At 46.1% G+C, this 144,179-nt stretch overlaps 2 protein-coding genes across 3 annotated transcripts; both read right to left on the bottom strand.

The window, feature by feature from the left end:
* Nucleotides 1–54,232: 54,232 nt before the first annotated feature.
* On the bottom strand, nt 54,233–72,863 carry LOC141194316 (uncharacterized). Its single transcript, XM_073662218.1, has 6 exons — nt 72,648–72,863; nt 67,344–67,487; nt 59,110–59,230; nt 58,929–59,026; nt 58,640–58,730; nt 54,233–55,395 (listed from the first exon to the last, which is right to left on the bottom strand). Exons 1-6 carry the CDS (start codon nt 72,861–72,863, stop codon nt 54,359–54,361), a joined length of 1,707 nt encoding a protein of 568 aa, XP_073518319.1. The 3' UTR covers nt 54,233–54,358.
* Nucleotides 72,864–88,616: 15,753 nt separating this feature from the next.
* Nucleotides 88,617–124,465, bottom strand: LOC141194347 (uncharacterized). 2 transcript variants are annotated; one of them, XM_073662247.1, is made up of 7 exons: nt 124,381–124,445; nt 97,146–97,304; nt 96,837–97,016; nt 96,630–96,753; nt 96,449–96,546; nt 96,161–96,251; nt 88,617–93,104 (listed from the first exon to the last, which is right to left on the bottom strand). In XM_073662247.1, the coding sequence occupies exons 2-7, from the start codon at nt 97,236–97,238 to the stop codon at nt 91,747–91,749; spliced, it is 1,944 nt and encodes a 647-aa protein (XP_073518348.1). In that variant the 5' UTR covers nt 97,239–97,304; nt 124,381–124,445; the 3' UTR covers nt 88,617–91,746. The 2 variants fall into 2 exon arrangements, with proteins under 2 accessions (XP_073518348.1, XP_073518349.1); XM_073662248.1 differs by lacking the exon at nt 97,146–97,304 and having other exon boundaries at nt 124,381–124,465.
* Between the last annotated feature and the right edge of the window lie 19,714 nt (nt 124,466–144,179).

Here is a 144,179-nt window from a genome sequence, read left to right as displayed (position 1 = left end):
TTCGGAGTACACTAAGTTGGACTCACTGGACGAAGCGAGCGAGGTATCAGGTACAGAGTATAGGAGAGTCTCTGTCCTTTCGCTACCAGGTAGCACCCCGAAGGGTTCAGGAGACAACTGGAGGTCCTCCGCCTGGTCGGAGGGGTGTAGAGACTCGGAGGTAACTACCACTTTGGGGTACCCATTGTCAGGCTCACAGGACGAAGCGGACAAAGTATTGAGTACCGGGTGTAGAGAAGTCTCTCTCCATTTGTCATCGAGTGGTATCCCGGAGGGTTCAGGAGGCAACAGGGGATCCTCCGCCTGGTCGGAGGGGTGTAGAGACTCGGAGGTAACTACCACTTTGGAGCATCCTTGGACATGCACACCGGTTAAAGAGAAAGAAGCATCTGATGCCGGGTGCAGGAAGTTCTCCTGTGTGGAGTCTGGATGGGCAGAAGTCTCTTCGGCCAGGAGAACTGGTGCACTACCCACGCACATTACCCATTGGGGTTTCTCCGGGATACAGGGAGATGAAGCTTCAGTAGGGACTTCAAGGTTGGGGTCAGGAGGTCTCAGGGAGGACAGACCCTGGCGTGACGGCTTGCCTCTAAGTCTGGCACGTCTGGACTGCCTCTTGAGGTTGAGAGAAGTATTCCGGAAAGCGTAGTCACCCTGTGAGGATTCTGGGTGGGCAGTAGTCTCATTGGGCTGGAGGACTATTGCGCTACCCACACACATTACCCGTCGGGGCTGCTCCGGGATATTGGGAAGTGAAGCTTCAGCAGGGGCTTCAGAGTTAGGGTCCTCGAAGACCATACGAAAGGCCACCAGGAAGGCCTGCAGGTCAAGGATGACAGGATCCCATGCTTCCCATAGGGGGGTGACCCATTTCAAGGCATCACCCGCTAGGTAGTCAATCATAAAGGCCACTTTAGCCCAATCGGAAGGAAAATAGAGAGGGTAGGCCTTAAAGTGTAGCATGCATTGCTCCACAAATGCACGACACTGTCTTGGATCCCCATAGTAACGTGGCGGATCCGCAGGAACGAGGGCTGATAGATCCATCTGGACGGGTGCGTAATTCGCCTGGAACTCAGCTAAAGGGGGAAAAAAATTTATTTATTTTATTTTAATGCATGTATTCGCTGGAAAAACTTCTCAAAGAGCGAAGGCCGTGGGGCTCAACGGGAACCATGGCCTGAGCATGCTGTTATGCACACGCCCGGGCTGAGCGGCGTGTGCGTGTGATTGTAGTGATTCCACTGGACCGTGCCGGAGAGTGAATGCCTGGAGGGGCGTGACTAGGTATTCACCCGATCCGACCAGGGTCGCACGACGGCATACGACGCCAGTGCACCAAGGAGGAACCGAGCAGAGGGACCAGGTGCTACTCCAGGACAGACCCCGGACACGGCTGTTGACCCACACAGGGGAATACAGGAACAGGCTGGTAGGCTGGCACACAGACTGGTGGGTATAGGCAGGCACGACTGGTATGCAGGCAGGCGGGTATGCAGGCAGGGGGGTAAAGGCAAGCACAGCTAGAGTGCAGACAGGGAGGCACTAGCAGGTAGGAACACAGGCGGGATAGGACCCAGTACACACCGGGACTCAGGAACAATACAGGCAGAGGGTTACAGGCTAGCACAGCTAGAGTGCAGACAAGGCTGAGCAGGGAGGACAGGGCTCTGTTCACACGGAACAGACAGGAAGGGAAAGACAGAGCCAGATACTCACACAGTACTTGCAGAGACAACAAGCAGGAGTTAGGTACGAGTTCAGACTCTGCAGAAAAAGGAAGGGAACGGACATAGAGGCAAAACAGGTAAAGGACAGGAGAGAGTTCAGACTGGAACTGAGTGTACGGAGGAGACCGACACTGCAGAGGGATACAGGAGCGGGTCTGGGAATACGGCCCCCAGAGAGGCGGAACGAACAGGCAAGGAGCGTGTTCAGACAGGACAGACCAGACACAGGAGCGGGTCTAGGAAATCGGCCACTAGAAGGCGAGAGGAACAGGCTAGGAGCGTGTTCAGACAGGTCAGACAAGATACAGGACTCAGTTCAGACATGGGAACTGATACAAAAAGCAGGAGACAAGAGACGGGACCTGGCACCTTCAGAGTGCAAGCACACACTGAAGGAAACACTATGCTCAGGCAGGGATAGAAGGGAGCTGCTGAGCTATATACCAAGTGACAGACAGCAATAGGCTGAGGACGCACAAGGGGTGTGACCCACAGCAGGTACAAAAGGCAGGAAGTGATCGGGCGCCGCCCTTAAGCAGCAGAAACAGACACAAACAGACAGCATGGAGGGAAGCCAGAGAGACATTCTGGACAGGAGATCAAGTGCGCCCTCTTGCACAGTGGGAGATGGACCACCATGCAAGGACGCCGCCAGGTATGTTACACAGCCAACAAGTCTAGAATTTGCATACTCAGAGGCGGATAAGTACATTTCTGAAGCAAGGGCTTCCTCTTGTCTCAGACACTCTGAAGACTGTGGTCAGTGATGAATATTGGGGTTTGCATCGATCCAATATTCATGGGAGATGTATTTTCGACATCGTAGCAAAGGGACGATCATAACGCATTCACTCACATCATTGTAAGGCCAGCCGAACACCCCCAACTTAATATCGTTTAGATGGATAATGCTATCCATGCCATGTTTCATCTCTATAGAAAGGTAAAATCATGATAGAAAACATGACCATGATATTTCCCGCCCGAGACCTCCATGGGCGAAGATATCCTGAAAGTTGGGGATCTCATAAACTTCTAAAAGATCTAGCACACCTATGACAAGTCCTCATATGAGCTCACCAATAGAAGGTATGTGGGTATAACCGTGATCTTATTAAATCAGAGCTTGGATTTTGGTCATTGGTCAGTCCTGGAAGGTACAGCTTGCTGTAGTTGTATCTGTTTTCCTAAGGAGTTCTTCTAAGGAGTGCTTCCTTGCGCTAAGCTCTGAGCTATTTCTCTGACACAGGTTTAGCACTTTTCTTTTATTATCTTTTTGATTTTATGTTAATGTATATATCATATTGTTTGTATCATCTTTGTGTATTTTTTATACACACTGCCTACTTTTCAAGATTAGATCACTTGTTTTTATTCTGTTATTCCCATACCCTATCATTTCTTTACTTAGAAAATTGGGCGTGAGGAACGATCAACACGCCCATATGATGGCGCGGTCGAGCATGTAAATTGTAACTCCCTACATGTATTTCTATAGCAGGACGAAGAACGTTTGGCGTTCGAAACGTGTAGGTTTCACAGAGGTCTCCACCTTTATTTATTTTATTTTTGCAATGTGTATATCTTTTTAATGGATTAACAATAAAATCATAATTTTATCTGCAATTGGATCTGGAAGCTGGCGTATCACAATGTCGGTGGATATGCACCTTCTCTTTTTGGTTGAGGAGAAGGTGACTCCTACAGGGTGAGATAGAAAAATGCAATGGGCCTAAGAACTATCAGGCAGGTAATTGCTTATTACGTGCTTGTTCTACCCTGTGGTGGCTAAGATTGCTCCTGGACCGCTCCTAACAGCGATTCTGCTGCTTCACGTCAACAGAACAGCTCTTCCTCTTCCCGACTGCTCTGTCAAAGAGGCGTGACTGCCAACTTTATGCTGATTGACAGACGGCTCCCTGCAGTTCGGCAGCAGGGAGCCAGCTGTCAATCAGCATGACACCGGCAGTCACACCCCATCAACAGATCAGAGCGGGAGCTGAAAAATCACTGTCAGGAGCGCTCCGTGACCACTCTGAACCAGCAGATATCGGCGCCTGGCACAACAGGCACATAGTTAGCAAATACTTGCCTGTTAGTTCTTAGGTCCATGGTAAAAAAAAAAAAAAAGTCCCGGACAACCCCTTTTAATATTAAGGAGCAGGAATTTTCCGCATGATGCTATAATCAAGAAAACATGAAATTCTCTCCTGCCCAGTCAGTCTGCCCGATCTGTTACACCATGATTACCAAAACCTCGACTCATTCCACTGCCCACTTGTATTACCACATACCCGGCTCTGCTTGGCCCCTGTTACCAGGCCATTGGCTTGTCTGACTGCAAGTGCACACTTCTGAACCCAGAGTCCCTGTGGATTTTCACATCCCCTCAATTTGACATAATGAATTTCAGTGACACAGAGGATTGTTCGGCTAGACTGAACAAACTAGCATCTATTTTTGATAATAAACCGTCAGTGGTGACAACAGAACCGGATGAATTTAAAGATCTCATGTTCCAGATGGAAAACAAAATGACCAGAGAACTTAAAGTTTGGTGGGATCTCACAACCTTGGACACATATATAAAAAAGGAAATGATCCCTAGAGGTCTGCGTTTAAAAAAAAGTCGCCACTATATACAATGACGGTTTTCAAGAAGATCAGAATGCGATTCTTAGTCAATATTCACTGAATCTTATGCACCTCATAATCAAACATGAGGAACTGGAACTGACTTAAATTAAATTGGATATTAAAAATATACAGTCGTCTTTGGGGAAATATGTGCAACTAAAAGAATTTAATATTTGTAATGACAAACTGAAATCTAATTTGGCCAAGTTGGAGAACACCATTATGGATATAAAAAGATCCAAGTTCAAAAGGGACAGTGAGAACTATGCGCAGAACAAGATTTATAGTTGGAATAAACAATTACCATCCATCTTAAAAAAACGCTCCTACAAACGTTTTCAGAGATCTGGAAGAGGGAGTTTTAAGGACCATGATGATATTACGGATAATTCTTTTGCTGCCACCTCTGATGATTACTCAGATTCATCTATGAGTTCAATGGGAGAAATGCAACAATTGTATTTTGTCAAAAATAAATTATCTAGTGCTGGTGGAGCGATTACAAAAAACTGAGGAAGAGGGTGTGGCGCCCCTGAGGGTTCGGTCGCCACAGGGGGGTACTGCATCTTGTGAAAGAGGTGTGGTATCTCCTCTCCCAGGTTAGGATGGAGCACCTGTCAGGACCTCATCACTCAACACTACACACTCCTGTCCTATGGGGGGCTAGTATGCACTAGAGTCCTGCCCCAGCAGGATAATGGAGATGGGGGAACCAAAGATAGGGGGAACCATGTAGAGGATGAGGGTGGAGGATGCACTTTTAGGTTACACTTGTAGATACATATTTAATAGCCAGCCATCTTAAGTTCAAGGTTGTTTGATTGTGGTCTTCACAGCTGGCTGTGGCCTTGTGTAGGAACCTGCAGCATGCTGGAGATGCACAGTCCTCGTGCTCTGGCCTTGAGACGAGGAGCAGGATAGAGTTAACGGAGGTCTCTACCCGGTTAAGGTCCCTGCTTAAGAAGGCCTGGAGGGGAGCTGAGGAGGAAAGCTCCGCAGGCAAAAGAATCCCAGGGAATACGGACGGATCAGCATACGCCACCTGTACTCTCCTTTCTGGCCTAGTCAGAGGGACTCCTGCTGCAAGAGGGGTACCGGCCCCCGATATCTGACTTTGTTACTTCACGTCTCAGTCGGAAAAGCCTGAAGGCTAAGTGGTTCCCACTGGGTAACAGACGGAGCGGAGTCGCCACCCGTGCCCTTGTTCTGTGTATAGCCAGAGGGAGACCCAGCCTTGCAACACGCACCGCACATGGACAGGAGAGGCCCAAGGGGGAGATTTCTAGGAACACACTGGTGCTGGGGGTCCTGACAGATGCACCTGAACTACCGGGGTGTGCCGCACCCCCTTCTCTGGTGGCCGCAGCACGCCGTGAGGAGCAAGGGGAAGCCTTGCAGCTGACCTCTAACAATGTGAGTAAAGCTTGGAAGACTACATCCATTGCCTCCGGTCCATTATTGCAGCGGGACACCACACGGCACAACTGCACCTACTACGACTCCCCTCATCCTCCTGTTTCCTCTACCCTGAGGCCCTGCTCCGCCTGTGGGGAGTAGTACTACAGTCGGCTGCCACAACATCCCGCCTCAGAGGACTGCAGCAGTGCTGGTGGCGCATCACCAGACACCACAGGTGGCGTTGTCGTTTATCCACTCATAATTGACACTCATCAACTAGCCCCTATTTTTAATGTGTGCGCCCTGGGCACGGACCGGGCCGAGGCCGTTACTGCATCCCCATTCTACCAACTGGGCCCGCCGTCCGAGTACACCCCTTTCCCAGGGAGGGCTAGCCTCTACTGAAACAGCTAGTGGTTCGTCAAACATCACTGGCGTAGTCGGCAGGATTGCGTGCCCGCAGCAACGGAAGAAGTGATTCCCATTGCCTGCAGGTACTGCGTGCCTTTACAACAGACTGTCCTTAACACCCAAGATGGCGCCCGCCCAAGAAGAACGGACGCAATTGTGTGCAAAAAGGACAACCACCCAGCACCTCCCATCGTGGGTCTGGCTTCCCCCATGGCGCCAACAGCTAGGACCGGCCCTTGCATTAGAGACTTTCCGCGAGGTAGTGTCCGTCAAGACGGATGGGACGTTCCAAGCCAGCCACCCTGGAGCCGCCCCAAGAGAAGGAGGAGTAAGCAACAACAAGGTGTGGCCACAACAATCCTAGAGACTCCACACCCAGTAGTGAGGATGGAAGCAGCGCAGGAGAGATGCTCCAAAGCAGCCCCACCAACTGCTGCCTCGCTCGGAATACGGGGGATTCACCTGACCCCGGAGGAGGCCGAATTCCTCCTAGCGGAGTCACAGGACCTGACCCGGAGGGTTGTGGAGGCCCAGCGTATGGTGTCCGCAGCATGGAGACATGGAGAGAGGAGGTGCCGCAGAAGATCCGGCCCCTCCGCCAAGGTGCTGCAAGCCAAGAAAGCGGAGCAGCAACCCAGGAGGAAGAAACATCAGAGGCCGCGTGCAGCCCAGGACTGGGTAAGATACAAACCCCTGTCCCGGGTGAGAGACGCACAGAGGCCCTAGTAGATCTAATGGCGGCACCCCTGTCCCCGGGCGCCGTTGTTTGGGAGCAGATCTTCGCTCCGGAGCTGGAGGCCCACGTGTCGTTCTCCGCCGGAGGCCTGCATTGCCTCCCGACTCCCGGCCTAGAAGAGCCTGTGCTTAGTGGGGACACTACCTGCCGCAACCCGGAATTGTCCGCGTCACCGAAGGACCTGCAGCAACCCCTGCTGTCGCCGCTGCCAGCGCCTCTGGTTACCTGCCCGGCGGCGGAGGAGATGGTCTGGGACAACCAGGGGGGGACCTAATGGGCTTCCTCCAGGAGACCCGGGCGGAAGTGCGGAGGCGTAAGGACTTCTGCCACAAGGAGCTCCTCCAGCTGGACAAGGAGCGGCGGGAGAGGCGGGTACGCTGCGAGCGCCTGGAGGTGTGCGCTAAGGCCGCCAAGGCCTGCCAGGAGGAGGCAGCGCATCCAAGCCCCCGGGAGGAAGGGCTGAAAGTCCGCTTCCACCAGGAGGCGGGGTGGGGCTTCATCAGGAGTCCCCAGTTTGCTCAGGACGTATTTGTGAACCGCAGAGACTTCGAGCCACAACTGAGGAGGGATGACCCTGGCTGGAATCTCTACCCGGGTGACTTGGTGTCGTACACCCGCCACCATGGGGAGCGTGGGTGGTACGCCCTGGATGTGCATAGAGTATTCCAGGGTGAGGCCCCTGCGCACCTGCCGGTAGGGGACCGGTCTGGCTCCGTGAGCAAGAACGAGCCTTTCCCTAGATGGAGGTACCTGGCCTAAGTGGCCCCGGAGGCTGTACCTTTGAGTTGACTTGTTGATTGTTTATGTTTATTACCATGTTTTCCCCCTGGTTTAGAGAGACATTTGTCCCTGCGGACTGGCTGTAGACAGACTCTATTGTATATAGTTATGCATCTATTTAGGTAGTCACTATTGGTTTTATACAAAACCCACTTCTACTTCTACCTCAGACCTCAGAAGCAAAACCTGTCTGGAGTGGCTCTACTGGAGGTCCAACACAGGATCTCCATGCCCTGCAACCACCCAAGGGCCTACGTTGAGGGTTTGGGACAGGTCCCTCTTGCTGCTGAACTGCCTCTTTTTCTATTTTCCTACCAAGCTGTCTACATGCATAATGTCTCTTTGATGTTTTTATACTTTTGTACTATTTATCTGCAACGTTTAAGAATCAGAGCCTCCCATAATGGGAAGATTGTTGATTGTTGTGAAAAAGCATATAAAAAGTCTGTACCATGTTTTGCTCTCTTTGCAGCCCTCGGACATGCGGTGTTTCACCAGGGGGGAATGTGGCGCCCCTGAAGGTTCGGTCGCCACAGGGGGGTACTGCATCTTGTGAAAGAGGTGTTGTATCTCCTCTCCCAGGTAAGGATGGAGTACCTGTCAGGACCCCACCTCATCACTCAACACTACACACTCCTGTCCTATGGGGGGCTAGTATGCACTAGTGTGCTGCCCTAGCAGGATAATGGAGATGAGGGAACCAAAGATAGGGGGAACCATGTAGTGGGTGAGGGTGGAGGACGCACTTTTAGTTTACACTTGTAGATAGAGTACATATTTAATAGCCAGCCATCTTAAGTTCAAGGTTGTTTGATTGTGGTCTTCACAGCTGGCAGTGGCCTTGTGTAGGAGCCTGCAGCGTGCTGGAGATGCACGGTCCTCGTGCTCTGGCCTTGAGACGAGGAGCAGGATAGAGTTAACGGAGGTCTCTACCCGGTCAAGGTCCCTGCTTAAGAAGGCCTGGAGGGGAGCTGAGGAGGAGAGCTCCGCAGGCAAAAGTATCCCAGGGAATACGGACGGAGCGGCATACGCCACCTGTACTCTCCATTCTGGCCTAGTTAGAGGGACTCCTGCTGCAAGAGGGGTACCGGCCCCCGATATCTGACTTTGTTACTTCACGTCTCAGTCGGAAAAGCCCGAAGGCTAACTGGTTCCCACCGGGTAACGGACGGAGTGGAGTCGCCACCTGTGCCCTTGCTCTGTGTATAGACAGAGGGAGACCCAGCCTTGCAACACGCACTGCACATGGACAGGAGAGGCACAAGGGGGAGATTTCTAGGAACACACTGGTGCTGGGGGTCCTGATAGACACACCTGAACTACTGGGGTGTGCCGAACCCCCTTCTCTGGTGGCCGCAGCACCCCGTGAGGAGCAAGGAGAAGCCTTGCAGCTGACCTCTAACAACGTGAATAAAGCTTGGAAGACTACATCCATTGCCTCCGGTCCAATATTGCAGCGGGACACGACACCGCACTACTGCATTCTCCTGTTTCCTCTGCCCTGAGGCCCTTCTCCGCCTGTGGGGAGTAGTACTACCATCGGCTGCCACAACATCCCGCCTCAGAGGACTGCAGCAGCGCTGGTGGCGCATCACCAGACACCACAGGTGGTGTAGTCGTTTATCCACTCATAAATGCCACTCATCAACTAGCCCCTATTTTTAATGTGTGCGCCCTGGGCACGGACCGGGCCGAGGCCGCTACTGCATCCCCATTCTACCAACTGGGCCCGCCGTCCGAGTACACCCTTTCCCATGGAGGGCTAGCCTCTACTGAAACAGCTAGTGGCGGGTCACACAAGGTCGGGACGTAAACGCAAATGCAAACAAGTACCCGACACAGAGCAAAGACTGCCATTATTATAGTCACCTGTTTGGAATCTCTCTAGCTACATCTTATCTGAGAGTCAAATTTCTCTCCTGGCTAAAGGCCTGAGCTTTTCACCTTCTAACGAATTCGACATTTTCAGAACAATTCTGGATGTTAACAAACTAGCACGTAACCTCACCATCCGATGTCATTTTATGGACATGAAAAATCCACAGAATACAGCTTCAGAAGAAGTTTCTCCTAGGACAAGCCAGGATTCCATGTTATTATTCACAGAACAACAGTCTTTATTACAAATGAAACAATTCGAGACGGAATCTTTAATTCCAAATGTAAATTTAAATGACGACTTTCGGGCTGGTAATCCTTTCTTTTACCCACTTCAGTCCAGACCATTGGTTCTGGATCAGTTCCAGGACTTAATTGAAAAAGAACTAGTGGAATTAAAGAATGAATTATCTTCTACTAATCATTTGGACTCTAATCTGACATATAGAGAAAAAGACTCTCTGAAAAAATTAAAGGATAATTCAGACATACTAGTCCGCTCAGCGGATAAAGGTGGCACTATAGTACTGAATGCAGGATTGTATAAAAAATTGAATTTGATGGATTTAGAAAATAGGGATGTTTATTTGGAGTTAGCTAGAGATCCTACTGTTGAGTTTAATGCTGCTATGTATAATCTATTAAACGAAGGTTTGCACTGAGGGGCCCTAAAAAAAAAAAATTAATGGAATATTTATACGTAGATCACCCAATTGTTCCAGTTTACCATTCGCCTCCAAAAATACATAAAAATATTTTTCCACCACCTTTAACCCCTTTACTACCCAAGGTGGTTTGCACATTAATGACCAGGCCAATTTTTACAATTCTGACCACTGTCACTTTATGAGGTAATTACTCTGGAACGCTTCAACGGATCCCCCTGATTCTGAGATTGTTTTTTCGTGACATATTGTACTTCATGATTGTGGTGAAATTTCTCCGATAACACTGTCTCACACTAAAGCTGTCTCACACTAAAAGACGCATTTTTTTGCAAAATCTAGTTTTTGCATTGCCATACTTTGAGAGCTATAATTTTTCCATATTTTGGCCGACAGAGTCATTTGACAACTTGTTTTTTGCGGGATGAGTTGACGTTTTTATTGGCACCATTTTCAGGCACGTGACATTTTTTGATTGCTTTCTATTCCGATTTTTGGGAGGCAGAATAAGCAAAAACCAACAATTCAGGAATTGTTTTTTTTTATTTTTTTATGCTGTTCCGCGTGTGGTAAAATTGATGAGGTAGCTTTATTCTTTGAGTCTGTACGTTTACAGTGGTACCACATTTATATCTTTTTTTATGTTTTGTCGCTTCTACACAATAAAAGCTATTTTCTAGAAAAAATTATTTTTTTGCATCACTATTCTGAGAGCTATAACTTTTTTATTTTTCGGATGATGGAGCTGTATGGCGGCTCTTTTTTTGTGGAACAAGATGATGTTTTCAGTGGTACCATTTTTATTTATATTCATCTTTTTGATCGCGTTTAATTCCATTTTTTGTTTGGCGGTATGATGATAAAGCATCATTTTTTGCTTTATTTTTTATTTTAATTTTTTACCGTGTTCACTAAAGGAGTTAATTTGTGAGACAGTTTTATAGGTCAGGTCGTTTCGGACGTGGCGATATCAAATATGTGTACTTTTATTGTTTTGTTTGTTTTTTTTCATTATAATATTTATTGATGGGTACATTATATTTTTATTTTTGGTGGATTACTTTTTTTTTACATTTTTTTACCACTTTTTTTTACCTTTATACTTTGTCTCACTAAGGGACTTTCACTTTTTATACTCTGATCGCCTGTATAACATAGGGATGGAGCACCATCCCTGTGCTATACAGGCTGTCAGCGCTGTAGATGCAGAAGATACTTTGGTCATGCACTGTGCATGATCAAAGTATCTTTCTGCTGTCTGGTGACCCGGATGTTGTCATGACGACATCTGGGTTACCATGACAACCACGGAACCCAGCCTCAGACAGCGCGCGACGGCGGGGAAGAGGTGAGTATGCAGTACTTACCTCCGCAATGCTGTGATCGACTTCGATCGCAGCATTGCGGGGGTTAATGTGCCGGGAGCCGTGCGTGACTGCTCCCAGCACATAGCAAAAATCAGCTCACACCTGGCGGCGATCGCGCCCGCACAGCCTGTGTGTGGCCGAAATCAACAGGGCGTACTAGTACGTACCTGACTCTTAAAGCCCAGGGCGCAGGTACAGTACGTATTAGTATGCCCTGGGCTGTAAAGGGGTTAAGACCCATAGTGGTGGGGATTGTTTCCCATGTTGAAAAATTAAGTGCCTGGATGGATTTTTACCTACAGCCTCTGGTTCAGGAAACTCCGAGTTACATTAGGGATTCAAAATCCATAGTGACCATTTTTGATAAATTTGAATGGCAAAAAAACTTTGGATGATTGTCCTGTGATGTGGTGGCATTATACCCCCTCAATTCCACACCATATTGCTTTAGCATGTTTAACCTACCACCTTGACACATACAGTTCGTACACTATAGAAATAAAAGAATTTCTGGTCATAGCAGTACAGTTCCTCTTAGAGCGTAATTATTTTAGCTTTGATAAAAGTTTTTTTTTTACAGAAAAGAGGAGTCGGCATGGGCAGTAAATTTTCTCCTTCGCTAGCGAACATAGTGATGTGTAGGTGGGGGGAGCTTTTCATTTACCATAATGATAACACATATAGTGGACACATTGTGTGGTACGGTAGATTTATTGATGACCTCCTCCTGGTGTGGGGGGCACACAGGAGGAGGTGGTACAATTTGTACAGTACATCAACTGCAATTATTTTAATCTTAAATTCACTTAGTTCTACCATTCATCCAAAATTACTTTTTTGGATCTGGAACTTGAGGCTACCAAGGAGAAAGAATTGGTCAAAATTAATCCCCACAGAAAATCTACAGCCTCAAATTCTATTCTATCAGCTAAATGTTGTCATCCGCCACATATTAAGAGAAATATCCCTTACGGTGAGCTAATACCAACAATACGAAATTGTTCAGATAACATCACTTTTCAGAAGGAATCAGAAAAAATGTGTAACAGACTATCCAATAGGTGCTATCCCGAGTGGTCTTTAAGAAAAGCGAGTAGAATTGTCTCCAATATAAATCGGAAAGATATACTCCGAAATAAACAGAAAAATAACATTAACACATTGGATACTAGGGTAACGTTTTCTACCACCTATAGTCCTCAGTATAATAAAATTACATCTAGAATTAAAAAGTATAACCCTATTATATATCAGAACAAGAAACTAAAAAACCTACTTTCTAATGCCATCCGCTTTGTAGCCAGGAAAGCGCCCGCTCTGGGAACCATCCTTTCTCCTAGCTTATACACCAGTGAGACTAATACTGTACAACCAAATTGGCTCAGCACAAAAGGTTTCTTCAGATGTGGAGCCAATCGGTGCAAAGCGTGTCTACATGCGGTTAAAACAGATAGTTTTATGTCCTTAAGTAATGATAGAGAATATAAAATTCATGATTTCCTCAATTGTAATTCATCAGGGGTTATATACCTTATAGAATGCACCTTGTGTAAGGTCCACTATGTGGGTTGTACCACAGGTGCGCTGAAAGTCCGTATCAGAAGACATCTTTCTGATGCGATTCATTTGGAAGCCATAAATACATCAGCAGTATCGAGGCATTTTGCGAGAGTTCATAAAGGTGACACCTCATTCTTTAAATATATGGAGCTAGAGAAGGTATATAGATCCACACGAGGGGGGGATCATAAGTGCAAACTTCTGAACCGGGAGTCCCTGTGGATTTTCACATTGGATACCACAGGGGTTAAATTCAAGACAGGATCTGATACTGCAGTATTAAGAAATATAATTCTGCATTTATTTCCATGCATGTACACTGGGTACGGAAAGTATTCAGACCCCTTTAAATTTTTCACTCTTTGTTTCATTGCAGCCATTTGGTAAATTCTAAAAAGTTCATTTTTTTCTCATTAAAGTCCACTCTGCACCCCATCTTGTCTGAAAGAAAACAGAAATGTAGAAATTTTTGCAAAGTTAATAAAAAAGAAAAACTGAAATATCACACGGGCATAAGTATTCAGACCCTTTGCTCAGTATTGAGTAGAAGCACCCTTTTGGGCTAGTACAGCCATGAGTCTTCTTGGAAATGATGCAACAAGTTTTTCACACCTGCATTTTGGGATCCTCTGCCATTCTTCCTTGCAGATCCTCTCCAGTTCCGTCAGGATGAATGGTAAACGTTGGTGGACAGCCATTTTCAGGTCTCTCCAGAGATGCTCAATTGGGTTTAGGTCAGGGCTCTGGCTGGGCCAGTCAAGAATGGTCACATAGTTGTTCTGCAGCCACTCCTTTGTTATTTTATCTGTGTGCTTAGGGTCATTGTCTTGTTGGAAGGTGAACCTTTGGCCAAGTCTGAGGTGCAGAGCACTCTGGAAGAGGTTTTCATCCAGGATATCCAGTCGTCCTGTCCCTGCAGCTGAAAAACACACCCATAACATGATACTGCTGTTATGATCTGCTACAAGAACTAAGGAAAGAGAGGAAATCTGTCCATACGATAGGACTAAGCTGATTCTCTACGATGGCGCGGGCAACCTGTTCCTTCTGAACAGACCCACCTTCGTCCGCGGCTAGTCTGAACGCAGACCTATAGATTAAAGGGAGGGGTCCCTAAAAGAACTAAGGACTGGGACAAAATTGGACACCTCCTGGCAGAAGTAGTAGCAGAAGAAGGCAAACAGACAAAAGTACTTAGTGGTCCAAGGACCAAACAAAATAGAGAGATACAGAAGGTACAAAGCACCTGGCTAGATTAAGAGTCAAAGTAACACTGAAGTCCAGCAAAGTCTGAAGGGCGGAGCTGGAATAAATAGGCAGAAGGTCACGTGACCACAAAATAGAAAAAACTAACAGGAGGATTCTAACAACTTCCACCACCATGTTTCACTGTTGGGATTGTATTAGGCAGGTGATGAGCAGTGCCTGGTTTTCTCCACACACACCACTTAGAATTATCACCAAAAGTTCTATCTTTGTCTCATCAGACCAGAGAATCTTATTTCTCATAGTCTGGGAGTCCTTCATGTGTTTTTGAGCAAACTCTATGCGGGCTTTCATATGTCTTGCACTGAGGAGAGGCTTCCGTCTGGCCACTCTGCCATAAAAGCCCAACTGGTGGAGGGCTGCAGTTGACTTTGTGGAACTTTCTCCCATCTCCCTACTGCATCTCTGGAGCTCAGCCACAGTGATCTTGGGGTTCTTCTTTACCTCTCTCACCAAGGCTCTTCTCCCACGATTGCTCAGTTTGGCTGGAAGGCCAGGTCTAGTAAGACTTCTGGTGGTCCCAAACTTCTTCCATTTAAGGATTATGGGGGCCACTGTGCTCTTATGAACCTTGAGTAATGTAGAAATTCTTTTATAACCTTGGCTAGATGTGTGCCTTGCCACAATTCTGTCTCTGAGCTCCTTGGGCAGTTCCTTTGAGCTCATGATTCTCATTAGGTCTGACATGCACTGTGAGCTGTGGGGTCATATATAGACAGGTGTGTGCCTTTCCAAATCAAGTCCTATCAGTTTAATTAAACACATTTGGACTCCATTGAAGGAGTAGAACCATCTCAAGGAGGATCACAAGGAAATGGACAGCATGTGACTTAAATATGAGTGTCTGAGCAAAGGATCTGAATACTTATGACCATGTGATATTTCAGTTTTTCTTTTTTAATAAATTTGCAAAAAAATTCTACATTGCTGTTTTTTTCAGTCAAGATGGGGTGCAGAGTGTACTTTAATGAGAAAAAAATGAACTTTTTAGAATTTATCAAATGGCTGCAATGAAACAAAGAGTGAAAAATTTAAAGGAGTCTGAATACTTTCCGTACTCACTGTATGTATCTATATACACTGCTCCAAAAATAAAGGGAACACTTAAAACAACAGAATATAACTCCAAGTAAATCAAACTTCTGTGAAATCAAACTGTCCACTTAGGAAGCAACACTGATTGACAATCAATTTCACATGCTGATGTGCAAATGGAATAGACGATAGATGGAAATTATTGGCAATTAATTAATTAAACCTCTACAAAAGACCCTGTTCTAAGATGGTTCCCACCTTATATACTCCCTCTATGTGTGAGCTCAGGTGACCAGCAGCCAATGAGCTCCTAGCATTACCCAGACTGCTCCCCCCATCTGCCCCTACACTACTGGGATGTTCCACCCCCCTCCCACTCCAGCCAGGGACAGACACTGTCGTACCTGCACATTTCTCTAGTGGGAGTACCATTGGTCTGTCCCCCGGAAATGGGATGTATGTAGTGCATGCAGCCTACTGAGCTCAGTTCCACACTCCATCCTTACCCGGGAGTGGAATACCACACCTCTGGCTTGAGGCGTAATACCCCTGTAGCAGCCGAATCCTCAGGGTGCTACAGTTGCGCTTTCACACTCGTGGTAGCATGATACAGACTCTACAACCCACAGAAGTTGCTCAGATAGTGCAGCTCATCCAGGATGGCACATCAATGCGAGCTGTGGCAAGGAGGTTGGCTGTGTCCAGAGGCTGGAGGCGCTACCAGGAGACAGGCCAGTACACCAGGAGATGTGGAGGGGGCCGTAGGAGGGCAACAACCCAGCAGCAGGACCGCTACCTTCGCCTTTGTGCAAGGAGGAACAGGAGGAGCACTGCCAGAGCCCTGCAAAATGACCTCCAGCAGGCCACAAATGTGCATGTGTCTGCACAAACGGTTAGATACCGACTCCATGAGGGTGGTATGAGGGCCCGACGTCCGCAGATAGGGGTTGTGCTCACAGCCCAACACCATGCAGGACGCTTGGCATTTGCCACAGAACACCAGGATTGTCAAAGTCGCCACTCGCGCACTGTGCTCTTCACAGATGAAAGCAGGTTCACACTGAGCACATGTGACAGACGTGACAGAGTCTGGAGACGCCGTGGAGAGCGACATCCTTCAGCATGACCGGTTTGGCAGTGGGTGAGTAATGGTGTGGGGTGGCATTTCTTTGGAGGGCCGCACAGCCCTCCATGTGCTCGCCAGAGGTAGCCTGACTTCCATTAGGTACCGAGATGAGATCCTCAGACCCCTTGTGAGACCATATGCTGGTGCGGTTGGCCCTGGGTTCCTCCTAATGCAGGACAATGCCAGACCTCATGTGGCTGGAGTGTGTCAGCAGTTCCTGCAAGATGAAGGCATTGAAGCTATGGACTGGCCCGCCCGTTCCCGAGACCTGAATCTGATTGAGCACATCTGGGACATCATGTCTCGCTCCATCCGCCAACGTCACGTTGCATCACAGACTGTCCAGGAGTTGGCGGATGCTTTAGTCCAGGTCTGGGAGGAGATCCCACAGGAGACCATCCGCAACCTCATCAAGAGCATGCCAAGGCGTTGTAGGGAGGTCATACAGGCACGTGGATATATATATATATATATGCCTTTTTGTCATTCTAGTAGTAGGGCCATAATTAAGACATGATTTGTTGAAACGCGTAGGTCTGTAAGCTATGATAGTTGCACATTTGCTGTATTCTTTGTGGAGCAGTGTTTTATATGGCTAATAAAAGCTAAGTTTTAATATTTTTTCTACTAAACAAACCTTTACGCTGGATCATTTGCACTTTTCCCTTGTCTGGCTACACTTACGTTTCGCCCTGGTACCACTTATCTGCATCTCCAGAAGTTTCCCATTTCTCTATTATACTCTTCAAATTACATTTTGAGACTTTCTCCTCCTGTTGTTGCACATATTTTTTTTCCCTTCATCTGCACAGGTATCATTAATCTATCAACTATAATGGCCGTACCAGGTCCTGCAGGTCCTGTATCCCGTACACATGACGTGGGCAGTGCACGGCATGCCGCTAGTTTTTGTTCTGAGTGCTCTTATATATGGTGGTAGTTTTACACAATGTTGAGCCTGTGATCTGCAGAGTGAAATGTCTGACTGCTAGAACAGAAGTATACGGCAGATTCTGCAGCATGGATACATAAAGGACGTCCTGGGGGAATATACCTCCCTCCAACACTCGTCCAGTCCCTGCCTCACACTAGAGACATTTATAATAACTCCAGGACTATGGAGCTGGTCATTTTCTCATAATCTGTGGCCATTATTAGTGATCTCGCATTGTACGGTAATATCACCCTGAAGGTTGTGATGTATTTAGTGTAATAGCGCCATCTAGAATATACAGTACATATCAGGCGATACCATGCTTTCTATAGTTAGTCGTCTTATATGCCCTCTATAGCTATCTATTATACTTTATATTTCTTTATAATAATTTATAATAAATTACTCGATAGTTTTACAGCTTTATGATGTTTATTAATCTGCTGTAATTATAAAAGAAAGTCCAACCTTACAGTGGACACAGGTGGAAGTGTCCTCCATGATGGTGTAGGCTGAGGTGGAGCAAGTATATAGTCAGTGGGGGATCAAGATGACCAGTATTCCCCAGGGTTCCTTGTTATCAGGGAGGGACCCGGTGTATGCAATCAAAAGATCTTATCCTCTGGCTGGCTGTGTGCCATCAACAGGTAATGATCCTCTGTCCGGCTGTGTGCCATCAACAGGTAATGACCATCTGGCAGTGCGACATCAACTGGTCATCACCCTCCAGCTGTGTGCCATCAACAGGTAATGACCATCCGGCAGTGCGCCATCAACAGGTAATGACCCTCTGGCTATGGCCATCAATAGGTCATCACCCTCCGGCTGTGTGCCATCAACAGGTAATGACCATCCGGCAGTGTGCCATCAACAGGTAATGACCATCCGGCTGTGTGCCATCAACAGGTAATGACCCTCTGGCTATAGCCATCAATAGGTCATCACCCTCCGGCTGTGTGCCATCAACAGGTAATGACCATCCGGCAGTGCGCCATCAACAGGTAATGACCCTCTGGCTAAGGCCATCAATAGGTCATCACCCTCCAGCTGTGTGCCATCAACAGGTAATGACCATCCGGCAGTGCGCCATGAACAGGTAATGACCATCCGGCTGTGTGCCATCAACAGGTAATGATCCTCTGTCCGGCTGTGTGCCATCAACAGGTAATGACCCTCTGGCTATGGCCATCAATAGGTCATCACCCTCCGGCTGTGTGCTATCAAATGTTTTTATCTTCTGTCCAGTTTTGTGCCATCAAGAGGTAATGACCCTCCAGCTGTGGGCCATCAACAGGTCATCACCCTTCGGCATTTAGGCTTCTTGTCTTCTGTAAGATGCGATTCTTGAGTCTCCTGATGTTAAAAGATATTTAAAAAATCACAGATTAAACTAATAATCTATCTAGTACATAAGCATCACAATTTATAATCTATCTAGTGGATAAGTATGACAATTTAGCTCACAGAACATACACTATGCTAAAACATTAGACCCTACAAGCAGAAATTTGCTAAACTAACATAAATATAACTGACAAATCAGTAGAAAAATCGCTACCAATGGCACAGCTCTCTTCACATCAACCTGTAACCATAGTAGATAAGAAATAGAGGACAATGCTCATAGTCAGTTATCAACAATTCGGCATGGGGCATCCCACTAGAGACATTATAATATCTAGTAGATTATAGATGGCAATAGAATTTACCAACAAGCACATAGTACGCCAAACTCAAGTACATAGTATGCCAAACCTCGACACGTTTTCCTAAAATAGGTTCATCAGAAGCACATACTAGACAGTGATACTTAGCAAAGCGTTCATAGATATATGCGCCAAATGATAAGGTGCTAAAGTGCAAGTGTGTGACAAAATATCCATTCGATTTCAGGTGCAATGCTGCATTGTATGTAGTAAGATGGTGCCCATCAGACAGCATGTATAGGACTAACCTGTGATGAAAACACGAGCAATGGGAAAGTTCAAGCAGTTGCCTTCTCAATCTTCCTCGCCTCTAAGACATCAAAGGAAACATCTTCTCCTCTTGATTTTGGGTGGAGGTGTTGTAGGCATTTCAGGCTCTGGCATTCTAGGTTCTGACATACTAGGTTCTGACATGGTAGGTTCTGGTGTTCTAGGTTCTGGTGCTCTTGGCTCTGGAATTCTGGGTTGTTGGCTTCTCTGAAAAATCAGTAACCTCTCTTTATGCTCCGTGGAACTTCGAGCTCTTCTTCCTATATTGTTGTGAGGGATCGTTCTGACCCAGACAATATCACTGAACGCCACTTTATAGTTGCAACTAGGAACCTTTTTCGCATCCTGCGGTGCAGGAGCCATGGATGGAGTAGAACATTTGCCATTGGGCAGGACAGGTGTTCTCCTGGAGTCTTGCTCCTGAATCTGAGGGATGCAAATCGGCTCCTTACAAGCACTTTGTTCCTTCAGAATGGTTTTGTTCTCAGGAGTTTTCTGATTGTTTCACCAGGTTCAGACATTGCCCACTTGCTCAGGACAAGACTTAAGGCCAAATACTCTAGTATTGTCAGTAGTGTCATCACCGCAACAAAAACTGCGTCACGGAAGAGCCAAAGAGGAAGATTGATGGAAGCTTGATAGGTGCTTCACCTCAGATCCACGAGTAGTGTGTCATCCTATAATAAAGAAAAAAAACATAATAAAGTCCTGTATATTTATACCCAATCCAGTCAAACAGAGAGCCCTTGTTATTATACAGTGATGGATACATTATCAAGCAACTTTCAGAAATATCCCATTGAGAAGATCAGGAAGAAGTTTGGGATTCACCTCCAGGGTCCATGGAATATTATTTACAGTTGGACTTTCATATGACGGACGGTCACGTGTCCAGTATGAGAAGTCCTGCAAGAGGCGATATTCTCATTAGCTGATCCTTGTGACCTCCATATTGATGAGAACATACTCGCCCTCAGTGTACTGTAATGTGGGGGGGTAGAGCAACGTAAAGCACAGAAATGATAGGATGATACTCATCATCTCCAGAGGTCTCTCAGCACCAAGGTATGGTCAATGAGATACAAGCTGCAGATGGGCCGAGGCTTCTAATATACCCAGGGGTGACATCACAAAGCCCTCTGTGACATCATTGCACAGTTCTATCCATCATGTCACTGATACTTTGGACCTAACTAAATGTCTAAAAGAGAACCCTTCCACATGATTTCCAATCACGGAGCAGCTTCAGTTTTTCAAGAAAAGTTTAAAAAATATAATCTGTGCTGTGATTGGTCACAATGGCACATGAAGCAGAACGTCTTTAGATCTTTTAAAGGGAAAGTGTCAGCAATTTTTTTACAATTGTAAAATTGTAAAGTATTTATATATAAATACACATATATATTTAAAAAGGTTTTAATGGTATAAAATCTGAAAAAAATGTTTTAACTGTTTTGATGTTTTCATCTTGCAAACACTAGGGGGAGCAGCTGCTGACATTTCCATGAAAACAGAATACAGCTAGCTCGCATTACGACTGCAGTAAAAGTGGGCGGGATCTGCTCACATGGGTGTGATGTCACTCCTCCCCTTCTGGGCGTTTGCAAAAAGGTAAATGAGACTGTAGTTTAGGATCACAGTGCGGAGCGATCACTGGTGACTGCAAAGTGATATATAAGGGACAACACCAAAGTCATTAATCACTACAAGGACAAGGCAGGAATGTGGGAGTCAGAGGGGTCACCCCACACTTATATCCCCTCTGACTGTCACTTCCTAAGCTCCTTTCCCTGCCATAACCTCTTATTCCCGCAGGTAAATTCTTACAGGACCCCCCTCCCCATCCCCTTCCCCTGCCGCAGCTGATTCTAAACGTCCTCCATATGTAATAATAGACAGGTACTCACCGGCAGCCTATGGTAATTCACAGGGTAGAACAGGGTACAGCACAGAAACAATATGGCGATCCTCATTGTTTCCAGGGGGTATCTCAGCACCAAGATATGGCCAATGAGATATGAGCTCCAGGTGGATGGAGCCCCCTTATATACCCCAAGGGTGACATCACAACGCCGTCTGTGACATCATCACCCACAACATTCCGTCACATGACATCACCCAGCACCAGCATCATGTGACCCAGCGTAAATAGAAAGTCCTTGTTGCCTATAGCAACTATTCAAAACTAAGTTTAAACTTTTCCAACAGCTAAAGGCGGCTCTGTGATGGCAGTTTCTTCTTGTGGACGGTTGTGATAAATCTGCAGAACATCTACATAACGCGACATGTAGAAAATCCTGTCTTTTCCCCTCTGTTCTTCCTCTGGTGCTACAGAGACGGATAGAAGGAGCTTTTCCAGACCTTACAGTGCACAATATGGGACCTAATCACTGATATCCCAGATCTCCTCAGTACAAGCATACCGCCAACCTATGAGGACTAGAAAGAGGGCGAAACCATGCGGCATGCGTAGTCTGACCACGCCCCTATCCACACCCCAAGCTACGCCCATTTACCATGTCTTTCTCCCCCGGCAGGAAGAGTTATCAGAGGGGCGGTGGCAGTGAGGGACATTCAGCAGAAACTCGGGACTGCAGGGCATAGACCTAAATCCGGGACTGTCTGCTGTATCCAGGACGGCTGGGACTAGAGATGAGAGGATCGACTCATGGGACTCAGGTCCAGCATCCAGGTCAGTGGTAATTGGTGGCTGGACGGGAGGCCCTGTCGCGGCTTTAGATTAGCCCGGGCTGCTGCAATATCATCTGTGCGTCCTGCTCTTCTCTAGTTGGGACCTGTGGATTATTTTTTGTTCCCTCATTCACAGTCGGACCCTCAGAACTTTCTCATCTCTGTGTAGTTTCACTATATGACATCTGGCTTTTTTGTGTCTGTAAGGCCGTGTTCACACGTAGCATAAATACTGTGCACCAATCTACACAATAACAATCTCCTCTGGTTATTGCATCTTTGGTGCACTATTTTAGGCTTTTTCCCCCTTATTTGATGCATTTTGGTGCAGATGTGAAACCGCGTTTTTAATTGTTTTTTACAGTACAGAAAAGCTTTGATTCTGCACTTAAAAAAGTATCTGCAGTTTCTTACAGACGTTTTTTTATGCTCCACATAGAAGTCTATAGAGGAAAAAAATCACCAAAACCGCACAGGGTGGGGGCAGGGTGAGGGACACTGAGGGCAGAATGCAGGCATGGGGGGGTCGAATGGGAAACATGGAGGCAGAATGGGAGACATTGGGGGCAGAATGGAGTCACATTGGGGGAGAATGGAGTCATATTGGAGGCAGAATGGAAACACATTGAGGGTAGAATGGAGACATGGGGGGCAGAATGGAGACGGGGCAGAATAGAGACCGGGGGGGCAGAATGGAGATAGGGGGCAGAATGGAGACATGGGGACAGTATGGAGACATTGGGGGCAGAATAGAAACCAAAGGGCAGTATGGATGGAGACAAGGGTGGCAGAATAGAAACATGGGGGAAGAATGGAGACAGGGGGGCAGAATGGAGACGGGGCAAAATAGAGACCGGGGGGCAGAATGGAGATGGGGAGCAGAATGGAGACAGGGGGCAGAATGGAGATAGGGGGCAGAATGGAGACGAGGCAGGGGGCAGAATAGAGACCGGGGGGCAGAATGGAGATAGGGGGCAGAATGGAGACATGGGGACAGTATGGAGACATTGGGGGCAGAATAGAAACCAGAGGGCAGTATGCATGGAGACAAGGGTGGCAGAATAGAAACATGGGGGCAGAATGGAGACAACGGGGACAGAATGGAGACATTGGGGGCTGAATAGAAACCAGGGGATAGTATGGAGACAAGGGGAGCAGAATGGAGACAGGGGGGCAGAATGGAGTCACATTGGGGGAGAATGGAGTCATATTGGAGGCAGAATGGAAACACATTGAGGGCAGAATGGAGACATGGGGGGCAGAATGGAGATGGGGCTGAATAGAGACAGGGGAGAAGAATGGAGACAGGGGGACAGAATGGAGACAGGGGGGCAGAATAGAGACCGGGGGGCAGAATGGAGATAGGGGGCAGAATGGAGACAGGGGGGCAGAATGGAGATAGGGGCAGAATAGAGACCGGGGGGCAGAATGGAGATAGGGGGCAGAATGGAGACATGGGGACAGTATGGAGACATTGGGGGCAGAATAGAAACCAAAGGGCAGTATGGATGGAGACAAGGGTGGCAGAATAGAAACATGGGGGAAGAATGGAGACAGGGGGGCAGAATGGAGACGGGGCAGAATAGAGACCGGGGGGCAGAATGGAGATAGGGGGCAGAATGGAGACAGGGGGCAGAATGGAGATAGGGGGCAGAATGGAGATGGGGCAGAATAGAGACCGGGGGACAGAATGGAGATAGGGGGCAGAATGGAGACATGGGGACAGTATGGAGATATTGGGGGCAGAATAGAAACCAGGGGGCAGTATGGATGGAGACAAGGGTGGCAGAATAGAAACATGGGGGAAGAATGGAGACAGGAGGGCAGAATGGAGATGGGGCAGAATAGAGACCGGTGGGCAGAATGGAGATAGGGGGCAGAATGGAGACATGGGGACAGTATGGAGACATTGGGGGCAGAATAGAAACCAGAGGGCAGTATGGATGGAGACAAGGGTGGCAGAATAGAAACATGGGGGAAGAATGGAGACAGGGGGGCAGAATGGAGACATGGAGGGAAGAATAGAAACATGGGGGGCAGAATGGAGCCGGGGGCAGAATGGAGACATTGGGGGCAGAATAGAAACCAGGGGGTAGTATGGAGACAAGGGGGGCAGAATGGAGACAGGTGGGCAGAATGGAGTCACATTGGGGGAGAATGGAGTCATATTGGAGGCAGAATGGAAACACATTGAGGGCAGAATGGAGACATGGGGGGCAGAATGGAGACGGGGCAGAATGGAGACAGGGCAGAAGAATGGAGACAGGGGGGCAGAATGGAGACGGGGCAGAATAGAGACCGGGGGGCAGAATGGAGATAGGGGGAAGAATGGAGACATGGGGACAGTATGGAGACATTGGGGGGCAGAATGGAGACAAGGGGCAAAATAGACACATGGAGGCAGAATGGAGACGTGGGCAGAATGGAGAGACATTGGCAGAATGGAAAGAAATGGGGGCAGAATGGAGATACATTGGGGCAGAATGGAAAGACATTGAGGCAGAATGGAGAGACATTGGGGGCAGGATGGAGAGACATTGGGGGCAGAATGGAGAGACGTTGGGGCAGAATGGAGACATGGGGCAAAATAGACACATGGAGGCAGAATGGAGACGTGGGCAGAATGGAGAGACATTGGCAGAATGGAAAGAAATGGGGGCAGAATGGAGAGACATTGGGGCAGAATGGAATGACATTGGGGCAGAATGGAGAGACATTGGGGCAGAATGGAGAGACATTGGGGGCAGGATGGAGAGACATTGGGGACAGGATGGAGACAATGGGGGCATGATGAAGACAATGGGAGTAGGATGTGGGACATTATTACTGTAGGGGCTAATTAAAACATATTATTACTGCTGTAATGTATTTTATTTTTGAGGATACTGTTTTCTGTGGGGGGTTCATGTTACTGTGCAGGGCGGCACTATATCACTTTTTTTCTTCATCTGGTGTAGTGTAGAAGTTGGGGAAATATTGGGGAATGTGCTCTGTAAGCTGCTCTAGATAACTGTGTTATTTTATGCAGAGATGAGTCCTGGCGAGAAGAAGTGATGGCGGTCTGCGATGGATGAAGAGGAAAAGTGGAGATGAAGGACTTCAACTAGAGACATCACCAGTGAGTCAGTGTGTTATCTGTACACTGACACTATACACTGTATACTATACACAGAGCTCCTGTGAATAATTGCACTATTAGTAATGGTAATATTAGTATTCTGTTTTTGTATTAATGTTCAGTATGGTAGTATTCGGTCACTATGTGGTGGTAATATGTGATCTGGTCATGGTGTGGCGGTATTTGTCCCTTGTACACTACAGGATATTGGCCCCTCATGCCGTCCACATGGAGTTTGTTTCCGTTCTCTTGAGACTGTGCTGCGAGATATAGCAAACCTTCTTGTGACGGCACGTATGGATGCCGTCCTGGCAGAGCCAGACCACCTGTACAACCTGAATGGGCCGCCTCATGTTACCCACAATTACCAAGACACAACAGAAATGGAAAACTAGAGAAGTCAGGGAGGAGGAAGAGAGAGGAATTGTCTGTGGCAATGTCATGCTCCAGGATTTGATCCCTTCAGTTTGTGTTCTGTGGTCGGCTTCTCTTTCTGCCGAGCCACAGGACACACACCTTTTCACTGGGTGTTAGGGTTCTGCTTTTCTGGCTGCAGCCTGCTTAGCTTTACACATTTGTATTTTTATTTGGATGCCTATCACATTTTGGGTGCAGCTTTATAGCCTGCGTTTCCTGCTGGTGATAGATTCATTTGGATATTCTGACATTCTGTTGATATTTGGAGCTAGGGTTTTTCGCTTTGCTGTTTATTTGCTATACTTTGCACTTTTCTTCTTTTTATCATTTGAAAATAGGCAGTATATTTGTTAACAGTACTTGCTGTATTCTTTGTTTGGTATTTTGTTTCTTACTTTACTTGCTTTGGGATTATTCCTTTGTTCAGCACACTTCTCTTCTTTTAGATAATTCACACTCTGCTCTGCCCTCTTGTTCTTTAGGAGGAATGTGAAGCAACTTGTCTGCGTTTTAGGCAGTTTAGGCCATAGTTGCCATCTCCTAGTCTGTGGTTAGGTCTATCTCTTCACCCGCAGGTACCGCTGGGGACTGTGTAGTCAAGGTATCTAGTCTGTACAGGAGCAAGCAGGGTCAGTTGTAGTTTTTAGTGTTTAACCTATTTTCCCAAGTAAGTTGCTACACAAGCATAGATAAACTAGGAGTTGTTAGGAGCATTCAGGGTGAGCCACCATTGATAGGGGGCGCCATTGCGTTATCTTAGGGTGCCAACCTCCACCATCATGTAGGGACAGACCAGAGTCAGAGTAGTGCTTCTACCAGTCTGAATTTGGATCTGCCAGGTTCAGGTATTTGTTCCCCTTGTTTGTACGCTACCAATGTACATGGGCTTGTGCAGTCATAATAGGCCACTATCTGCACCATTCCCTCTTTCGGGGTGTCTCGCTGTTCCTCTCCCGGGCTCCTGTTGTCACTTTCATCTGCACCAGGAGAGGTGACATTGATTCACAATCACTTCTGCCGCTAACTAGACAGATCGATGTCCCTGACATTTAAGTGACTCGTGGTTATACAGTAAAAGTGTGTGAAGATGTCGGACACCGTCCCAGAAGACTTTTACAGTTTGTGTCATTATAACATGTATAATGGTTGAGCAATGTTTAATGCTGAATTTAATGTAATATCTCCCATCAGAGCTGTAGTAGATTGGACAACTGGGTAAGGAAGACTTAACAGTCAGCTGGCCCTACAGATGGGAGGAGTGTTTGGAAGTAAGAAGAGAGTTTCTTCCTGCTTAGAGAAGTCAGCACTGGAATGAGTAGTGAGGTGACGCCAAATACAGAGAGTGTGACAGATGAGGCCGCATAGTGAGGAGTGTGAGACTGGAAGGAAGCAGAACAGAGATAGCAAGATTCTGTAACTGGATCCAGTGGCAGAGTAATATGGCCAGAGCAGCCTGTACCCTGTGTGGTGAAGTGGACTATAGACAGAAAGAGGTCAGCTGCACTGGATACGACCAGGAGCTTCATGGGGTAGAGCTGTGGGTTAGCGGGTAACCCTGATACAGCACAGGCAAAGCAACATAGTAACATAATTTTTAAGGTTGAAGGAAGACTAAGTCCATCTAGTTCAACCCATAGCCTAACATGTTGATCCAGAGGAAGGCAAAAAAAAACATGTGGCAAACACTAAGCTCCACATTGGGGAAAAAAATTCCTTCCCGACTCCATACGACAATCAGACTAGTTTCCTGGATCAAGGTATCTAGTATATATAACCTGTAATATTATACTTTTCAAGAAAGGCATCCAGGCCCTTCTTAAATTTTATTAGTGAATCACTCATTACAACATCATGCGGCAGAGAGCTCCATAGTCTCACTGCTCTTACAGTAAAGAATCCCCGTCTGTGATTATGATTAAACTTTCTTTCCTCCAGACGTAGAAGATGCCCCCTTGTCCCCGTCTCTGGCCTCAGAGTAAAAAGATCAGTAGACAGGTCTTTGTACTGTCCCCTCATATACTTGTACATAGTAATAAGATCACCCCTAAGCCTTCGTTTTTCCACAGTAAATAACCCCAAGTGTAATAACCTGTCTTGGTATTGCAGACCCCCCCAGTCCTCTAATAAGCTTTGTCGCTCTTCTCTGCACCCTTTCTAGTTCAGCTATGTCTTTCTTATACGCCAGAGACCAGAACTGAACACAGTATTCTAAGTGTGGTTGCACTAGTGACTTATATAGAGGTAAAATTATGTTCTCCTCATGAGCATCTATGCTTCTTTTAATGCATCCCATTATTTTATTTGCCTTTGCAGCAGCTGCCTGACACTGGCCACTAAACGTGAGCATGTCGTCCACCATGGCTGTTGTGGCTGCTATCTCTTGTACAGGCGTTACACCAGTTTCATCAGTGTGAGGAGCTGGCCACGGACTAAAGACTATTGGACCAATGGACGTAGAGCAGAGAGCACGTCTCTAAGGGATACAGACTTTTTCCAGCACTGAGCACTGGTTATGTCAGTCTTATTGTTGTGTTTTATTGGAGATTTGCTTGCTCATGAGATTGAGGTGCACGGGTCTCTCCTGGAGAGCGTTCAGCATCGGGAATCACTGTTTCCATTCAGTAATAGTAAGCAGAGAAAGACATGCAAGCTGGATCTTATGCATCCATAAGGCCAGACACAAAATTGGTAATCAGGTAAATCAATCATTCCATTACTCTTGTTAGTCTCTCAGAGGCCTCAATTGAGTCATTGTTTCATATGAGACTGTACGTTCACTCTTGTGGTATGTTCATTTGTAAATGCCTGCTGAGTATATATTGCATCAGCCCACTGCAGTTTACTAATTACACAATTTAGGACAAATATGCTGGTTAGTTGAACAGTGAAGTATCACCTCCCCCCAACTTCTCCAATCCTGTGGAGGAATGTCCTGAATGGAAACTGTGGGTATAAAGTCTCTGACTCCCACTCCAGAGGGTCTCTTCAGTAACAGTCCAAAACACCATGGCTCCATCTGGTGGAATACAGGTCTGCTCTAGTGTTGAGCCACCCCCGTAGTGTTCGGGTTCGGTTCGTCGAACACCGGGATGTTCGAGGAACTGTTCGTCGAACTGTTCGTCGAACACCTTAGAACACCGTCGAACACCGTTAAAACCAATGGCAGGCAAACAAAAACACATAGAAACACATAGAAAACACCTTCAAAGGTGTCCAAAAGCTGACAAACTGCTCAGAAGACGCTCTCTTTAAAAAAGCCGGCCAGCAATTCAGCAGCGGCATACACCGGTACCCGACAATTTAGACAAGAAGGAATAGAGCATCACACATAGATTAGATAGATAGAAACATGTCAGTCACATATATATGAAGTACAGTGACAGTGTTGGTTACTGTACTTGTCATTTAGTGTAAAGGATTTATTAAAAAAAATATTAGTGTTTTCATGCACCGTCTCTTTAAAAAAGCTGACCGGCAATTCAGCAGCGGTACCCGACAATTTACAACAGAAAGAATAGAGATTCACACATAGATTAGAAAGATATAAACATGTCAGTCACATATATATGAAGTACAGTGACAGTGTTGGTTACTGTACTTGTCATTTAGTGTTAAAATAAAGGATTTAGTCTCTAGCGGAGGTTAAGCAGATGGCTGTGGCAGATATTTGAAGCCTGGGAAGGGGGTAATACCCATGGAGCTTCCCAGGCTACTAATATCAGCCCCCAGCTGAATACCTAGCCTTTACTAGCTATTAAAATGGGGGACCCCCCCAAAAAATGACGTGGGGTCCCCCCTATTTTAATAGCTAGCAAAGGCTAGGCAGACAGCTGGAGGCTGATATTAATAGCCCAGGAAGGGTGCCATGAATATTGGCCCCCTCCCAGGCTAGAAACACCAGCCGTCAGCCACCCCAGAAATGGCGCATCCATAGGATGCGCCAATTCTGGCACTTAGCCTCGCTCTTCCCACTGCCCTGTAGCGGTGGCAGTGGGGTAATAGGGTTGGGGTTGATGTCAGCTTATAATGCCAGCTGACATCAAGCCCAGGTTAGTAATGGAGAGGCGTCTATAAGACACCCCCATTACTAACCCCATAGTCAAAGTTAAAAAAACCACAAACACCCAGAATAAAGTCCTTTAATTGAAATAAAGACACAATTCTTTATTGTTCTAAATTAAACCATACTTACCATCACGCCTATTCCAGGGCCCTGGTGCGGTGGCTCACTGGGTAATAAAGGGGTTAGGGCCTGCTTGGTATTATCAGCTGGCCCTAAGCCCGAAATTCATGGGGTCACGCCAATATTAGACATGACCGCCATGAATTTCTAGTAAATTATTTAAAAAAAAACACAACACCCAGAAAAAAGTCCTTTAATTGAAATAAACACACAATTCATTATTGTTCTAAATTAAACCATACTTACCATCACGCCCATTCCAGCTGAAGCCAACGATCTCCTGCAATAAAAGAAAAATAATAAAGCAACATCATTCTTACCTTTCGATGGTTCCCAGGACAGCTCCAGCTCTGCTACATCGAGATGACAGGCGGGATCGCAGCAGAAAGCTGCCATCCAGCCTGTCATCCCCCACACACTGAGAAGCGCAGGCATGCTTGCGCTCTTCATTGTCAGGCTGTGACGGCATCCAGATGAGCCGAGTCTCTCACGCTCACCGCATGCGCAGGAGAATTCTCCCACGCTGTCAGTGACGTGCATGAGGTGAGCTGAGTTCATTGTCGGCTCAACTGGTGCGTACTGTGCTGTCGAGACTACCCAGGAGAAGCAGTTGTTTGAAGAGGGTGGTGTAGATGATGAGGTCCTTGACCCATCATGGCGTGAGGGACAGGAAGGTGGTGGGAGCAGCTCTGAGGAAGAGATTCCCCGAACGGCCCAAAAAGGAGGGAGAGGGAGGGGGCAGACTTGGTTGCCTGTAGCCTCCACTTCGGCACCCATTAGGAGCATGGCTCTTCCAAAATCCAAAGCGGGCGCTCCCAAGACTTGCAGTGCCTGGTCCTTTTTTGACACAGTTGCAGATGACATTTGCTTTGTCAAATGCAAGCTGTGTAATCAGAAGGTGAAAAGAGGGAAAAGTGTCAGCAACCTCAATACCACAAATATGTGGAAACATGTGCGGACCAAGCACGTGGTGGAGTTACAAAAACACACTGAAGACCTAGGCCAACCTACAGCGCCACCTACCACCTCTTCAGCTCGTGTTGTAGCCTCTTCCTCCAGCTCACACACAGCTGGTTCGGCTTCCTCACAGGATCGCCATGGAAGAATCTCTGGCACTGTTGTACAGAGACACAGTGTAATTCCACCCACAGCACCACTTTCCCAGTCATCCTCACACTCCCAGGCCAGTCTACAGCCATCGTTAGCACAGGCATGGGAGAAAAGGCGCCCATACTCGGCAAACCACCCCCGAGCACAGGCTCTGAATGCTGGCATTGCTAAACTACTGGCCCTTGAAATGCTATCATTCAGGCTGGTGGAGACTGACACATTCCGTAACTTTATGGCATTGGCAGTCCCACAATACAACGTGCCCAGCCGCTTTTATTTCAGCAGGCAAGCCGTCCCTGCCCTGCAACATCATGTGGAGGGAAAAATTAAACATGCGCTACAAAACGCCGTCAGTAGCAAGGTCCACCTGACCACCGATGCGTGGACCAGTAAGCATGGACAGGGACGATACCTTTCCCTCACTGCCCATTGGGTAAATGTTGTGGAGCCGGGTACAAATCTTGAGAGTGGCGCTGTACGTGTTCTGCCAACTCCAAGGATTGCAGGAATCCAGTCTGTACACATTGACTCCTCCTCATGCTCCAGTTCCTCTGAATCAGCGCTGCAGGAGCCGTCACGGTCTACCTCCACATCGACCCGTGAACGGTTACCTGTTATGATGACCGATATGAGCACAGCCGTGGCCAAACGTCAACATGCCGTATTAAAATTAATTTCTTTGGGGAATCGAAGCCACATAGCGCAGGAGCTCTGGAATGCCATCAAGCAGCAGAGCGACGTGTGGTTTGTGCCAGCGAATCTCCAGCCAGGCATGGTAGTGTGTGACAATGGCCGAAATCTGGTGGCAGCTCTGGGCCTAGGCAACCTCACTCACATCCCATGTCTGGCACATGTGCTCAACTTGGTCGTGCAGAGTTTTTTGAGGGACTATCTGGATCTTGATGCACTGCTTCACAAGGTCCGCATAGAGTGCGCTCACTTGCGGCGTTCCAGCAATGCAAGATCACGCATTGCAGCTCTGCAGCGCCGATTACGTCTTCCGGAACATCGCATCATATGTGACCTACCCACCAGGTGGAATTCAACGTTACATATGTTGGAGAGGTTGTGTGAGCAGCAGGCAGCAGTAAAGGAGTACCAGCTGCAGCAGGCGCAAACAAGTCGCAGTGCGCGCCGTTCACACTTCACCACCACTGAGTGGGCCTCTATGAAGGACATTTGCCACGTTTTGCATGCCTTCGATTATTCCACGCGGATGGCGAGTGCAGATGATGCACTAGTCAGCATGACTATCCCCCTTATCTGCCTGCTTGAAAAAACACTGCAAGCACTAAGGGACGAGGTTTTGGAAGTGGTGGTGGATGAGGAGTCACAAATGCCATCTGCTTCTCTACAGTCTGCGCAACGTGGTTCCTCACAAAGGCCTAGGCAGGGGACACTTTGTGAGGAGGATGAGGAGGAGTCAATGGATGAGGAAGACATCTGTCCAGAGGAGGGAGGTACACAATGCTCTAGTAGTCAGTATCTAGAGCGAGGGTGGGGTGATGCAGAGCAGGCAGAGATCACGCCTCAAGCAGGGGACAGCGTTTCTTGGCCAGTTGGCAGTCTGCAGCACATGGTTGATTTCATGCTGCAGTGCCTGAGAAACGACCGCCGCATCGCCCACATTCTCAACACGGCTGATTATTGGGTGTCCACCCTCCTAGATCCTCGCTACCGGGACAACTTACAAAGCCTCATAACACCGTTGAACCGGGAGCGTAAAATGCGGGAGTACCAAGACGCACTGGTGCATTCCATCATGTTCTCCATTCCAACCGAGAGCAGTGCTGCTAGTGCTTTACAAAGCAGCTCAGTGCGTCGAGGCAGTGGAGGAAGCTCTGCACAAAGAGGGAGCAGAAGCAGCGCCTCAGCACAAGGCAAGACCAGTATGGCCGAAATGTGGCAAAGTTTTGTGTCCCCGCCGCCACAAATGTCTACACCATCACAGACGGCTCCAGTCAGCAGGAGGCAACGTTTCCGTCAGATGGTGACAGACTACATGTCTTGCCCTCTTAGTGTACTCCCAGACGGCTCTTCTCCCTTCAAGTTTTGGGTCTGTAAGCTGGATACATGGCCAGAGCTTAGTCAGTATGCATTGGAGGTGCTAGCTTGCCCTGCTGCTAGTGTATTATCGGAACGCGTCTTTAGTGCCGCAGGTGGTGTACTAACAAACTGTCGCATGCGACTATCCTCCGATAACGTTGACCGGCTTACTTTTCTCAAAATGAACAAGGCCTGGATCTCTCATGAATTTGCCAGTCCTCTTCCAGAATAAATAATTGGTTGGCAACAGTATCCAGGTCTCCTGTTCTGTTCATGTTTCTACCACCTGAACTGTAATCCCTGAGCTCCAACACCGCCAGTTGGCGCTCGGAAGTGCCGTCTGCACAGTCAACACTTGCTGCCGTGTTATTGGGGTTCAGTAACGTCAGCTGTTCCCCTGCTGTGCGGACGGCAATTTCTCCTGCTCTGTCCACATTCTCACTACTACAGATTTGAAAGTTTCTCCAATTACACCTCTGGCTCCTCTGTTTTCAGTATTATCCCTGAGCTCCAACACCGCCAGTTGGCGCTCGGAAGTGCCGTCTGCACAGTCAACACTTGCTGCCGTGTTATTGGGGTTCAGTAACGTCAGCTGTTCCCCTGCTGTGCGGACGGCAATTTCTCCTGCTCTGTCCACATTCTCACTACTACAGATTTGAAAGTTTCTCCAATTACACCTCTGGCTCCTCTGTTTTCAGTATTATCCCTGAGCTCCAACACCGCCAGTTGGAGCTCGGAAGTGCCGTCTGCACAGTCAACACTTGCTGCGGTGTTATTGGGGTTCAGTAACGTCAGCTGTTCCCCTGCTGTGTTCACGGCAATTTCTCCTGCTCTGTCCACATTCACTGTGCTACTTATTTAAAACTTGCTCCAATTAGGCCTCTGACTCCACTCTGTTTTTATTATTTACCCTGGGTTCCAGCACAGCCAGCTGGTTCTCGGCAGTGTCTTTGGCACGGGTACTCCCTCCTGCCCAGCCTGGTTCCAGCACGCCAGCTGTTTCCGGGTAGTGTCAACGTCACTTTGCCTCCAATGCGTTGTCCTGTCGTGTTGCGGTCGGGTTAGCCGACTCTATGGTGCCTGCAGTTTAGGTGACTCCTATGTGGGCTGCGGGATCTGGCAATGAAGGCTGGTTCCATAGTGCCAATAGGACAAGCACCCCCTGTAGGACTGTGGGTTTTGGTAACTGCGGCCGGCTCGCGGACTTGAACTTTTTTTTACATGGGTACCTTCTGCTACCCATCCGGGTTCCAGTACCGTCAGCTGGTTCTCGGCAGTGCCTTTGGATTAGGTGCCTCCTTCTCGGTATCCAAGTTCCACCAACGTCTGCTGGTCCTTGGTAGTGCTTTCTGGCACAGGTACCTCCTGCTTAGTAACCGAGTTCCAGTAACATCAGCTGGTCCTCGGTAGTTCCATTGGCTCTTGTACCTTCTGCTACCCATCCGGGTTCCAGTACCGTCAGCTGGTCTTCGGTAGTTCCATTTGCTCTTGTACCTTCTACTACCCATCCGGGTTCCAGTACCGTCAGCTGGTTCTCGGCAGTGCCTTTGGATTAGGTGCCTCCTTCTCGGTATCCAAGTTCCACCAACGTCTGCTGGTCCTTGGTAGTGCTTTCTGGCACAGGTACCTCCTGCTTAGTAACCGAGTTCCAGTAACATCAGCTGGTCCTCGGTAGTTCCATTGGCTCTTGTACCTTCTGCTACCCATCCGGGTTCCAGTACCGTCAGCTGGTCCTCGGTAGTTCCTCAGCCTTCTTGTACTTTCTGCTACATTTCCAAGTTCAAGCTTTTTGAAATGGTTCTTGGTAATCACTCTGGATCTCCCTGACGAGGACCCTGAAGACGAGGACCCTGAAGACCAACCCGAAGAAGATGAGGACCCCGAAGACGACGACCCTGAAGACGAGGACCCTGAAGACCACCCCGAAGAAGACGAGGACCCTGAAGACGAGGACCCTGAAGACCACCCCGAAGAAGACGAGGATCCTGAAGACCACCCCGAAGAAGACGAGGACCCTGAAGACCACCCCGAAGAAGACGAGGACCCCGAAGACGAGGACCCAGAAGACCAACCCGAAGAAGACGAGGACCCCGAAGACGAGGACCCGGAAGACGACCACCCTGAAGACCACCCTGAAGAAGACCAAGAAGATGACCCTGAAGAAGTTGACCAAGAGGACAAAGAAGAGAAGACAAGTACCAAGATACAGAAGAACAAGAGACAGAAAACCAAGAAGCAGAAATGCAAGAAGCTGCAGAACAAAAAGCGGAAGAACATTAAGCATAAGATTAAAATTCAGAGCAAAAGATAATATCTAAATTATAAGCAGAATATGACTAAGCAGTGTATGGGGGTGAGTCCGTTCCTCCTCGTGGTGCCCCTGGAAAAGACCTGCTGCTGCAGGCCAAACTGAACGCGGACAAATCCTGTTGTGAATCTTTTGTGACGGGCAGAACAAAAGGTGTAATGTCCAACCTTTTATAGATAACAACTACAGGAATGCCTGTCACAAATAAGAATATTATGAAGAAGAAGAATATGAAGAAGATGAAGAAGTAGAATATGAAGAATGTAAAAAAAAGAATAATACGAAGAAGGTGAAGAAGAAGAAGGTGAAGAAGAAGTGGATGAAAAAGATGCTGAGGATGATGAAGGAGAAAGTGTGGGAGAAGTAAAAAAGGAGGTGAAGAACATGGAAGTAGTGAAACATAAATATCTGACAAAATATAAAAATACTTAACATAGTTAATATTTCCGTAACTCAGAACATCTTAAAAAAATAGTAATTCCTGCTATTCCATTTGATTGGGCTAAACCTCTATGCCTTTATTGTCTCCCCTACCTCCCCCAATACATTCTACATTATTCTTAGTTGTTTTCCTTCATGTAGAATTAACCTACAAGGAAAGAAAGGGTTTATTTTAATTCCGATATTTATGTCCCATTGACTTGCATTGGTTTCCGGTATCGGAATCGGCGATATCCGATACTTTTTCGGTATCGGTCCGATCCAATCCGATCCGATATTTCCCGATATCGGAAGGTATCGCTCAACACTACCTACAACGAAAGAAAGGGTTTATTTTCATTCCGATATTTGTGCCCATTGACTTGCATTGGTTTCCGGTATCGGAATCGGCGATATCCGATACTTTTTGAGTATCGGCCCGATCCAATCCGATCCGATATTTCCTGATATCGGAAGGTATCGCTCAACACTAATCACAATTAATGAGTGAAATGGGTCTATAATTTGTTACTAATTCTAGATCTCCTTTGGGCTTAGGAATTAGGGAAATAGTAGCCTGTAGCATTTCTGGAGGAAATTCTCCTGTTTATAGATGCTTTATTAAAGATCTTAGCTACAGTGCATTGTGAAAGTATTTGGCCCCCTTGAACTTTTCTACCTCTTGCGACATTTCTGGCTTCAAACATAAAAATATAAAATTCTAATTTTTGGGGAAGAATCAACAACTACTGGGACACAATCGTGAAGTGGAACGAAATTTATTGGATATTTTAAACTTTTTTAACAAATTCAAAACTGAAAAGTGGGGCGTGCAATACTATTCGGCCCCTTTACTTTCAGTGCAGCAAACTCACTCCAGAAGTTCAGTGAGTATCTCTGAATGATCCAATGTTGTCCTAAATGACTGGTAATGATAAATAGAATCCACCTGCGTGTAATCAGGTCTCGGTATAAATGCACCTGCTCTGTGATAGTCTCAGGGTTCTGTTCCAAGTGCAGAGAGCATCATGAAGACCAAGGAACACACCAGGCAGGTCCGAGATACTGTTGTGGCGAAGTTTAAAGCGGATTTGGATACAAAAAGATTTCCCAAGTTTTAAACATCTCAAGGAGCACTGTGCAAGCGATCATATTGAAATGGAAGGCGTATCAGACCACTGCAAATCTACCAAGACTTGTCCGTCCCTCTAAACTTTCAACTCAAACAAGGAGAAGACTGATCAGAGATGAAGCCAAAAGGCCCATGATGACTCTGGATGAACTGCAGAGATCTACAGCTGAGGTGGGAGAGTCTGTCCATAGGACAACAATCAGTCATACACTGCACAAATCTGGCATTTATGGAAGAGTGGTAAGAAGAAAACCATTTCTCAAAGACATCCATACAAAGTCTCATTTGAAGTTTGCCACAAGCCACCTGGGAGACACACCAAACATGTGGAATAAGGTGCTCTGGTCAGATGAAACCAAAATCGAACTTTTTTGCCACAATGCAAAATGTTATGTTTGGCGTAAAAGCAACACAGCTCATCACCCTCAAAACACCATCTCCACTGTCAAACATGGTGGTGGCAGCATCATGGTTTGGGCCTGCTTTTCTTCAGCAGGAACAGGGAAGATGGTTAAAATTGATGGGAAGATGGACGGAGCCAAATACAGGACCATTCTGGAAGAAAACCTGTTGGAGTTTGCTAAAGACCTGAGACTGGGATGGAGATTTATCTTCCAACAAGACAATGATCCCAAACATAAAGCAAAATCTACAATAAAATGGTTCAAAAATAAACGTATCCAGGTGTTAGAATGGCCAAGTCAAAGTCCAGACCTGAATCCAATCGAGAATCTGTGGAAAGAGCTGAAAACTGCTGTTCACAAACGCATCCAACCTCAATGAGCTCAAGCTGTTTTGCAAGGAAGAATGGGCAAGAATTTCAGCCTCTCGATGTGCAAAACTGATAGAGACATACCCCAAGGGACTCGCAGCTGTAATCACAGCAAAAGGTGGCGCTACAAAGTATTAACTCAAGGGGGCCGAATAATATTGCACGCCCCACTTTTCAGTTTTTAATTTGTTAAAAAAAGTTTACAATATCCAATAAATTTCGCTACACTTCACAATTGTGCCCCACTTGTTGTTGATTCTTGTAAAAAAAATTAGAATTTTATATCTTTATGTTTGAAGCCAGAAATGTGGCAAAAGGTAGAAAAGTTCAAGGGGGTCAAATACTTTCATAATGCACTGTAAATATGGCGTTAATAAAGGAGCAAAGAGTTTGTAGTACTCATTAATATACCCATTTGGTCCAGGGGATTTTTTTGGTTTAAGTGAATTAATTACCTCATGTATCTCCTCTTCTGTGAAACTATTGTTAAGATTAGTCAATTGTGTCTGAGTTACTGAAGGGAGATTAATTTGTGATAAGAATGCACTTATTATTTCTTTGGAAGGTTGGAATGTCTGTGGGTCAAAGTTTAAATTGTATAGATTATCATAGTAATCGGCAAGAGAGTCAACAATGTCTTTTGGATGAATAGCTGTAGAGCCATTTAGTTTTTTCATTTTGTTGATTCTATGTTTGAATCTGGCAGTTTTAACACTTTGTGCCATAATTCTTGTAGGTTTGTTATAAGAAGTGTAAAAATTTGCTTTTATTCTTTTTGTAAAGCTGTCATATTGAGAAAATAATGCATTTCTTAGGTCTAGTCTAATCTTGAGGATTTCCTTATGAATCGTTGAGGATGGGGTAGTGAGATTTTGCTGAATTTTTTCTTTCTCAAAAAGCTTTGACTGAATTTTTTTTTCCCCTATTCTCTTTTTTATTTTTGGGTGAAATTTGTATTAGTATTCCCCTCAGAACTGCCTTATGTGCATTCCATAACATAAATGGGCATATGTTTTCTACGTTATTTTCTTTAAAGTAATTCTCAATGTTGTTTTCAATATATTTTTTATATTTAGGGGAATGTTGGAGAAAAGAATTACCGTATTTTTCGGACTGTAAGACGCACCGGACCATAAGACGCACCTAGGTTTTAGAGGAGGAAAATAAAAAAATAAAAATTTAAGCAAAAAATGTGGTCATGATGCACTTTTAAGGGGGAGGGGGTCTTCTGCTGACACTGGTATAGGGGTAATGTCCCCCAATTCTGACAATATCCCCCATCCTGGTATATATGCCGCCCCCCTTCCTTTTATATGTGGTCCCCATCCCCATCCTGGTGTGCCTGGCATCCCTCCATCCTGGTATGCATGGCACCCCTTATCCTTATCCTGGTATGCATGGCACCTCTCATACCTATCCTGGTATGCATGGCACCCCTCATACCTATCCTGATATTCATGGCACCCATCATCCCTGTCCTGGTATGCATGGCACCCCTCATCCCTATCCTGGTATGCATGGCACCCCTAATCCCTGTCCTGGTATGCATGGCACCCCTAATCCCTATCCTGGTATGCATGGCACCCCTAATCCCTGTCCTGGTATGCATGGCATCCCTCATCTCTGTCCTGGTATGCAGGCACCCCTAATCCCTATCCTGGTATGCATGGCACCCATCGTCCCTATCCTGGTATGCATGACACCCTTCATCCCTGTCCTGGTATGCATGGCACCCCTCATCCCTGTCCTGGTATTCTTGGCACCCCTAATCTCTGTCCTGGTATGCGTGGCACCCCTAATCCCTGTCCTGCTATGCATGGCACCCCTAATCCCTGTCCTGGTATGCATGGCACCCCTAATCCCTGTCCTGGTATGCATGGCACCCCTAATCCCTGTCCTAGTATGCATGGTCCCCCTAATCCCCATCAGGCTGCACATTAAAAAAAAAATAAACACTCCTACTCCCCTTTCTTCTATCTCCTCCAGCGCTGCGTCCTGTCTGCCTGCACTGATCTCTCCATGTGAGTCGCACATGACGTCACTGCCATGCGCGGCTCACAAGGAGAGATCAGCTGCCGGAAGTCACTGCTCCCCACGCCGGGTCTGTGTGCGCGGGGAGCAGTGACTTCACTCTCCTTCATAGCCGGCACAATATGAAGAAGGGAATAAATACCATATAAATACCATAAATAGGTTGTGGGGCCTATTTATATGGTATTTATTCCCTTCTATGTGTCTATTTAGTCATATTAAGTATTTAGTTTAGCACTCTAATTTATATATATCCACTGAGATTTACTTATTTATAATTCTAGCTGCTGCTATACATATTTATTGCACTATGCACTTCAAAACATAGTCTGGATTTGACTTCAATCTGATTCCTATTGATTTATGCCCCACAGTTAATGAATTTGGGTATTTATTATATATTCTTGAGTCTGTTTTCTAATTTATGTGTATTTTTATTTATATTTGTATTTTTTTTTTTTTAAATCTATTAAATAAATATTTTAAAATAATTTTATGGTTATTCATTGTTTATTGAGTGTGTTTTGTATTTATGATAAATTAATATTCCATTATATATGGTATAGTATTCTTGGTTAGTTGTGTTAAACAAATTATGTTGACTTTACTATCTTTTATTTCCCTCCAGGTTAAAAATCGTCTCTTAGGACTGTTAAGACCTTTCACATTTAATGTAAGCAGTTTTATGTCCATATTGAAAGAGAATAATATTAAACCACTGATTAATATATTAAAAAGTATGTTAGGATGTTAAAGAGTTATTCTTGAAAGGTTAGATTGTAATAAATTTACTATTAAACTTACTTATACTATATATATTTACCTATCACTTATAGTACACAAATATAGAAGAAATGCAGTAAAATATACGATTGAAGTCTACCTAAATAAAATACATAAACACATAAAAGTTCTCCAGGAGGAAACTTAAGGCCCCGTCACACTTAGCGACGCTGCAACGAATCCGACAACGATATGACCTGTCAGGGATCGTTGCTGCGTCGCTATGTGGTCGCTGGTGAGCTGTCAAACAGGCAGGTTCACCAACGATCAGGGGAGCAGCGACATCGTGGAAAGAATCTTTCCACGATGACCTGCTCCTGGTTACCAGCCTGCTGAAGCAGGAGCAGGCTGGTAACCATGATTAACAGCGGGTTACTAGGGGCACACGCGCACCTAGTAACCCGTTGTTTATCATGGTTACCACTCTGCCACGGTGAGGGGGAGGTTACCGCTCACTTTAGCAGGCTCGTAACCATGATAAACAACGGGTTACTAGGTGCGCGTGTGCCCCTAGTAACCCGATGTTTATCATGGTTACCAGCCTGATCGCTGCTCCCGCTGGTCACACACAGCGATGTGTGCTGACTAGCGGGACGGCAACGACCAAAAAATGGTCCAGGACACTTTGCAGCGTTCAGCGACGTCACAGCAGGGGCCTGATCGCTGCAAAGTGTCACACATAGTGACATCGCTGGTGAGGTCGCTGTTGCATCACCAAAACCGTGACACAGCAGCGATCTCGCTAGCGATCTCGCTATGTGAGACGGGGGCTTTACTCTTCAGGAAGTTCCTTCCTAATTGGGAAAAAAAGTTTGTGGGATTAAACTCCCAAGTCACATCTCCAAAAAAAAAAAAAGAAGATATATTTTTAAACCAAAAAGAAAAACAGTTAGAATTCCGTGAAAGGAGACAGTCTTGCGAAGAAAATAAAAAAAAATAAAAAATAATCCTTCAATAAGATGCGTAATGGTAACAACTGGAAACCTAAAGAAGAAAATGTAGATGATCTTTTCCCTCTTAAGTCAGACTGGAGAATAACGACTGGAGGAAGGATGTTCTCTGTCTCCAATTTATAATAAAAAGTTTCTTCCTTCTTCATGCAAAAATATTGGGACTATTTTCCCTTTATAGGAGACCAAAAGTTTTGTAGGGAATCCTCATCTGTAAGTTATCCCCCTTTGGCGCAAATCACTGATGATATCTTTAAAGGACTTTCTGAGTTGAATTGTGTCCTTTGATAAATCCGCAAAAAGTTTAATATGATTATATGGCTCAGGAAACTCTTTTCTTTTAGATAGTTTTACACTTTTTCTTTAGCATTATAAAAGTGTAGGCGAAGAATTGTGTCTTTTGGCACTTCAGAAAAAATTGACGATGGGCGAGGCAAGCGATGGATCCTATCAATTGCTAAGTCAAGTTCTGTAAGGGATGGGATGGACTTGGAAAGAAGGTTTTTAACATAGTCAGGAAGATTGTTCTGAGTAACTTTTTCAGAGATCCCTCTCAGCATAATGTTATTCCTTCTATTCCTATCTTCGATATCTGATAGTTTGGTACGAAGGTAGTGAATTTCCTTTTGTGTGTCCTGCTGCTGATTGTCTAAAGTCACATTCCTTTTCTCCACTGCTTCAATTTTTTTGTCACTGCTATCAAGTCTCTGACTTATATATTCCATATTGGTTTGAAGTAGTTGGGCTTGTCTTTCAAATGCTAAAACAAAAGTATTATTTAAGGCATTAACGATTTCTCTTATATATTACTCTGATGCATTTCTTTCAGAGGCTTGGATACTATCTATTTTTGTAAATACTTTTGGTCTAACAACTTGGGATAATTTATCTGGCATAAAATGGTCCATTTTGGGACGTATTTTGTTCGGACTGTTAGGCTATGTGCCCACGATGCAGAAATGCTCTGGATTTTTCCTGAGCGTTTCTGCATCTCCCTGGCAGAAAAAATGTATGCGGATTGTACATGCGGATTTTACATGCGGATTGTACATGCGGATTTTACATGTGGATTTTACATGTGGATTGTACATGCGGATTGTACATGCGTTATCCTGCCAGGGACAAGCGGAAGTGAAGCTTTCTTCACATGCATTTCCGCGTGCGGGTTGACAAGTGCTTTCCAAGCGATTTTAGCATCACTTGGAAAGTGCTTGACAACTTGGTCACACTATATAAATCCATGCAAACAGCATGGATTTATATACTGTGACCGAAAGAATGTTTAAAAATAAAAAATAAATCTATACTTACCTTCCGATGGCCCCAGCAGTCTTGCTTCGCTCCGTCCTGGCTGTCGGCAGATCGCGGTACACTGAAGGACCTGCCGACGTCAGCGTCGCGTGACCTGTCACATGACTATGACGTCAGTGCAGGTCCTCCAGTCTTTCGCGATCTGCCGGCAAGGGAGGACGAGCGCAGCAGGGGCCGTCAGAAGGTAAATATAACATTTATTTTTTCTTTTATTCTTTTTTTTTTTTACAGTTTCTATGGTACCCGGGTCTGGATGAGCGTCTCCTCTCCTCTAGACCTGGGTACCATCCGCACATTGAATGCATGTGTAGCGCCCCGAGGGTTCGGCCGCTACAGGGGTATTGTACCTCTGCCAGAGGTGTGATATTCCACTCCCAGGTAAGGATGGAGTATGGACCAGGGCTCAGTTAGCTGCATGCAGCACACTCACCCCATTTCCCAGGGACAGCTCAACGGTGCTCCCACTAGACAGAAGTGCAGGCACGACCGACCATGTCCCTGCTGGAGTGGGGAGGGAGGGGTGGAACACCCAGTGCTGTAGGGGCAGATAGGGGGCGGTTCCTGAGCGTAGGTAGGAGCCCATTGGTTGCTGGTCACCTGGGCTCATGGTCAGAGGGAGGTATAAAAGGTGGGCACCATCTTAGATCTAGTTTCGTTCAGCCAGAGGAGAAGACAGGGAGTAGAGGCTCTGTAGGAGCTCTACTCCAGGAGGGCCTAGTGAGAGGCTGAGGAGGAGGTGAAGGGGAGCTGAGATTCTAGCTCATCTCAGCTCCAAGAGAAAGGAACAGAAAGGAACAGAACAGGAAAGAAAGAGAAGAAGAGACAGAGAAACAGAAGGGCTCAGGAACAAGAAGGTGGAAGGGACCCTAAGAACCCACGAGAATCCAGGGTGCAGGGTCAGGCAGATTAAGGGTACCGGATCCCAAGTTGGTGGAGGAGAAACAACCCTCAGCCAAAGACCGGTCGTCGTGATCATCTATTGGTGCGACACCTCATCAAACCTGCTAGGAAGGCACCATATAGGACAGCGGAGGACGGGGCCCACGTTTAACCGCACAAGTCCGCGGCAGCCGGACAAAAGTGGGTCACTGGTGAGGCAGGCCAGAGAGAGGATTAGAGGGGGTCCTGTGCCATGCTCCTGAGCTGCCTGGGAGTTGACCGAGCCCCTCGCCTGGTGGACGCAGCACGGCTCGGGCGGTCACTGCCGACGGAAGTGACCCGGAACAAACGAACTGTGAGTAAAGACCCTGGACTGTAACTTGTTGTCCGTGTGCTCCTTCGCTCCTCCGGCACTACCGGTACTGGGACTCTCACCACCATCACTCCCACCATCCACTACACTGCCCTGGGGCCGCACTCTTCCCGTGGGGAGTCACACTACCCGGGCCGCCACTACTACTCCCAGCGTCTCCCTATTGCCCGGTTCCGCGTGCCCCACGGCCCAGGGGGCGAGTCACATGCATTCCACATGTGCTTATCTAGTGAAGCTGAATACATGCGTTCTAATGCAAGTCAATGGCGGCGAAAACGCCGCGCTTCCGCAAAATAATTGGTAGTCCTGCGTTTATTTCCGCAATGATAATCCGCAGCGGAAATTTCCACAGCATGTGCACAGCACATGCGGATTATCATTGGGGAACATTGCAGACCTTCTACCATGCGATTTTTAAGCGTTTCTGCAGCGTTTTTGCCACTGCAGAAACGCTTAAAAAACGCATCGTGGGCACACAGCCTTAGAGAAAGAAGAATTATTAATGATAGATTCATTATCAGATTCGGACAAAGTAGCTATTCCCTTTATACTCTAAGATTCTGGTTCTTTGCGCTTGTTGTTTGGAGGATTAGTCGCATCCATTTGCATAAAACCAGTTGTATCAAAAGTTGGAAAAGTAAAAATTGGTTGCCTAATGTTGCTGCTAGTTGTATTCTCATTTGCGTCTTTAGCTATTTTTGGATTCTCCGAGATAGTCTTAGATTCTTTAAATTTCTCTCTGATTAGTTGGAATCATTGTTTTGGAAGAATCAGTTTTTTTCTCAGAATTACTTTTATTTTTTCCAGATTTAATTCCTGGAGGACTTATATTTCTGACTATATTATTGGAATTACCTATGACCGATTAGGATGCATATTTCTGAGAGTATTTCTCCCTTTGTGGACGACTCTTGCTCTCATATGTAGGGGGCTTGCTGGTAGATGCAAAATTAGTTTTATCATTAACTATCCATTTTAGGATTTTATAACCTCTGGTTCTTTACCCACTCCAGTCAGGCTGAGTGAGAACCCGTCAGCTGTAACGGAAGCGGACATGCCTGCTGTTTTTGACAGATCTCAGAGAACAAGCGCATCACATATTTCTCAATCCACTGTAACATCTCCGCCTGCACCTCACTCATGGTCCAGCAGTTTGTCCGGTTCACCGTACTCTGCCCTCTATTAGCACTGCAGCCAGCCCTCTATCCCACAGTTGTGGTCACGTAAAAGATTGTTTCCTCCTACACATGACAAAGCTAAGAGGTTGAACTCTACCATCTCCAAACTGTTGGCCACGGAAATACTGCTTTTCCGCCTGGTAGATACAGACGGTTTCCGAAAGCTGATGGCCGTCGCACTCCCCCAGTACCCGTTGCCCAGTCGCCATTACTTCTCTAAGAAAGCTGTGCCTGCACTACACCAGCATGCCGCAGACAACATCACCCGTTACTTGACTAAATCTATGTCTGCCAGGGTGCATTTCACCATAGACACCTGGACGAGTAAGCATAGTCAAGGGCGTTACATCTCGCTGACTGGACGCTGGGTGACGCTGGTGGCTGTGAGGGCAGACGGGGAAGGGGCTGCTCCGCAAGTCTTGGAATCCCCAAGGCTTGCAGAACAAATCTCTGTATTTCCCACTTCCTCCACTGCTTCTGCTTCCTCCACTTCCTCTAAGGCCTCCCCCTGCGCACTCAACCTCTGCCTTAATGAGACACACGTTCCAACAGTGCAGAGCATATCCAAACCACCTCTGTACTGCGCAGCCAGGGCTCACTGCAGTCAGGCAGAGATAAAATTAATATGCCTTGGAGATCGCCATCATACAGTTAAGGAGCTGAGTTTGAGCAATGGCTGTCTCCGCTGAACCTTGAGCCAGGGAAGGCCGTGTGCGATAAAGGTGCGAACCTGGTGGCGGCCCTACGCCAAGGCAAGCTCACACACGTGCCTTGCATGCCTCACATCCTCAACCTGGTGGTACACAGATTTCTCCGCTACTATCCTGGCCAGAATGAGCTGCTGCAGAAAGCACGGAAGCTATGTGCTCACTTACGCCGTTCGCACCCCTCAGGTCATCGACTTGCATCGATACAGAGGTCTTTGTCCATGCCAGTTAACAGGTTGATATACAATGTGCCGACATGGTGAAATTCCACTCTGCACATGTTGCAAAGACTGTGGCAGCAGCAATGAGTCCTGACGCAGTATTTCATGTTGTATAGCGAGAGCCAACACAGTACGGATGTGGGGCATATCACATTCATGGAGTGGGCACAGATTAAGGACCTGTACACCCTTCTGCACAGTTTTGAAATGGCTACTAAGATGGTTAGCGCTGACGATACCGTCATCAGCATTACTATTCTGGTCATCTACATGCTGGAGCAGACTTTGAATAGCTTGTGGCAGGAGGTGGTTTTCCCAGAAGAAGAGGAGGATGCAAAAGGTATAACAATGTCTCAAAGATCCAGACTGTCATCACACAGGGGGGTGCCAAGGGTGGATGGATTACTGCTATCGAGGGGGGCTGGTGATACAAGTCAAACTGTTAGTGAAGGTGCAAGAGGCGAGGAAGAAATGGAGGAGGAAGAGGTGATGGGCGAGCAACAGTCAGGAGATGAAGAGGATAATCATCTCCTCTCTGTTGTTCGTGGTTGGCGGGAGGCGACGGAGGAAACAAGCATCAGTGTTACCCAGCCACCAACACAGCATGGCCTTGGACCTCAATGAAGAGCCCAACATATGAGTGCCACTATCTGCAACAGGATCCCCATATAGTTATGATTCAAAATAGTGCTGACTACTGGGTTGTTCAATCCACGCTATAAGTGTAAATTTTGCCAGATGCTTCCCACCCTGGAAATGGACCCATGAATGCTGGAGTATCGAAACACACTTTTACACAACCTTAAGAGAGGTTTTCCCCAAGACAGCAGTGAGGCGTACTGTGTGCATCGCACCTGTAGACTTTCAACCTCCGGCATGTCAATTCAGCAATGCCAAAACAATAGCAGCAGCAGTGTAAGTAGCAGTAGCAATTTCTGTGAATCATTTCACACATTTTTTGCACCAGCTCGGGCACCAGCACAACAGAGTCCAAGTCTGACACTTGGTGAACTACTGGAGAGGATGGTGCAGGAGTATCTAGTGCTCAATATCAATATTATTAGGCAGGGTTTGGACCCTTTTACATTTTGGTCTTCAAAAATGGATGAGTGGCCTGAGCTCGCCTGTCACGCCTTGGAGGTTTTATTATGCCCAACAGCCAGAGTTCTCTCAGAACGTGTCTTCAGAGCTGCTGGTGGTGTCCTGACGGATAAACGCAGCCAGCTGTCCCATGAAAGTGTAGGCCGCCTAACTTTCATCAAGATGAACAAGTCATGGATCTCCAAGGACTTTTGCACCCCAATCACAGACTGTACAGAGTAGGCGATGTTCTAGTTTTTAGTGTGCTGCATTGATCTCGTGTAATTGCAGTCTGTGATATCTTTAGCATGGCTTCTGTGCCTGCTGTTGCTGCTGCAGATGTTAACACTAATTTTTGGAAATGTGAACACTCCTGGTTGGGTCTCCATCTGCTGGGTTGGCTGTAGTGGAAGAGGTGTCGGTCCCCATTATACTATTTCCACTCTACTGAAATTGATGCCACTTTGGTGGTGTCAGCCCCTAATTTAGGGAAATGTAAACACTCCAGATTGGGTCTCCATCTGCTGGGTTGGCTGTAGTGAAAGAGTTGTCGGTCCTAATTATACTATTTCTACTCTGGTGAAATTGATGCAACTTTGGTGGTGTCAGCCCATAATTTTTGGAAATGAGGTCTCCAATCTGCTGTGTTGGCTGTAGTGGAAGAGGTGTCAGTCCCCATTATACTATTTCTACTCTAGTGAAATTGATGCCACTTTGGTGGCGTCTGCCACTCATTTTTTTAAATTTGAAGACGCCTGATTGTGTCTCCATCTGCTGGTTGGCTGTAATGGAAGAGATGTCGGTCCCAATTTTACTATTTCAACTTCACTGAAATTGATGCCACTTTGGTGGTGTCAGCCCCTAATTTAGGGAAATGTGAACAGTCCTGATTGGGTCTCCATCTGCTAGTTGGCTGTAATGGAAGAGATGTCAGTCCCAATTTTACTATTTCAACTTTACTGAAATTGATGCCACTTTGGTGGTGTCAGCCCCTAATTTAGGGAAATGTGAACAGTTCTGATTGGGTCTCCATCTGCTGGGTTGGCTGTAGTGGAAGAGGTGTCGGTCCCCATTATACTATTTCTACTCTACTGAAATTGATGCCACTTCGGTGGTGTCAGGCCTGAATTTAGGGAAATGTGAACACTCCTGGTTGGGTCTCCATCTGCTGGGTTGGCTGTAGTGGGAGAGATGTCGCTCCCCATTATATTTGTAACCTGGTGAAATTGATGCCACTTTGGTGGTGTCAGCCTCTAATTTAGGGAAATGTGAACACTCCTGATTGGGTCTCCATCTGCTGTGCTGGCTGCAGTGAAAGAGGTGTCGGTCCTAATTATACTATTTCTACTCTGGTGAAATTGATGCCACGTTGGTGGTGTCAGCCCTTTATTTTTGGAAATGTGGAGACTCCTGGTTGGGTCTCCATCTGCTGTGTTGGCTGTAGTGGAAGAGGTGTCGGTACTCGTTATACTATTTCTACTCTTCTGCAATTGATGCCACTTTGGTGGTGTCAGCCCCTAATTTAGGGAAATGTGAACACTCCTTATTGGGTCTCCATCTGCTGGGTTGGCTGTAGGTCCCCATTATACTAGTTCTACTCTACTGAAATTGATGCCACTTTGGTGGTGTCAGGCCCTAATTTTTTTAATTTGAAGACTCCTGATTGGGTCTCCATCTGCTGGGTTGGCTGAAGTGGAAGAGGTGTCGGTCCTAATTATAACATTTTTACTCTGGTGAAATTGATGCAACTTTGGTGGTGTCAGCCTTTAATTTTTGGAAATGGGGAAACTTCTGCTAGGGTCTCCTTCATGTGTGTTGCCTGTCGCAGTAGGCCTTCCAGACCATCAGGCTTCCACTTACTTTCAGTCAACTGCCTTCCTTAAATTTTTGCACCAATACTAATCTATGAAATTCATATTTCTGCCTTCTGAGTGTGCCTGAGCATAAAAGCAGGTTGAGCTGTTGCATGTGTTATCAGGGCTCTCAGCACAGCAGGCCTACACCGATTCCTCACCCACCTTGTCTGAATTTGAAGTTCAATTCAAAGCTGTAAATGCTGGCCCAGACCCTGATACCTCATGCATGGCCCATGACTGATTGCTGCTGTGTCATTATAAAATTTGCACTGTGGGTCAATTGAGGCCACTTTCCTGGTGTCTGCGCCTAATTTGATCTGTTTTGGCAGCTTTTGGGCCAGTTTGAAAGTGTTGTGTATGCGTTTGGTTTTGCCTCCCCTTGAATCCAATGGTGTTCAGCTATGTTCGGCGAATATTAGATGAATAAATCGGTGAATATTGCAAAATCGGTGATCGTAACCGGAACCGAATATTGAAGTATTCGCTCATCTTTAATGGAGAGTAGTCATCATGGTGGAGACAGGGGAATGTTGATTGTAGGGAGCTTGGCACATATGGCAGACTTTATGTACTTCGGCCTTTACCGTGACCCTCGTGTTACATTCATCTTGGCCAAAAGAGAGAACTGGGTGTTCACCCTGATAGACAAATGGTACAAGGAGAACCTTGCATTTCTCCTTCCTGAGGTGGAGAGGCCTACTAAAATGGTGCTTTATCAGAAGGCCATTGTGGAAAATATGTTGAAAAAATTCCCATCAGACAATGCTAGTAGCAGGGGGCAAGCTTCCTTGCCCAACCAAGGAGGAAAGGCAAGGGAGACACACACACACACACACACACCAGGTACAGATGAGGCAGGGGTACACTGTCAAAGGCCTGGGCCAATTTCATGACACCCTACCAGTGTCCATGCCCTGATGACCGGGTATTTATGACAAGGAGGGAAAGGTTTTTAAAGATGATCAAGCAGTACCTGGCTGACAGGCTCACTCTGATAAAAATGAACAAAGCCAGGATTAGCCCTGACTTTTCCACACCACCAGATGACAGCAGCACATAAAGCATTTTTAATCTTCAATATTTGAATGAGGCCTGCCAGTTGTTGCCTTCTAGAGTCAATGAATGACCCTGCTTATAGTTTTTTCCTTTCTTTGCACTTTGAGTGTAGAAGTGCCACTACACTTTGTTCACAATATTTTAATGAGGCACTACAATTGGTGCCTTCAAGGGTGTATGGATGACCCTGCTTGTAATTTTGGGCAGGATTTGCACTTAGGGCATAGCCTTTATGAGTCTGGGAGTACCACGACATCGCAATTTGAACAGAATGTGTATGAGGCCCTCCTTTATAATATAATAATTTTATTTCTATAGCGCCAACATACAGTACAGACCAAAAGTTTAAAGATTTTTCTGTATTTTCATGACTGTGAAAATTGTACATTCACACTGAAAGCATCAAAACTATGAATTAACACATGTGGAATTATATACTTAACAAAAAAGTGTGAAACAACTGAAAATATGTCATATTCTAGGTTCTTCAAAGTAGCCACCTTTTGCTTTGATGACTGCTTTGCACACTCTTGGCATTCTCTTGATGAGCTTCAAGAGGTAGTCACCGGAAATGGTCTTCCAACAATCTTGAAGAAGTTCCCAGAGATGCTTAGCACTTGTTGGCCCTTTTGCCTTCACTCTGCGGTCCAGCTCACCCCAAACCATATTGATTGGGTTCAGGTCTGGTGACTGTGGAGGCCAGGTCATCTGACGTAGCACCCCATCACTCTCCCTCTTGGTCAAATAGCCCTTACACAGCCTGGAGGTGTGTTTGGGGTCATTGTCCTGTTGAAAAATAAATGATGGTCCAACTAAACGCAAACTGGATGGAATAGCATGCCGCTGCAAGATGCTGTGGTAGCCATGCTGGTTCAGTATGCCTTCAATTTTGAATAAATCCCCAACAGTGTCACCAGCAAAGCACCCCCACACCATCACACCTCCTCCATGCTTCACGGTGGGAAACAGGCATCTAGAGTCCATCCGTTCACCTTTTCTGCGTCGCAAAAAGACACGGTGGTTGGAACCAAAGATCTCAAATTTGGACTTATCAGACCAAAGCACAGATTTCTACTGGTCTAATGTCCATTCCTTCTGTTCTTTAGCCCAAACAAGTCTCTTCTGCTTGTTGCCTGTTCTTAGCAGTGGTTTCCTAGCAGCTATTTTTACCATGAAGGATTGCTGCACAAAGTCTCCTCTTAACAGTTGTTGAAGAGATGTGTCTGCTGCTAGAACTCTGTGTGGCATTGACCTGGTCTCTAATCTGAGCTGCTGTTAACCTGAGATTTCTGAGGCTGGTGATTCGGATAAACTTATCCTCAGAAGCAGAGGTGACTCTTGGTCTTCCTTTCCTGGGGCGGTCCTCATGTGAGCCAGTTTCTTTGTAGCGCTTGATGGTTTTTGCAACTGCACTTGGGGACACTTTCCAAGTTTTCCCAATTTTTCGCACTGACTGACCTTCATTTCTTAAAGTAATGATAGCCACTCGTTTTTCTTTACTTAGCTGCTTTTTTCTTCCCATAATACAAATTCTAACAGTCTATTCAGTAGGACTATCAGCTGTGTATCCACCAGACTTCTGCACAACACAACTGATGGTCCCAACCCCATTTATAAGGCAAGAAATCCCACTTATTAAACCTGACAGGGCACACCTGTGAAGTGAAAACCATTTCCGGTGACTACCTCTTGAAGCTCATCAAGAGAATGCCAAGAGTGTGCAAATAGGTCATCAAAGCAAAAGGTGGCTACTTTTGAAGAACCTAGAATATAAGACATATTTTCAGTTGTTTCACACTTTTTTGTTAAGTATATAATTCCACATGTGTTAATTCATAGTTTTAATGCCTTCAGTGTGAATGTACAATTTTCATAGTCATGAAAATACAGAAAAATCTTTAAATGAGAAGGTATGTCCAAACTTTTGGTCTGTACTGTATTTCACAGCACTTTTAATTGTAGAGGAGAATTGTACAATCTACAGATGTCAAGAGGAGTGATGGACCTGCTCGCAAGCTTACTATCTATGAGGAGATAGGGGAGACACGAAAGGTGGACGGTAACAATTGTTTGTATTGTAACTCTTTCGGCTAAAATTTCCCATAGACGAGCAACCAAGAATTAGGAATTGCTCAGTGAGTAACAAGCATCCGAGTATTTCAGTGCTTACTCCTCCCTAAAGAGCTTTCAAGTATCTCATTGATAAATTTCCAAAGTTGAGCGAAGAAAGGATAAAGGAAAGAGTCTTAATTGATTCATATGCTTCTCCAAGATAATGAGTTTCTCTGTTGCGGAGAAAGGAAAATGCTGCATGGGTAGCATTTGCATTAGTGGTAACTAATTTTTTGGGAAACTCAAAAGCAGATAACTATGAAGCGTTGGTGGAAAGTCTCCTCAAAACCTATAAGGATCTGGGTTGTAACATGTCCTTTAAAGATTAATTTCTTACATTCGCTTCTAGACTTTTTTCCATCAAACTGTGGAGCAGTGAGGGACGAGAATGGTTAGAGATTTCACCCAGATATTGCAGCTATGGAGAAAAGATATCAAGGAAAATGGAATCCATCAATGCTTGCAGATTAGAGTTGGACAATTGTAAGAGTTGATCGGATGCAGAAGTACAAGAGACAAACAAAAGAGTTGTCACTGAATGAGGAGCAAATTTTGTAATGCAATTTCTGTAACTGTTTATAATTCACAATAGTGTTTACACAGATTTTAGTTACTTGAATTGTTGTCAAGTTTCCTCTAAATAAATATCAGAAAAATGGCATAACAAAATATTCTGCATCTTTATATTTGCAAAAGTAATTATGTTTCAAAGTCCTGAAACTTTTATGCATTAATTATATGTAGCAGTACAAGGAAAACTCTCGGATATCATAGAAACAAGAGACAACTAAAAAAATTCATTGTCAGATTTGAATTCACGAGTTCAAAATCATTAAGAAATGGCTCATTTCATAAATGAACCTGACAACTTTTGAAAATATGTAAAAAACAGTGTTACATCTGAAAGATCCTTGAGCTAGTCAGGTGGAAGGTCCTTAAGCTACTCACTCAGGATGTGCAGGTCCCGGTACCTTCCTCTCCTGCTCTACACCAATCGGTTAGAGAAGTGTGGTGCTGGAGGAGACAGAGAGCAGTTCTCTCAGTGATCAGGAAGGACACTGCCTGATTTTTTCCTCTGTCACTGGAAGCTGCCTCCAGTCTATAAGACGTACTCATTTGTTAGCAAGATGTTTTTCTTGCTAATAGTGTGTCTTATAGTCCACAAATTATGGTAAGTTCTGAAGTAATTCCCTTTCTCATTTAATTATATGACTGTCTGGTATATGTTTTTGTACAATTTGTCAATAACATACCCCAATCAACGCTGTTGTCACAGTCCCCACCTCCAGACAAATCGAACATCACAAAGGAGCCAGAGAGCAGCCACAACCAAAGGCTTCCTGTTGATGTTCAATACGTCCGAAGGCGGGGACAGTGAAACCGGCACTGATTTTGCGCAGGGCTCAAGTGATGTAACAACCTCATGTGAGCTCCGGGAACGTGAGTCCTGACACCGCGGGAACGTGAGTCCCGACACCGCTGGAACGGCGCTGGCACGGGATCTGAGTATGAGTGTTTTCATTTCAATGAGGCCAAACATGGTGCAATTTTCAGTTAAAACATTTCCAAAATTCTGAATATGAAAAAGGCTTCTCCAGTGTATGGGTTCTCTGATGTTTATTAAGAGTTGATTTCCAAGTAAAACATTTCCCACATTAAGAACATAAAAAAGGCTTCTCCCCTGTGTGACTGCTCTGGTGACTAAGAGATTATTCCTTCACACAACATACCTCATTATGAACAGGAAAAAGGCTTCTCCCCTGTGTGAGTTCTCTGGTGCCTAACTAAATTTGATTTATCTACAAAACATTTCCCACATTCTGAACATGAAACATGAAAAAGGCTTCTCCCCTGTGTGAGTTCTTTGATGTTTATTGAGAGTTAATTTCAGGGTAAAACATTTTCCACATACTGAACAGGAAAAAGGCTTCTCCCCTGTGTGGGTTCTTTGGTGCTTATTAAAGCTTGATTTGTGGTTAAAATATTTTCCGCATTCTCCCCTGTGTGAGTTCTCTGGTGGCTAACTAGATTTGTTTTCCGGGTAAAACATTTTCCACATTCTGAACATGAAAATGGCTTCTCCCCTGTGTGAGTTCTCTGATGCATAACAAAATCTGATTTCCAGCTAAAAAATTTCCCACATTCTGCACATGAAAATGACATACCCTGTGTGATTTCTTTGGTGGATAACAAGCTGTGCTTTCCGGTTAAAACATTTCCCACATTCTGAACATGAAAAAGGCTTCTCCCCTGTGTGAGTTCTTTGGTGACTAAAAAGAGATGATTTCTTCACAAAACATTTCCCGCATTCTGAACATGAAAAAGGCTTTTCCCCTGTGTGAGTTCTTTGATGTTTATTGAGAGTTAATTTCAGGGTAAAACATTTTCCACATTCTGAACAGGAAAAAGACCTCTCCCCTGTGTGAGTTCTCTGGTGGCTAACAAGATGTGCCTTCCGGTTAAAACATTTCCCACATTCTGAACATAAAAAAGGCTTCTCCCCTGTGTGAGTTCTTTGGTGACTAACAAGAGCTGATTTATGGCTAAAACATTTCCCACATTCTGAACATGAAAATGACTTATCCCCTGTGTGATTTCTTTGGTGGATAACAAGATGTGCTTTCCGGTTAAAACATTTCCCACATTCTGAACATGAAAATGGCTTCTCCCCTGTGTGAGTTCTTTGGTGACTAAGAAGAGATGATTTCTTCACAAAACATTTCCCACATTCTGAACATGAAAATGGTTTCTTTCCTGTGTGAATTCTCTGGTGGCTAACAAGATCTGTTTTCTGGTTAAAACATTCCCCACATTTGGAACAAGAAAATCTATTCTCTGCTGGGTAAAGATTTTGATATTTAAGAAAAGACTTTTCGAAGGGAAAACTATTTCCATATTCTGAAAGTGAAAATGGCTTCTTTGCTTTAGGAGCAATTTGTTTTTTAATGCTTATTTTGTGACTATGATTTTCCTTAGTAGTCGGTAATGAATCAGAAGACAGGACCTGTTTCATAGGATCAGATGACAGATCTTTGCTGTGAAGGGATGATTGTACATTTGGAGTAATGGAATTCACTTCATTTGTATCCTGTGGGATCTCAAGATCATTTGATGTAAAATTTGAAGATGTCAGCTGTTCCTCTGATCTCCTGGTACAGTCATCTGCCAAGAATAAAAACAATTATTTATGAATAAAAATATCCTTGAATATTATATTTTTGAAAATTTCTACTTAACGTCTGTGAAATGGCAAGTTATGTAAAATATTGAATTATTCACCAAGACAATAACAGTTCACAGTCTAATAGAAAACCTCATAGGATGAACCAGTGGAGTATGATGTGTAAAACTGTTTGTTCATTCTGTCTCCCAAATATGGAATAAAAAGCCACCAAACAATGTTATGTAGTCAAAAATAATACCAATAAAAACTTCTACTCATCTCACAAAAAACAAGTCCCCACTCAGGTCCATCATCTGTCAATCGAAAACCAGAGGTTTCCACATTATTAGTGGCTCAAAGGCTTTTGAAAAGCAACATGGCTTCCATAAACCAATCCAGCAATATCCACTCTCCAAAAAGCCAGATCTCCCCCTCGCTTCTGAGCCTTGCAGTGTGCCCAAACCACATTCAGCCTCCATGTATTTGGCATTACTATAGTGAGAGGAACCCACTTAATTTATGATGTGTCTCCTGGAGCAGAATCTGGGCACTATGTTATGGGTGTTAAAGTAGTATATTTGTAATTTTCACTCTCCAACATCCACTGCGTGCTAATTTCCGGAAAGCGACTGTGGAGTCAAAATAGTCACAGCTCCTATAGATTATTTCACTGAGGGTTATAATTTCCAAAATGAGTCACTTTATGGGGATTTCTACTGCTCTGGTTTTCAGCCATTTTGTCATATTAGAGCTTCCGCAAATGGTTTGTCCCATTTCATCTGGATTTGCTCTTGGGACATCTGCTTCTGTCACCAGGAGCCGCCTTATTCATCCTGCAGGCGGCGCTGGTGATGGAGGAGACGTCAGAACCAGAAGTTGTAGGTGGCGCAGGCTCTGACCAACCAGGAAGATTAGGGTTCCTGGGACCAGTAGTACCATCCAGTCTGGCAGTATGGGTGTGTGTGTTGTCCAGCTGCAGTAATCTGCTCCCTGCTTCAGCCAACTGGAGAGCACCGCACCCTACTAAAGCTGGAAGCATATTGCTGGAAGCTGCCAGATACAGCCTTGTTCTCCTCTGGTTCAGTCCTCTGTGCTCAGCTCCCGGCTTGTGTATTTGTTTCCTGTTGTGACCTCGGCCCGTTTACTGACTACTCTTGTGTCTTCTGATTTAGCATTTTCTCTGCTCTCCTGGTTCTGACCCGGCTACCTGACTATTCTTCTTCCCATCTCACACCACAGAACAGCCTGTAAATTTAGATTCTGACATTTTGGAAAGGCAATGGAGACCTTATTTTTAAAGACTACCAGGGAATTGCAGACTCACATAAGTGAGGCAGGCCGATCCCACCACAAATCATACAAATAGAATAAAGAAAACATGTTACATCCCCAAATATCAACATATGTATGAGGGAAGAGGTCCAACACTAAATCAGAGTTGCACTCGTTTATGGTGGACCATTGGAGCTACTATGAGTCCTGAGCAGAAGAGTAGAGAAAGTATTAGTGCCCCCATTTCAGGAGAGATTGTGCAGTAATCTGAATTCTTTAGGATTGAAAACATAATGGAATTTATGACGTGGAGTGAATCTATGAAACCAGGGCTCGAGCCAACACATCTCCTGCAGGCGTGAATAAATGTGCATTACAGCCATCAGCCACGCACAGCTTAGACATACAGTGGGGGAAATAAGTATTTGATCCCTCGCTGTCTATAATTTTAAGGGTAGGTTAATTTTAACATTGAGAGATAGAATATCCACCCCCCCCCCCCCAAAAAAAAAAAAAAACAAGAAAATCACATTGTATAAATTAGATAATTTTTTTTTGCATTTTGCAGTGAGAAATAAGTATTTGATCCCCTACAAATCATTATGAGTTCTGGCTCCTACAGACCAGTTAGATGCTCCTAATCAACTTGTTATCTGCATTAAAGACAGCAGTCTTACATAGTCACCTGTTTAAAAGACTCCTGTCTACAGACTCAATTAATCAGTCAGACTCTAACCTCTACAACATGGGCAAGACCAAAGAGCTTTCTAAGGATGTCAGGGACTAGATCAAAGACCTGCACAAAGCTGGAAAGGGCTACAAAACCATAAGTAAGACGCTGGGTGAGAAGGAGACAACTGTTGGTGCAATAGTAAGAAAATGGAAGAAATACAAAATGACTGTCAATCAACATCGATCTGGGGCACCATGCAAAATCTCGCCTCGTGGGGTACCTTTGATCATGAGGAAGGTGAGAGATCAGCCTAAAACTACACAGGGGGAACTTGTTAATGATCTCAAGTCAGCTGGGACCACAGTCACCAAGAAAACTATTGGTAACACATTATGCCTTAAAGGTTTAAAATCCTGCCGCGCCCGCAAGGTCCCCCTGCTCAAGAAGGCACATGTGCAGGCCCATCTGAAGTTTGCCAATCAACACCTGGATGATTCTGTGGGTTATTGGGAGAAGGTGCTGTGGTCAGATGAGACAAAAATTGAGCTCTTACAAATTAACTCAACTCGCCGTGTTTGGAGGAAGAAGGATGAGTACAACTCTAAGAACATCGTCCCAACTGTGAAGCATGGGGGGAAACATTATACTTCGTGGGTGCTTTTCTGCAAAGGGGACATGACGACTGCACCGTGCTGAAGGGAAGATGGATATGGTCATGTATTGCGAGATTTTGACCAAAAACCTCCTTCCCTCAGTAAGAGCAATGAAGATGGGTCGTGGCTGAGTCTTCCAGCAAGGCAATGACCCAAAACGTACAACCAAGGCAACAAGAGAGTGGCTCATATGGGACCATATGAGCACATTCAGCAGCACAGAAGGGAGAGAAGGTAGATCAGCCAATAAGATATCAGGGTTCTAGGAAGCCAACAGCATCATTACCCTCCGATTTCTCTTACTGGCCCATCACATTATTTTTCTTCAACTGATTTTCTAACTTGTCAGCACATTCTACATACGCTGTCATTTAGCTTTGTAGTTTACAGATCTGGGAACGTACCGGTCAGTGTCTTCTAATCCCAGGGGGTAGGTGGATCTCCCAGGTTGTAAGTTCTATAGAAGAGGGCTTTCAATGCTCAAAGCCATTGCAACAGTTTTGGGTGTAGGACAATTTTGTGGTCTTGTGGCAAAATAGTCATCACATAATTGTTATACGGCTGGACTACACCACCGATAAAGCAGCCACAGCCAGTGACTGAGAAGAATCTGTGACTTCTCTGCATTTAGTGGTTACTACTCACCTGGATAGTCATATGTAGGAGTCTCCTCTGTACACCGCTCATCACCCCTCACATATGTCTCTGTAGTATTAATATGGGGCAGATCTTCACCCTGAAACAAATATTGTAAAAGTCACAGACAGATGGAGAAGTCACCTCTATGATCATCTCTAATCCTGCCATCTCCACCGTTCTCATTACACAAGTATAAAACATATAATACTGGTGGATAAAACAAGACTGAACACAAGACCTTCACAGTCGTCTACACATCATAGGGGAGATCTCATGACACCTTCTCTCCATCTACCTGATGATCCTGAGGAACATTGGGATCTTCTTGTTTACAGTCCTGTGGAGGAAGAGGATGGGGACATCTCTCTGGTGTTGTCCTCTTACTGGATAGATCTGCAGGAAACACATACAGGGACTGAATTCATTCTTTACATACAGATATTTATAGGCTGTGTGTATTTAGTCCTGTCTATTACCTGATGTGAGGGGCTGGGGAACCTCCATCATGACGTCCTTGTACAGATCTTTGTGACCTTCTAAATACTCCCACTCCTTCATGGACAAATAGACAGCGACATCCTGACACCTTATAGGAACCTGACACATACAATGATACTGTCATCCCCCTGATACCTTCATAGCGTTACTGTATAATGTCCCAGCATTCCCAGCAGTGTCACCTCTCCAGTCAGCAGCTCAATCATCTTGTAGGTGAGTTCTAGGATCTTCTGGTCATTGATGTCCTCATGTGTCAGGGGATGAGGTGGAGGCCTTGTGATTGGGCTCAGGGGTCTTTCCCATCCCTCAGACACAGGGTCCTGACAGCGCTCACTAGAGGTCTTCTTCACTACTGAGTAATCCTGGTTATGGAGAGACACATCGATAAATCTCACTACAGACATTTCCAGAGTCCTCACCTCTCCAGTTCTGTTCATCTGTTATTCCCATAGATAAGAATGATGTAATGTGACGTCATCAGAACCTCTCACCTCTCCAGTAAGACGGAAAAGGATTTCTAGGGTGAGGTGTAATATTTTCTCTGCCACCATGTCTCTTACCCATCAAAGATGGACATGGACAATCAGGAAGATTCTCTTCTATAGAAAATCTTCACTGAGAGGATCCGATATTGTAGGGACCTGAATGAGAAGAAGCGGAGTCGATGTAACATCATACAATTACTGCAGATAATAAGGGGAAACATATGAGGGGATTTATTATTTTACAGTAGTTTTCTTCTTTACATCTACTAATAAAACCTATATATTTTAGGCTACACACAACAAGTAGGTTCTTCCTCGTCTCGGCAGCTGAATACGTTTCTCATAGACTCATCTTCCATAACGCTAATTCTCGTCTCATTTACAGACACTGGAATCGGCATTATCTATACTGCAGGAGATATTCATTACACGTGACATGAAAAATAACTACTTCATAACGAGGATGACATCATCTTCTACTACGGCTCTACAAACATATTTGGCCAGAGTTCTTCACTGACTACATCACCACCCGTCTATATGAATGTTTCCCGTCTTCCCCGGACTGTAATCTTCTATCACATTAGATCTCATGTCTGATTCACACACAGAAGTTTGAGGCATTTCTAAATCTTTTTTGTTTGTACAAACACCACAGAGAGAAATTATTTGATATCAAAGTCTCCATGTACAGTGTATTATGGGGTTTATTTCTGGCCTTAGGCTTTCCTATATTACAAGAAAAACACCAGAAAAAAGCAGATAATAAAATGTTTCAAAAGAAAATTGGCACCAACAATTCTGTGTAAAAAGAAAAAAACATGCAAAAAGCAAGACACATTTTATTTTTTAACACGTTAAAACATTTGATTTTTAAAAAATACTGTATTTTTCGGCCAATAAGACGCACCTAGGTTTTAGAGGAGGAATATAGAAAAAAAAAATTAAGCAAAACATGTGGTCATGATGCACTGTTAAGGAAAGGGGGTCTGCTGACACTGTTATAGGGGCTATGTCCCCCAATTCTGTTAATATCCCCCATCCTGGTATATATGGCCCCCTCCTTCCTGTTATATGTGGCCCCCATCCCCATCTGCATGGCACTCCTCATTCCCATCCAGATATGAATGGAACCCCTAATCCCCATCCTGATATGCATGGCACCCCTCATCCTCATATGCATGGCACCCCAATCCCCCATCCTGGTGTGCATGGCACCCCTTGATTCATATCCTGGTATGCTAGGCACCCAAATACCCCATCCTGGTATGCATGGCACCCCAATCCCCCATCCTGGTATACATGGCACCCCTTGATCCCCATCCTGGCATGCATGGCACCCCTCATCCTGGTATGCATGGCACCCCTCATCCTTGTATTCATGCCCCCCCTCATCCTGGTATGCACGGCACCCCTTGATCCCCATCCTGGTATGCATGGTACCCCTTATCCCTCTTCCTGATATGCATTGCACCCCTCATCTCTCTTCATGATATGCATGGCACCCCTCATCCTGGTATGTATGGTACCCTTCATCCCTCTTCCTGATATGCATAGCACCCCTGATCCCCATCCTGGTATGCATGGCACCCCCTGATCCCCATCCTGGTATGCATGGCACCCCCTGATCCCCATCCTGGTATGCATGGCACCCTCTGATCCCCATCCTGGTATGCATGGCACCCCTGATCCCCATCCTGGTATGCTTGGCACCTTCTGATCCCCATCCTGGTATGCTTGGCACCCCCTAATTCCCATCACGCTGCACACACAAAAATAAACAATTATACTCACCTCCCCTCTCCTCCAGCGCTGCGTCCTGCTCGGTTGCCGACACTCTCACTGTGTGAGCCGTGCATGGCATTACTGCCATGCGCCGTCACACAGTGTGAGATGCTGTGCCGGAATAGTCACTGCTCCCCGCGCCAGAACTGTGTGCTTGGGGAGCAGTTACCATTCACTCTCCATAATAGCATGCACACTGTACCCGCAGCGCGGCTCCTGCTGCCACTCTGCGGTCTGTGTGCCCGATATTAGAGACCATTAATATGCACTACAACCCATGGGAGTGGATTCTAGTGAATATTCATGATCTTTAATAGCAGGCAGACAGACCGTAGAACGGCAGCAGGAGCCGCGCTGCGGCTACAGTGTGCACGCTATTAAGGAAAATTAATATTAATTGCTCTCCACGCCCATGGGCGTGGGGAGCAGTGCATATTCATATTCTTTAGCAGCGGGCACAGCGTAGGCTGCAGCAGGCGGCTGCTGCCTCCTGTGCTCCGCTCATCCCCCGCTGCCGCTCCCCCCACAGCCCACAGCCATAGGTATAGAGTACGGGCCACAGTTCAGACTATAAAACGCGCTTTCCTCCAAAATGTTGGTGGAAAAAGGTGCGTCTTATAGTCTGAAAAATACGGTAACTCTTGAGCACCAGAATATCGATGAACACCGCAGAGATGGCACAGGTGCAGCGGCACCTAATAATGGTGTTTGGGCCTGCAATGTATGAAAGTCTATTAGGTCGGGCAAGAGGAAGAGTCCAATAAGGTACGTTTTAACACCCCTATACACACAAAGAGTAAAGTGGCATGAAAGCACTGATTTTGGGTGGTTTGATCGACTATATAAAGTATTTGGGGGCCTCCTGACAGATGATGTCAAGGTAGAGAAGGATCTGGCATCATGAATTTCAGAGGCTAATCCGTTTGTTCTTCCTGTAGATAATCCTCACCTAGAGGAGCCTGGAGGCGACGCTCTCATACAGACAACAGGAAAGCTGGAATATTTCTGTGTATGGGAGAGTCGGGAGAGATAGCCAACTGCGAAATGACGGTTCAGCCAACACTTATCTCATGTGTATGGGGCAATTAGTATTACACTGACAGGCAGTGATGATACACCACACTACAGTAGTGCAGTGCATCACCTGAATAATCAGAGGCTTGTATGCTGTATGATTGCACTAATCAGAGTTGTTTAAAAAATGTTTAAAGTGAAAAAAAAAATCAGTTTTAGCAACAAGAAATATCCGTAACATTGTGCAATGAGTCTGTTATCCCTATGTTAATTAACTCACGTCCATAATAACTATATTATACTCAATTATCCTATACACATTCTATACACAGTGGTGTAGATAGAAATCACAGATCCCATAGTTGATGGGAGGTATGTATCACTGAGGTGGTTGTTCTCTGTGATATAAACCATAAGCATTGCTCTAGTGCACATAGTAGTAAGAGGCTTGTTTGTGCATCCAGGTCAGGTTTACGGGCAGCCGAACAGATGTGCGGGTCTGGCTGCCCGCACACCCTACCCCTGGGTGTAGTTCACATTGTAAAATGTATTCTGTTTCTCTCACACATGGTCTGTGTGTGGACGTAAGAAGGCCTCCTGCGTGATGTCTCAAGACTGAGCTGGTATACTGGATGCTATCCAGCCTGTGTGACCTGGACTGTTTCTAAAGTGCCATTGTTGGAACTGTTTACTTTGTTTTGCCTGCATTGAAAGGCTGTTTATTTTCTTTCCTTGTGGCATGGTTTATGAAGCACCAATAAGCTAGCCTGGATGTTTAAATAGAAACTGTTCCTGTGATACCTCACCACGCACCCAAGTGAGTAGTGTTACCACATTTGGTGTTAGAATTGCGGGCAGCGTTCTCAGGGAACATGTGTGACTGCTACAGAGGTGCTGCATTTCCTGGGTGAAGGCAGTCATAAGCCAGAGAGCAATGTCAGACAGCATGGAGGACCTGATTAAACACCTGGTGCAAGCCCAGCAGCAGTAGCACCAACAACAGTAGCTGGCACAATAGGAGACAAATAAGCTGCTTATGCAACAGATCCAGCAACAGCAGCACCTAAAACAGCAGCATCAGTTTGAATTGCTCGCAGAGGCGGTTTGTGGCACGGCGGCAGCTCCAACTCCAAGGTCAGCTGATAATTATTCCATCCGTAAGGCTGTGAGGAGAGTTTTGGAGAAAATGACCCCGGGTGACGACATTGATACCTTTTTGAAAGTTTTTGAAAGGGTCGCCGAGAGGAAGAAACTCCAGTGAGAGCAATGGGTGGAAATGCTGGTACCTTACTTACCAGGGGAGCCCCAGAAGGCGTTCTATGACTTAGCCTTACAAGATGCCAAAGAATATGTGAAACTGAAAACTGAAATTTTGGTGAGCCTGTGAGCGACAATGACTGTCAGGCCACAACGGGTTCAACGCTGGGCGTACCACCGAGACAAACCCCCTTGCTCCCACATGTTTGATCTGCAAAATCTGGCCCAAAAATGGTTGCAGCTGGAGTCCTATACCCCTGCACATATGGCAGAGCATCCTGTGTGATGTCTCGAGACTGAGCTGGTATACTGAATGCTATACAGCCTGTGTGTTCTGGACTATTTCTAAAGTACCATTGCTGGAACTGTTTACTTTGTTTTGCCTGCACTGAACGGCTGTTTATTTCCTTTCCTTGTGGCATGGTTTATGAAGCACCAATAAACCAGCCTGGACATTTAAATAGAAACAGTTCCTCTGATACCTCAACATGCACCCAACTGACCAAAGATAGGGGGAACTGGTCTCAGTAAGCGCTCTTCAACAACCATATAACCCAAAAGAGGAAAAGGAATCAGGAGCGTGTCAAGATGAAATTATAATTTTATTACAGAAAAGGTATAAAAACAGGCAATTTCCAATGGAATAAAATAAAGGGAGGAAGACGGTGACACCAAGTACTACATAAATCAGGGAGTATACGTCAGTAAGGCAGGGAACTGTGTGTCATAGACGGAGAACCAGGGTCTAAAGAATAATCGATATTAAGTAGGCAAAGCCTAATGCAAATGCAACATGGTTCCTCAAACAGTACACCCAAAAGGATCACAATAGGTACACAACACGATCCTATAAGATAATAAAGTGCCAATGCATCAATCAGGGAAGCAGCAATACATGTAACGTGCTTAGTGCATCATAAAGACAGTAATGTATATAACCCAAGCTCCTACACTAGAAATGCTCGCAAGGTGGCTATAGAAGATATACACAATAGCTATATATGGATAATCCAGTCCTAAAGCAGTTTATAAAGTACATGTGCATAGCTCAAATAGCAATATCAGTATTGGCCACATCTAAGATAGCACCAATCAAAGGTAAATGTATACATAGGCTGCTGTACAGATCTAGTATGTTAGCAATATGATGATTGAGGGATCAAGAGATTAATAGATATATGTGTGTCCAAAACAGATCAGACAGTTCTTGGGGTTGTACTCATCCTTCATCGTCCTCGAAACATGGCGAATGGAGTGGATACCAAAAAGTTCTATATTGGTCTCATCTGACCACATGACCTTCTCACATGCCTCCTCTGGATTATCCAGATGGTTATTGGTAAACTTCAAACGGGCTTAGACATGTGCGTTATCAGGGGGACCTTGCGTGCCCTGCAGGATTTTAATCCATGACGGCGCAGTGTGTTACTAACAGTAATGTTTGAGACTGTGGTCCCAGCTTTCTTCAGGTCATTGGCCAGGTACTCCCATGTAGTTCTGGGCTGATTTCTGACCTTTCTCAAGCCTATCCCAGCCTTGTGCAGGTGTACAATTTTTTCTTTGGTGTACTTAGACAGCTCTTCGGTCTTGCCATAGAGGAGAGGTTGAAGTGTAATTGATTGTTTGGACAGGTGTCTTTTATTCAGGTAACGAGTTCAAACAGGTGCAATTAATACAGGTAATGTGTGCAGAGTAGGAGGCTTCTTAATGAAAAACTAACAGGTCTGTGAAACAGAATTCTTTCTGGTGGGTAGGTGATCAAATACTTATTTCATGCAATAAAGTGCAATTTAATTATTTAAAAATCATACAAAGTGATTTTCTGTTTTTTTATTTTTAGATTCTGTCTCTCACAGTTGAAGTATACCTACGATAAAAATTTCAAATTATAGACTTCTCTATTCTTTGTAGGTGGGAAAACTTGCAAAATCGGCAGTGTATCAAATACTTATTTCCCCACTGCATGCATGCATGTATATATACAAACTGTGGGGTTTAGTACTCACTCGGCTGCGGTTGAGGTAGGCACAAGGCGCGTTTTCATTAGAAATCCAGGTTGGTATATTTTGCTTGCATCAGACCTTCCAAGACCTGAATTGGAGGTAAGTTAGCAGCTGATCTCACCCAGCTCTTTCAGCTGCTCCTAAAACCCAGCCCCATAATCCGGGCCCATTAAACACTTCTCAGCAATATGTGTGCTGGAGCCTGCTTTTCAAAATCCTACATCCCTGAGGTTGGGCACCTCGGGGACATATACCTCCCATCCACGACCTGTCCGGCTGCAACCTTACATACCCCCCTTCTGCACAAACCGGGGGGCTTGGCACCTTCTGCCAACATACAATAGACCCTTGATAGGGCATCAGCATTCCCATGTTGTTTCCCAGGCCTATGCTCCACCTGAAAACTAAAATCCTAACTCATGGGAATGAGCTATGTCTAACACACTGCGTCTATAGGGCCCTGGCACCGACAACTGCTCTATTACCTGAACCCTTGGCTTGGTTACTCTGTACAGCAAATCCCCATTCACAGCAAAATGAGGGAACCGACTGTCGGCCCCCGGCTCCTGAGGCACTCCATTTAACACGGTAACATTTTGGAACGCCACTTTCAGAGTTAAGTCCCTGAGTTGGGCGGTTCCGAAGTTTCCCTCGGACACTTCCAGCTCAGGGATATTGGCTTCAGGGGACGCAGTCTCATCCTCATCGCCAACAAACAAACACATGGGAAACTCGTCTGTTACGGCCTGTGGTGAGGTTTCTTCAGGGGTGATCTGGCGGTGGTCCGAGCAACCAGGTGTCCCCGCTTTCCCCTACATGTCCCAGAATAATGCAAAGTCCCGTCCGATTATTATCGGGTGCAACAAGTCTTTAATGACCCCCACTTCCTGAGCTGTGGTGCCACAGTCCGTGTTTACATCCACCCGAGCTACAGGGTAGTTTTTAGCATCCCCATGGATACACTGGACACCCACCACCTTCCCAGGAACCAACCGATGAATGAGTGTGGCCCTTATCAGGGTCATCAAACTTCCTGAGTCCAACAGTCCAAACACTTGCACCACTTTTACAGACATTGAGCACGCCTGAGGGCCCTCGCCATGTTGAGGAACCGCGCTGCAGGCGGGGTAGGCCAAATAGGAGCAACGCCAGCCTATGTTGTAGTCCATTGGCGCAGAGTTCATGGGACACCGGGCAGCTATATGGTCAAACATATGACACCTCCAACAGAGGATGGTATGGGACTGATTACCCAGCTGTGATTCAGCAACCTCCTGGGACTTTGGACGCCCACCCAGTGAGGATTCAGTCCCCTTCTTTTGGGAGCCATCCCCACCTTTGTGAACCCCAGAAAGGTGACCTAACCCCTGCTTGATCAGTCAGGGAGCCCTCTACCGCCCGGTACCTCTCCACTAGGCCCACCAGGTCATCTGTATTTTGGGGATCTCTCTGGGCAACCCAGGACTGAATAGACTTCTGCAGAGAGTGGATAAACCAATCTATGACCACTCTCTCGACTATCTAGGCTGGGGAACAAGTCTCTGGCTGTAGCCACTTCTGAACCACGTGCAGAAGGTCACACATTTGTGACCAGGGAGGTTTGTCCCTGTGGAAGTCCCAGAGGTGGACTTGCTGTGCCCTGACTGCCAGTGTTACGCCCAGCCGCACCAGGATCTCAGACTTAAGTTTGCTATATTCCTTTGCGTCTTGCAGGGCCAAATCAACGTACGCCTTCTGTGGTTCCCCTGTCAGATATGGCGCTAGGACCTCCGCCCACTGCTCCGGTGGTAGTCTCTCACGGTCCGCCACTCTCTGAAACACGGCCAGGAACACGAAACGTCATCCCCCGGAGACATCTTTTGCAACGCCCCTCTCACAGTTTTCCTCACCTGGGTCTCGTCACTTCATCACCTAAGTTGGAAGAGTGGCTACAACAGATCCCAGGAGCAACATCTGAACACTCTGTCCAGAAAAGCGCAGTACTGGGGACAAGTAAGATCATGCGCAGAACCCTCCAACTCCCAGAACTTATCAGCTCCTCCGTGCTGCCGGACAACTGTTGTTGGCTGGCGGCCTTCACCCAGGACATATACGGTTTCCTGCAGCAGTCACACTGCCTCTTGGGATTCGTGCGTTTGCTTCTAGCACCAATTGTAGGGTTTAGTATTCACTCAGCTGCGGTTGAGGTAGGCACAGGGAGCGTTTTCATTAGAAATCCAGGATGGTTTATTTTGCTTGCATAAACCGCTCAGGACACAAACACAAAATAGCCTTTCCCTGGCACAAAACAAGGTATAACAAAACAAAACTCAAAAATAACAAGTCCATACAGAACGGCCACAGACGTTTAAATGAAGTCCTTTTCACTGCCTTCAGCAGAGTCTGATCAGCATATGCAAGGTCTGCTCACCATGCAAAACACACAGACAGACTGAGACAGAGTTCTACATCACCGAGGCTTGGCACCTTGAGGACACGACCTGTCCAGCTTACAACACACACACACACACACATATACATATATATACACTGCTCAAAAAAATAAAGGGAACACTCAAATAACATCCTAGATCTGAATGAATGAAATATTCTCATTGAATACTTTGTTCTGTACAACGTTGAATGTGCTGACAACAAAATCACACAAAAATCATCAATGGAAATCAAATTTATTAACCAATGGAAGCCTGGATTTCGAGTCACCCCCAAAATGAAAGTGGAAAAACACACTACAGGCTGATCCAACTTTGATGTAATGCCCTTAAAACAAATCAAAATGTGTCTCAGTATTGTGTGTGTCCCCCACGTGCCTGTATGACCTCCATACAACGCCTGGGCATGCTCCTGATGAGGCTGAGTATTGTGTGTGGCCTCCACGTGCCTGTATGACCTCCCTACAATGCCTGGTCATGCTCCTGATGAGGTTGTGGATGGTCTCCTGTGGGATCTCCTCCCAGACCTGGACTAAAGCATCCGCCAACTCCTGGACAGTCTGTGGTGCAACGTGACGTTGGTGGATAGCGCAAGATATGATGTCCCAGATGTGCTCAATCGGATTCAGGTCTGGGGAACGGGCGGGCCAGTCCATAGCTTCAATGTCTTCATCTTGCAGGAACTGCTGACACACTCCAGCCACATGAGGTCTGGCATTGTCCTGCATTAGGAGGAACCCAGGGCCAACCACACCAGCATATGGTCTCACAAGGAGTCTCAGGATCTCATTTCGGTACCTAATGGCAGTCAGGCTACCTCTGGCGAGCACATGGAGGGCTGTGCGGCGTCTCCCGACAATGTCACGTCTGTCACATGTGCTCAGTGTGAACCTGCTTTCATCTGTGAAGAGCACACGGCGCCAGTGGCGACTTTGCCAATCCTGGTGTTCTGTGGCAAATGCCAAGCATCCTGCACAACCCCAATCTGTGGACGTCAGGCCCTCATACCACCCTCATGGAGTCGGTTTCTAACAGTTTGTGCAGACATATGCACATTTGTGGCCTGCCTGAGGTCATTTTGTAGGGCTCTGGCATTTTAAGGGTAGGTTAATTTTAACATTGAGAAATAGAATATCCAAAAAAAAAAAAAAGAAAGAAAATCACATTGTATAAATTAGATGAATTTATTTGCATTTTGCAGTGAGAAATAAGTATTTGATTCCTCTGGCAAACAACACTTAATGCTTGGTGGCAAAACCCTTGTTGGCAAGCACAGCAGTCAGATGTTTTTTGTAGTTGATGATGAGGGATGCGCACATGTCGGGAGGAATTTTGGTCCACTCCTCTTTGCAGATCTTCTCAAAATCATTCAGATTTTGAGGCTGTCGCTTGGCAACTCGGAGCTTCAACTCCCTCCATAAAGTTTTCTATGGGATTATGGTCTGGAGACTGGCTAGGCCACTCCATGACCTTAATGTGCTTCTTTTTGAGCCACTCCTTTGTTGCCTTGGCTGTATGTTTTGGGTCATTGTCTTGCTGGAAGACCCAGCCACGACAAATTTTTAATGTCCTGGCGAAGGGAAGGAGGTTGTCACTCAGGATTTTACGGTACATGGCTCCATCCATTCTCCCATTGATGCAGTGAAGTAGTCCTGTGCCCTTAGCAGAGAAACACTCCCAAAACAAAACACTTCCACCTCCATGCTTGACAGTGGGGATGGTGTTCTTTGGGTCATAGGCAGCATTTCTCTTCCTCCAAACACGGCGAGTTGAGTTAATGCTAAAGAGCTCAATTTTTGTCTCATCTGACCACAGCACCTTCTCCCAATAACTCACAGAATCATCCAGGTGTTCTTTGGCAAACTTCAGACGGGCCTGCACATGTGCCTTCTTGAGCAGGGGGACCTTGCAGGCACAGCAGGATTTTAAACCTTTAAGGCATAATGTGATACCAATGGTTTTTTTGGTGACTGTGGTCCCAGCTACCTTGAGATCATTAACAAGTTCCCCCAGTGTAGTTTTAGGCTGATCTCTCACCTTCCTCATGATCAAGGATACCACATGATGTGAGATTTTGCATGGTGCCCAGGTCAATGTCGATTGACAGTCATTTTGTATTGCTTCCATTTTCTTACTATTGCACCAACAGTTGTCTCCTTCTCACCCAGTGTCTTACTTATGGTTTTGTAGCCCATTCCAGCTTTGTGCAGGTCTACGTTCTTGTCCCTGACATCCTTAGAAAGCGCTTTGATCTTGCCCATGTTGCAGAGGTTAGAGTCTGACTGATTGAGTCTGCGGACAGGAGTCTATTATACAGGTGACTATGTAAGACAATTGTCTTTAATGTAGATAACGAGTTGATTAGGAGCGTCTAACTGGTCTGTAGGAGCCTGAATTCAATGGTTTGTAGGGAATCAAATACTTATTTCTTACTGCAAAATGCAAATACATTTATCTAATTTATACAATGTGATTTTCTTGATTTTTTTTGGATATGCTATCTCTCAATGTTAAAATTAACCTACCCTTAAAATTATAGACTGTTCATGTCTGTCAGTGGGCAAACTTACAAATACAGCAAGGGATCAAATAATTATTTCCTTCACTGTAGGTCATCACCCCAAGAACACCATCCCCACAGTGAAACATGGTGATGCCAGCATCATGCTGTGGGGATGTTTTTCAGCAGCAGGGACATGGAAAATGGTCCGAGTCAAAGGGAACATGGATGGTGCAAAATACAGGGATTTTATTGAGCAAAACCTGTTTCAGTCTGTCAGTGATTTGAGACTGGGATGGAGGCTCACCTTCCAACAAGACAATGACCCAACACATACTACTAAAGCAACACTCGAGTGGTTTAAGGGGAAACGTGTATATATTTTGGAGCATTCTAGTCAAAGCCAAGACCTTAATCCAATTGAGAATCTGTGGTCAGACTTGAAGATTGCTGTTAAGGACAGGAGAGTGGTAGCAGTGGCACTGCTGAGGAAATTGCACGTGTGCCCATTGGGAGGGCTCTGTGGGCTCCCTACGGTACATGTGCCATAGGTTCACAACCACTGGCATAGAACATCCATCCATCCCTGGGCTACAAGACAAGACCTTAGTCTCGATCCTATCCCTTTGACGACATTCCACAAAACTCCTGACTAAACATTGTGGCTTCTTTTTCTCCTTCACTGGGATCAGTCAGCCCCGTCAAAGCTAAGTGTGCATTAGTGGAGGTATTTTTTTCAGGCCGAACTCATCACGTGGGACTGAATGTGAAACTCCCTGTGGTGACTGCTCCACTGGATCTACTTCCACACAATGGGCCTAGGGGCTGAGAAAACTATGGATTAAGGCTCCTGAGATAAGGTCACTGAATGAAAGCATTGATTCCTGAGGATGAACTGACGAGCAAAAAAATCACTAATAAAACACAACAATAAGATCAATGGCACAGGTGCTCCGTGCTGGAAAAAGTCTGATAGTCTTTAGAACCAGGGCTGTGGAGTCAGAGTGGTGGAGTCGGAGCCCATAATGGTGGAGTCGGAGTAGATATGAAATGGACTTACTCCGACTCCTAAAGTATATAATAAATTGGTTACAGTAGTTCAATGCACTTTGTGGGGAATATTTTTTCATAAGAATTTGGGAAAGTTATGAAATGTCCTATAAATGTCTGTCCTATTCCTGATATAATAGTCTAGACTTTTAGCTGAGATTAATCTGTGCTACAGTAAATTTATCACTTAAACATGAGCCATGTATGAGGGAGTCAGAGTAGTGGAGTCGGTGTCATGGAAATTGAGGAGTTGGAGGTTTGGCTTACCGACTCCACAGCCCTGTTTATAACAAGGCCAGTTCCTCACACTTCTTCCCCACATTTTCAGCACGGACACGAAAGTAAGTGGTCTCACCTTTATGGCAATGAAACTTTGTATCATCCAGTTTCCTCAAAGCATATTCCATGTCACCCTTGTGAATAAACTCCACAATCCCCATTCCACCCTGGTGTACATCAGCATACTAGACATCTCCAGCTTCTCTCAAATGATCTTTCCGATCCTGCCAACTCCCCAATGGGGGGGAAGCCCTGAGACAAGAATTCTGTATTTAGTTTGCTGGGGCAGGTGTCTGTTCCTCCCGCAGGGTCCTCCATATCCACCCCTTGATCTCCGGTTTGTCCTGGGAAACTCAATACGTACCCGATGAGAACCAAATTTGTATCCATTGCAACCAACCCCAGAGTGCTGACCACCAGCTAGGGGGATGGTCACTTGGCGGCCAGGAAAATATTGTTCTGGGGGGACAATATGTGGGCTGACCAGGGTGATGGGAGAGTCAGTTTCCTGAAGTCTCTGGGCCTCCTCCCTAATGTCATTTACCTCCCCCAGGTCAAATTCCTTCATGGTAACAGTCATTGCATTTTGTGTATTACTCACCACTGGGGTGGGGGGTTAGTCTGCATGTTGAGATTGCTCTGCTCATTCTCGGCTGATGAAGTGTGAACCGGTCCTTGGCTTCAGGTTACGACATTGGGCCAGTGTCACACCAATCCTGCTCCAAGGTTGTGATGTGGGCTAAAACATTCCCGGCATTCCCTGTCAAAGTGTCCCATACGTCCACAGTTATGGCAGCCTAAGTCCCCCTCGCCTTGACGCAGACCGTACTTGGGGGCTTGGGAAACTTCCTCATCTTTGTGAAGTTCGAAATCCCCACAGTTCCTCCTCTGGCCGATCCATGGGTCTCGTTGGCTGTACTTCCACATAGCCCTTGTCGATTATCAGGCCATTCATCAGCCAATCTTGCAGACTCATCCAGGCTGAGTGGTTTTCAATCCGCCACTATTTCTTTTAAGTCACCCGGGAGTTTAGACAAATTGTTCCAGCATGAATATATCCAAGACATGTTCTGCTTCCCGAGCCCTCAGTCCTTCTATCCACCGAGTGCATGCCATATGTAGTGTGTTAGCAAACTCCCGAGGCGTGTGTGCACCGAGCTTGTCAGTCTCCTGAAACTTCCTCCTGGTAGTTTTTAGGTATGACGGTATACCTCTCTAGTAATGCGCTCAATGTGTAAAAATCTGGGCCAGTCACTAACTGACACCTCATGCAGCAGGCAGACGTTCTTAAATAACCGGAGATGTTCATCAATATCCGAGGTGTCCTCACTGAACTGTGGTATATCCCTGTACCTTAAAGATGCAGGCCCCTCTCTCCTGTTATCCACTGTCCTCTGTGCTGGGGAGTGTGGGAGTACTGCTAAATGAACACCCAGATATTTGCTTAGCACTGCCGCCCACTCTATCTCCATGGCGCACTCTCCTAGCACGTCCAGCATCCTCCTCAACTCAGTCAGTCAACCCTCCACCATCTGGATGACAGGCCTGGGCTGTGGTCCCTCCACAGATATGCCCTCCTCCACGTCTGAACTGACCTCCTCCTGTGGTTGTTCCCGGTCCCAGTCGTCCAAGCATTGTATAAGGGTCACCCGGCTGTCCTCCGGCAACCACTCTAGCTCTCACTCAGAGCAAAGGGCTCTCAGCAATTCCTTCCTGAGCCTCTTGTAGATTGAGTCTACCATCTCTTCTGCCAAGACATCATTCAGTAAATTTCCCTGGCATCCTGTCCAGATATAGGTGATCCCACTGTTGCCACCACTTGTGAAGATCTGAGGTTGTGCATTGTAAAGATTCATCTAGGCAGGTTAACGGTTCATCAATATTTTATTCCTTACATCAAGGTTTTTACAACAACTCCAGGTAAATGGCCAGAATACAATTGTCTCAGTCCACAAGATCCCTTCCCTGGGACGGTAGTTCCATTGCCTTCGTACCAGGCGATAACCACTGTCTCCCAACTTTTTGTTGGCCTACAGCTTAAATATCTCCAGCCAGTATAGTCTGTATTCATATTCCATGATCCTCCAGATGACAGATAAAACGAAGGAAGCACAGGTATCTAGTAGCAACAGTCCATTAAGAAAGTTTAAATCCAAACGACAGATCCCACAACTGTAGCACGTTTATCCAGCCCAGTCGGTACTGATCTCCAAAACTCCATAGACCATCCATCCATCCCTGGGCTACAAGACCTCACTGAACAATGTGGCTTCTTTTTGTCCTTCACTGGGATCAGCCCCCTCAAAGCTAAGTGTGCATTAGCGGAGGTATTTTTCCTCAGGCTGAACTCATCACATGGGTCTGCATTTGCGACTTCCTGTGGTGATGGCTCCCCAGGATCTACTTTCCCCATCCACACAATGAGCCTAGTGGCTGAGAAAATAATGGCTTAAGGCCCCTGAGATAAGGTCACTGAACAGAAGCATTGATTACTAAGGCTGAACTGACAAGTAAATAAATCACTAATAAAACACAACAAGATCGATGGCACGGGTGATCCATGCTGGAAAAGTCTGATAGTCTTTAGAACAAGGATGGCTCATCACATTGTCCTATTTGTTGTTTGCTTCATAACAAATAAAACCAAATGTTCACAGTTGTCAGCATGTTCTTAACATGAACTGATACAAATCCTCAAAAAAACAGTGAAATTTTAGGCTGTGAGGGAGCAAAACATGAACAATGCCAAGGGGGCAATTACTTTCACAAGCCACTGTGTGTATAAGATGCATAATGGGGGCATCATACTGTGTGGGGCATCATACATATTGCATAAGGGGCATCATACATCCTGCATAAGGGGCATTACACTGTGTGGGGGCATCATACATCCTGCATAAGGGGCATAATGGGGGCATTACACTGTGGGGGACATCATACATCCTGCATAAGGGGCATAATGGGGGCATTACACTGTGTGGGGGCATCATACATCCTGCATAAGGGGCATAATGGGGTCATTACACTGTGTGGGGACATCATACATCCTGCATAAGGGGCATAATGGGGGCATTACACTGTGTGGGGGCATCATACATATTGCATAAGGGGCATAATGGGGGCATTACACTGTGGGGGACATCATACATCCTGCATAAGGGGCATAATGGGGGCATTATACTGTGTGGGGGCATCATACATCCTGCATAAGGGGCATTACACTGTGTGGGGGCATCATACATCCTGCATAAGGTGCATAATGGGGACATTACACTGTGTGGGGGCATCATACATACTGCATAAGGGGCATAATGGGGCATTACACTGTGTGGGGGCATCATACATCCTGCATAAGGGGCATAATGGGGGCTTTACACTGTGTGGGGGCATCATACATCCTGCATAAGGGGTATAATGGGGGCATTACACTGTGGGCCAGTAAAGGGGTCCTGTACTATGAGAACAATACGTTTCCTCCCTTCCTGTCTCCATAGTTGGGTCGTATGTATCTATTACAGGAAACAGAACAAAAACCTTATGATTCTTACAAAAGGGCAACACAAGACTCCAAAAGAGTCTCGGTGCTGAAGGGGTTAATGCCCCCTGCGCCCAGTAATGGGGGTCTCCACATACCTCCACCTGCAGAGCCGCGTGTGTACGAGGTGTACGGAGCAGAGCCGTGTGTGTACGAGGTGTACGGAGCAGAGCCGCGTGTGTACGAGGTGTACGGAGCGGAGCCGCGTGTGTACGAGGTGTACGGAGCAGAGCCGCGTGTGTACGAGGTGTACGGAGCGGAGCCACGTGTGTACGAGGCGTACGGAGCAGAGCCGCGTGTGTACGAGGTGTACGGAGCAGAGCCGCGTGTGTACAAGGCGTGCGGAGCGGAGCCGCGCGTGTACGAGGCGTAGGGAGCAAAGCCGCGTGTGTACGAGGTGTAAGGAGCAGAGCCGCGCGTGTACGAGGTGTACGGAGCAGAGCCGCATGTGTACGAGGCGTAGGGAGCGGAGCCGCGCGTGTACGAGGTGTACGGAGCAGAGCCGTGTGTGTACGAGGTGTACGGAGCAGAGCCGTGTGTGTACGAGGTGTACGGTGCGGATCCGTGTGTACGGAGCAGAGCCGTGCGTGTACGAGGCGTAGGGAGCGGAGCCGCGCATGTATAAGGCGTAGGGAACGGAGCCGCGCGTGTACAAGGCGTAAGGAGCAGAGCCGCACGTGTACGAGGTGTACAGATCGTAACTGTGTGTACGGAGTGGAGCCATGTATGTGCAAGGTGTACGGAGCGGCCAATAGCAAAGCCCTCGAGGTGTGATGAACATACGAACCCCTAAAATGACCCCATTTCGGACACTGTACCCACGAGGGAAGTCCTCTGAGGGTGTAATGGTTCTTACGTTCTTATCCCACAGGTGTCTCACTGATTTCTTTACCAATCGGTTGTGTGTAAATAATATTACATTTGCTCAGAGCCGCAGCGAGGGCTTCAACCAGGGGTGGACACACCACCGATGCAGCTGCACCCGGGCCCAGAGGTGAAGGGGGGCCCATGCAGGAAGAAGGGTAGTGCTCTTGATGATTTTTGATACCCTGGGCAGAGTGCGGCCATTGAAAAATGGGGCATGTCATGCAGGAGAGAGGCCGCTTGCCAATGAACGCTTCCCCATCAGACTGATAAGAGTGCTCATTGACTGCTGTGTCTGTCCTCCTGCAGGGTCTTACAGTGGGTTTTCTGTCTCCTGCTGTTCCTTTCCCAGCAGAATTTCCTCTAAGAGTAGAGGGTGGGGGAGGAGAGTCCACAGCATTGGACATCACACAGGGGCAGGAAGGTGAAATCAGTCCTGTCTGCTGTGTCCCCTCCTCCACAGTGCGTTCTGCAGCCCTCTCCAGAAGACCCTGATATCATAAAAGATTAGTATAGGAGTGTATGTATATGTGTGCAGGGCTGGCACCAGGAATTTCAGGCCCCATGCTGGCAAAAACTTTTTAGGCACCCTGGAGACTCCGCCCAGGCTCCACCTCCACTCCTCGAACCTTCCACAGTCACACTGCCCACTCTTGGAAAAACTCCACTTCTGCACCACATCCTTATCAATCACACATTAAGGGTATGTGCCCACGCTCAGGAGGCGCCTGCGGCCCCGAAGCTGCGGGATAGCCGTGCGGCTTCTGCCCTCATTTTATGCAATTGAGTGGTGCAATTTTTTTTTTTAGTACATGTGGAGTTTCCTCATAGAAGTTAGACTGTGGAGAAAGTCCACATGTGGACCCGCAAGAGAAATTGACATGATGCGGGTCTGAAAGACGCGACGCATGCCAGTTTTCGTGGGTCATCCATTGGTGCACAGAGTCGCATAGTGGACATGGGATTTCTAGAAATCCTATCCACTATGCTGTAACACCTGGCCGCTGCAGGTTTGTTCCTGCATAAGCTGCAGTGTCAAACCCACAGCAGCTCCTGACCATGTGCACATACCCTAACAGTTCCCATAGAACACCAGATCACATACAGTGCCTTATGAAAGTATTTGCCCCCCTTGAACTTTTCTACGATTTGCCACATTTCTGGCTTCAAACGTAAAGATATAAAATTCAAATTTTTTTCTGAAGAACCAACAACAAGTGGGACGAAATTTATTGGATATTTTAAACTTTTTAAAAAATTAAAAAAGTGGGGCGTGCAATATTATTCGGCCCCTATACTTTCAGTGCAGCAAACTCCAGAAGTTCAGTGAGTATCTCTGAATGATCCAATGTTGTCCTAAATGACTGGTAATGATAAATAGAATCCACCTTGTGTAATCAAGTCTCCGTATAAATGCACCTGCTCTGTGATAGTCTCAGGGTTCTGTTTCAAGTGCAGAGAGCATCATGAAGACCAAGGAACACACCAGGCATGTCCGAGATACTTTTGTGGCGAAGTTTAAAGCGGATTTGGATACAAAAAGATTTCCCAAGTTTTAAACATCTCAAGGAGCACTGTGCAAGCGATCATATTGAAATGGATGGAGTATCAGACCACTGCAAATCTACCAAGACCCGGCCGTCCCTCTAAACTTTCATCTTGAACAAGGAGAAGACTGATCAGAGATGCAGCCAAAAGGCCCATGATTACTCTGGATGAAATGCAGAGATCTACAGCTGAGGTGGGAGAGTCTGTCCATAGGACAACAATCAGTCGTACACTGCACAAATCTGGCCTTTATGGAAGAGTGGCAAAAAGAAAGCCATTTCTTAAAGATATCCATAAAAAGTATCATTTGAAGTTTGCCACAAGCCACCTGGGAGACACACCAAACATGTGGAATAAGGTGCTCTGGTCAGATGAAACCAAAATCAAACTTTTTGGCCACAATGCAAAACGATATGTTTGGCGTAAAAGCAACACAGCTCATCACCTTCAAAACACCATCCTCACTGTCAAACATGGTGGTGGCAGCATCATGGTTTGGGCCTGCTTTTCTTCAGCAGGGACAGGGAAGATGGTTAAAATTGATGGGAAGATGGACGGAGCCAAATACAGGACCATTCTGGAAGAAAACCTGTTGGAGTTTGCTAAAGACCTGAGACTGGGACGGAGATTTATCTTCCAACAAGACAATGATCCCAAACATAAAGCAAAATCTACAATGGAATGGTTCAAAAATAAACATATCTAGGTGTTAGAATGGCCAAGTCAAAGTCCAGACCTCAATCCAATCGAGAAACTGTGGAAAGAGCTGAAAACTGCTGTTCATAAACGCCCTCCATCCAACCTCAATGAGCTCGAGCTGATTTGCAAGGAAGAATGGGCAAGAATTTCAGCCTCTCGATGTGCAAAACTGATAGAGACATACCCCAAGTGACTTGCAGCTGTAATCGCAGCAAAAGGTGGAGCTACAAAGTATTAACTCAAAGGGGCCGAATAATATTGCACGCCCCACTTTTCAGTTTTTAATTTTTTAAAAAAGTTTAAAATATCCAATAAATTTTGTTCCACTTCACGATTGTGTCCCACTTGTTGATTCTTCCCCCAAAAATTAGAATTTTATATCTTTATGTTTGAAGCCAGAAATGTGGCAAAAGGTAGAAAAGTTCAAGGGGGCCAAATATTTTCACAAGGCACTGTACATAGCAGCAGCTTTTGTTTTGGACACAAGATTTTGTAAGCTGCCGCCACGACAAGGTAGACTCTTCTGGCAGGGCCCTACTCTACTCTAACCTATTAAACATTTCTTAAAATATCCAGTACTCTATTTAGGTATATTTTTCTTTAAGGGAATGTGTCACATACATTTTTTCAAATAATATCACATACAAAGGGACAAAAACCATCACACCATGGCCGGACCACATATTACCACCACATAGTAACCGAACACCACATGCAAGGAACAAATACCACCACACCATGACCAGACCACATATTACTACATACAAGTAATACTATATACAAGGAACATAGAATTAAACCTCATACTCTTGTTCATGCATATTTGTATCCCACCCTGTATATAAACTGTTTATTGCAGGAAATTTGTGTGAAAACCACCGATGTTAGGAAATACACCCACATCTGATCTGGTGCAAAGCATAATATCCTGGCAAAGGATCATAGAGCCGCAGATATACCGAGCATTATCAATCATATCAACGGGAGGCAAATAGATGCATCATTGTAAAACAGACGAAAACAAGTATGTACAAAACACTGGTGAGATTACTGTAGAACATTGCAATGGTGAATCAGATTAGATGGAGCATACAAATCCATGCTATCCAGAAGTTGGATGTATAACAGATCAATTGCAATGGGATACGTCTGCATAGAGTCTGATGCAAAACTTGATCGTGAGGCTATAGGTATAGCAAGCATTTCTATCTGTATCAATGAAAAACAGATTGTCATGGAAATATTGAAAATCTTTTCTTCTCCCCTGTCATAAATATTAAGAAGTCTCTCTCCCAGACTCCTCTTCCCTCCTCCCCTATATTACTTGTCCATGGGAGAAGAGCTGACACTTTGGCCAGTGGCCTCTATGCAAATCAACACACACATGAGAAGGGCCTTATAAGCAAATGCTGGCCCAAAAGGTGCTACCAAACCCAATTAACACAGGCTTGTGATAGATTTACAGCTAACTGAGAAGGTTGTATTCCCAGTGCTTCAAAGGGAATGTAACAAAGCCCTGCAGACGGCCCAAGCCAATATGGAATAACTAAAGTTCCATATGTCCGATAATAATGGGGCCTATATTTTGGATGGCAGGGTCAGCTAAGGAATAATATGGATATTTTCCCGTCTCTGTAAGCCTCTCTGGGGAGCTGTGCCGCAAAAGTAACAAAATAGAAGATGGCAGCTATACCGTGTGTGGTCTCTGGAGAAAGGTAAAATCACAACAGAACATATGGAGTCACTTTTGGGCCTCTGCGATCAACCCACGATAAGTTATCGCAAAAAAAAAGATATCTAATAAAAATATAAAGGCTAGAGACTAGCCCCCGTGATGTCATCACAGGGGGTATGTGGGCAGGTCTCCCATTAGGCATAAAAGAATCCACGGAGGATAGATCAGCACTTATGTTGGAAGTTACATATTTTGTGTAGCACGGGTCACATTCGCTGAACAGGATCGGAGTGCTTCTCTCCAACTATACTGAGTCGTCCCTGCGAGCTGTATAGAGTAAGTTGAGAATTGGAAGACAACAGTAATGTGTTGCCTGACAAAGGTTTTCTATAGAGTGTCATGTCCGCTTTATGAGATGTTACTATCCCTGTCAGGAAAATATCCAGAAATGGAGTGGAAATCAAAGGTTCGCTGACAGTGGATTTTAAATTTAAGGAATAAGAATTCAAATACACTTAACTGGGGGTCACCTCACCATACCAAAAGTACATCATCAACATATCTACCAAACCAAAAAATGTGCTCAAAAAATGGATTATCATCAGAAAAAATGTAAATTTCTTCCCACCACGACATGTACAGCATAGCCAAAGATGATGAGAATTTGGAGCCCATGGGGACTCTAAGTACTTGTAAATAATATTTAGAATCAAACATAAAATTGTTGTGGGACAACAAATATTTTATGTTATAATGAACCTTTTTAAATTCACAGAATATCCACTATATTTATTTAAATGGTGTTGAACGGCAATGATGGCCAATGCGTGAGGGCTGGAGGAATACAGGTTGACAACATTGCTGGTGACAAACCTATATTCTTTCTGCCACACGAACCTGTCAAAAACCCTCAGGACAGACGTAGTATCTTTCACATAGCCTGGTGTTTGAATAACCAGAGGATACAAATGTTCACCAGCCATTGGCTTAAATTCTCATTCAATGAACCCATACCCAAGATAATAGGGCGAAGGGGGGGGAGAGATACCCTTTTGTGTTTTGGGGAGCCCATGAAAAATGGGATAATCGGGTAACTGCCAGCGCTGAATTTTGTTATTAAACCCCGACAAATAAATGTCTTCCTCCAGAATAGTGGACAGCATTGTTTTATACAAATTGGTAGGATTCATAGAGACCACCGGAGCAAATTTCATATATCAACAGTTCTAATAGCACATACTCCGGGGCATCAAAACATTGTGTCCATAGAGAATAATGATCTCACACATTTTTCTTTCTTTGGTCTTGTAAAAGTTAATTATTCTGTAAGGGGTGGAAACAGACAGAAACCCCTTAATATGCGTGAAGCCTTCTGGATCTGACGTGTAAATACTAAATAACCTTCGGGTAATGAATTTCCGCAATGACCTGTTTTACATCTATTGATGAAATTCATACTGGTTTATTCCCAGCAGACATCTATATGGTGACATTCCAGGTTTTCTGAATTTATTTTGTGTTTTTCCGGTTATTATTTGCCGGTGTACTTATTTTCCTTTCTGTATATTGCGCTATCATCGCTGATTCATCTTCGCAGAACGCACATAAATGATGCAAATATCTTATAGATTTTTCAGCAATGACGGAGTATTTCCATTGCAATGTTCTGCAGCTTATTTATCTTCCATTTCTCATATATTTATTTTTGTCAGTTTTTTCGCAATATAATCCAATGATTTGTTTTTCGTTGATAGATAGAAATTCCCGCTACATCCACAGCTTCACGATTCAGTTCTGCATCAGATATTTGTTTTTGTCAGTTTTATTATAATGTAATTACCTGTTTTTCGTTAATACAGATAGAAATGCTTGCTCCATCTATAGCCTCATGATCAGGTTCTCCATCAGACTCTATGCAGACGTCTCCCATTGCCATTGATCTGTTATACATCCAGCACTTGGATTTCATGGATTTGTACGCTCCATCTAATCTGATTCGCCATTACAATGCTCCACAGTAATCTGATTCGCCATTACAATGCTCCACAGTAATCTGATTCGCCATTACAATGCTCCACAGTAATCTCACCAGTGTTCTGTACTTGTTCTCGTCTGTTTTACAATGATGCATCTATTTGCCTCCCGTTGATATGACAGATAATGCTCGGTATATCTGCGGCTCTATGATCCTTTGCCAGGATATTATACTTTGCACCAGATCAGATGCAGGTGGATTTCCTTGTAAATCTTCTACTATATAATCAATTTTGATTTGCATAATTTTTTTCCCCTTTATATGTTCATTGTTATAGGTTTATAGTTTCTCCATATTGGTTATTGTGCATATTATTTTATATTATATTTTTACGTGTCAGATCGATAAGAACAATATTTCTATTCACAATTTAGACATTGATGCGTTTTCTCTGTTTATTGGACATTGTTATTGCGATGCTCTATACTGAATCTATCATCCATCTCATGTATACATGTTCCTGTCCCTCTATAATCAGTATATCCTCCCACCTTCCGTTGCTATAGTTGATGGCATTTGTGATGTTCGGACCCTGTGATCTCATACCTGTACACTTAATCCCGGTGTTGTGTTCCTATATGGGATAATCCCCTGGCAGCTAACACCAGTGGTCTTCACACAAATGTCCTGCAATAAACAGTTTATATACAGAGGGGGATACGGATATGCATCAATAAGAGTATGAGGTCTAATTCTATCTTATTTTTCACCATCATGGTGTTTTGCATTTCTGGCTTGTTGTGTGACGCTTGCAATGATCACCTTGTCTGTATTTGATCTCGTTGCCTTCAATGTGAACTGTGTCTGGGATTTTCTTCACACCTTTTGCATGTCTAATTGATTTCTCATTTCGTGTCATGTGACTCCATTGTGCTTGTATATATATATATATGTGACTCCATTGTCCTTTTATCATCTGCTATAACTAAGGGCGCAACCCTAGCGCCAGAAACGCATAAGAATTTTGCATTATTATTTTTTTTTTAAATGATCCAATACATTTTTCTCAGATTTTACCTGTTGGAGTGCTGATTTTCTCCTTTTCGTTTTCTTCATATGTCTGTGCTCACCAGCGGGACCGGCACCCTTCAGTGGACTATCTTCACTCTGTTTGGATTCAGCGTTGCAGCTCCCTAACCCTCCCTCCTGTTTCTTCACAATATTGTAACACGTATCCTAGGCCTCGATGTTCTCCATACAAACTTGCTGTTAGAATTGTTGAGACAGGAGAAAAAGGTCTGAGGAACGCAGACCGGAACGGTCTGAAATATATAAAGAAGATCTGGTAAAATGTCCATTTTGATCACACTAATACAACCAAAGCAGAGCATTGGTTTCAAGTTATAATTCATTTGATTTTTAACCATTTGTTCAAGGATGGGGGATATAATTTAAAAGATACAGATCATCCAAGTTCCCCAGAATTTGTATACCCAGGTACTTAATTGTGTCTTTCTGACACTTAAAGGGGAAGTTAGAAATTATTGTGTCAGTTCAGGGTTAAAAGTTATGTTCATGGCTTCTGTTTTAGAGTAGTTGACTTTAAAATTGCTTTCATGGCCGAGTTATTCAAATTCCTTTATTATAGAGAGAAATGAGATCACTGGGTTTGAAACATAGAGCAACAAGTCATCTGCGTATAGAGCTAGTTTATAGTGATGTGAGTCTATAGTAACTCCACTAATATCTGGATTTTTTTGTAATGCTACCGCAAAATGTTCCATCACCAATGTGTATAGGAGAGGTGATAAGGGACACCCTTGTCTCGTCCCCTTTTTAATAGAAAATGTGTCAGATAGTAGGCCGTTTACCCTATCGCTTTAGGGTCAGTGTATAATGATAGAAATTTAGATAACAAGAAAGAGTCCAACCTAATTTGTGGTAGGGTGCTCTTCAAGAAAGTCCAATGCACTGTGTCAAACGCTTTTTTAGCGTAGGCAGAAACAAGGCACATTGGGAGCCCCGGTTTTTTGCATGTGAAATTAACGTTTTATTTTTATTATCACGAGCTTCTCTGCCCTTAATGAAGCCAACCTGATCGTTGCTGACAATTGAGGGTAGATAGTGGGAGAGCCGTGTTGTAACCACTTTAGAGAATATTTTGACGTCTACATTATTTAATGATATTGGATGAATATTAGGGCAGGTATTTGGTCCTTTTCCAGACTTTGACAAAACCATTATATGAGCCTTAAGTAATTGGGGGGCAAAAGGGGGAGTCTTCTGAGATATTATCGAACACTTTGGCTAAAAATGGTAATAATTAGGGGGAAAACATCTCATAAAATCTATTACTAAATCCATCTGGCCCAAGGCTCTTCCCGATAGGGAATGATTTATTGGCCTCTCCTATGTCTTGTTCAGTGAAAGCTTTGTCTAGTATCTCCTGCTCAGGGGTCTGTAAGGAAGGAACGGCAGTGTCCATAATATATTTGTCATTTTTAGTTTCAAGAATATTAGGTGGCATGTCGTGGTATTGTCCATGAATATTATATAGTGAACTATAAAAGAAACTAAATTCTTCCGCTATGTCAATGGGGTTATGAATTTCTGGCCCGGGTGCCCCTTTTATTTTGGATACATATGTCCTTTACACGTGTGGATGTAACTTCCTTGTCAATGAGCAACCACATTTATTTGCGACTTCGTAGGAGTATCTTCACATGTGATCTTGTCATTTTGTATACGTTTGATCTAGTAAAGACCTTCGCTCCTTTCTTTTTTTCAATCAGATCATTTTTATTTTACAAAACAAAGAAAAACCAACATTTTCTTTTTTTTAAATAAACTTTGTGACAAAAAAAAAGAAAAAGAAAAACCAGTAACAATACAAGAACCGGTTTACAATGATATAAATCCCAATATCGCTCTATAGTACAAAGTTTTGGAACAGTAATTTTACATTTGTGCATAAATATCTGAATACTTCCTGACTGCTTATTTTTTTCCTATTGAGACATCAAAAGAAAAAGAATATATCTAAGAAGGGGCAATAGTGTGGACTGAGACAATTATTTGCTGACACCTTGGGTATAAGGATATAAATTCCTGGTTTACTGTAAGGAAATGGACAAACGATCCAGTATAGTATTTCTGAGAAGGTTCTTTGAAGCAATACCTGGGGTAATTAACCATTGCTCCCATATTTGTATGAATTTCTTGAGAGTGTTCCTTTTTATATAAGATCCCCTTTCCAAGCATAGAGTGTTATTTATCCTGGATTTTAGTTCTGTTATCGTTGGGGGAGAATTGTCTATCCAATGTAGTGCCAACAACTTTCTGGCTTGGAATAATATTCCTGAGCTATCTACTGCCATATGGGAGTCTGGGTCTACGTCGTCTCCCAGGAGTCCTAGGATACAGATTTTAGGTTCCAACTGAAGTAGTATCCCAAATACAGATAGTACAAGAACGATCACCCCCTTCCAGTAGTCGCCAATATTCCCACATCATATGCATCAGGTGGGCGTCATTTTGACCACATCTAGGACATGTGTAATCCGTTTGTATTTCAATTTTAAATAAAATACTTGGGGATCTATATACCCTATGAATGAGAAGAATTCGGGACAATCTTTGTGACTCTGACAATGAAAGTGTCGGTGTTAAATCCAGTATTTCCCCCATTGCTCCTCAGATAATGGACCCACATCCTCCTCCCATTTTGTCTTAACTATCAATATTATCCAAATGTAGGGCCAGTAACTGCCTATAAATAAAGGTTAATAGACCTTTTGTATCCACTGCTTTAGCAATGGTATCTATTGGGTGATGTCTATCAATCAGTATGGCGTTTAGTCTAGTACCCCTATCCTCCCACTCACTAACATTTTTTAGTTTATGTAGCGCTGGTAAGTTATAGTTGTGCCATAAAGGAGTATAATTTGTGTACTTTCCAATCCCCAGAATATTTTTACTCCTATCCCACACCTTATATATTAACTTTAGTGTACGACATTTTAAGTTATTTTCTCGAGGAAGCCCCATATCTAGTACCGAGAATGGAAGCTTCCACTTGGTTCCTTCCATAAGTAGGTGCCCTGAAATTACACAATATTTATCCCATCCATGAAACTACTTTAGCTCCCTTCTAGTGTTAAGCAGGTCTACATATACCTGGAGGGAAGCACATCGTTTATGTTGTTTGTCAAGTAGATCCATCCGCTCAAGCAAATGGGAGACTTTAGCTGTTCTCTCCTTTTTTTAGCCTTTATCTATGTTTTATTATTATCCCTCTGAGGACGCATGTGAGTGCTTCCCATTTAAATGGTAAGGCAGTTTCATCATGCTCATATATTTGAAGGAGTCTATAGTCTCATGAAGGTCTGAGACACAGAGTGAGTCTTTCAGCAGATTATCATTTAGGTTCCAACATCTGAAGCCTTGGTGGAGTCCGGCATAGTCAGATCTATAATATAACGGGAGATGCATGTCTCTGTCTGAAGCCTTTATAGACTGTGCCGTTACAGGTAAGAGGAGTGTGTATGGCGCCAGAGATCACGGTATGCGTAGACACTGAACGCATACTGCGATCTCCCGGCGCCATACTTACCTGACCGGAAGGAGCATTGCCGCATCGCCTCTCTTCGCCGGAGACTGGGGCAGGAGTGAAGGTGTCGGAATCAGCACATGCACGTAGCGCTATCCGGCGCCATTTTACTGAAGACACATTTGCAGTGTGTCTTCAGCAAAATGGCGCCGGACAGCGCGGTATGGGCATGTGCGTACTCCGGAGCCGCACTCCTTCCCCAGCCTCCAGCAGAACAGAACACTTCAGCGCTGGAGCACAGAGAAGAAAGGTAAGATTAAGTGTTTATTTTTTGTATGTGTGCAGCGTGAAAGGGATGAGGGGTGGCATACATACCAGGATTGGGGGGTGATGGGGCCACACATATCAGGATTGGGGGATGAGGGGTACCAAGCATACCAGGATTGGGGGATGAGGGGTACCATGCATACCAGGATGAGGGGTACCACACATACCAGGATTGGAGGGGTGAGGGGTGACATACATACCAGTATAGGGATGAGGAGTGCCATGCATACAAGGATTGGTGGGTGAGGGGTGCCATGCATACCAGAATAGGGATGAGGGGTACCATACATACCAGGATAGGGATGGGGTACCATGCATACCAGGATAGGGACGAGGGGTACCCTACATACCAGGATAGGAATGCGGGATACCATGCATACCAGGATAGAAATGTGGGGTACCATGCATACCAGAATAAGGATGAGGGGTACCATGTATACCAGTATGGGGATGAGGGGTGTCATACATACCAGGATAGGGGATAGGGCGCCATGCATACCAGGATAGGGATGAGGGAGCCATATATACCATGATTGGGGATGAGGCGTGCCCTGCATACCAGGATGAGGAATTGGGTGCCATGCATACCAGGTTTCTGGGATGAGGAGGCCATACATACCAGAATTGGGATGAGGGGTGCCATGTATACCAGGATGAGGGATGGGGTGTCATGCATACCAGGATAGGGATGAGGGGTACCCTACATACCAGGATAGGAATGCGGGGTACCATGCATACCAGGATAGGGATGAGGGGTACCATACATACCAGGATAGGGATGAGGGGTACCATACATACCAGGATAGGAATGTGGGGTACCATGCATACCAGGATGAGGGGTACCATGCATACCAAAATAGGGATGAGGGGTACCATGCATACCAGTATAGGGATGAGGGGTGCCATACGCACTAGGATAGGGGATTGGGTGCCATATATACCAGTATTGGGGATGAGGCATGCATTGCATAGCAGGATGAGCGATTGGGTGCCATGCATACCAGGTTTCTGAGATGAGGAGGCCATACATACCATAATTGGGATGAGGGGTGCCATGTATACCAGAATGAGGGATGGGGTGCCATGCATACCAGGACGAGTGGTACCATACATACCAGGATAGGGATGAGGGGTACCATGCATACCAGGATAGGAATGAGGGGCACCATGCATACCAGGAAGAGGGATGGGGTGCCATGCATACCAGGAAGAGGGATTTGGTAACATACATACCAGGATTGGGATGAGGGGTGCAATGTATACCAGATTTGGAATGAGGGGTGCCATGCTTACCAGGATTGGGGGATGAGGAGGCCATACATACCAGGATTGGGGGATGAGGGGGTGCCATACATACCAGGATAGGGATGAGGGGTACCATTCATACCAGGATGAGGGGTACCATGCATACCAGGATGAGTGATGGGGTGCCATGCATACCAGGATTGGGGGATGAGTGGTGCCATGCATACCAGGTGAGGGATTTGGTACCATACATATCAGGATTGGGATGAGGGGTGCAATGTACACCAGATTTGGAATGAGAGGTGCCATGCATACCAAGATTGGGGATGAGAGGTGCCATGCATACCAGGATTGGGGATGAGGGGTGCCATGCATACCAGGATTGGGGGTGAGGGGTGCTATGCATAACAGGATTGGGAATGAGGGGTGCTATGCATAACAGGATTGGGAATGAGGGGTGTCATGCATACCAGGATGGGGATGAGGGGTGCCATGCATACTAGGATGGGGATGAGGGGTGCCATGCATACCGGGATAGGATGGTGGGGGCAGCAGAAATACCAGGAGGGGGGCAGCACATACCCGCATGGGAGACTATATACCAATAAAAATGCTCGCCACCCGGGCATAGAACGGGTTCAATAGCTAGTTACAATATACAGGAGCATGATCTGACCATACAGCAGTTCCTACCTGAGATGTAGGTTGCCATGTAGGCAAGTGACGGCTAATTAAGAAAAGGACTATATGGCTATGCATATTGTGTAAAGGAGTATAATAGGTATAATCCTTTATGTCTGGATGTAGTATTCTCCATACATCGCCCGGTTGAGACCAAAGCACAATTAGCAAAGCTTTTGTTTGTGTTTTAGATTGGTGACTCCAGCCCCGGGACGCGTCTAAAGAAGGATCCAAGACAAAATTAAAGTCACCTACAAGATCATAAGGTCCTCCGCAAAATATTTTAGTTTGTTTAAGTAATGACGACATGTCTTAATTTGGTCACAATTAGGGAGATAAAAGTTTTCAAAAGTCAAAATTTTGGAGTAGATGGAGATCTTAACAAACACGTACCTCCTCTCCGTGTCAGAGAGTGTTTCTACAATAGTATGCAGCAGTGATCTGTGGCGGCCTATACTCAGCACCTTAGACTTCAAAACTGCATTTTTCTGGGACGCCAAGATGAATAATATCTATTAGTAAACTGAGGTACAGTATATGATCGCCTCTAAAGTGTGACTCCTGAAGAAAGAGAAAATGTACGTGCTGTTTATGCCTACGATAAAACACTTGAGCTCCTTTCTCTGGAACATTAAGTCCTCTGACATTCAATGCGCAAGGTTTGAGTTGTGCCATATTATATGAAAAAAAGGAGGAATGGAAGAGAGAAAGATTAAGAGAAAAGAGGAAGTATAGACGGTAGATAGTAACGTCTACCTCTCAGTGTCTAAGAAGTATAGATTATGAATATATCAAAACAGTAGGAAATTGTGAAACAAGCAGATCCCAATGCAAGTCCCTAACTGGGGGTTGTCTCTACAGGCGTAAGTCAAACTTTCAGTTCTAGGATTCCTATTAGGGGGAACCATGGAATAAAAAGCAAGTAATGTAATACAGCCTGATATTACAGTAGTATCATGTGAACTCAACTTATATGCCGGTCTAAGATCTTATATGAACTTAGACATTCTATATAGTGGAAGAGTGGCACCTAATGCTCTATTTAGATATATCTAATTATATGCTTAAAGAAATAAGTAAGCATCTGCAAACTGTCTCTCATCAGGGAAGACCAGATTCATTTGAGGAGCTCATATGATTGGCAGGTTCCTTTCCCATCGGGCTGCATCACCATCAAGTTCCTGATCCATTGAACGCCTTCTGTGACGTGCTGGAACTCTCTGTGGCAATGGTGGAGCAGGTGGCCAGTCAGATATATGGAATGTCCAGGGCATCACAGAAAGGTCTCATGTTGCTTGAATCTTTGAAAATATACAGTTGTAATGGGTACCCCCAGGAGTACATCAGGCCATTTCCCCGGATGGCATCAAGTAGTGGTTTCAATACCCTTCTTTTAGCAAGTGTCATTCAGGATAGATCTGTGAGCTATTATATGCGTTTTCCATTTAAATCACCAGGACCCAACTCCTCTGCTTTCCTCACAATGGCCTCTTTTACATTGAAAAAATGTATGCGACAGATAATGTCCCATGGACACTCAGGATCTGGGCCATGATTGCCTATTGTACGGTGCGCCTTTTAAATCTCCAGCTTCTTATCAATAGAATCACCAAGGATATTATTGAATAATGATCGCAGTGTTGGCATAATCACTTGTGCAATGATGCTTTCAGGTATACCCCTTATCCAGATATAATTGTGATTTTCTTGATCATCAACCATATTAAACAGGTGGTTTATTTACTGGCTGTGAAGATCCAGTGTTAGTTTCTGAGCATTATGATGGCCTCTAACCTGGACGACATTATCCTCTAATCTCTGTACCTTGTCAGTAAGCTGTGACAGGATAGAAGTGAGGGGAAGTATTTCAGTATTGTATGTGGTCTCCAGCCTCTGAATATATTGCTCCATATCTTCTTTAGTAGGGATAGATGCAATCTGATATACAAATAAGTTATGTTGTTCCCCATATCAGAATAACCTGTGGCTGGGGGGTAAATGTCCCTGTGAAGCAAGCACTGCTCAGTATGTGGGCTTTGGTGAGAGTACAGGGAGATTTATGGAGCGGTTTTCTTGTGAGGCTTACATTAAGAGAGAAGCTGGTGCAGGACTGACAGGCTGGAGCTGTCTGGCATCATGAGGGTTAAGACTGCTTCTTTTTCCACCCTGAGGTGAGGCAGTAATGGCTCCGGAGCAGGAAGATAAGACCTTCCATAAGAAACACTGCATACCAGACATGCTGACAGAGGTGGAGGACCTCAGATTAACCTCTGATCTCCTCTTCTTTCTTTCCCATATCAGACAGCATGTTGGAGGCTGTAAATAGCTTATAATTCCCCCAGGAGCACGATCTGAAGAGAGTGCTCTAAGTGTGTGCGTTCTCTTGGTGCTATGTCCAGGCCATGTCCTTTCTGGAGATGTACAATACGTCTAAAGGTGGCGTTGATTGAGAGCAGGATTGTGTGATGTAACAACCTTGTGTGATGTAACAACCTTATGGAAACGCGATGGAAACGGCGCCAGAATAGGAAGTGCGTATGTGTGTTTTTATTTTAACAAGGCCAAACATGAGGAATGAGAAGGAGTTGTCCTAGTAGTGGACAACCCCTTTATGAAGATACAATTTTTGGTTAAAAATGAAAAAGGCTTCTACAATGTGTGACCTCTCTGAAGTTTGTTAAGGGTTGATTTCTGTGTAAAACATTTCCCGCATTAAGAACATGAAAATGGCTTCTCATCTGTGTGAGTTCTCTGGTGACTAAGAAGTGATGATTTCTTCACAAAACATTTCCCACATTCTGAACAGGAAAAAGGTTTCTCCCCTGTGTGAGTTCTCTGGTGCTTAACCAAATCTGATTTATCTTTAAAACATTTCCCACATTCTGAACAGGAAAAAGGCTTCTTCCCTGTGTGAGTTCTCTGGTGCTTAACCAAATCTGATTTATCTTTAAAACATTTCCCACATTCTGAACAGGAAAAAGGCTTCTCCCCTGTGTGATTTCTCTTGTGCTTAACCAAACCTGATTTATGGATAAAACATTTCCCACATTCTGAACAGGAAAAAGGTTTCTCCCCTGTGTGACTTCTCTGGTGTATATCCAAATCTGATTTCTGGCTAAAACATTTCCCACATTCTGAACAGCAAAAAGGCTTTTCCCCTGTGTGATTTCTCTTGTGCTTAACCAAACCTGATTTATGGATAAAACATTTCCCACATTCTGAACAGGAAAAAGGTTTCTCCCCTGTGTGACTTCTCTGGTGTATAACCAAATCTGATTTCTGGATAAAACATTTCCCACATTCTGAACAGGAAAAAGGCTTCTCCCCTGTGTGATTTCTCTTGTGCCTAACCAAATCTGATTTCTGGATAAAACATTTCCCACATTCTGAACAGGAAAAAGGCTTTTCCCCTGTATGTGTTCTGTTGTGCTTAACCAAAACTGATTTCTGGATAAAACATTTCCCACATTCTGAACAGGAAAAAGGCTTCTCCCCTGTGTGAGTTCTCTGGTGTATAACCAAATCTGATTTCCGGCTCAAACATTTCCCACATTCTGAACAGCAAAAAGGCTTCTCCCCTGTGTGAGTTCTCTCATGTCTGATAAAACTTGATTTCTCTGTAAAACATTTTCCACTTTCTGAACAAGAAAATAGCTTCTCCTCTGTGTGACTTCTCTGGTGATTAACAAGATTTGATTTTTGGTTAAAAAATTTCCCACCGTTGAAACAAAAAAATCTATTCTCCGCTGTGTGAATGCTTTGATGTTTAAGAAAAGACTTTTCGAGGGAAAAACTATTTCCATATTCTGAACATGAAAATGGCTTCTTTGCTTGAGGAGCACTTCGTTTTTTAATGCTTATTTTGTGACTTTGATTTTCCTTAGTGGTCGGTAATGAATCAGAAGACAGGACCTGTTTCAAATGATCAGATGACAGATCTTTGCTGTGAAGGGATGATGGTATATCTGGAGTAATGGCATTCACTTCAGTTGTATCTTGGGGGATCTCAAGATAATCTGATTTAAAAATTGAAGATGTCAGCTGTCCCTCTGATCTCCTGGTACAGATATCTGCCAAGAATAAAACCAATTATTAGTTATGAATAACATATCCTTAAAATTTATATTGTTGAATATTTCTACTTAAACTCTCCGTAAAAATGTACTTTATGTAAAAGTATCATTATTTACCAAGAAAACATATCACAAAAAAAAATCAGCCTTACCAACACCAAATCAGATAACAAATGCATTAGCATTTTAGTGTTGGCTGGGTGTACTGTGGTGTCTGTCCATGTGGGGTGCACTTATATAGTGCTGGGCAGCCTTCCTGATGTAATAGTATGGGCATCATCACTATCCTAAGCCAGACACTGTGCATCACACCTACCTGTGTGACTGGCGTCCTATGCAAGCTTCTTCTGTGTGCATCTTTAATACTAGGCAACCACCCCCTCCATGAATTGGTATGACTATGAGTGGTTGCTCCATCAGTATTTTGCACCTGCGCTGCCCCCCCCTTTATCATGGGGGTCTGTGGCATCCTGCTAGTGCATTTGTTATATGATTTGGTGTTAGTAAGGCTGTATCTTTTTCTGTGATTTTTTTTTTTCATTGTGCCCTATGTTATCCGTCATTATTCACCAAGACAATAACAGTTCACAGTCTAATAGAAAACCTCATAGGATGAACCAGTGGATCGTAGTGTTCAACTGTTTGTTAATTCTGCCTCCAAAATATGGAATAAAAAGCCACCAAACAATGTTATGTAGGCGAAAATAATATCAATAATAACTTCTACTCATCTCACAAAAACAAGTCCCCACTCAGGTCCATCATCTGTCAATAGAAAAACAGAGGTTTCCACATTATTAGTGGCTCAAGGGCTCTTGAAAAGCAACATGGCTTCCATAAACCAATCCAGCAATATCCACTCTCCCAAAGTCTAATCTCCCTCTCACTTCTGAGCCTTGCAGTGCGCCCAAACCACATTCAACATCCAGGTATTTGGCATTACTATAGTGAGAAGAACCCACTTAATTTACGGTGTGTGTCTCCTGGAGCACAATCTGGGCACTATGTGTAGGGTAATGAAATTATATATTTGTAATTTTCACTCACCAACACCCACTGCGTGCTAATTTCCGGAAAGTGCCTGTGTAGACAAAATAGTCACTACTCCTATAGATTATTTCACTGAGGGTTATAATATCCAAAATGGAGTCACTTTATGGGGATTTCTACTGCTCTGGTTTTCTGATATTTTATCATATTAGTGCTTCTGCAAATGGTGGGTCCCATCTCCTCTGGGATCTGCTCCTGCGACGTCTGCTTCTCTCACCAGGTGCCGCCTTATTCATCCTGCAGGCGGCGCTGGTGATGGAGGAGACGTCAGAATCAGAAGCTCTGGGCGGCGCAGGCTCTGTCCAGCCACTAAGATTAGGGTTCCTGGGACCAGTAGTACCATCCAGTCTGGCAGTATGGGTGTGTGTGCTGTCCAGCTGGAGTAATCTGCTCCCTGCTTCAGCCATTTGGAAAGCACCGCACCCTACTAAAGCTTGGAGCATATTGCCGGAAGCTGCCAGATACAGCCTTGTTCTCCTCTGGGTCAGTCCTCTGTGCTCAGCTCTCGGCTTGTGTATTTGTTTCCTGTTGTGACCTCGGCCCGTTTACTGACTACTCTTGTGTGATTTTATATTTTCTCTGACCTCCTGGTTCTGACCCGGCTATCTGACTATTCTTCTTGCCATCTCACACCACAGAACATTAGGTAACACTGTGGCCCAAGCTTAGGGGTCTCTGCCTAAGTCCAAATCCATGTAGAGGGGTTAAAGGATGATGAGCAAGGCAAACCTGGGATCTGGAAAATGGAGTAGATAGTGCCAAGCCTGTTTGTGGTAGCCATCTTTTGAGCTGCCAGGTGACAATGAACAGTGTCCCCAATACATTGTGTCTGCACACTATCCCAGCAAAATCTGCATTCAAATAGCTAAATGGCGCTCCTTCCCTTTTTAACGTGCCATGTGCCCAGACAGTAGTGTACAGCTGTATATAGGGTATTGTCAGATTCAAGAGAAGTTGGAAGTTTGTAAGGTCCATTTGTTTCCAATTATCCTTTGTGAAGAATTCCAAAGTTATCACCACAAAGTGACACAAGTCAGATTTGAAAAATGGGCTCAGATAGGAACACAAAACTGGCTGCAAGAAGGGGTTAAATCAGAGTATTTTGGTCACTAACTACTATAGTCAAAACTGAGTATAGACCATAACACATCTACTGAAATGATCAAACTCAACAGTCTCCATCAGTAAGTAGTGAGTAACTAGTGGTGAAACCTCTCTGGGGTAATTAGAGTATGGGGCTCGGTGGCTCTTGGCAATCTAAACTATCGTAAGGGACAATATTTTCTGTCAGATGAATTTCAAGAAGAAATATTAGACGTTCAAAGAGAACTTTTTATAATAGTGCAGACCTGAGGCGTTTTAAATTTAGCTTAGAGATATATCAGGGCGCAGGTGTAATGTTTTTATTGTTTCGTTTATCACAATCCTGTTTGAAGTTAGTCGGTTTTAAAAGAAATTGAAAAGTCAGGATAAAGGGAAACTCTGTTGTTATTGTACAAAAATTCACACTTGGCCCTCACTGCACATTTAATGTTGTAGATCATAAAAGTAAAGTTTGGCCAGAAAGACTGGACCTGGTCTTGTAGGAACCATATGAGAACATTAAGCAGCACAGAAGGGAGAGAAGGTAGATTCATCCAATAAGATATCAGGGATCTAGGAAGCCAACAGCATCATTACCCTCCGCTTTCTCTTACAGGCCCATCAAAATATTTTTTTCAAGTGATTTTCTGGCTTTGTAGTTTACAGATCTGGGCAGGTAACGGTCAGCGTCTTCTAATCCCAGGGGGTAGGTGGATCCTCCAGGTTGTAAGTTCTATGGAAAAGGGTTTCAATGCCCAAAATCATTTGAACAGTTTTGGGTGGAGGAGAATGTTGTGGTCTAGAGGCAAAATGGTGATCACACGATTGTGATACAGCCGGACTACACAACCGATAAAGCAGCCACAGCCGGTGACTGAGAAGAATCTGTGACTTCTCTGCATTTAGTGGTTACTACTCACCTGGGTAGTCATATGTAGGAATCTCCTCTTTACACCGCTCATAACCCCTTACATATGCCTCTATAGTATTAATATGGTTGAGATCTTCACCCTGAAACAAATATTGTAAAAGTCACAAGCAGATGAGAAGTCACATCTATGATCAGCTCTAATCCTGCCATCTCCACCGTTCTCAATACACAAATATAAAACATATAAAACTGGTGGATAAAACAAGACTGAACACAAGACCTTCACAGCCGTCTACACATCATAGGGGAGATCTCATGACACCTTCTCTCCATCTACCTGATGATCCTGAGGAACATTGGGATCTTCTTGTTTACAGTTCTGTGGAAGAAAAGGACGGGGACATCTCTCTGGTGTTGTCCTCTTACTGGATAGATCTGGAGGAAACACATACAGGGACTGAATTCATTATTTACATACAGATAATTATAGGCCGTGTGGTTTTAGCCCTGTCTATTACCTGGTGATGTGAGGGGCTGGGGAACCTCCATCATGACGTCTTTGTACAAATCTTTGTGTCCTTCTAAATACTCCCACTCCTCCATGGAGAAATAGACAGCGACATCCTGACATCTTATAGGAACCTGACAAACACAATGATACCGTCATCCCCCCGATCCTTTCATAGCGTTACAGTATAATGTCCCAGCATTCCCAGCAGTGTCACCTCTCCAGTCAGCAGCTCAATCATCTTGTAGGTGAGTTCTAGAATCTTCTGGTCATTGATGTCCTCAAGTATGAAGGGGTGAGATGGAGGTCCTGTGATTGGGCTCAGGGGTCTTCCCCATCCCTCAGACACAGGGTCCTGACAGCGCTCACTAGAGGTCTTCTTCACTACTGTGTAATCCTGGTTATGGAGAGACACATTAATAAATCTCACTACAGACATTTCCAGAGTCCTCACCTCTCCAGTTCTGTTCATCTGTTATTCCCATAGATAAGAATGATGTAATGTGACGTCATCAGAATCTCTCACCTCTCCAGTAAGATGGAAGAGGATCTCTAGGGTGAGGTGTAATATCCTCTCTGCCATCTTGTCTCTATCCATATCAGTCTTTGATGGGTCCATAAGGAAAATTCTCTTAAATAGAAGATCTTCACTGAGAGGATCTGATATTGTGTAATAATACAATTACTGGAGATAATAAGGGGAAACATATGAGGAGATTTATTATTTTACAGTATTTAGTTTTCTGCTTTACATCTAGTAATAATACCTATATATTTTAGGCCACATACAACAAGCAGTTTCTTCCTTGGAGTCTGTAGCTGAACACGTTTCTCAAAGACTCATCTTCCATAAAGCTAATTCTCGTCTCATTTACCGACACTGCAATCGGCATTAGCAATACTGCAGGAGATATTCATTACACGTGACATGAGAAATAACTACTTCATGAGGAGGATGACGACATCTTCATCTTCAACTACGATTCTACAAACATATTTAGCCAGAGTTCTTCACTGACTACATCTCCACCGGCCGTCTATATGAATGTTTCCCGTCTTCCCCGGACTGTAATCTTCTATCACGTTAGATCTCATGCCTGATTCACACACAGAAGTTTGAGGCTTTGATACATGGTAAAGTTTTTAATATTAAACAGAGTAGGACTATCCTGAATGGGTTCATTTTACCATGGTGGGATAGCTTTGATGCTATTTTTGATCAAAAACAGTGTTACTAAGAACCCTATTTTATTTAAATGCACTTTTGGCTTTTATTTATTTATTTACAGCAGGGTTTATGATCATTTTTTTTCTTATAGTTTTTTTCTGATTTATGGCCATAGTAAACATGCATTCATGTGCTGCATGGATACCGACTTAAACCAAGCTCAAATTCTGTGTTTTTTCACCGGCACCATAGTGGCCCTGTGGGCTGCTGCTATGGATGATACACCCCTAACTATCCAACTATCATATGGTAAAAATCTCATAGGTCCGGTATTTATTAGTATCTGCACGAAGAATGGGGCTAAGTGAGTATTTATTAAAGGGAATCCACTCCCCACGGCCAGCAAGCATCAGAATCTTCACTGAATAAAAAGCCATTTCTCAGCAAACAGACCTCTAATATGAGGCATACAGGTATGTATAGATTCACATTTCTATCGCTTGTATGCCAATATTAGAGGTCAGATAAGTCCCAGGGGGTGACAGATTCCCTTTCATCAGCCGTGGGGTAATCATAAAACCAGATATGTATCAAGGTATTCTAAGGTGGTTAATGGTTGTGTAGTCAATGGGAGGCATGTGTCATAGAGGTGGCTGGTCTCTGTGATGTAACCCGGAGTGTTTCTCTAGAGCAGATAAGCAATAAGAGGATCGTTTGGTGCACCTGGGAGCCGGGTTACGGGTAGCTAGGAGAGAATGGGTGAGTCCAGCTACCCACATACCTCACCTCTGGGTGTGGTTAACAGCCTATAAAATGGAGGCTGTAGTTTGGCACATGGTCTGTGTGTTTGGAGGTAGATGGCCTCCTGTGTATGTTTGTCTTCAGACCAAGCCAGGACACTGGACGCTACCCCAGCTTGTGTGCCGCACAAGCCTGGCTGAGCAGAGACCTGCTAAGGACATTTACTTTGTTTGCCTGATCTAAAGGCTATTTTCTTTTCTGTTTGGCTTCTGGGTTTATGAAGCAATAAACCCACATGAACTTTTAAAGGAACATGCCTTCTGTTTTCCTCCTGTCACACCCAAGTGAGTAAAACCTCCACAAGTAGTGTTGGGCTGAGTTCACACGATGCGTATTTCATGCGTTTCCGCGGCGTTTTTGCAGTTGCGGAAACGCATGAAAAACGCATGGTAAAAGGGAAGCAATGTTCCCCAATGGAAATCCGCATGTGCTGTGCCCATGATGCGGATTTTTCCGCAGCGTAAACGCTGCGCTCAAAAATCTGCAGCATGTCAATTAATCTTGCGTAAACGCAGCGTTTTCGCCGCCATTGACTTGCATTAGAACGCGCCAATTCCGCAAGACTGCATCTGTACTTGCGTAATTGGTGCGTTCAAATGTGCGGATGGTACCCGAGTGTGGAGAAGATGAGACTCTCCTCCACACCCAGGTACCATTAAAAAAGCTGTAAAACAAGAATAAAATAAAAAATATATATATACTTACCATCTGTCGGCCCGCGCTGCGCTCCTCCTTGCTTCCCGGCACTTGCAGTGAGTTGTAGGACCTGCGCTGACGTCAGAGTCATGTGACGGGTCACGTGACGCTGACGTCAGCAGGTCTTTCAATTCAAAGTTGCCTGCAGCCGGGAGAACGGAGTGAGCAGGACACCGGGGGCCATCGGAGGTAAGTATATACACTCTCTCGGGTCACACTATATAAATCCATGCTGTTTGCATGGATTTATATAGTGTGACCTAGTTGTCAAGCACTTTCCAGGTGATGCTAAAATCGCCTGGAAAGCGCTTGTCAATCTGCATGAGGAAACGCATGTGAATCCGCATGTGGATCCGCATGTATTCTGCAGGAAAAACGCATGCACAATCTGCATGCGTTTTTTCTGCCAGGGAGATGCAGAAATGATGCAGAAATTTTCTGCTTCATTTCTGCATCGTGTGCACATACCCTTAGACTTGCGGGCAGAGTTCCCAGCAGAGACGTATGAGTGCTACAGGATGGACTGCATGCCCTGGGTGAAGTTTGTCGCAAGCCAGCAAGCATCGCAAGACAAAATGGAGGACCTGCTTAAACACCTGGTCCAGTCGCAGCAGCATCAACAGGAGACCAACAGGCTGTAGTTACAGCAGATCCAGCAGCACTAGCAGAAACAACGTCAGCAGATGCAGCTTCTGGCAACCGCCATCCAGGACAGGATGAGCGCTCCAACCCCAGGTCCGACTGATGACTCCCATGTCCGGAAGGCAGCATGACGAGCTTTGCAGAAAATGACCCTGGGGGATGAGACCTTCCTGATGGTGTTTCAAAGGGTCACCGAGAGGGAGAAATTTCCACAAGAGCAGTGGGCAGAGGTACTGTCGCAATACTTGACTTGGAGAGCCCCAGAAGTACGCGTAGTAGGCGTACTATGATTTAGCTTTGCATAGTACGCCCTATTTAGCTTTGCATAGTACGCCCAAAAGGCATACTATGATTTAGATTTGCAGGATGCCAAAGAGTATGGCAAGCTAAAAACTGAGATTCTCGCACGCTTGGGGTTGACAATGACTATCAGGGCACAGCGGGTTCGTATCACTGGAACAAACCACCTCCGTCCCAAATGTTTGACCTGCTGCACCTGGTCCAGAAGTGGCTGAGCCAGAGTCCTCAATGTCTGCGCAGATGGTAGAGTGGGTGGTGATGGACCGGTTTGTGCACCCCCTGCCGAGGCCCATACAGCCGTGGGTTGCCCAGGGTGATCCCTGGTATGTGGGTGAACTGGTCGGACTGATCGAGAGATACCAGGGAGTTGAAGGTTCCTTGGGAAGGCAGCCCACTACATACTGGAGTTCCCAACAGGGGGTGGAGGCCCAAAAGTGGTGGGACTTCCAAGGTCCAAATGGACGAGGGAGGTGGTGCCCAAGGTCCATACAGGTGATGTTGTTTGTTGGAGGTGCCACGGCCCAGGCCATATAGCCGCCCGTAGTCCCCTGACCCTTGAGCCGATGGACTGCAGCATAGGACAACGTTGTTCATATTATGCTTATCCGGCCTGCAGTGTGAACTGTCCACCCATCGAGGGGCCACAAGCATGCCACGTGAAGGTGAACAGATGGGAGGTAACGGCACTGCTAGACTCCGGGAGCCTGGTGACCCTTATGAGGGCCACCCTTCCTCTCCAAATGATCCTGGGGAAAAAAGTCGGCGTTCAGTGCATTCATGGTGATGCTAAAGACTACCCTACGGGCCAGAGTGGACATTGAAAAGGCCCACGGTACAGAGTCCCACGAGGTCGGCGTCGTTCAGGACTTGTTGCACCCTATTATTATAGGCTGGGGCTTTTGTTTGTTTTGGGATCTGTGGGGGAAGGGTTCTGGGTTCACTGGCTCAGATAAGAAAAAAAATTAACCCTAAAGGAGGTATCACCACACCCAGGTCAGACAGGTTTCCTTTTTGTGTCCTTGTGGGGGATGAGGAGGTAGTGCCCCCTGAGTCTGCCATTCCAGAGTTAGGGGTGACCAGCGAGAATTTTGGGTCTGCCCAACATAGGGACCTAACTCTGAAGGAAGCCTTTAATAATGTCGCTATTATAAATGGGGTTGCACAGGAGTCGGGGGCTGACACAAGGTTTCCCCATTTTATGATGAGTAAGGAGTTGTTGTACTGGGTCAAGAAAGTGAGGGAGGAGAGTGTGGAGCAGTTAATAGTGCTGGGCCCCTTTACATGGAAGGTGTTGGACATGGCCCATTCACATGTCTTGGGGGGACATCTGGAAGTGGAAAAAACGCAGGAACGGATCGTGCATAGGTTCTATTGGTAAACATTGGACATAATTTCAAAAAACATCACAGTAAAAGATAATACCTTACCAACACCAGGTCAGATTGTCAATGCACTGCAGGATGCAGCAAGCCTACATGATAAAGGCAGGGCCAGCACATGTGCAAAATACTGATGCAGACAGCCACTCACTAACCTACCAAATTCATGGAGGGGGTGGCTGTGTAGTATTATACATGCACACCGATGGAGTCTGCATAGGACGGGCGCCAGTCACACATATGTGTGAAGCACAGTGCAAAAAACTGTGCAAAAAAGATGAAAAATAGTGTATAAGATAAATACACCATCAATAGGCTGCAAGCCAGACAATGTGCATCACACATATCTGTGTGACTGGCGCTCTATGCAGACTCCATTGGTGTGCATGTATAATACTACACAGCCACTCCCTCCATGAAATGGTAGGTTAGTGAGTGGCTGTCTGCATCAGTATTTTGCACATGTGCTGGCCCCGCCTTTATCATGGAGGCTTGCTGCATCCTGCAGTGCATTGGTAATCTGACCTGGTGTTGGTAAGGCATTATCTTTTAGGCTATGTGCCCACGATGCAGAAATGCTCCGGATTTTTTCCTGAGCATTTCTGCATCTCCCTGGCAGAAAAAAATGCATGCGGATTGTACGGAAGTGAAGCATTCTTCACATGCGGGTTGTCAAGCGCTTTCCAAGCGATTTTAGCATCACTTGGAAAGTGCTTGACAACTTGGTCACACTATATAAATCCATGCAACCGGCATGGATTTATATAGGGTGACTGAAAGAATGGTAAATAATAAAAAATAGGTAAAAAAAGGTAAGTATAATGTATATTTTCTATTTTATTCTTTTTTTTTACAGGTTCTATTGTACCCGAGTGCGGAGGAGAGTCTCCTCTTCTCCAAACCCGGGTACCATAAGCACATTGAAAAGCATGGATTCCGCATCTGCAGATGCAATGATGCGGATTCCATGCGTTCCAATGCAAGTCAATGGCGGCGAAAACACCGCGCTAACGCAAAATAATTGGTAGTGCTGTGGATTTTTCCGCAATGATAATCCGCAGCGGAAATTTACGCAGCATGTGCACAGCACATGGGATTATCATTGGGGAACATGGCAGACCTTCTACCAAGCGTTTTTTAAGCGTTTCTGCAGCGGAATTGCCGCTGCGGAAACGCTTTAAAAAAGAATAGTGGGAATACAGCCTTACTGTGATGTTTTTTGAAATTATGTCCAATGTTCACCATTTTTAATGTTTAGTGTTAGGGCTCGCAAGTATGAGGACCCTTGACGTTTGGGTTGCGAGCTTGTGTATTTTGGCCAAAATATCGACCAATACCTCATGTGGTGTATTTATCTTATACACTATTTTTCATCTTTTTTGCACATTTTTTTGCAGGATGCGGCCAGGCTTCTTTAGTGTTGGCTGGGTGAATTGGGGCGTCTGTCTTGTGGGGGTGCACGTATATAGTGCTGGGCAGCCCGCCTGATCTAATAGTATGGGCGTCATCAACAAGCTGCAAGCCAGAAACTGTGCATCGCACATATCTGTGTGACTGGCGCCCTATGCAGACTCCATCGGTGTGCATGTATAATACTACACAGCCACCCCCTAGATGAATTGGTAGGTTAGTGAGTGGCTGTCTGCATCAGTATTTCGCACATGTGCTGGCCCCGTCTTTATCATGGAGGCTTGCTGCATCTGGTGTTGGTAAGGCATTATCTTTTACAAAGGTTCTATTGGCCTGGATGTCACCGGGAAATATTTAAGTATTGCAGGTCTTGCACTACGTGCCAGTTAACCGCCCCCACCTCTCACTATTGAAGTCCCCTCGTGCCATTGCCCATTATTGAAGTGCCGTTCGAGAGAATTGCTATGGACTTGGTCAGTCCCCTGGTTGAATCTGTCCGTGGGCATCAATTTATATTGGTTATCCTGGACTATGCCACACACTATCCTGAAGTGATTCCACTGAGAAACTCCTCCGCAAAGAATATATCCCGTGAGTTGGTCCATGTTTTTTCCCCCAACAGGCTTACAAAAGGGAGATACTCACCGACCAGGAAATTCCCTCTATGAGTAAGGTGATGAGGGAGTTATGCAAAGCCCTCCAAATCTCCCAACTGAGGACTTCAGTATAACATCACCAGACAGATAGCTTAGTCGAAAAGTTTAACAAGACTCTGAAGAGTATACTGAGGAAGGACATAGAAAGGCACAGTAGAGACTGGGACTGTCTCCTACCGTATCTGTTGTTCTCCAACCGAAAGGTTTCACAGGCCTCTACAGGGTTCTCGCCATTCAAACTTCTGTATGGCCGACATTCGCGGGGTCTTCTGGATGTCACAAAGGAAATCTGGGAAGCCAAATTCACGCCCCACAGGAGCGTCATCGAGCACGTTGCTCTGATGCAGGAGAGGATTGTGAATGTGATGCCCATCGCAAAAGAACATCTCCTCCAGGCAATAGAAGCTTATGCCAGAGTCTACAACCGGTCAGCCAGAGTGAGGCAATTCAATCTGGGAGACCGGAGTCCTCATGCTAATTCCTAGGGTGGAAAGTAAGTTCTTGGCCAAGTGGCAAGGGCCATATAAGATGGTGGAAAAAGTGGGTGAAGTGAACTACAAGGTTCATCAACCGGGACGACGTAAGCCGTACCAGATATACCACATCAACCTCATCAAGCCGTGGCAAGACAGAGAGGCTGTGGAAGCTCCATGCTTTCTGGGCAAACTAAAAGGTGACGTTGGAGGAGTCGCAATAGCGGAAATGCTAACGAAGGCCAAGAAACAGCAGTGTCGGGAGTTGATGCAGAAGAACAGGGATCTGTTCTCAGAATTGTCGGGCTGCATAAGGGTCATAGAACACAAGGCTCTGACGGAGCCACATGTGCGGGTGAACTTGAAGCCCTATCTGATACCTGAGGCCCGACGAGAGTTGATATCCAAAGAGGTAGCTTGTATGCTGAAGCTCAGTGTCATTGAAGAATTCAAGAGCAGTTGGTTGAGCCAGATCGTCTTGGTCCCAAATCCCAATGGTGAGTGGAGATTCTGCAACGACTATCGGAAGTTGAATGAGGTTTCCAAATTTGATGCATATCCAATGCCACGCGTCGTTGAGCTGATCAAGAGGCTTGGGCCAGAAAGGCACATAACCACCTTGGATCTGACGAAGGGATATTGGCAGATCCCCATGGCACAGGTAGCCAAAGAGAAGACTGCGTTTTCTATGCCGGACGGATGCTTCCAGTATGCCCGGATGCCGCTTGGACTGCAGGGGGCCCCTGCAAAATTCCAGAGAGCTATGGATTGCATCATTGCATCCCATAAGAAATATGCCGCAACATACCTGGACAATACTATCTTCAGTCCAGACTGGGAGAGTCATCTGGAAAAGATTCAGGCTGTGTTTGATGCTCTGAGGAAGGTGGGGTTTTCAATAAACTCGAAGAAATGTGGCATGGGGAAATAAGAAGCCAAGTACTTCGGATATGTAGTGGGTAGAGTCGAGATAAAACCCCAAAATACTAAAGTAGAGGCAATCCAAAATTGTCTGAGACCTGTGTCGAAAAAGCAAGTCAGAGCCTTCCTGGGAATCGTGGGATACTACAGGAAATTCATCCCAAACTTCGCCATGATGGCCGCACCCCTAACTGACCTCCTTAAAGGGACAAAATCAGCCAAGGCCAAGTGGACTGCAGCGGCGTAGACATCCTTTCAAAAGATGAAACTGGCTCTGTGTAGGCAACCGGTCCTGGTTGCCCCGAACTTCAAGAAAGAGTTTATACTCCAGACAGATGCCTCAGATGTCGGGTTAGCAGCAGTCCTTTCCCAGGAGATACAAGGGGAGGAGCACCCTGTCCTCTACCTGAGTAGAAAGCTGTCCTCCTGCGAGAAAAATTATTCGGTCATAGGGCAGGAACGCTTGGCTATAAAGTGTGCGGTGGACAGATTATTATCTGACTATGCTCCACTCCGATGGATGAGGAAAAAAAGTGAAAAAATGCCAGAGTCACCCTCGGGTTTTTAGCCCTACAGGACTCCTACTTCCCTGTAGAACATAGAGCAAGGAAGCTACATGGTAATGCCGATGATCTCTCGAAAATCCCCTGTCTGGTAGTAAAAGGTGTCAAGCCCACGACTTTAGGCAGAGGGGGGAGGTATGAAAGGTGGCTAATGGTCGCGTAGTCAATGGGAGGTATGTGTCACAGAGATGGCTGGTCTCTGTGATGTAACCCGGAGTGTTTCTCTAGGGCACATAAGTACTAAGAGGATCGTTTGGCGCACCTGGGAGCCGGGTTACGGGTAGCTAGGAGAGAATGGGCGGGTCCAGCTACCCACATACCTCACCTTTGGGTGTGGTTAACAGCCTATAAAATGAAGGCTGCTGTTTGGCACATGGTCTGTGTGTTTGGAGGTAGAAGGCCTACTGTGTATGTTTGTCTTCAGACCAAGCCAGGACACTGGACGCTACCCCAGCTTGTGTGCCACACAGGCCGGGCTGAGCAGAGACCTGCTAAGGACATTTACTTTGTTTGCCTGATCTAAAGGCTATTTGCTTTTCTGTTTGGCTTCTGGGTTTATGAAGTAATAAACCCACATGAAATTTAAGAACATGCCTCCTGTTTTCCTCCCATTGTGCCCCAGTGAGTAAAACCCCTACAATATGTATAAAAGGAAAGGGTATGGTACTCACAGAATGTTTCAATAATCCGCCTCAATGTATTTTCCCAACAGGTTCATTAGGAGGCTTGATAGAGGGATGATAATTCATGATGTTCAGCATAGTGTGCCTAATAGCCAGGTGTCCATGTTTAAATATCCCACTTCATCCAAAACCCCTCCCAGACTAGGAGGTTCATTCCCATTCCTAGAGGTGAATTGTCACAGGATATACAGAATAGAGTCTGTCTACAATAATATACTGCGCCTACGCTACTTCTCATGAGCTGGAGGTTCGATAATGTCCATCACCTAGTGTGCATGTCGGGAAGTGACTTGCTTTATGCTGAAACACCAGATAAACTGATTGCCGCCGCGCCACTCGTACCTGTGACTGCGCATGCCCGCAGTTATCATTCCATCTAGGATCATTGTTCACAAATGTGCATGCCCAGATGTCGGCGTTCCACACCGGAGCGCATATGGTATTGGATTGCATTCCACCAACAGAAAAATCCTCTCTCTGAGATCAGTATCATGGGAGACTAAAAATAAGTATTGTACATCATCCCATCATGCAATCGGCATGTGGATCTACTTTATCACTACAAAATATATGGGATGGTGGCCCACAGTATACTCTTAAATGGTCATATTTGACCCCTATTGCATAATTAGAGATACACAAGGATCACCACACTTGTTAGTTACTAAACAGTATAATTGGGATATAACTGATAAGAAATAATTCTGATATAGAAGCTCAGATCTCTTGATGAAGTAAAACAATGTGAACCTCGTTCACAGGGAACTGAGTAGCAATGGGTAGAGTATAAAATCCTAAAATGTAATCCGGAATGGGTCTGTATTCATACAAAACAGGCATAGGAAATTTGCTCATTCAGTCCCTTAGGGCCTAATGAATCCAGTCTGGAAATCCACTCACTTTACTTTTAGAGGATACATCTATTAAGATCACCACCTCTCACATTGGGTTTAACCACTTCAATGATGCAAAAGGAGATGTCTCTTGTTTCACCTCAATGTGCACTGTTCATGTGTCTCACTAATGGGGTGTCCTGAAGTCACGCCAGGTGTGAGTGCAACGCAGAGAGTCACGCCAGGTGTGAGTGCAACGCAGAGAGTCACGCCAGGTGTGAGTGCAACACAGAGGAGAAAGGGAAAGGGAGCCCAGATACTAGGGAAAAGGGGGAAGAGGTGACCTCCTAAACTGGACTAGCATCACCCTGTCTCTACCTAATGTCCCTATACAGCCTCCACAGCTGTCGATCATCACATGCCTCGCCCAACTATCCCTGGCATAAGGCTATAGCTGGGGGTGGAAGGAGATGAGCACTAGTCAACCTCCACTAGCACTCTAAAGACAAAAGGGGAAGACAACACAGGGGAATTACAGCTTCGCTTTAGAAGAAACTCCAACAGGGCACACGGCCTCAAGACTCCAAAGAGGACGTGATGCTGCTTCAGCCAAGTTCCAAGTAGAAATGAGTATACCCGGTGACGCCAACATAGACACACCAGGTATATATACACCCAGACTAAATGGAGGTAGAATCTGGGTCCTAAACAAAGCCTCCCATCTAGGCAGCTGTCTGCATTGCCAAATGTGGAGATCTCTTGCAAACCCCTGCAGGGCGACTGTCTGTCACCTCTGACACACCCGTGACACCCAACCATGGCGTATTTCGCCCAAATGCCCCCTCCACACTCCTCTTAGACTGCCTCTTGGTCGTGCATACATAATCTCGGAGGTAGAGGCATGTGACCACATATACAAGTCCTGAGGTTTTACAGTTGGAATAATCCCTCTGGAAAAAGGTTTCACCTGTAGAGGAACTCGAGAAAGATTTACATGGTCTCATTCAATTACATGTACAACTTTCTACACATCTAAATAAACCACAGATTCTTCTATCTAGCCATGTCCCCTTGGGTGCAGTTTTTTTTAGAAACTATGCACTAAACGGTCCCTAATTGACCAACCCTTTCTGAAAGTTATTGTGGGAGTAGATCACACAGCACCCTCAGGTCCAGGTCAGCCACAAGTACATTCTAGTGTTTTCTGAGGATATTAAAGATATGGTCACTCTGATTGTCACAAGTTCCTATTACTTGTGTTATCCCATATTTTTCTTGGTGTCTTGTTAGGTATGTAGGAGTGTCTCTCTCTCCTGTTTTTCTGCAAACAATCGTGCAGAATCCAAAATGTACTGTGGGTACCTTTTTCCCTGAATCTGGTGTTTATGTCTTTTGCCTGTATATTAATATCTGTGACATTAGAGCAGTTTCTTCTCAACTGTAAACATTGGCCCTTGGATATTGTTTTTTTTTTTTTTTTTTCAGGAGGATGGGGTGGTGGCTATCCCACTTTAATAGTTTATGGTAGATGAGTGTCCCTAGGGTCCAAACCAGGGCTGTGGAGTCGGAGTCGGTGCCCATTTTGGTGGAGTCGGAGTCGGTATAAAATGGACCCACTCCGACGCCTAAAATATGTAATAAATTGGGTATAATAGTTCAATGCAGTTTGTGAGGAATATTTTTTCATAAGAATTTGGGAAAGTTATGAAATGTCCTATAAATGTCTTTCTTATTCCTGATCTAAGAGTCTAGACTTTTAGCTGAGAAAAATGTGTCCTACTGTAAATTTATCACTTAAACATGAGCCATGTATGAGGGAGTCGGAGTCGTGAAGTCGGAGATGGTGTCATGGAAATTTAGGAGTAGGAGTCGAAGGTTTGGCTTACCGACTCCACAGCCCTGGCTCCCATCCTGTACTTTCTTGATTGGTACATCAAGGAAAGGCAACTGGTAATAATTAAACTCTGATATAAATCTAAGGCCCACTCTATGGATATTGAGTTCCTTGACAAATTCAAGAAATTGTTCACTCGTCCTTGACCAGATGATAAAAATGTTGTCTATATATCTATATCATGCCCCAATATATGGTTGCCACCACTTATAATCATCCCTGAGTATTTTGGTTTCCTCCCACCAGCCCAGGAATAGATTAGCAAATGAGGAGGCACAGGGGCTCCCCATCGCAGTACCCCTGAGCTCGGGTAAGTATTTCCTGTCAAAAGAAAGACGTTATGAGTAGTGTTGAGCGATACCTTCCGATATCGGGAAATATCGGATCGGATTGGATCGGACCGATACCGAAAAAGTATCGGATATCACCGATTCCGATACCGGAAACCAATGCAAGTCAATGGGACAGAAATATCGGAATGAAAATAAACCCTTTCTTTCCTTGTAGGTTAATTCTACATGAAGGAAAACAACTAAGAATAATGTAGAATGTATTGGTGGAGGTGGGGGAGACAATAAAGGCATAGAGGTTTAGCCCAATCAAATGGAATAGCAGGAATTAATATTTTTTTTTAAGACGTTCTGAGTTACGGAAATATTGACTATGTTAAGTATTTTTATATTTTGTCAGATATTTATGTTTCACTACTTCCATGCTCTTCACCTTCTTTTTTACTTCTCCCACACTTTCTCCTTCATCATCCTCAGCATCTTTTTCATCCACTTCTTCTTCACCTTCTTCATCTTCTTCTTCTTCACCTTCTTCGTATTATTCTTTTTTTTTTTTACATTCTTCATATTCTACTTCTTCATCTTCTTCTTCTTCATCATATTCTTATTTGTGGCAGGCATTCCTGTAGTTGTTATCTATAAAAGGTTGGACATTACACCTTTCGTTCTGCCCGTCACAAAAGATTTACAACAGGATTTGTCCGTGTTCAGTTTGGCCTGCAGCAGTAGGTCTTTTCCAGGGGCACCACAAGGAGGAACGGACTCACCCCCATACACTGCTTAGTCATCTTCTGCTTATAATTTAGATATTATCTTTTGCTCTGATTTTTAGTCTTATGCTTAATGTTCTTCCGCTTTTTGTTCTGCAGCTTCTTGTATTTCTGCTTCTTGGTTTTCTGTCTCTTGTTCTTCTGTATCTTGGTGCTTGTCTTCTCTTCTTTGTCCTCTTGGTCAACTTCTTCAGGGTCATCTTCTTGGTCTTCTTCGGGGTGGTCTTCAGGGTCGTGGTCTTCGGGGGTCCTCGTCTTCGGGGTCCTCGTCTTCTTCGGGTTGGTCTTCTGGGTCCTCGTCTTCGGGGTCCTCGTCTTCTTCGGGGTGGTCTTCAGGGTCCTCGTCTTCTTCGGGGTGGTCTTCAGGGTCCTCGTCTTCAGGGTCGTCGTCTTCGGGGTCCTCGTCTTCTTAGGGTTGGTCGCCAGGGTCCTCGTCTTCAGGGTCCTCGTCAGGGAGATCTAGAGTGATTACCAAGAACCATTTCAAAAAGCTTGAACTTGGAAATGTAGCAGAAGGTACAAGAAAGCTGAGGAACTACCGAGGACCAGCTGACGGTACTGGAACCCGGATGGGTAGCAGAAGGTAAAAGAGCCAATGGAACTGCCGAAGACCAGCTGACGGTACTGGAACTCGGTTACTAAGCAGGAGGTACCTGTGCCAGAAAGCACTACCAAGGACCAGCAGACGTTGGTGGAACTTGGATACCGAGAAGGAGGCACCTAATCCAAAGGCACTGCCTAGAACCAGCTGACGGTACTGGAACCCGGATGGGTAGCAGAAGGTACCCATGTAAAAAAAAAGTTCAAGGCCGCGAGCCGGCCGCAGTTACCAAAACCCACAGTCCTACAGGGGGTGCTTGTCCTATTGGCAATATGGAACCAGCCTTCATTGCCAGATCCCACAGCCCACATAGGAGTCACCTAAACTGCAGGCACCATAGAGTCGGCTAACCCGACCGCAACACGACAGGACAACGCATTGGAGGCAAAGTGACGTTGACACTACCCGGAAACAGCTGGCGTGCTGGAACCAGGCTAGGCAGGAGGGAGTACCCATGCCAAAGTCACTGCCGAGAACCAGCTGACGGTACTGGAACCCGGATGGGTAGTAGAAGGTACAAGAGCAAATGAAACTACCGAGGACCAGCTGACGGTACTGTAACCCGGATGGGTAGCAGAAGGTACAAGAGCCAATGGAACTGCCGAAGACCAGCTGACGGTACTGGAACTCGGTTACTAAGCAGGAGGTACCTGTGCCAGAAAGCACTACCAAGGACCAGCAGACGTTGGTGGAACTTGGATACCGAGAAGGAGGCACCTAATCCAAAGGCACTGCCGAGAACCAGCTGACGGTACTGGAACCCGGATGGGTAGTAGAAGGTACAAGAGCAAATGGAACTACCGAGGACCAGCTGACGGTACTGGAACCCGGATGGGTAGCAGAAGGTACAAGAGCCAATGGAACTGCCGAAGACCAGCTGACGGTACTGGAACTCGGTTACTAAGCAGGAGGTACCTGTGCCAGAAAGCACTACCAAGGACCAGCAGACGTTGGTGGAACTTGGATACCGAGAAGGAGGCACCTAATCCAAAGGCACTGCCGAGAACCAGCTGACGGTACTGGAACCCGGATGGGTAGCAGAAGGTACCCATGTAAAAAAAAGTTCAAGGCCGCGAGCCGGCCGCAGTTACCAAAACCCACAGTCCTACAGGGGGTGCTTGTCCTATTGGCACTATGGAACCAGCCTTCATTGCCAGATCCCGCAGCCCACATAGGAGTCACCTAAACTGCAGGCACCATAGAGTCGGCTAACCCGACCGCAACACGACAGGACAACGCATTGGAGGCAAAGTGACGTTGACACTACCCGGAAACAGCTGGTGTGCTGGAACCAGGCTGGGCAGGAGGGAGTACCCATGCCAAAGTCACTGCCGAGAACCAGCTGACGGTACTGGAACCCGGATGGGTAGTAGAAGGTACAAGAGCAAATGGAACTACAGAGGACCACCTGACGGTACTGGAACCCGGATGGGTAGCAGAAGGTACAAGAGCCAATGGAACTGCCGAAGACCAGCTGACGGTACTGGAACTCGGTTACTAAGAAGGAGGTACCTGTGCCAGAAAGCACTACCAAGGACCAGCAGACGTTGGTGGAACTTGGATACCGAGAAGGAGGCACCTAATCCAAAGGCACTGCCGAGAACCAGCTGGCGGTGCTGGAACCCAGGGTAAATACTAAAAACAGAGTGGAGCCAGAGGTGTAATTGGACCAAGTTTTAAATCAGTAGTACAGTGGATGTGGACAAAGCAGGAGAATTTGCCGGACACACAGCAGGGGAACAGCTGACGTTACTGAACCCCAATAACACTGGAGCAAGCGTTGACTGTGCAGACGGCACTTCTGAGCAGCAACTAGCGGTATTGGAGCCCAGGGTAAATACTAAAAACAGAGGAGCCAGAGGTGTAATTGGAGCAACTTTAAAATCTGTGGTAGTGAGAATGTGGACAGAGCAGGAGAAATTGCCGTCCGCACAGCAGGGGAACAGCTGACGTTACTGAACCCCAATAACACGGCAGCAAGTGTTGACTGTGCAGACGGCACTTCCGTGCGCCAACTGGCGGTGTTGGAGCTCAGGGATAATACTGAAAACAGAGGAGCCAGAGGTGTAATTGGAGCAACTTTAAAATCTGTAGTAGTGAGAATGTGGACAGAGCAGGAGAAATTGCCGTCCGCACAGCAGGGGAACAGCTGACGTTACTGAACCCCAATAACATGGCAGCAAGTGTTGACTGTGCAGACGGCACTTCCGAGCGCCAACTGGCGGTGTTGGAGCTCAGGGATAATACTGAAAACAGAGGAGCCAGAGGTGTAATTGGAGCAACTTTAAAATCTGTAGTAGTGAGAATGCGGACAGAGCAGGAGAAATTGCCGTCCGCACAGCAGGGGAACAGCTGACGCTACTGAACCCCAATAACATGGCAGCAAGTGTTGACTGTGCAGACGGCACTTCCGAGCGCCAACTGGCGGTGTTGGAGCTCAGGGATAATACTGAAAACAGAGGAGCCAGAGGTGTATTTGGAGGAGGTTTTAAATCAGCAGTACAGTGGATGTGGACAGAGCAGGAGAAATTGCCGTCCGCACAGCAGGGGAACAGCTGACGTTACTGAACCCCAATAACACGGCAGCAAGTGTTGACTGTGCAGACGGCACTTCCGAGCGCCAACTGACGGTGTTGGAGCTCAGGGATAATACTGAAAACAGAGGAGCCAGAGGTGTAATTGGAGCAACTTTAAAATCTGTAGTAGTGAGAATGTGGACAGAGCAGGAGAAATTGCCGTCCGCACAGCAGGGGAACAGCTGACGTTACTGAACCCCAATAACACGGCAGCAAGTGTTGACTGTGCAGACGGCACTTCCGTGCGCCAACTGGCGGTGTTGGAGCTCAGGGATAATACTGAAAACAGAGGAGCCAGAGGTGTAATTGGAGGAGGTTTTAAATCAGTAGTACAGTGGATGTGGACAGAGCAGGAGAAATTGCCGTCCGCACAGCAGGGGAACAGCTGACGTTACTGAACCCCAATAACACGGCAGCAAGTGTTGACTGTGCAGACGGCACTTCCGAGCGCCAACTGGCGGTGTTGGAGCTCAGGGATAATACTGAAAACAGAGGAGCCAGAGGTGTAATTGGAGCAACTTTAAAATCTGTAGTAGTGAGAATGTGGACAGAGCAGGAGAAATTGCCGTCCGCACAGCAGGGGAACAGCTGACGTTACTGAACCCCAATAACACGGCAGCAAGTGTTGACTGTGCAGACGGCACTTCCGAGCGCCAACTGGCGGTGTTGGAGCTCAGGGATAATACTGAAAACAGAGGAGCCAGAGGTGTAATTGGAGCAACTTTAAAATCTGTAGTAGTGAGAATGTGGACAGAGCAGGAGAAATTGCCGTCCGCACAGCAGGGGAACAGCTGACGTTACTGAACCCCAATAACACGGCAGCAAGTGTTGACTGTGCAGACGGCACTTCCGAGCGCCAACTGGCGGTGTTGGAGCTCAGGGATTACAGTTCAGGTGGTAGAAACATGAACAGAACAGGAGACCTGGATACTGTTGCCAACCAATTATTTATTCTGGAAGAGGACTGGCAAATTCATGAGAGATCCAGGCCTTGTTCATTTTGAGAAAAGTAAGCCGGTCAACGTTATCGGAGGATAGTCGCATGCGACGGTCTGTTAGTACACCACCTGCGGCACTAAAGACGCGTTCCGATAATACACTAGCAGCAGGGCAAGCTAGCACCTCCAATGCATACTGACTAAGCTCTGGCCATGTATCCAGCTTACAGACCCAAAACTTGAAGGAAGAAGAGCCGTCTGGGAGTACACTAAGAGGGCAAGACATGTAGTCTGTCACCATCTGACGGAAACGTTGCCTCCTGCTGACTGGAGCCGTCTGTGATGGTGTAGACATTTGTGGCGGCGGGGACACAAAACTTTGCCACATTTCGGCCATACTGGTCTTGCCTTGTGCTGAGGCGCTGCTTCTGCTCCCTCTTTGTGCAGAGCTTCCTCCACTGCCTCGACGCACTGAGCTGCTTTGTAAAGCACTAGCAGCACTGCTCTCGGTTGGAATGGAGAACATGATGGAATGCACCAGTGCGTCTTGGTACTCCCGCATTTTACGCTCCCGGTTCAACGGTGTTATGAGGCTTTGTAAGTTGTCCCGGTAGCGAGGATCTAGGAGGGTGGACACCCAATAATCAGCCGTGTTGAGAATGTGGGCGATGCGGCGGTCGTTTCTCAGGCACTGCAGCATGAAATCAACCATGTGCTGCAGACTGCCAACTGGCCAAGAAACGCTGTCCCCTGCTTGAGGCGTGATCTCTGCCTGCTCTGCATCACCCCACCCTCGCTCTAGATACTGACTACTAGAGCATTGTGTACCTCCCTCCTCTGGACAGATGTCTTCCTCATCCATTGACTCCTCCTCATCCTCCTCACAAAGTGTCCCCTGCCTAGGCCTTTGTGAGGAACCACGTTGCGCAGACTGTAGAGAAGCAGATGGCATTTGTGACTCCTCATCCTCCACCTCTTCCAAAACCTCGTCCCTTAGTGCTTGCAGTGTTTTTTCAAGCAGGCAGATAAGGGGGATAGTCATGCTGACTAGTGCATCATCTGCACTCGCCATCCGCGTGGAATAATCGAAGGCACGCAAAACGTGGCAAATGTCCTTCATAGAGGCCCACTCAGTGGTGGTGAAGTGTGAACGGCGCGCACTGCGACTTGTTTGCGCCTGCTGCAGCTGGTACTCCATTACTGCTGCCTGCTGCTCACACAACCTCTCCAACATATGTAACGCTGAATTCCACCTGGTGGGTAGGTCACATATGATGCGGTGTTCCGGAAGACGTAATCGGCGCTGCAGAGCTGCAATGCGTGATCTTGCATTGCTGGAACGCCGCAAGTGAGCGCACTCTATGCGGACCTTGTGAAGCAGTGCATCAAGATCCGGATAGTCCCTCAAAAAACTCTGCACGACCAAGTTGAGCACATGTGCCAGACATGGGATGTGAGTGAGGTTGCCTAGGCCCAGAGCTGCCACCAGATTTCGGCCATTGTCACACACTACCAAGCCTGGCTGGAGATTCGCTGGCACAAACCACACGTCGCTCTGCTGCTTGATGGCATTCCAGAGCTCCTGCGCTGTGTGGCTTCGATTCCCCAAAGAAATTAATTTTAATACGGCCTGTTGATGTTTGGCCACGGCTGTGCTCATATTGGTCACCATAACAGGTAACCGTTCACGGGTCGATGTGGAGGTAGACCGTGACGGCTCCTGCAGCGCTGATTCAGAGGAACTGGAGTATGAGGAGGAGTCAATGTGTACAGACTGGATTCCTGCAATCCTTGGAGTTGGCAGAACACGTACAGCGCCACTCTCAAGATCTGTACCCGGCTCCACAACATTTACCCAATGGGCAATGAGGGAAAGGTATCGTCCCTGTCCATGCTTACTGGTCCACGCATCGGTGGTCAGGTGGACCTTGCTACTGACGGCGTTTTGTAGCGCATGTTTAATTTTTCCCTCCACATGATGTTGCAGGGCAGGGACGGCTTGCCTGCTGAAATAAAATCGGCTGGGCACGTTGTATTGTGGGACTGCCAATGCCATAAAGTTACGGAATGTGTCAGTCTCCACCAGCCTGAATGATAGCATTTCAAGGGCCAGTAGTTTAGCAATGCCAGCATTCAGAGCCTGTGCTCGGGGGTGGTTTGCAGAGTATGGGCGCCTTTTCTCCCATGCCTGTGCTAACGATGGCTGTAGACTGGCCTGGGAGTGTGAGGATGACTGGGAAAGTGGTGCTGTGGGTGGAATTACACTGTGTCTCTGTACAACAGTGCCAGAGATTCTTCCATGGCGATCCTGTGAGGAAGCCGAACCAGCTGTGTGTGAGCTGGAGGAAGAGGCTACAACACGAGCTGAAGAGGTGGTAGGTGGCGCTGTAGGTTGGCCTAGGTCTTCAGTGTGTTTTTGTAACTCCACCACGTGCTTGGTCCGCACATGTTTCCACATATTTGTGGTATTGAGGTTGCTGACACTTTTCCCTCTTTTCACCTTCTGATTACACAGCTTGCATTTGACAAAGCAAATGTCATCTGCAACTGTGTCAAAAAAGGACCAGGCACTGCAAGTCTTGGGAGCGCCCGCTTTGGATTTTGGAAGAGCCATGCTCCTAATGGGTGCCGAAGTGGAGGCTACAGGCAACCAAGTCTGCCCCCTCCCTCTCCCTCCTTTTTGGGCCGTTCGGGGAATCTCTTCCTCAGAGCTGCTCCCACCACCTTCCTGTCCCTCACGCCATGATGGGTCAAGGACCTCATCATCTACACCACCCTCTTCAAACAACTGCTTCTCCTGGGTAGTCTCGACAGCACAGTACGCACCAGAAAGTGGCACCTGAGTCTCATCATCAGATGCGTACTGAGGTGTGCTGCTGACCATAGGCACTGGCCCACCCGCCTCTTCAGATTCAGAGAGACAAAACGGTTGAGCATCACTGCATACTACCTCTTCTTCAAATTCTCGAATTCTGCTTGACTGGCCCCCTCTTTCCAAGCCAAGAGATTCAGAAAACAGAAGTAGAGATGGCTCCTGTCCAGGGCTCTCTGACTGCCAGGGCAATTTGGCAGGTGGTGAAGAGACAGATGGGTGCTCTTCAGTGCTCAGGACCTGAGAGGATCTGGAACTAATTGAAGTCGATGCGTTAGCTGCCATCCATCCGACAACGGCTTCAATTTGGTCCTCGCGCAGCAGTGGGGTACGGCTAGCTCCTACAAAGCTGCGCATAAAGGACTGTTCCCTGGTAAAACTGGGGGATGCTGAGTCACTGGTGCCCGCAGCAGGCACAGAATCCCCACATCCTCTCCCTGCAGGCACAGAATCCTCACGTCCTCTCCCTGCAGAAACTTCACGCCCACGACCACATGCCTTACTCCCTGCCTTCTTCATCTTGGTAGACTGATAAAGATAGGCAGAAAAGTACTAAGGGCTTAGTGTGCTTATTCCTGAACAGCTGCTAACAGGTATAAGAAACACTAATTTTATAAAGTGTGGACTAGACTTTAATATGAGCTAATGTGGCCTACACAACTGTAAAGTGGAGTGTTTGGTGAACTTTATTTAGGTTTTTTTTGTCACAAAAAGACACTGGATGTGCCTAAAGATGTAATAACGATAGTATCACAAACTTTTTGTAGCTATTACAATGTAGGAAGGTAACCTACAATGCAATAGATGAGGCTGCAAAAAATAGGCTAATACTAATCTGGCTGGGGCTGCAGGGCCCAATGCTGCAGAAAGGCTCCTCTAACTACTCCTATATAGTGTGTTTGGAACCAATTTAGCTGAATACGGATGGAACCACCACACTAATAGGAGAAATCAGGTAAAATTATGAATTGGCAAAAAAGGACAATGTATGAGGCAGTGACACACACTGAGTGCACTACAACCAGACGTGGTTGAAGCACACACTACAGGGTGAGCTGCACTCACACACCAGACCTTGCAGACAGCGGTGAACAGTACAGATGCAGAGCACTGTGCACTAGCGCTGCAAGACCAAAAAAAATTCTCTATCTACTCCTATATAGTGTGTTTGGAACCAATTTAGCTGAATACGGATGGAACCACCACACTAATAGGAGATATCAGGAAAAATTATGAATTGGCAAAAAAGGACAATGTATGAGGCAGTGACACACACTGAGTGCACTACAAACAGACGTGGTTGAAGCACACACTACAGGGTGAGCTGCACTCACACACCAGACCTTGCAGACAGCGGTGAACAGTACAGATGCAGAGCACTGTGCACTAGCGCTGCAAGACCAAAAAAAATTCTCTATCTACTCCTATATAGTGTGTTTGGAACCAATTTAGCTGAATACGGATGGAACCACCACACTAATAGGAGATATCAGGAAAAATTATGAATTGGCAAAAAAGGACAATGTATGAGGCAGTGACACACACTGAGTGCACTACAAACAGACGTGGTTGAAGCACACACTACAGGGTGAGCTGCACTCACACACCAGACCTTGCAGACAGCGGTGAACAGTACAGATGCAGAGCACTGTGCACTAGCGCTGCAAGACCAAAAAAATTTCTCTATCTACTCCTATATAGTGTGTTTGGAACAAATTTAGCTGAATACGGATGGAACCACCACACTAATAGGAGATATCAGGAAAAATTATGAATTGGCAAAAAAGGACAATGTATGAGGCAGTGACACACACTGAGTGCACTACAACCAGACGTGGCTGAAGTACACACTACAGGGTGAGCTGCACTCACACACACAGACCTTGCAGACAGCGGTGAACAGCACAGAGAACTGTGCACTAGCACTGCAAGGCACAGAGATTTATAAAGTAGCTTGGGTAAAGCAGAATAGACCAAATAGGTAGCTAAAACTGTCCCTCAGAACAACAGCGTCCTATCCCTAACTGAATTCACAGCAGAGTGAGCTCAAAATGGCGGCGGCGGCTTTTATAGTGCATCATGACATCATTTCAGCAGCCAATCACAGCCATGCCATTAGTTAAGATGCCTACATGCCTAACAGGATGTGCCCACACTTCTTAGGATCCTCATTGGCTGAATAAAATGAAAATGGCTCATTGCATTATGGGAACTTCCGATTCCGGTATACGATATTGCAAAAGTATCGGAATTAAGTATCGGAATTCCGATACCGCGAATATCGGCCGATACCCGATATTTCAGCATCGGAATGCTCAACACTAGTTATGAGTAAGAATTAATTTTAGAAGATGGTCCATGAAGTCATTATGTCTGCTACACTCTATTGATCTCGATTTCTATAAACATCTTACTCCACTGATACCAGCCTCATGCGATATATTACTGTACAAAGCCTAGATATCTAGTAAGGCCTGCTCCCCTACATGCATGTATACATGCTCAAGGGTCTATATGTAGAGAAGCAGGGAAAGGGAAAACTAACTCCAGAGGGATTATTCCAACTGCAGGACCTCAGGCGGTACCGTGGGAACATTATACTGTGTGGGGGCAACATCCATACTGCATAAGGGGCATAATGGGGGCATTACACTGTGGGGGGCATCATACATACTGCATAAAGGGCATAATTGGGGCATTACACTGTGTGGGGCATCATACATACTGCATAAGGGGCAAATGGGGGCATTACACTCTGTGAGGGCATCATCCATACTGCATAAGGGGCATAATGGGGGGCATTACACTGTGGGGGGCATAATACATACTGCATAAGGGGCATAACGGGTGCATTACATTGTGTGGGGCATCATACATACTGCATAAGGGCATAATGGGGGCAGTACACTGTATGGGGCATCATACATCTTGCATAAGGGGCATAATGGGGGCATTAAACTGTGTGGGGGCATCATACATCCTGCATAAGGGGCATAATGGAGGCATTACACTGTGCGGGGCATCATACATCCTGCATAAGGGGCATAATGGGGGCATAACACTGTGTGGGGGCATCACACATCCTGCATAAGGGGCATAATGGGGGCATTACACTGTGGGGGGCATCATACATCCTGCAAAAGGGAAATAATGGGGGCATTACACTGTGTGGGGCATCATACATACTGCATAAGGGGCATAATGGGGGCATTACACTGTGTGGGGCATCATACATACTGCATAAGGGGCATAATGGGGGCATTACACTGTGTGGGGGCATCATACATACTGCATAAGGGGCATAATGGAGGCATTACACTGTGGGGGGCATCATACATCCGGCATAAGGGGCATAATGGGGGCATTACACTGTGTGGGGGCATCATACATCCTGCATAAGGGGCATAATGGGGGCATTACACTGTGTGGGGGCATCATACATCCTGCAAAAGGGGCATAATGGGGGCATTACACTGTGGGGGGCACCATACATCCTGCATAAGGGGCATAATGGGTGCATTACACTGTGTGGGGGCATCATACATCCTGCATAAGGGGCATAATGGGGGCATTACACTGTGTGGGGCATCATAGACACTGCATAAGGGGCATAATGGGGACATTACACAGTGTGGCAGCATCATACTTACTGCATAAGGAGCATAATGGGGGCATTACACTGTGTGGGGCATCATACATACTGCATAAGGGGCATAATGGGGGCATTACACTGTGTGGGGCATCATACATACTGCATAAGGGGCATAATGGGGGCATTACACTGTGTGGGGGCATCATACATACTGCATAAGGGGCATAATGGAGGCATTACACTGTCGGGGGCATCATACATACTGCATAAGGGGCATAATGGAGGCATTACACTGTGGGGGGCAACATACATCCAGCATAAGGGGCATAATGGGGGCATTACACTGTGTGGGGGCATCATACATCCTGCATAAGGGGCATAATGGGGGCATTACACTGTGGGGGGCACCATACATCCTGCATAAGGGGCATAATGGGTGCATTACACTGTGTGGGGGCATCATACATCCTGCATAAGGGGCATAATGGGGGCATTACACTGTGTGGGGCATCATAGACACTGCATAAGGGGCATAATGGGGGCATTACACAGTGTGGCAGCATCATACATACTGCATAAGGAGCATAATGGGGGCATTACACTGTGTGGGGCATCATACATACTGCATAAGGGGCATAATGGGGGCATTACTCTGTGTGGGGCATCATACATACTGCATAAGGGGCATAATGGGGGCATTACACTGTGTGGGGGCATCATACATACTGCATAAGGGGCATAATGGAGGCATAACACAGTGGGGGGCATCATACATACTGCATAAGGGGCATAATGGAGGCATTACACTGTGGGGGGCATCATACATCCTGCATAAGGGGCATAATGGGGGCATTTCACTGTGTGGGGGCATCATACATCCTGCATAAGGGGCATAATGGGGGCATTACACTGTGGGGGCATCATACATCCAGCATAAGGGGCATAATGGGGGCATTGCACTGTGTGGGGGCATCATACATCCTGCATAAGGGGCATAATGGAGGCATTACACTGTGGGGGGGCATCATACATCCTGCATAAGGGGCATAATGGAGGCATTACACTGTGGGGGGCATCATACATACTGCATAACGGGCATAATGGGGGCATTACACTGTATGGGGGCATCATACATGCTGCATAAGGGGCATAGTGGAGGCATTACACTGTGGGGGGCATCATACATCCTGCATAAGGGGCATAATGGGGGCATTATACTGTGTGGGGCATCATACCTACTGCATAAGGGGCATAATGGGGGAATTACACTGTGGGTGGCATCATACATCCTGCATAAGGGGCATAATTGGGGCATTACACTGTGGGGGGCATCATACATCCTGCATAAGGGGCATAATGGGGGCATTACACTGTGTGGGGGCATCATACATCCTGCATAAGGGGCATAATGGGGGCATTACACTGTGTGGGGGCATCATTCATCCTGCATAAGGGGCATAATGGGGGCATTACACTGTGTAGGGCATCATACATACTGCATAAGGGGCATAATGGGGGCATTACACTGTGTGGGGGCATCATACATACTGCATAAGGGGCATAATGGAGGCATTACACTGTGGGGGGCATCATACATCCGGCATAAGGGGCATAATGGGGGCATTACACTGTGTGGGGGCATCATACATCCTGCATAAGGGGCATAAAGGGGGCATTACACTGTGGGGGGCACCATACATCCTGCATAAGGGGCATAATGGGTGCATTACACTGTGTGGAGGCATCATACATCCTGCATAAGGGGCATAATGGGGGCATTACACTGTGTGGGGCATCATACACACTGCATAAGGGGCATAATGGGGGCATTACACAGTGTGGCAGCATCATACATACTGCATAAGGAGCATAATGGGGGCAATACACTGTGTGGGGCATCATACATACTGCATAAGGGGCATAATGGGGCATTACAGTGTGTGGGGCATCATACATACTGCAAAAGGGGCATAATGGGGGCATTACACTGTGTGGGGGCATCATACATACTGCATAAGGGGCATAATGGAGGCATTACACTGTGGGGGACATCATACATACTGCATAAGGGGCATAATGGAGGCATTACACTGTGGGGGCATCATACATCCTGCATAAGGGGCATAATGGGGGCATTACACTGTGTGGGGGCATCATACATCCTGCATAAGGGGCATAATGGGGGCATTACACTGTGGGGGCATCATACATCCAGCATAAGGGGCATAATGGGGGCATTGCACTGTGTGGGGGCATCATATATCCTGCATAAGGGGCATAATGGAGGCATTACACTGTGGGGGGGCATCATACATCCTACATAAGGGGCATAATGGGGGCATTACACTGTGTGGGGCATCATACATACTGCATAAGGGGCATAATGGAGGCATTACACTGTGGGGGCATCATACATCCTGCATAAGGGGCATAATGGGGGCATTACACTGTATGGGGGCATCATACATACTGCGTAAGGGGCATAATGGGGGAATTACACTGTGGGTGGCATCATACATCCTGCATAAGGGGCATTACACTGTGGGGGGCATCATACATCCTGCATAAGGGGCATAATGGGGGCATTACACTGTGTGGGGGCATCATACATCCTGCATAAGGGGCATAATGGGGGCATTACACTGTGTGGGGGCATCATTCATCCTGCATAAGGGGCATAATGGGGGCATTACACTGTGTGGGGGCATCATTCATCCTGCATAAGGGGCATAATGGGGGCATTACACTGTGTGGGGGGCATCATACATCCTGCATAAGGGGCATAATGGGGGCATTACACTGTGTGGGGGGCATCATACATACTGCATAAGGGGCATAATGGGGGCATTACACTGTGTGGGGGCATCATACATCCTGCATAAGGGGCACAATGGGGGCTTTACACTGTGTGGGGCATCATACTTCCTGTATAAGGGGCATAATGGGGGCATTACACTGTGTGGGGGCATCATGGGGGCATTACACTGTGTGGGGGCATCATACATACTGCATAAGGGGCATAATGGGGGCATTACACTGTGTGGGGGCATCATACATCCTGCATAAGGGGCATAATGGGGGCATTACACTGTGTGGGGGCATCATACATCCTGCATAAGGGGCATAATGGGGGCATTACACTGTGTCTGGGCATCATACATCCTGTATAAGGGGCATAATGGGGGCATTACACTGTGTGGGCGCATCATACATGCTGCATAAGGGGCATAATGGGGGCATTACACTGTGTAGGGCATCATACATCCTGCATAAGGGGCATAATGGGGGCATTACACTGTGTGGGGCATCATACATACTGCATAAGGGGCATAATGGGGGCATTACACTGTGGGGGCATCATACTTCCTGCATAAGGGGCATAATGGGGGCATTACACGGTGTGGGGGCATCATACATCCTGCATAAGGGGTATAATGGGGGCATTACACTGTGGGGGCATCATACATCCTGCATAAGGGGCATAATTGGGGCATTACACTGTGGGGCCAGTAAAGGGGTCCTGTACTATGAGAACAATACGTTTCCTCCCTTCCTGTCTCCATAGTTGGGTCGTATGTATCTATTACAGGAAACAGAACAAAAACCTTATGATTCTTATAAAGGGGCAACACAAGACCCCAAAAGAGTCTCGGTGCTGAAGGGGTTAATGCCCCCTGCGCCCAGTAATGGGGTCTCCACATACCTCCACCTGCAGCGCCGCCACCACATATATGGCTGCTCTGTGCGCACAGGACCTGTGATGAGGTCACAGGGGGGAGGAGTCAGGGGTCACATGATCAGGGGCCTCAGTGGATGCAGGACTCTGCTGTGCTGGTTGTCATGGTGCTGGATGAGCTGAAGTTTATGTGTGGGGTCAGGAGGGGTTTACAGTGTGGATGTAGCAGAGCCGCGTGTGTACGAGGTGTACGGAGCAGAGCCGCGTGTGTACGAGGTGTACGGAGCAGAGCCGTGTGTGTACGAGGTGTACGGAGCAGAGCCGTGTGTGTACGAGGTGTACGGAGCGGAGCCGCGTGTGTACGAGGTGTACGGAGCAGAGCCGCGTGTGTACGAGGTGTACGGAGCAGAGCCGCGTGTGTACGAGGTGTACGGAGCAGAGCCGCGTGTGTACGAGGCGTACGGAGCAGAGCCGCGTGTGTACGAGGTGTACGGAGCAGAGCCGCGTGTGTACGAGGTGTATGGAGCAGAGCCGCGTGTGTACGAGGTGTACGGAGCAGAGCCGCGTGTGTACGAGGTGTTTGGAGCGGAGCCGCGTGTGTACGAGGTGTACGGAGCGGAGCCGCGTGTGTACGAGGTGTAAGGAGCGGAGCCGCGTGTGTACGAGGTGTACGGAGCTGAGCCGCGTGTGTACGAGGTGTACGGAGCAGAGCCGCGTGTGTACGAGGTGTACGGAGCAGAGCCGCGTGTGTACGAGGTGTACGGAGCAGAGCCGCGTGTGTACGAGGTGTACGGAGCAGAGCCGCGTGTGTACGAGGTGTACGGAGCAGAGCCGTGTGTACGAGGTGTACGGAGCGGAGCCGCGTGTGTACGAGGTGTACGGAGCGGAGCCGCGTGTGTACGAGGTGTACGGAGCGGAGCCGCGTGTGTACGAGGTGTACGGAGCGGAGCCGTGTGTACGAGGTGTACGGAGCAGAGCCGTGTGTACGAGGTGTACGGAGCAGAGCCGCGCGTGTACGAGGTGTACGGAGCAGAGCCGCGCGTGTACGAGGTGTACGGAGCGGAGCCGCGCGTGTACGAGGTGTACGGAGCGGAGCCGCGCGTGTACGAGGTGTACGGAGCGGAGCCGCGCGTGTACGAGGTGTACGGAGCGGAGCCGTGTGTACGAGGTGTGCGGAGCGGAGCCGCGCGTGTACGAGGTGTGCGGAGCGGAGCCGCGCGTGTACGAGGTGTACGGAGCGGAGCCGCGCGTGTACGAGGTGTACGGAGCGGAGCCGCGCGTGTACGGGGTGTACGGAGCGGAGCCGCGCGTGTACGGGGTGTACGGAGCGGAGCCGCGCGTGTACGGGGTGTACGGAGCGGAGCCGCGCGTGTACGGGGTGTACGGAGCGGAGCCGCGCGTGTACGGGGTGTACGGAGCGGAGCCGCGCGTGTACGGGGTGTACGGAGCGGAGCCGCGCGTGTACGGGGTGTACGGAGCGGAGCCGCGCGTGTACGGGGTGTACGGAGCGGAGCCGCGCGTGTACGAGGCGTACGGAGCGGAGCCGCGCGTGTACGAGGCGTACGGAGCGGAGCCGCGCGTGTACGAGGCGTACGGAGCGGAGCCGCGCGTGTACGAGGCGTACGGAGCGGAGCCGCGCGTGTACGAGGCGTACGGAGCGGAGCCGCGCGTGTACGAGGCGTACGGACTGGAGCCGCGCGTGTACGAGGCGTACGGAGCGGAGCCGCGCGTGTACGAGGCGTACGGAGCGGAGCCGCGCGTGTACGAGGCGTACGGAGCGGAGCAGCGCGTGTACGAGGCGTACGGAGCGGAGGCGCGCGTGTACGAGGCGTATGGAGTGGAGCCGCGCACTTACGAGGTGTACGGAAAGGAACAGCGTGTGTACAGAGCGGAGCCGTGTGTGAGCGAGGTGTATGGAGCGAAGCCGTGCGTGTACGAGGTGTGCATATCTGTGCGCTGTAAGGTCGCAGCTGGACAGGTTGTGGACGGGAGGTATGTGTCCCCGAAGTACCAAGCTTCGGCGATGTAGGACCCGGAGAAGCAGGCTCCAGCACACATAGTGCTGAGAGGGAGTTAATGGGCCCGGATTAAAGGGCCGGGTTTTACGAGCAGCTGAAAGAGCTGGGGGAGAGGAACAGCTGCTCACTTACCTCAAGTCCAGGTCTTGGAAGGCCTGATTTAAGACAGTTGCACCTGTCTCAGTGTGCTGTGTGTTGTGCAAGGTGAGCAGACCTTGCATGTGCTGCTCAGAGTCTGTTGGAGACAGAGAAAAGTACTACATTTAAACGGCTGAAGCCGTGCTGCATATGGTTATTTTGAATTTTGTTCTATTATACCTTTTGTGCCAGAAAAAGGCTGTTATGTTTTGTTTTCCTGGTTGGTTTATGGACATTTAATGAACCACCAGTTTGCTTTGGAACCTGAGGACTGCATTCCTGTGTGAACCTGCACCTACCCGAGAGCTAATCTGTCACAAATTGGTGGAGAATGCGGGCACAAATCCCAAGGGGCAGTGTGACTGCTACAGGAAAACGTATATGTCCTGGGTGACGGCCGCCAGCCAGCAAGGTTCGTCCGGCAGCATGGAGGAGCTGATAAAGCAACTGGTGCAGGCGAATATGCATCAGCAGCAAGCTCAGCAGGAGACTAACAAATTGATAGTACAACAGTTCCAGCTTCAACAGCAATAGATGCAGCAGCAACAGCAGTAGGAACAGATGAAGCTCCTGGCGGACGCCCTCCGTATCAGTGAAGCCGCACCACCTCCAGGCCAAAGCGACGAGACCCAGGTGAGGAAAACCGTGAGAGGGGCGTTGCAAAAGATGACTCCGGGGGATGACATTGAGGCGTTCCTGGCCGTGATTGAGAGTGTGGCGGACCGTGAGAGACTACCACCGGAGCAGTGGGCGGAGGATCTTGCGCCATATCTGATCGGGGAACCACAGAAGGTGTATTTTGATCTGGCACTGCAGGACTCTAAGGAGTATAGCAAGTTTAAAGCTGAGATCCTGGCACGGCTGGGCATAACCCTGGCAGTCAGAGTACAATGAGTCTACCTCTGGGACTTCCACAGGGACAAACCTCCTTGGTCACAAATGTTTGATCTTCTGCACCTGGTACAGAAGTGGCTGCACCTAGAGACTTGTTCCCCAGCCAGATGGTCGAGATAGTGGTCATTGATCGGTTTATCCGCTCTCTGCCAAAGCCGATTTAGTCCAATGTTGCCCAGGGAGATCCCCAAAATGCAGACAACCTGGTGGGCCTAGTAGAGAGGTACTGGGCAGTAGAGGGTTCCTTGGGTTGTCAAGCAGTGGTTAGGTCACCTTTCTGGGGCTCCCAAAAGAAGGGGGCTAAATCTTCACTGGGCGTTCGTCCAAAGTCCAAGAGGCAGATGAATCGCAGCTGGGGAATCAGTCCCAATCCATCCTCTGTTTTAGTTGTCATGCCCCTGGCCATATAGCTGCTCGGTGACCCAGGAACTCTGAGCCAATGGACTGCAGCATAGGCCGGCATTGCTCCTACTTTGCCTACCCTGCTTGTAGCACAGTTCATCAACACGGCGAGAGCCCTCACGCATGCTCAGTGTCCGTGAACGGATGCAAGTGTCTGGACTGCTGGACTCAGGAAGTTTGGTAAACCTGATAAGCGCCAAACTCCCTCATTGGCTGGTTCCTGGGAAGGTGGTGGGTGTCCGGTGTATCCATGGGGATGCTAAAAATTGTCCTGTTGCCCGGGTGGATGTAAACGCGGACTGTGGCACCCCAGCTCAGGAAGTGGGGGTCGTTAAAGACTTGTTGCACCTGATAATAATCGGACAGGACTGTGCATTATTCTGGGACGTGGGGGAAAGTGGTGACACCTGGTTGCTCAGATGACAGCCAGAACACCCCTGAAGAAACCTCGCCGCAGGCCGTAACCAAAGAGTTTCCCATGTGTGTTTGTGAGCGATGAGGATGGGGCAGCATCCCATGACGCCAACATCCCTGAGCTGGAGGTGTCCGAGGGAAACTTTGGAACTGCCCAACTCAGGGATTTAACTCTTAAAGGGACATTTGATAATGTGTCTATACTTAACGTTGTTGCTCAAGAGCCGGGGGTGACACCAGATACCCATACTTTGCCGTCAATGGGGACTTGCTATACCGAGTCACCAAGGTGAGAGGGGAGCTCGTCGAGCAGTTGCTGGTGCCGGGAACATACAGTCGTAAGGTATTAGACATGGCCCATGCACATGTGTTAGCTGGTTGCCTGGGAGTAGAAAAAACACAGGAACGAATCCTCCAGAGGTTCTATTGACCCGGTTGTCATCGAGAAATTGTAAATTATTGTAGGTCCTGTCCCACCTGCCAGCTGACCTCCCCGGTGACACGCCTCCGGTGCCGTCACCTATCATTGAGGTGCCCTTTGATCGCATAGCCATGGATCTGGTGGGGCCCCTGGTAAAGTCTGCCAGATGGCATCAGTATATCCTGGTGGTACTCGACTATGCAACATGGTATCCGAAGACTGTGCCGCTACGTAACTCCTCTTCCAAGTGTATAGCTCGGGAGTTGGTCCATTTCTTTTCTAGAACGGGGTTACCTAAGGAGATCCTAACTGATCAATGGACCCCATTTATGTCAAAGGTGATGAGAGAGTAGTGCAAAACTCTGCAAATCACACAACTACGGACCTCAATCTACCATCCACAGACGGATGGCTTGGTGGAAAGGTTCAACAAAACCTTGAAGGCCATGTCGAAGAGGGTCGTAGAGAAGGACGGCCGAGACTGGGACAGCCTACTTCCGTACCTTCTCTTCTCCATCAGAGAGGTACCACAGTCCTGTACTGGATTCTCCTCTTTTGAACTGTTGGATGGCTGACACCCCCAGGACTCCTGGATGTGGCAAAGGAGACCTGGGAGGCAGAGTCTATACCCTACAGGAGTGTAATCAAACACGTGGCCCAAATGCAAGAGAGAATTGCCAGGCTGATGCCCATCGTGAAAGAGCACCTCCTCCAAGTACAAGAGGCGCAATCTAGAGTGTACAATAGATCAGCACGAGTGAGACACTTCAACCCTAGGGATCGAGTACTGGTACCTACAGTGGAGAGCAAATTCCTGGCGAAGTGGCAGGGCCCCTACGAAATAGTTGAAAAGGTTGGTGAGGTCAACTATAAACTCCACCAGCCAGAGAGAAGGAAGCCCTGCCAGGTGTACAACATCAAATTGATTAAGCCATAGCGAGATAGGGAACCCGTGGAAGCTTCATGTTTAGTGGCTGAGCCTGACGCTGATGTGAAAGAGGTCAAGGTGGCACAGTCACTGTCAAGTGCCCAAAAGCAACAGTGCAAAGAGTTGCTACAGCGAAATAAAGACCTGTTTTCGGAGTTGCCAGGACTCGCTCGGGTCATAGAGCATGAAGTACTCACAGAGCCTCATGTTCTTGTCAACCTAAAACCATATCGGAGCCCAGAGGCCTGCAGAGAGGTGATCTCGAAAGAGGTGAAGCGGATCCTGAACCTGGGAGTCATTGAGGAGTCCAAGAGTGGCTGATCCAGTCCTATAGTCTTGGTGCCGAAAGCAGATGGAGAATCACAGTTTTGCAACGACTATAGGAAGCTGGACGAGGTCTTGAAGTTCGACGCCTACCCAATGCCTAGGTTAGATGAGCTTATTGAAAGGCTAGGACCCGCTCGGTACATCACCACCCTGGACCTCACCAAAGGATATTGGCAAATTCCCCTGTCCAAAGAGGCCAAGGAGAAGATGGCCTTCTCGATGCCAGATGGATGTTATCAATATGTCAGGATGGCGTTTGTGTTGCAGGGAGCTCCGGCCACCTTCCAGAGAGCCATGAACTGGATCTTAGCACCCTGCAAAAAGTATGCAGTGGCCTACCTAGATGACATCATCATATTCAGCCAGGACTGGGAAAGTATTCTTGGAAAAGTTCAAGCCATACTTGACGCCCTAAGGAAGGCGGGCTTTACCATCAACCTGAAGAAATGTGCCATGGAGATTGAGGAAGCAAAGTATCAGGGCTACGTGGTTGGTAGAGGGGAAATAAAACCACAAATAGATAAGGTCGAGGCGATCCTGAACTGGCCACAGCCCCTCTCGAAGATGCAGGTCAGGGCATTTCTAGGCATCGTGGGCTACTATCGAAGATTTGTCCCTAACTTTGCCCTGATAGCAGACGGATCTGCTGAAAGGGACGAAGTCAGCTATGGCCAAGTGGTCCACGGAAGCTGAAGTGGCCTTCCAGGAATTGAAACTGGCCCTCTGTAAACAGCCAGTCTTGGTGGCGCCCAACTTCTCCAAAGAGTTTGTGGCCCAGATGGATGCATCGGATGTCGGGCTGGGAGCAGTCTTGTCCCAGGAGATTAACAGAGAGGAACACCCTGTAATGTACCTCAGTCGGAAACTGTCCACATGCGAGAAGAACTACTCTATAGTGGAAAAAGAATGTTTAGTCATCAAGTGGGCGTTGGACACTCTGAGATATTGCCTGTTAGGTAAAAGGTTCAGGTTAGTGTCGGACCATGCCCCACTGCAGTGAATGCGAGAAAAGAAGGGGAACAATGCCCGAGTAACTAGATGGTTCCTAGCCCTACAAGATTTTAGTTTCCAGGTAGAGCATAGGCCTGGGAAACAACATGGGAATGCTGAAGCCCTGTCAAGGGTCTATTGTATGGTGGCAGAAGGTGCCGAGGCCCCCGCTTTGGGCAGAAGGGGGGTATGTAAGGTTGCTACGGGACAGGTCGTGGACGGGAAGTATGTGTCCCCGAAGTACCGAGCTTCGGTGATGTAGGACCCGAAGAAGCAGGCTCCAGCACACACAGTGCTGAGAGGGAGTTAATGGGCCCGGCTTAAAGGCCGGGTTTTTCGAGCAGCTGAAAAAGCTGGGGGAGGGGAACAGCTGCTCACTTACCTCCAGTTCAGGTCTTATAAGGCCTGTTTTAAGACCGCTGCGCCTGTCTCAGTTTACTGTGTGTTGTGCAAGGTGAGCAGACCTTGCATGTGCTGCTCAGAGTCTGTTGGAGACAGAGAAAAGTACTACATTTAAACGGCTGAAGCCGTGCTGCATATGGACTGGTTATTTTGAGTTTTGTTCTGTTATACCTTTTGTGCCAGAAAAAGGCTGTTATGTTTTGTTTTCCTGGTTGGTTTATGGACATTTAATAAACCACCAGTTTGCTTTGGAACCTGAGGACTGCATTCCTGTGTGAAACTGCGCCTACCCAATAGCTGATCCGTCACAGCATGTACAAGGGGTGCGAAGCAGAGCCGTGCGTGTACGAGGTGTGCATAGCAGTGCGTGTACAAAGCGTACGTAGTAGAGCTTAACGTGTACGAGGTGTACGGAGCGGAGCCGTGCATGTACGAAGTGGAGCCGTGTGTTGTGGTGTTTACAAGGCGTTCTTTATACTCCATTTAAAGTCTGGCAGTTGTGTGTTGTTCCAAACTATTCACATTTAGTCGCTGACCAATACCATACTACAAGGCCAGTACCTAAAACCGTGGTCGTCATACATATCAGATATTACTGCGGTACTAATCCAGAAATTTTTAGGGAATGTGTCAAATATTCCCTCACCTACTGTATCCTCACCCATCCCTTGTAGATTGTGAGCCCTCGCTGGCAGGGTTCTCTCTCCTCCTGTACCAGTCGGTGACTAATTTTTGTTCAAATTATTGTACTTGTTGTTTGCTATGTATACCCTTTTACACATGTAAAGCGCCAAGGAATTAGTGGCGCTATAATAATAATTATACTCAGTTTAACCCCTTAAGGACCGAGCCACTTTGTAGGTTAGTGACCAGGCCATTTTTTTCAATTCTGACCATTGTCACTTTATGAGGTAATAACTCTGGAACGCTTCAACGGATCCCCCTGATTCTGAGACTGTTTTTTTTTTTTTGTGACATGTTGTACTTCGCAACATTGGTAAAATTTCTTTGACATGACTTGCGTTTATTTGTGAAAAAAAATGGAAATTTGGCGAAAATTTTGAAAATGTCACAATTTTCATACTTTGAATTCCTATGCCTTTAAATTACAGATATTTCACAAAAAATAGTTAATAAATAACATTTCCCACATGTCTAACATGTCTACATCAGCACAATTTTGGAACCAAATTTTTTTTTTTTATTAGGTAGCTATAAGGGTTAAAAGTTGACCAGCGATTTTTCATTTTTCCAACAAAATTTACAAAACCATTTTTTTAGGGACCACATCACATTTGAAGCAACTTCGAGGAGTCTATATGACAGAAAATACCCAAAAGTGACACCATTCTAAAAACTGCACCCCTCAAGGTGCTCAAAATCACATTCAAGAACTTTATTAGCCCTTCAGAGGCTTCACAGGAACTAATGGAATGTGAATGGAAAAAAATGAACATTTTATTTTTTCCCACAAAAATTTTACTTTTGTCCAAAATTTTGCATTTTCACAAATTCTAACATAAGAAAATGGACCATGCAATTTGTTGTGCAATTACTCCTGAATACGCTGGTATCCCGTATGTGGTGGAAAACTAATGTTTGGGGCACGGCAGGGCTCGGAAGGAAAGGAGCACCATTCGACTTTTGCAACAAAAAATTGGCTGGAGTCGGTAGCGGACGCCCTGTTGCTTTTCAAGAGCCCCTGATGTGCCTAAACAGTGGAAACCCCCCACAAGTGACCCCATTTTGGAAACTAGACACCGCAAGGAATTTATCAAGATATGTGGTGAGCACCTTGAACCCACAGGTGCTTCACAGAAGTTTATGACGTTGAGCCGAGAAAATAAAAAAATCTTATTTTTACCACAAAACTTCTGTTTTATGCCCAAATTTAGCATTTTCAGAATAGTAAAAAGAGAAAATGCACCATACCATTTGTTGTGCAATTTCTCCTGAATACGTTGATACCCCATATGTGCTCTGTACACTTCGTACACACACGGCTCCGCTCCGTGCGCCTCGTCCGCGGCTCCGCTCTGTACACCCCGTACAAGCGGCTCCGCTCCGTACCCCTCGTACACGCGCGGCTCCGCTCCGTACCCCTCGTACACGCGCGGCTCCGCTCTGTACCCCTCGTACACGCGCGGCTCCGCTCCGTACGCCTCGTACACGCGCGGCTCCGCTCCGTACGCCTCGTACACGCGCGGCTCCGCTCCGTACGCCTCGTACACGCGCGGCTCCGCTCCGTACGCCTCGTACACGCGCGGCTCTGCTACATCCACACTGTAAACCCCTCCTGACCCCACACATAAACTTCAGCTCATCCAGCACCATGACAACCAGCACAGCAGAGTCCTGCATCCACTGAGGCCCCTGATCATGTGACCCCTGACTCCTCCCCTCCTGTGACCTCATCACAGGTCCTGTGCGCACAGAACAGCCATATATGTGGTGGCGGTGTTGAGCCTAGAATGTATGGGCTCCTTCCAGGTCCTGACTGCAGCCCATACATTCTAGCTGGCTCATTAGTGAACACACTAGAATGTATGGGCTGCAGTCAGGACCTGGAAGGAGCCCATACATTCTGGAAGATAGCAGAATCTATGGGCTCCTGACAGGTATATATTATTGGAGGCAGGAGAATGCATGGGCTCCTGTCAGGTATATATAATTGGAGGCAGGAGAATGTATGGGCTCCCGTCAGGTATATATTATTGGAGAAACACAAAAGCCCACATAAGGAGATTCAAAATAGGGTGGTATGGGTAAGTAACCACTCACACCCCATATATGTAGCCAACTTGAACAGAATATAATGAACCAGGAGAAAGACAAGTATAATGGCATACAAAAGTTTATTATAATTTCATGTTAAAAGTCCATATATTAAAAAGACAGTAGGGTGGTGACAAACAGATCCAAAAAACAAAAATAATAAATCGTGAGATAGAGCAAAAAATAAAAAATAATAATAATGTGACACTTAATGTATAAAGGGCACAAATACCATAGTCCTGCACAATGTTTGTATTGCTGCAGTGTGTATCAAATGCATAGTAGGGGTAACTCAGCCCAAAGTATCACACATAGCTAGGGACAGGTGAGGGCCAATATCTGCCAGAAAAGGGCTGCCTCCAAGAGTGTAACACTTATTATATGAGGAGTACATATACCATAGTCCTGCACAGTTGCATCATTTCTCCAATAAATAACAAGTACATGGTAAAAGTAAACTCACCCCAAGGTATCACACGTAACTAGAGACAAGGGAGGGCCAGTGTCTGTCAGGAGAGGCTGCCTCGACGCGCGTTTCGCGGGTGCTTTATCAAGAGGCGTAGATAACAAGGGTACAAGGACCTTTTTAAATGTATAGCTCCGCCCCTTCAATATGTCACATGTGCGGTCATGTGACAGTTCAGGATGGCCGTCAGCGGAGAGGTACAAGCGGCGCTTACACTGGGAGAGTCAACGCCCCCCGAAGTCCTGCACCGCCCATCATGACGTCGGCGCGACCCGGAAGTGTCAAGAGACTACACCCGGGAAGCGCGTCGGCGCCATAGAGATGGGCGACGCGAGAGCAGGGGGAGTGAATCGCACGCGCACAGTAAGACTCCGAGGACGGTTCCTCATGCAGTGCTATAGAGAAGTACCGCTCCATAATAATGAAGACTGTGATGTGATACAAAAATAAGAGTGAATGTAAATAAATCCGGCCATATAAACGAAGGATAAGAAATAAATATACAAACATAAGAGGGGAGTGATAAAGAAGAGAGGGGAAGGGAACAAAAAATGGAAAAGATACATATAAATACATGAAGACACATATAACAGAACAAATAATAACAACGACATCATGATAAATAGACAGATATACTGCTGCAAGTCGCTCCTCCATAACGTATACAAATATTCAGTTAATCGTTGTTTAGGAGAGTTCTAATGCATCTGATATCCGAAGGTTAGGAAAAAGTTCCAAAAAGATCCTTAAATATATCAAGAAGGAAAAAAATCAACAACCAAATTAAAAAGTGAACATTAGGTTAAAAAGACAGAAGACCCAAATAGCCTAATTATGTAGACCATATATCTACAAGCAGGGGACACAGGGGAGCATATCACAATATAATTAAGACCAAAATAGCTCTGCAGAGATCAAAAAAGTGAAATGTGGAGATCCATATAGAAATTAGGACATCCACATGAAGACCACAGAACCAGGACAGGTGAAATTAGAGAAATGGCGCAAACCCCAAGTTCTCATTCAAACCCCGTGGTGCCATGGTGTCCAGGGTAATAATCCACCTCGCCTCCTTTTGTGCCAGGAGGCGTTTGGCATTCCCGCCCCGAGAGCCCAGACCAACTACATCGATGCCCCGTATTTTCAGTGACCGCGGATCACAATTGTGAGCAGTCCTGAAATGTCAAGGCAGTGTCTTGAGCTCCCGGGGGTCAGTGGCCAACCGGGCCGCACCAATGTCCCTGACGTGTTCACGAACCCTGATACGTAGTTCCCTAGATGTTAGGCCAACATATATTAACCCGCACCCACATGTGGCATAATATACCACATGTGTTGTGCTACAGGAAACATAGTGACGGATATCAAAACAATGGGAGCCGTCAGAGCTCGTGAACGACGTACTTCGTAGGACATTGGTACAGGCCACACAGTGGCCACATGGGAACGTACCCAATCTAGGGCCACGGGATCCAAAGGGGTTGGAGATGGGAGGAATGTAATGAATATTTACTAGTAGATCACTTAGAGTGCTTGATCGCCGTGGTGTCATACAAAGAGTTTCTCCCACACATTCTCGAAGGGAAGGCTCCGCGCTAAGAATGTTCCAATGCCGAGAGAGGATCCGCCGCATAAACCCCCACTCATGATTGAACGTGGAGATGTAGCGGATCCTCTCCGGTACCCCATGAGGGTGTCTGGGAGGGGGATGGATAAGGGTGTTCCGAGGGGTATTACGTGCCCTCCTATAGCCACGGCCGATGCATCGGTTACTGTAGCCCCGTTGTCGAAAACGTGCCGCCAAATCAGAGGCACGTCTCTCAAAGTCCATGTCTGTGGAGCAGATACGCCTCATCCTGAGGAATTGTCCAACAGGAACGGCCCGAATAGTTGATAAATCATGAGCAGAAGCGGCATGTATAAGTGAATTCACTGAGGTAGGTTTTCTGAATAGATCAGTCTGGATACGACCCTCTGAGTCCACTAAAAGTGTGATATCCAGAAAGTCGATCCGCGTAGGATGGTAAGTATACGTCAGCTTCACAGCACGATCGTTGGAATTCGAGCGTGCCATGAAGTCATCGAACTCCTCCACCGTCCCATGCCAAAGAAATAAAATATCATCAATATACCTCATCCATGACACGACATGGTCTGCGCCCCGCGTCCCCTCATCACCAAAGATCTCCCTCTCCCAAGCACCCAGGAAAAGGTTGGCATATGAGGGGGCGCAGGCCGCCCCCATCGCCGTGCCACGGATTTGGAGGTATATTCTATCCTTAAATAAAAAATAATTATGGCAGAGGACAAACTGGAGGAGCTTGAGGATGAATTCTCTAGAGGGGCCGCTCAGGTTGGAACCCCCCAGGAAGAGGCGAGCTGCCGACAGACCGAGATCGTGGCTAATGCAGGTATAAAGGCTTTCGACGTCGGCCGTGACCAGGAGGGTGTCATCCGTAACAAGGGCGCCGTCAACCCGTCCGTTGCATCCTTAATGTAAGACGGAAGATTTCCAACTAGTGGGCGTAGGTGGCTATCAATATACTGAGAGGCCCACACAGCCCGTCTAGTCCTGACACAATCGGACGTCCAGGCGGGTCCAGGGCGTCCTTGTGTATTTTCGGAAGTAAGTAGAACGTGGCAGTTTTCGGGAAACGTACCGTCAAAGCCTCAACAGTACGTTTATCGATGATACCCGAATCACATGCCCGACCCAAAATCCCCTGGAGTGCGTCAGAGAAGGAGGCCGTGGGGTTAACCGATAATCTTGTATAAGTCTGGGGGTCTCTAAGTTGGCGTAACGCCTCCTTCTCATATTGAGAGCAGGGCCACTAGACAATATTCCCTCCCTTGTCTGCTGGTTTAATAACTGTATCGGGCAAAGATCGGAGCTGGTTAAGTGCCATTCGATGGGTGTGGGTGAGGTTATCAAAACGTCTCCTGGTGGGGAGGCGCTTCAATTCCTCAGCCACTACACGCACGAAGATCTCAATAGCAGGACAAAGAGACAAGGGAGGGAATTTGGTAGACTTAGGTTTTCTAATTTGTGGCAACCCACCTGTGGCAAATGGTTGAACCTGCTCTTGTAGGAGATCCTCCAGATTGTCCAAGGCCTCCTTCTCTGCCGCAGTCATAGAGTCCCCCTCACCAGACACTCTAAAATGTAATTTATGAAGAATTAATTTGCGTGCAAATAGATGGAGGTCCTTAACAGCAGTGAAATAATCAAAAGAGTTGGTCGGCGAAAAAGAGAGGCCAAGACTAAGGACCTCCATCTGTGCACATGTAAGAACATGGGTAGTCAGATTGATAACGCGGAGCTCCCCCCGGGGATGACTTACCTGGTAGGGCGTAGTCTTTTTTCCTTGTACCTATAGATCTGGTCTGAATCCTCGGTACAGGCTGAGACTCTGGATTACATCGGGCGACCAAGCTGTCCAGGGGAGATGGATCAGTAGTAGATATTGATGAGGAGGCCGAGGTGGACCTGGAGCGTGAGGGATGGGCATTACGGGCTCTGTTCCGGGACCTCGCATACGGGTTACGCCATCTATAGATATGACCCGTTTGTTTGTCCTGAACATCACGATGTAATTTCTTCAGTTTGGTAGCATGGATTTCCTTAACCCATCTCTGACACTCCAGGTCGACCTCGTCATTGAGCTGTTTGAGTTTGGTAGGGTCTAATTCAGTCTGAAGATGTGTCTGGATTTCCTCAATCTCCTTTTCCATGTCACAAAGGGATGCCTCATTAAGATCTTTTAATAGACCCAAAAATCCCAGGGAACATGTGTTGGCCAGATCTTCCCATTTGTTTTTGAATATCTCATCGTCAACTGGAAAGGAAGGAAAGATCTGGATACGTAATCCTCTAGGGATCAGGGTCCTCTCAATATATTTAGTGAGGAAAGCCCTATTCCACCAAGTCCTGGTCCTGCGCCTCAGCAGAGCTTTAAAATTAGAAATGCTCTCCTGTAGACCCTGCTGTATCCCAAGGCTACCATTGTTTGGATCAGGAATGTCGCCAGACATCTCGTTTAATTGTGCAAGCCACGTGTGGTCACGGGCTCGAAAATCCATTTTCGGCTTGAAAGAAACTGTGAAGACACAGAGGCATAAAATGAGAAACACAAAAGCCCACATAAGGAGATTCAAAATAGGGTGGTATGGGTAAGTAACCACTCACACCCCATATATGTAGCCAACTTGAACAGAATATAATGAACCAGGAGAAAGACAAGTATAATGGCATACAAAAGTTTATTATAATTTCATGTTAAAAGTCCATATATAAAAAAGACAGTAGGGTGGTGACAAACAGATCCAAAAAACAAAAATAATAAATCGTGAGATAGAGCAAAAAATAAAAAATAATAATAATGTGACACTTAATGTATAAAGGGCACAAATACCATAGTCCTGCACAATGTTTGTATTGCTGCAGTGTGTATCAAATGCATAGTAGGGGTAACTCAGCCCAAAGTATCACACATAGCTAGGGACAGGTGAGGGCCAAAATCTTCTTCTTTTTCACTCCCCTCTTATGTTTGTATATTTATTTCTTATCCTTCGTTTATATGGCCGGATTTATTTACATTCACTCTTATTTTTGTATCACATCACAGTCTTCATTATTATGGAGCGGTACTTCTCTATAGCACTGCATGGGGAACCGTCCTTGGAGTCTTACTGTGCGCGTGCGTGGGCGATTCACTCCCCCTGCTCTCGCGTCGCCCATCTCTATGGCGCCGACGCGCTTCCCGGATGTAGTCTCTTGACACTTCCGGGTCGCGCCGACGTCATGATGGGCGGTGCGGGACTTCGGGGGGCGTTGACTCTCCCAGTGTACGCGCCGCTCGTACCTCTCCACTGACGGCCATCCTGAACTGTCACATGACCGCACATGTGACATATTGAAGGGGCGGAGCTATACATTTAAAAAGGTCTTTGTACCCTTGTTATCTACGCCTCTTGATAAAGCACCCGCGAAACGAGCGTCGAGGCAGCCTCTCCTGACAGACACTGGCCCTCCCTTGTCTCTAGTTACGTGTGATACCTTGGGGTGAGTTTACTTTTACCATGTACTTGTTATTTATTGGAGCAATGATGCAACTGTGCAGGACTATGGTATATGTACTCCCCATATAATAAGTGTTACACTCTTGGAGGCAGCCCTTTTCTGGCAGATATTGGCCCTCACCTGTCCCTAGCTATGTGTGATACTTTGGGCTGAGTTACCCCTACTATGCATTTGATACACACTGCAGCAATACAAACATTGTGCAGGACTATGGTATTTGTGCCCTTTATACATTAAGTGTCACATTATTATTATTTTTTATTTTTTGCTCTATCTCACGATTTATTATTTTTGTTTTTTGGATCTGTTTGTCACCACCCTACTGTCTTTTTTATATATGGACTTTTAACATGAAATTATAATAAACTTTTGTATGCCATTATACTTGTCTTTCTCCTGGTTCAATATATTATTGGAGGCAGGAGAATGTATGGGCTCCTGTCAGTTATATATTATTGGAGGCAGGAGAATGTATGGGCTCCTGACAGGTATATATTATTGGAGGCAGGAGAATGTATGGGCTCCTGTCAGGTATATATTATTGGAGGCAGGAGAATGTATGAGCTCCTGTCAGGTATATATTATTGGAGGCAGCAGAGTGTATGGGATCCTGTCAGTTATATATTATTGGAGGCAGGAGAATGTATGGGCTCCTGTCAGGTATATATTATTGGAGGCAGGAGAATCTATGGGCTCCTGTCAGTTATATATTATTGGAGGCAGGAGAATGTATGGGCTCCTGACAGGTATATATTATTGGAGGCAGGAGAATGTATGGGCTCCTGTCAGGTATATATTATTGGAGGCAGCAGAATGTATGGGCTCCTGTCAGGTATATATTATTGGAGGCAGGAGAATGTATGGGCTCCTGACAGGTATATATTATTGGAGGCAGGAGAATGTATGGGCTCCTGACAGGTATATATTATTGGAGGCAGGAGAATCTATGGGCTCCTGTCAGGTATATATTATTGGAGGCAGCAGAATGTATGGGCCCCTGTCAGGTATATATTATTGGAGGCAGCAGAATGTATGGTCTCCTGTCAGGTATATATTATTGGAGGCAGCAGAATGTATGGGCTCCTGTCAGGTATATATTATTGGAGGGAGCAGAATTTGTGGACTCCTGTCAGGTATATATTATTGGAGGCAGCAGAATGTATGGTCTCCTGTCAGGTATATATTATTGGAGGCAGCAGAATGTATGGTCTCCTGTCATGTATATATTATTGGAGGCAGCAGAATGTATGGGCTCCTGTCAGGTATATATTATTGGAGGCAGGAGAATGTATGGGCTCCTGTCAGGTATATATTATTGGAGGCAGGAGAATGTATGGGCTCCTGTCACGTATATATTATTGGAGGCAGCAGAATGTATGGGCTCCTGTCAGGTATATATTATTGGAGGCAGCAGAATGTATGGTCTCCTGTCAGGTATATATTATTGGTGGCAGGAGAATGTATGGGCTCCTGTCAGGTATATATTATTGGAGGCAGGAGAATGTGTGGACTCCTGTCAGGTATATATTATTGGAGGCAGCAGAATGTATGGGCTCCTGACAGGTATATATTATTGGAGGCAGGAGAATGTGTGGACTCCTGTCAGGTATATATTATTGGAGGCAGGAGAATCTATGGGCTCCTGTCAGGTATATATTATTGGAGGCAGCAGAATGTATGGGCTCCTGTCAGGTATATATTATTGGAGGCAGCAGAATCTATGATCATTTCCCAGGTATATGTTAGTGAAGCTAGCAGAATGTAGCCTACAATGTATGGTCTCTTTCCAGTTCTTGACTGCAACCCATACATTCTAGCCATTTCACTGTTAAAGACGCTATAATGTAAGGGCTCCTGGTGGTATATAACAGTGAAGTCATCACAATATATTGGCTCCTGCCAGGTATACAATAGAACATCAGAATCAGGGGCGTAATGTACCCGGCGGATAAGGGGCTCGCCGGCGCCAGCCCCTATTTCAGCTGAATGTGCATCCTTGGACACACATTCAGCTGAAGTGTATTGCAGTGCAAAAACTTGCCGGATCCGTGCTCCGCAATACATGCTGCTGGCCAATGAGAGGCGGCCGGGGGCGCATGGCAGTGATGTTATGTGCTCCTGTCAAAATCAACCAAAATCAGCTGCCAGCTTCAGATGTGGACGTCGCACAGCATGGTGAGTGCTAGGAAGGTGAGTAGGAGCATTTTTTTTCTGTGTATTGACCAACAGCGGGGCCATATATCAGGATGGGGGCCGGAGATGGGGCCATATACCAGGATGGGGGACATATACCAGGATGAGGGCCATATTCTAGGATGGGGCCATATACCAGGATGAGGGCCATACACCAGGATGGGGAATATATACCAGGATGAGGGCCATATACCAGGATGGGGCACATATTTCAGAATGGGCTGTGCATTATACTATATAGAGGACTGTAAAATAATACTCTTTTCTGTATTATTTTTTTCTACTGAGGACTTCTCAAAGTATCAATATCACGATATTCTTATAAAAAAATGTATCGATTTATTCTTGGATTGTCCATTAAAAAGAATCAGATTGCAGCAGATACATACAATAATTAGTTATAAAGTAATTGTCCATTTGTCCATAATTAGCTTAATTGTTGAGATTCACCCATCTTTCCTTGGATCCTGGCTGGTAAATCATGTCTTTGTCCAGCACGTGTCCAGGCCTACATGTCATCTGCTTCTCAGCATGAAGATTCTTCTGTCTTGTGGGGTGGGAAGAACAAGAGAGCCCCCCTTTCTGCACCATGGGCTTTTATAGCCAGTCGTATGGACACCTGTTCTACATATGGTAGTGAACCAAAAATACACACACAAATAGCGCATGTCAACTAGACACGATGGCTGAGGCATAGAACTCAGATTTAAGAAAAATGATTATCGATTAACATTCCAAATGAATTTCCATAATTAACCATTTAACATTTCCCCCTTTTTTGAGAATAAAATGACTTTAACTGAAAATTCTCTAAAGAAGATACATTCATCAATCATTTTTCTTTCCTTCTTCCTTGGCAATATCATTAAATTTCCATAATAATAATAATAATAGTAATAATAGTATCAATATCGGATTATTATTATATAATGATGTGAATTCATGTTATGGTAAGCCGTGACTAATATTCATTTAATATGTATAATTATACTTCCCTAAATCTAAATTGAAGTAATCACGGGTCCCATCGTCATCATCTGATGTCATCGGGTCGTCGTCTCGTCTTCTTCTTGGTTCTTTTATAACACGGTCTTTAGATGAAAACTCCTTTGAAATAAATGACAGCGTGTAGATATTGTACAGTCCATAATTGTGTTCATTATTGTTCAGTCCATAAACTGTACTCTTTATTAGAAAGATCATGTGTCAATTGATAAGAAAGCAAAGTCCATGGATGAAATGTAGCTTTAATATCTGTGCGATATTCTGGAATCTTCCGTGTGTCCGCACTGGTCTCGTGTCACTTTTGGAACAGATGTGACGTCTTTGGTCAGTAAAGCAAGGGTTAACTTGACACTTCCCTGCTTTATATAGCACCATAACCAGTACTCAGTCCTTTATATACAGGACACATATGCCAGGTATTACCTGTTCACCAGCTTTCATTGAAGCGTTGCAGGTGATAGGAAACCACTGGAACGTGATGAAACTTGAACACAACCCAGTTCATATAGGATCATCGTCCTCTGCCGTCCTGGTGATCAGTGGTGTGAATTGTATCTGACACAGTCTATGATCACTCAGCATTCACACCTGTTACCTTCTGAGACTTCCAGATATCTGCTGTTTCTTCTTGTAACCTTTGAGAATCTCTTTGATTTATAAATATGAAAAGTCTTTATTAAGAAAGAATTCATAATTGCGATGTCTTGATTGAAGTCTTCATTCCCTAATCTGATACCAAATCTGGCAATTTTTCCTAACCTATAATATCACAGCGTACCATAGCAATCAATAATATCCATCTAATTATTATCAAAATATTAAAATAAATTATGTTTGGAATAATAACCAATAATAGATAATAATTCATTATTAATCAAGTTCTCCATATGATAGAACATTTTTATGTCATAGGTGTAATTACCTTTTCCAACCCATAGGTGTCAGTGTGTTTTGAAACAACAAGTGTTTATATCTTTAATAAAACCAATAATACCAAAGAATGTATACTCCTGAACCAAAATGAATAAATATATATGAATTTATAAATGAATGAATGAATTGTTGTGTTTACTCAGAAAATGTAAACATTTTTCTTATATTAATTCATATCATCATTATATTTGATGAAGCAATATTCTTGTACTTGACATTACCCCATTAAATATTAATGTGTTTTCTCAATTGAAATATTGAACTGAATTAAAATCAAAAATTGAGAATTAAAAATGAAAAATGGAAAAATAAGAAAATAAGTAAGAATAAAATTTTAAAAATGAAAAATAAAATTAAGTGTAAAAATAAGAATAAAAATAAGGCCTTTAAATTTTAATGACAAATGCAGAGTAATTATATTCTCCATAAAAATACCCTTA

The sequence above is a fragment of the Phyllobates terribilis genome, unplaced genomic scaffold (assembly GCF_046119375.1).
Source record: "Phyllobates terribilis strain yellow unplaced genomic scaffold, ASM4611937v1 Scaffold_69__1_contigs__length_7402412, whole genome shotgun sequence".
NCBI lineage: Eukaryota > Metazoa > Chordata > Amphibia > Anura > Dendrobatidae > Phyllobates > Phyllobates terribilis.
This window is presented reverse-complemented; position numbering and strand designations above follow the sequence as displayed.

What these genes read in the sequence shown, in the direction of transcription:
- LOC141194316 (XM_073662218.1), bottom strand. Translation starts at nt 72,863, where the DNA reads ATGTGGAAGTACAGCCAACGAGACCCATGGATCGGCCAGAGGAGGAAC. An exon ending in AACTTAAGTCTGAGATCCTG is followed by an intron (nt 59,231 to 67,343) that starts GTGCGGCTGGGC and finishes TGTATGTGTCAG; the next exon opens with GTTCCTATAAGGTGTCAGGA. An exon ending in TCCCCAGCCCCTCACATCAG is followed by an intron (nt 59,027 to 59,109) that starts GTAATAGACAGG and finishes TGTTTCCTGCAG; the next exon opens with ATCTATCCAGTAAGAGGACA.
- LOC141194347 (XM_073662247.1), bottom strand. Translation starts at nt 97,238, where the DNA reads ATGGACCCATCAAAGACTGATATGGATAGAGACAAGATGGCAGAGAGG. An exon ending in TCTTCCATCTTACTGGAGAG is followed by an intron (nt 97,017 to 97,145) that starts GTGAGAGATTCT and finishes CTCCATAACCAG; the next exon opens with GATTACACAGTAGTGAAGAA. An exon ending in TCCTACATATGACTACCCAG is followed by an intron (nt 93,105 to 96,160) that starts GTGAGTAGTAAC and finishes TATTCTTGGCAG; the next exon opens with ATATCTGTACCAGGAGATCA.